Source organism: Pristis pectinata, chromosome 6, assembly GCF_009764475.1.
Source record: "Pristis pectinata isolate sPriPec2 chromosome 6, sPriPec2.1.pri, whole genome shotgun sequence".
Classification (NCBI taxonomy): domain Eukaryota; kingdom Metazoa; phylum Chordata; class Chondrichthyes; order Rhinopristiformes; family Pristidae; genus Pristis; species Pristis pectinata.
Window position 1 is genome coordinate 36,077,294 of NC_067410.1, and position 144,179 is coordinate 36,221,472.

Here is a 144,179-nt window from a genome sequence, read left to right on the forward strand (position 1 = left end):
TCCAGGAACAGCAAGTTCCAGGAACAGCTTCTCATCTGGCACATTAAAGCCTTCAGGACTTGACATTCAACAATTTTTGATAACCGGCCTTTCCAGATTGTTTTAGAACTGGCCACTTCTGAAGAAAGGCCTAAGCCCTGAAATACTGATTTTCTCCATTCACAGATGCTGCATGTTGTGCTTGCTATTTCCTGTGTTGATTTTGTTTCAGATATGCAGCATCTGCCGATTTTTTTTTGTTACTTCTCCAGTGCGCATCTCATTGCTCCAGCGTTATGTTTTTGCTATTGTTCTGTCTTCACCATCTCCTACTTGCATCTCCATCAGGAAGATCAGCTGCAATCAACAAGCCTTCAGCACCATCAGCTCTTGGTCTCAACACACAAGACAATCCCATTCTCATCTCCACCTCTCCCCCTCTTTGCAACTTAAAACACTTTTGATTTCCAAGCTTTTTAAGTTCCAGGAGTTCGACCTGAAAAGTTAACTGTTTCTCTTTCCACAAATGCTCTTTTTGAGTATTTGGAAAAATGCATCAATTTCAGGTCACTCATCATCTCTTCATGCATCTCACCCAATCCAAGTCTTCTATCTCCACTCCCTCTACATAACTACTCACTACAGTTCCCTCATCCCATCTACGATGCTCCTCCACATCTGAACCCATCATTCTCCCCTCACTCGGATGTCTCCTTCTTTGGATATTCCACCACCCCCACCCCACCCCCCACTGTTGCCATCCTCATCACACCTACTGTACCTGACCAACCAACACTGCCTCCCCCACAACTCTAACCCTTCCATTATAATGTAATAATCAAGGTTGCAATGAATCTCATTGGCACAACGTTGGACTTTGAGGGGAATAGGATGGAAAATTAAATTAGCAAGCACCCAGAAGGTACAAAGCAAAATATGATCCAACTCAGTTTCTGTCTCCCAATACAGAGACAACCATACTGTGAATGGCAAATTACTGAATTCAGTTGGAAAAGCAAGTCATGTTATATTTTGGTCTGGACAGAGAAAAGGGAATACATAAGAAAGGTGATACAATAGTATTTAATAAACTTTGTAAAATACCACTTCAAAATGAATTATTTCAGTAGGATAGAGATGGGAGAGAGGGGTGCAAAGCTGTGTATCTACTGAGCTGTCCTAACCAGTACTTCATCCCTAAAGTAACATGTCTCTCGCACTTGACAGGGTAACTGATCAGTGCCCAGGTTATTTCCAAACGGTCTACTGGCAGGCACAGCAACACTTCTTTAAAAGCAACATAAGTAAAGCATATGCCTCTGTGCAACAAGCCAAGCATACTTAGCAATGAAAATACGTTTAAGCACATCATCTGGCAGGCTTTGTGCTGAGCAGCTGGGCTTTGACAAGCTTCAATACCCTGCAGCATAATCTGTTCACTGAGCACAAAAGCTGTGCCACAAGGAAAAATCTGTTCTTTCTGCTCAAATATATCAATTTCTGGCAATGAACACAGAGCTGCGCATCTTCGCACCAAAATTAAATTGTCCAATCTTGATGCATTTTTACCTTTTAGAAAGGAAAATTTTACTTTCCATGTGTGATTTCTCAAATTCTCGAGCCAATGCAAAATCTGAGGCTCATCAGTTTCCCAACTGTGGATTTCATGCTCACATTTGAACTATCTGACAAGATACATTTTAATACATTTTGTTAATAAGGACTCAGAGCCAACCAGTTTTGTTTTAAATAAGGTTTAACACAAAAAAAACCTACCATGTAATCTGGAAGACATCCACATAAGGACTTCAGGAGCATAATATGGTTTGCATTTTACCATTACATGAAATGCTATACTTATGAAATCCCTTCCATATACCTTGAACCAAGTTGGGCCAGCAAAATCCATAAAACTTTCACTAATTGCTTTTGATACATATAAACTGAAACCAACCACCTTCTTTCTTGTTTTTAGAACAGGGGTTTTGCTAGCGAAACCAGCATTTATTGCACATCCCAAATCACCCAGGAATTATTAGTAGAATGATCTTCTTGATTCACTGCCCTTGTTGCAAAATGTAATCCCACATTGCTGTTAGAGCTCTAGCATTCTGACTCTGTGATAATGGACAATGATAGATTTCTAAGTTAGCATCCTGGCACACTTCAAGGTAGTTGTGTTCCAAAGTACTTCCTATCATTGTCTTTTTAGGCAGAGAAGTGCTGTTGTAAAAAAGCACTGATTTAACTGCAGTGTTTCCAGTTGATTGTACATCACTCTTGCTGTTGGAAGTTTAATGTGAGGTACCAATCAAATGGCCACTTTGTCCTACATGGTGTTGAACTTGTATCATTGGAGTCAACTCATCTCAACAGGTTAAAAGCATTCTATTCTAATTGTGCCTTATGGATAGTGAAGACTAGACATTAGCTACAAAAATACCCATCCTCTGACCTAACCTATAGGTAGCAGGTCCAGTTGAATTTCTGTGGTTACTTTTGCTCAATGATAACCTTCCCAGGATACTGTTGATGCATCACATTGACTAATAAGGGAAGTTTAGATGCTGTTAATAGAAGTAGCGATTGCCTGACATGTCATGTTATTTGCTCTTTATGTAAAGAGCAATAAAGTCCAACATGTTTCGAATATAAAACAAACAAAATGGATAATGCCAATGAGATATTACCATACTTGAAATTGGAGGTGCATATTTTTCCAGCAATAACGAGAATTCTTACTTGGCAAAAGGCAATGAAATTTGAACTGATCTTTAGATTGTTTACTTGTCAAAGTAAATTCAGTGCATTTAACTTGATGCCAAAGTATTAACAAATGTGTTCATGCTTTTGGTCATTGATGTGAATGGTGCAACATATAGTGGCATGCAAAAGTTTGAGCACCCCGGTCAAAATTTTTGTTACTGTGAATAGCTAAGCGAGTAAAAGATGACCTGATTTCCAAAAGGCATGAAGTTAAAGATGACACATTTCTTTAATATTTTAAGCAAAATTACTTTTTTATTTCCATCTTTTAGTTTCAAAATAACAAAAAAAGCAAAAGAGCCCAAAGCAAAAGTTTGGGCACCCTGCATGGTCAGTACTTAGTAACACCCCCTTTGGCAAGTATCACAACTTGTAAATGCTTTCTGTAGCCAGCTAAGAGTCTTTCAATTCTTGTTTGGGGGATTTTTGCCCGTTCTTCCTTGCAAAAGGCTTCTAGTTCTGAGAGGTTCTTGGGCCATCTTGCATGCACTGCTCTTGAGGTCTATCCACAGATTTGATGATGTTTAGGTCGGGGGACTGTGAGGGCCATGACAAAACCTTCAGCTTGTGCCTCTTGTGGATTTTGAGGTGTGTTTAGGATCGTTCTCCTGTTGTAGAAGCCATCCTCTTTTCATCTTCAGCTTTTTTTTAAATATGGTGTGATGTTTGCTTCCAGAATTTGTTGGTATTTAATTGAATTCATTCTTCCCTCTATAGTGAAATGTTCCCCGTGCTACCGGCTGCAACACAAGCCCAAAGCATTCTTTTCATGAAATTCTGCACCCTTTTTTCTCCAAACATACCTTTGCTCGTTGCAGCCAAAAAGTTCTATTTTAACTTCATCAGTCCACAGGACTTGTTTCCAAAACACATCAGGCTTGTTTAGATGTTCCTTTGCAAACTTCTGATACTGAATTTTGTGGTGAGGATGCAGGGAAGGTTTTCTTCTAATGACTCTTCCATGAAGGTCATATTTGTGCAGGTGTCACTGCACAGTAGAACAGTGCACCACCACTCCAGAGTCTGCTAAATCTTCCTGAAGGTCTTTTGCAGTCAAACGGGGGTTTTGATTTGCCTTTCTAGCAATCCTATGAGCAGTTCTCTCGGAAAGTTTTCTTGGTCTTCCGGACCTCAACTTGACCTCCACCGTTCCTGTTAAACTACCATTTCTTAATTACATTACGAACTGAGGAAACGGCTACCTGAAAACGCTTTGCTATCTTCTTATAGCCTTCTCCTGCTTTGTGGGCATCATTTATTTTAATTTTCAGAGTGCTAGGCAGCTGCTTAGAGGAGCCCATGGCTGCTGATTGTTGGGACAAGGTTTGAGGAGTCAGGGTATTTACAAAGCTTTGAAATTTGCATCACCTGGCCTTTCCTAACAATGACTGTGAACAAACCATAGCCCTAACAAGCTAATGAAGGTCTGAGACCTTGGTAAAAGTTATGAGAGCTCAAATCTCTTGGGGTGCCCAAACTTTAGCATGGCGCTCCTTTCCTTTTTTCACTCTAAAATTGTACAAAACAAAAATAATACACTAATCTTGCTTAAAACGTTGAAAAGAATATATCATTTTTAACTTTATGACTTTTGGAGATCAGTTCATCTTCTACTCAGTTAACTATTCACAGTAACAGAAATTTTGACCAGGGGTGCCCAAACTTTTGCATGCCACAGTAAAAGCAATTATAAACACCGTAATAAAAGAAATAATGTTTTCAAAAATACAGTTCCAAAAAATCACCACCCGAACTCTCAAATACTTCAAACACAGAAAAACATCAATTGTTTAAATATTCCACTGCAGGTTACCAAAAAAATTTGAGAGGATTACATCTCTGGAACTTAATTTCTGAGAGGAAAATCCAAACAAAGATTTGTGTTTTATTATTTTAATATATAGAATTCAAAAAGTCAATGGAAATATGTTTAGCATACGCAAACTTGAATAGCTCTGCAAATACAGCATTGGATTGTCCCGTGAAGTTGTTATCACGCTTTACAGAATTTTACAGCACTAGCAAAACACTAACTTGTTAGCTTGCCCTGTCAAAGGTTAATACAATATACATTTAATGAGTTCCCTCAAAAAATTGGTTAGATCTTGAGAAATGCCACACACAGCTCAACCTTACACAGAATGACTGCATGTCATTTTCTTTGTCGTGATGATCGCAGTGCTTCACCCAATTCTTCAAATGCCACGATTCTCAGTTGAGTCAAAGAAACCTAATTACTAGTTCAATTCATGCTGCATTTCCAAATTCATGTAATCAAGGTAGATAAACTACCTGAAGTTGACACAGAAGATTGAAATTTAATTACAATCTATGGAAAGTCCCAGTGGGTGTTTGAAATAATACAAAGAAAAGGTGACCACTCAATAAACATTGTGCCGACGTACTACTACAGCTTTTTGACTGTGGACAGAAATGGAAACCAGAATATCTGCTACAACACACACCATGAACAGAAAACAGAGAAACAAGAAAACAATACCATTAACAAATGTGAATTTTTATCTCATTGGTTCACTTTCATTAAACTGTAACATCTCAACTTAACATGTTAAACTCCTTTCAAAAAAAAAGAAACTACGATTAAATAAATTTTAACTATTTTATTTGTGAAAAACTACAAGCAGAATTCATAAATAGACATTTCTATTTGAAGCAGTTAAGGAAGAAATAATAAAGTGGCTTCTAATAACATATTCGTGCACATGCCAGTAACAGGAATATATTAACATCTTTTATTTGCTAGACAAAAGCAGTGTAGGTTATAAAGTTCCCAAAACATTTAAGACCTGGAAATAATTTTACCAACTCACAAAACCACCATGAATACACCAGCATGAAGATTAAAGAAAACAAATCCAGCACGCTGTCAGCCCTAATGAATTTACAAGGCAAAAAACTTCAAAGCATTATGCAGGACATCTTTCAGGGCAAATGAAAATATACCTTGTATATTACAATAACAAAATTCACAAGATTATGTTATGCCACTTTAAACAAGCATTCTATCAGAGTCTCCAATGAACAAAGCTAAAGAAATAACAATGTAACCATCTTTACACAGTAAATAAAGGTTACAAGTCATACACAAGAACAGAACTGCTTGCGCATTAAAAAACTGTTCAGCTTGTCATTCTCTAAATGTTGGATCTTGAACCATTTCAAGTTACTTACAAGCGTTTCTTTTAATATTTTCAGCAAACAATACATTTTTCAATAACTTAAGTTACAATAGTTTATAAAAGTAGACTGAAATATTTTTGGTAAGGCAGATGAAGTGCCACTCTTTCCAATAATGTTTCTAGAAATAGAAATGTTTTATACAAGTTGTATTAACTCTGAAAGTGGCTCATTATGTTTAAACACTTTACCAATTTCAGCTTGCAGTATTACTGTTGCTTTAAAGACTGTTCTTTAAAAAAAGTTTGTGCACCAATTCAGTCTACAGAATACAACATTAAAATAGTGACCTGTTTCCAAGTCATCACCGACATGCCTATTTGGCTGTGTAGTTTCCATTAAGGAGGCACTGCAGAAAAGCAATCAGATCCTAAGTTTAAAAAAAACAAACTAGGCCAAGCAGCACAAAGATAGCTGGCTATTACCCTAAAGAACAGCACCTAATCAAATGAAAATAATTTTCCGATAGAGTAAGGGTTCATTACATTACGTGAAAATTGCATTCAGTTTATGCCTGCCCCAGCAGAGTGGTATTTAATTTTTACTTTCCACTCTGATCAGTTAAATTATCTGTACAGCTAGTGTTCATATGCCTGCGTGAAGGCCATCACATTTTAAATAAAATTTATCCTCAAGTTTATCACCTTCTTAGATCAAAATACTAAGTGAAGCATCTTAAACATTCTAAATGCAGTTTGAATAAATTTTATTTCAAGCAAGTGTTAACACTGCACAGAAGTATTAAATTCCAGAGATACAATTTACAAGAAAGAAAAATATCAGTAAAGATTGCAAAATCTAAGTGCATCATTCTATACAAAGATAAATTACAATATGAACGTTTACATGTTTTAATACAAGGGAACAGTGAACTAATTGTTACATGGGGCTTGCATTCTGTAAAACACATATCACCCCTGCTCCCCACCCAACATTTTGGAGTTAATATATTAAGAACATTGGGAAATTCTTCCCATTATGATGTCAGACAAAAAAATAAGAATATTTGATGATTAACTGTAATTTTAAACACATAGCATAAAGATAAAATTTAATACGTGTAATGTACTTTACATCATTTAAATTTATTCCAAGTCCAAAAAAACAAATGCCACCATGGTAATAAATATGTGGCTTATATTTGTTAATTGAAATTTAGAATAATTTTCTTCTTTGAAACTTCATTGGTAGTGCCAACTTATTTTGCTCATTGGGTTCATAAAATTGATATGGAAGCAATATCCTGAAATCTTTAGCAGGTAATCTCTCCAATTTTATGCATCAATGGCAGGTGATTGTCAGGTATAATTTAACAGGTACAACTGCCAATTTGGGTCTGTAGAAACATTCTCTGGAGTACTTATCTAATTCTGTTACACACTTGGTACTATCATACAGGCAAATAGTTTTCTTTTGGTTTCTCCCAACTAGTGCCATAGCATAATGTATCTTTGGGGAAATATTACTTCCATTAGTAAACCTGGCAGCTTGATAACCAAGAAGTCTGTGCCTTTTATAATTTGGAGCAGGGAAAAGAGCTGAGAACCAAAACGAAGTTTCAAACCCAATTACAATAGTTTAAAAATCTGACTTGAAAAGTGAAGCACCAAAGCCATAAAAAAAAGTGACAATGAGGGAGTGTACAAAACAAAAAGGCTGCATTATTTTCCATTAAATTCTCCATTATTTAGTGACCTTCTGTACCCAACACAGCCATGAAACATCTTGATTCAAGAAAAATACTAAGTCACAATTTTGCTTACGTACATGGTTAGAGATTTCCTGTTATTTACATCTGTAACAAAAGCACATTATTTGTTTATGGAATGGTAGGAGATTCAGCATAGAAGTCCCTGAATCAGGTTCTTATTTATCCTTCCATATTTCTGACTTAGTACTGATTTGGCTTTAACTGTACAGAGATCAGAGGAGTTAAGAAAGGTACAAACATTACTGGCAAGTGCAAAAACCGAAGGTGGATACTGAACATGTCAAATTTTGAAGGTACAATGACTAATCACATCTCTCTCGTACAGGTATTAACTAAAGCAGTTTATTTGAAGATGGAAAGTATGATTTTCAGGATGATCCCCATCTCCATAAACAGTGTACATTTTCAGTAATTATCAATGCTATTTCTACACTGCTGATAAACACTTCAATGGTGAAAATGAATTACCAAACAGTAACATTTTTCAGATGCTCAGGGGTTCTTCATTTGATAACCTCTGAACCTGGACTATTCAGTATTATTTTCTCACAGGTAATCTGCTTTAGTATACATGGCTATATGAAGTATGTTAAAATCATGCTGCCAGTTGTGAGGCACTGCTTCTTTACATTAGCTGGGCGGCTGGGAAGTACATTGAGTAATTACATTTACAGCACAGAATGACGCAGCTTTCAGGTAAGTGTAAGGAGGAACCCACATCTATAACTTAAACACTGAACTAATCCAGCTATTGTTCAATTGCCTCAAGTATACTTATCCTCGGCCATTTCTGCTTTGGAAAAGTCAATTGTACTGATGACAAGGCAGGTTTAATTGCAACAGTTTGTAAAACTTGATCATCTCTGCTGGAATGCACTGTCCAAATCTTATCTGTTGAATGCCGCATTTACTTCACAGTGTATTAAGCACCAGTGTTTCTATATGTTGGTTTCTAACAACCATTTATTCTGTTTAAACCAGTTAAAGACATTTAACATCTCTAAAATTGCTAATAATCAGCATAGTTGCTGGCAACAAAACTTACAAAAGGATATGTTGAAAAGGGTGGAATTTGCAAATGTAATAAATAAAGTCAAAAATACATAATGTACATGGAAATTGTGCACAGCAGATTTATAAAAAAGTAGATTCAGGAGCACATCCATTATAAATGATTGTTAGGAAAATATAAAACCAAGGGAATACATAAAAAATGTCAAAAGTATTCATTCATACTTTTCACATTGCATGTGCAGGTCTGGAGCCTGGCAAAGCTCAGAATGATTCATCGTTTACTGCTGACATTTCACCTTTTGGCGTAGACGAACGCGATGAACCCTTGTCTGTGCTCTCTGATCCAGAACTACTTTGGTTCTGTTGCTCAGAGCCAGCGCTGGATGTGACTGTTGACGATGACGTGGAAGAGGATCGTATTTTTTCTTTAAAGTCTGTTATGATTACTGTGACATTGCCCACTGTTACTGCAAGCTGCTGTGCAGTACTTCTGTCTACATTTTTCAGTTTGGGCCTGCAACAGAAACAAATACAGTATGAGGATCATTTCAAGATCAGTTTAGGTCCACAGGACACAAAAGATGACAGAAAGCAATTTCACGCATAATAACATTAAAGATTTGCTGAAACCCAGGGCTTACGAGTTGTTAACAATTCCTCCTCTAGGATTTAAAAGGCATTTATCACCTTGCACATGAAAAGCTACCTTCCTGTTCATGATTTCATTCATTTGAGAAAATAAATCACTATTTTTGTGCATTTGAAAACAAACCTTTGCAAAAACTCACCACTACACAATTTCTAACTTACAAAACACTGTTTTTGGCTGAAGCTTGTTTTGTTGATGAAACAGCAGAAAACATAAGCCGGTGAATTCTTTGTAGAAGTTTAAGATGTTGAGTAAGCAGCATGGCTCTATTTTGTTTTTTCATGCCAAATGAAGATGGTTAGACAGGTACAGGCGAGAGTGTTTAGTCTTTCAAGTCCTCAAGGCATCAGTATTTTAAGAGAAAGAATTTTTAGTGTACTTAAAGATAATGAACATGTAAAGATTCACCTAAAATTATTGATAGTAATCCAGTAATACCAATATATTTCTGGCAATGTTGGTCAAAGTATAAATGGTTGTCACAAACTGATTGAAACTTAGCCTTCTTTTGAAGGCAGCATATGGAATATTTTATTTTAACCAAGACAGACAGACATACATGGCAAAAAAATACTCCAGATACCAGAAATCTGAAACAGCACAACATTTTGAAAATGCTCAGCAGGGCTAGAAACACCAGAAAAGTATTAATATTTCACCTGAACTTTTATCAGAGTTGGAAGTTTTAAATTTAACCATCTTAAACAAGTGGAGAGCTAGGGAAAGGCATTTGGCCTGTGTTGGGCTACAGGACAGATTAAAGGCAAAGTGAAGGGAGAAAACAGGAGACCAATAAAGCAGCAGGATTCAAAATGTAAAATGCTTTCAGTAGAACCAACACCAACCACTTCTATTTGTATAATGCTCTTAAATCACAAATCATCCCAAACTACTTGACAGGAGCAAAAGTTAGCCAAAATTTGACAGTGAGCCATATCCAGAAGTATTTGACCAGATGACCAAAAGTCTTGACATCAGGCCAACATTAACATGGCATCCAGGAGCTTACGGGTTGGAGTCAAACTGAAAAGAGAAGATGATAACGATGGCTGTTGAGGGTGAGGGCAGGAGGGAGGGTGTCAATCATCTCAGGCATGGACATCACTGCCCAAGTTCCTCAGGGCAGTATCTTCAGACCAACCACCTCAGTTGCTTCATCAATTATCCTCCCTCAACCACAAAGTCAGAATAGAATGTTCACCAATGACTGCAATGCATTCAGTTCACTTCACTGCATAACTTCTCAGATAATGAAGTGGTTTATATACACATACAGCAAAATCTGGATGATATTCAGGCAAGTGCTAATAAACAGCAAGTAACATTTGTGCCACACAACAGCTATCTCTCCTTGATGTTCACATACATTGCCATGAACAAATTCCCTACTAACATCCTTGCATCCATCACTGTTCAAATACACGACTGGACCAGCCATATAAATACTGTGATTGCCAGGATTGCTGATTTTATGAACAATTGCCATGTTCAGGATAAAGCAACCCACTGCTACATTGGCACCCAATCCTCCACTCTAAAGAACTGACCTTTTAACAATCAGTGCATCATAAATAGTGTTTGCCATCATCAAAATGCACTAGAGCAACTGGCCCATGGGCTCTTTGACAACCACCTTCCAAAGTCACAGATAGCAAGCTTGTGGAAACACCAAGTTGAAGCAAGACACCCCACAATAGTCAACCTGGAAATATAATTACAGGATGAGATCAGGAGGGTGCAATAGGAGTAGGTTGATAAAGTCCAATACAGAGCTAGAACACAAGAGGAGTCACAGAAGGATTTTGGCCTCATGGATTTGGAAAAGGGGATGGATTGAGATGGTCAGTATAGGACATTCTCAATATATGTGTTATTTACACTTATTAATGGAGGCAAGGAACTTATATATCTTTTCAAATATATTGATGAAAGGGACGGTGAGAATGATGAGAAGAAACTGTTTGTACTAAAGAAGAAACAAATGATTTTCTCTTCATTTCCACATTCACCTGGAATATTGACAAAAGTTGGCAAGAGCCTGTCATGCTTTATGTGGCCCAACTTCAAGTGGCAGTAATTACTTAAATTGGTTGTCTACCATATGCATTTAAGTTTGCATTCCCTTGGATTTAAGCAACAGGAGACAAGGATCCTAACAGGACAAATACAAAACTGATTTTAATGGGGATGAAGACATAGTTGAGTAAATCAGTAGCTGGAAGAGTGTTATGATGAATGGCAGGTCAAAGACCAGGCTTTGAGATTTTGAAACCAAGGTCTACAATATGGCCCAGGAGAGAAGCATAGCTTTAACATGCAAAAGTTGAGGAATTCATACAGTGCTCAGTAAAATTCACTAGAGCAGATGGGAAACAGACCATCCTGAGCAAATTCTCCCCAAACCAAGCCAAGGGATAGCGCAAAAATACACCCACCACCGAGTCACAGTACATAGAACAGTACAAGTGGGGAGACTTGGACAGAAAGGGCATACATGACAACAACCTGTGATAGAGATGCTCAGCAAAGGTGCCCTTCAGGGAGCTGCTACTTAGCAGTACCCATTGTACAAGAAAATACCAGCAATGGTTAGGATCTAAAATTGCAAATACTGAGGACAGAAGCCTTTAGTTCTTAATCAAAACATAAGGTCATGTTACCTGAGTTTACCGTCAGCACCCTTTAAAGGATATAGATACGTATCAAAGGCAGTCGTCAGAGTGGGATGGAGAATTAAAACAGGAAAGCAAGTTAGGGTCACTCTGACGGACCAAGTGGAAGTGTGCAGAAATACAATGGCCCAATGTGCTTTTGGTGTCTTTGGTGTGGAAGTAACAAAGCATAAATATCAAGTTCAATATTAGTGTTCAGATTTGGGATTTTTTTCTATTTCTATATTCTGTGGAGAAGGATGGGGTGAGAGGAAGTGAAAAGGCCAGAATTATCTGAAGGCCTTCTCTAAATTCTTGGTCCAACAAAGGCACTTCTGCCAATGCAGCACTCAAAACCTGAAGATACTGACTGGACTATGCAGAGTACCCTGAAATGGCAACTCAGCCAAATTTTAAAAGATGGTCATGCATTCATTGATATTTAGAAACTGCCTTACAGTGATTAGATATCTACATTATAATCAAGTATTTTCACACTATTTACCAGTTATACTACTGATATCTTCCACATTTTTTGCATTTAAGCAATTCATGGCATAACTCTTAATTCTTGGGCCATTTTCAAACTTTCTAAGTCACACACAGGAATGGAGTAAAAATAAAATGGGAAAACATGATATTGCTTATTTTGCCCAGAGGGTAAAAACATCGTTTTATTGCTGAGAGTGCAGAGCTCTGAGATGCAGGAAGTTCAGGGATAAGTGATGCACAATTCACAAAAGACTAGAATATAGGTGCAGCAACTTATTAGAAAAGCCAACCTAACATTATCATTTATTGTAGGTAATTGATTATAAAAATAGAGAGGATCTGCTTCAGTTACTGAAGGCACTAAAGTGGAGTATTGGTGTCCTTATTTAAGAAAGATGCTGCGTTGGAAGCTGATCAGTGAAGATTTTCTAGATTAAGCAAGGTTTGGACAGATTGCCTCCTGAGGAAAGGTTGGGACACCAAGGCTTGTTTCTGCTGGAATTTAGAAGAGTGGGAGGGGAAAGTAGATAAGAGAACATTTCTTCTTGAGGGAGAATCCAGAAATAAAGGCCATTGTTTAAAAATAAGGGATTGCCCATTTAAGACAGATGAAACAAACTTCTTTCCTGAAGGTCAAGAGTTTTGGAGCTTCTTCCTAAAGGGTAGTGGAAGCAGGGCTTATGAATATTTTTAAGGCAGAAGAACATAAATTCTTGATAAGAAAATGGGTGAATAATTACAGTGAGCTGACAAGAATACAAGTTCAAGTTACTGTCATAGGCATACATACCTAGGGTATAAATGCTTTCCACTGTAAACGTGTAGAAGTTTGTCAGAGTTTGATGACCTGTTGAATCTTCTTAAAGTTCTAAGAAAGTAGAGACACTGACATGTGCTGGGCCCAGGGTATATCCTCTGAGATGCTGACTCCCAGGAACTTGAAGCTGCTCACCCTTTGAGGACTGGTGCATGTACAGAGTTGGAAGGTACAATGAGATCAGCCTTCATCTTATTAAATGGTGGCATATGGTTGAGGCTGAATGGCTTACTCCTACTCCCGACTTGAATTGAAAACAGCTGAAATTCTATTGCTTGGTTAGGTTTTTTTTAAATTAGAATTCTGAATTTGCTTTCAGGTGTTGAAACCTGAAAACTGTCACTATTTAATCAATAACACTCAAGTGTGAGTCTTTAAAAGAGGTAGGTCTCAGGACGTTAGTGAGTTTCACTGAGCAGGAGACGGGACTTGGAGTGAGAGGCGCGAGTGTTTGAAGGAGATAGTCTTGGAACTTGGTGTGTTTCACTGAACAGGACCCTAAAAAGAGGCACATTTGCAAATTGGCTAATTAGCAGCAGCTAGTAAAACATTAGGGTCAAGCGGAGTGGCCATTGTTGGACTGGGCCAGTGTTAGAGTGGGGAGCTGAGTGTTTGGCGTGAAGAGGCGGAATAAGTGGCCCAGGTGTGGGGAGTGACAGCAGCTCTTTAAGAAAAAAGGCTTCAGTAAGGAGGCACAGGTAAGAACAGGTAAGGTTTTGGGTGCGGCTGTGCTGAGAGGAAGTGCCGTGAGAGAAGTGTCAAGGCTTTGGCTCGGGAAGCTACAGTGAGGTTTAGGTAAGGTCTCTTTCTTTCTTATTGCGCAGTTAGAGCAGTGGGGATGGCAGTCAGGGCAATGGTGTGCTCCTCTTGCAGGATGTGGGAAATCAGGGAGACCCCCAGTGTCCCTGATGACGACACCTGCTGCAGCTCCTTACAGACTGTATTAGGGAACTGGAGTTGGATGAACTCGGATCATTTGGGAGGCTGAGGGGTTGATAGATAGGAGTTACAGGGAGGCAGTTACACCTAGGCTGCAGGTAGCTGGGTGACTATCAGGAGAAGGAAAGGGAATAGGCAGTCAGTGCAGGGTATCCTGGGGGAGGGGGAGAATAAGAGTGTGATAGGGGATTCATTGGTTAGGGGAACAGACAGGAGATTCTGTGGATGAGAACAAAACTCCCAGATGGTATGTTGCCTCCCAAGTGTCAGGGTCAGAGACATCTCTGATCGAGTCTGAGTCCACAGCATTCTTAAGGGGGAGGGTGAGCAGCAAGTTGTGGTACGCATTGTGGTACACATTGACACCAATGATATGGGTAAGAAAAGGGATGAGGTCCTGAAGAATGAATATAGGTAGTTAGGAAGGAAGTTGGTGCAGGGGATAGGGTTTCAGATTTGTGGATCATTGGGATCCCTTCTGGGAAAGGCATGACCTGTACAAAAGGGACGGGTTACACCTGAACTGGAGGGAGACCAATACTCTTGTGGGCAGGTTTGCTAGTACTGTTGGGGAGGGTTTAAACTAGTTTGGCAGGGGGATGGGAACAGAATGTCAGGTCACACGATGGAGCAGTTGGTGTACAAGGTAGATGCAGCGAGCAGAGAGACTGAGGAAGGATATGCAGTGGATAGGGCATAAATACAATCAGCTGGATGGGTTGAAATGTGTTTAATGTGAGAAGTATTGAGAATAAGGGTGATGAACTTAGGTCAGTATGTGAAATAACGATATTGTGGCCATTACACAGACTTGGCTGTTGCAAGGGCAGGATTGGCTGCTTGATATCCTGGGAGTTTAGATATTTTGAAAGGGATAGGGAGGGAGGAAAGAGGGGGAGAGTGGCATTGCTAATCAGGGAAAGTATCACAGCTACAGAAAGGGAGGACGTCATGGAGGGATCGTTCACTGAGTCAGTGTGGACGGAAGTCAGAAACAGGAAGGGAGCAATCACTCTATTGGGAGTATTCTTATTGCACCCCCCCCACAGCCACCAGGACACTGAAGAGCGGATAAGTCGGACGATTTGGAAAGATGCAAAAAAAAAAGAGATGTCGTCGTCATGGGTGACTTCAGCTTCTCTAATATTGAGTGGCACCTCCTCAATGCAAAAGGTTTAGATGGGGCAGAATTTGTTAAGTGTGTCCAGAAAGGATTCCTGACACAGTATGTGGACAAGCCACCTAGAGAGGCCATACTGAATCTAGTACTAGGCAATAAACCTGGTCAGGTGACAGACCCCTCAGTGGTGAACATTTCAGAAATAGTGACCACAACTTCCTGATCTTCAGCAAAACCATGGACAAGGATAGGAGCAGACCATATGGGAAAGTACTTAATTTGGGGGTGGGGGGGGGGGGGGGTGGGGGGTGGTGGGGAGGTGGTGTAATTATGATGGCATGAGGCAGGAACTTGGGAACATAAATTGAGAAAAGGTGTTCTCAGAGAAATGCACAGCAGGAATGTGGAGGTTGTTTAGGGATCACTTGCTTGGGGTTCTGGATAGGTCTGTCCCATTGAGACAGGGAAAGGATGGTAGGGTGAAGGAACTTGAGAAGTGGAACATTTAGTCACGAGGAGGAAGGAAGCATACTCAAGGTTGAGGAAGTAAAAATCAGACAGGGCCCTTGAGAATTATAAGGCAGCCTGGAAGGAGTTTAGGAGAACTAGAAGGGCAAGGAGAACTATAATGAGAAGGCCTTGGTGAGTAGGATTAAGGAAAACCAAGGCGTTCTAACACGTACATGAAGAACAGGAGGATGACTAGAGTGAGGGTAGGACTGCTCAAGGATAAAGGGGGAAACGTGCCTGGAGGCAGAGCAGGTAGGGGAGATCTTTAATGAATAATGTTCACCAGGGAGAGGGATTTTGACAAATGTGAGGTCAGTGTATAACAGGCTAATGCACTGGAGCATATTGAAGTTAAGGGAGGTAGTGTTGGAGCTTCTGAAAAACATTAGGATAGTTAAGTCTCCCAGACTGGACGAACCTAATTGAGTTTTGAGGAAGTGACAAAACAAATTGATGAAGGTAGAGCATTGGATATGGTGTATATGAATTTTAGTTAGGCATTTGACAAGGTTCCACATGGTAGGCTCATCCAGAAAGTCAGGAGGCATGAGATCCATGGAAACTTGGCTGCATGGATTCAGAATTTGCTTGCCCACAGAAGGCAGAGGGTGGTAGTAGATGGAGCATATTCTGTCTGGAGGTTAATGTCTAGTGGTGTTCCGCAGGGATCTGTTCTGGGACCCCAACTCTGATTTTTATAAATGACTTGGATGAAGAAGTGGAGGGGTGGGTTAGTAAGTTTGCACATGACACAAATGTTGGAGGCGTTGTGGATAGTGTAGAACGTTGTCGTAGATTACAAACAGGATATAGACGGGATGCAGAGTTGGGCGGAGAAGTGGGAGATGGAGCTCAATCCGGAAAAGTGTGAAGTGATACACTTTGGATGATCCAGCCTAAAGGCAGGGTACAAGGTTAATGGCAGGATTCTTAGCAGTGTGGAGGAACAGAGGTATCTTGGGGTCTAAGTCCACAGATCTCTCAAAGTTGTCACGCAAGTTGATAGGGTGATTAAGGTGGTGTATAGTGCGCGCTGGCCTTCATTAGTCAGGGATTGAGTTCAAGAGCCGCAAAGAAATGTTGCAGGTCTATAAAACTCTGGTTAGACCACACCTGGAGTATTGTGTTTAGTTCTGGTCGCCTCATTATAGGAAGGATGTGGAAGTTTTAGAGAGCATGCAGAGGAGATTTACAAGAATGCTGCCTGGATTAGAATAGATGTCTTATGAGGAAAGGTCGAACGAGCTAGGGCTTTTCACTTTGGAGCATAGAAGGATGAGAAGTGACTTGATAGAGGTATACAAGATGATGAGAGGCATTGATATAGTGGACAGCCAGCACCTTTCTCCCAGGGCCACAATGCCCAATACCAGAGGACATCAATTTAAGCTGGTGGAGGAAAGTTTAGTTGAGATGTCAGAGGTAGGTTTTTTTATATATGCACACAGTGGTGGATGCCTGGAACGCACTACCAGGGTGGTGGTAGAGGCTGATACAACAGGAACATTTAAAAAGACCCTTAGGTAGGCACATGGATGCAAGAAAAATGGAGGGTTATGGGCTGTGTAGGAGGGAAGGGTTAGATTGATTGTGGAGTAGGTTTATATAGGTTAGCACAACATCATGGGCCAAAGGGCCCATACCGCTCTACGTTAACACAACAAAAGACATCAACATGAATATCTTAACTGCCTCCAAGTACAGAATTCCACATGTGAAATTTTGATCTATTTGTGAAGTGCAAAAATGGAAGAGGGTCACTCTGGACTCTCTCCAGCAATGAAATATAAAAGCACCTGACAAATAACTGTTATAATTACATTTTGCTGTGCAGCACGGAAAACCAGAAATACTCTCTTCCACCGTAACCTTAAATTATCTGATAATATGAATAATTTAGGAGATACCAGATTAGCTTAAAAGTACTAAATATTCTGTTGAGTCAACAAGCTTTCAAGGAAATGCAGAAGCATATGTTCAGAATATTCAAAAATTCTTTAGTAGCAAAATAGTTAAATTTTGAATTGGTTAGTTTGGAAGATTTCAAATAGCATCCGAAAAATTACCAGACCACCCATTTTGTTTCTGCTGTAAAAAAAAGTCAGAATACAAAACAATATTCTGCTCTTCCTTAAAGACATTTAAAAACAATTAAAATTCCTCATGGCTATGAGAGTTGACAAAGTTATATCCCCAGCTTTGTCTTGTCAAAGCAGGCCAGGGATGTTCTACCAGGGGCTTGTTAATTATCTGGACCACAATGTGAGAATATGGAAAGCTATCAAGATCCAACCTCCTCATGTGGAGCAGCTAAGCATAGGCTGCAGAGACCATACGTCGTAGGTCAGGGACCAAAGCAAGATCCAGCCTATTAAATATCCCAAGTGTCCTAAACAGCTACATTTACTCTATAGTAATTTGAAGGAAATGTCATGACTTTCCTTAAAATTACCCTTTATAGGTAATTCACTTTCCATTTGAAAAAATGAATAAACCATGTAAAATTGTATTTTGGTGGTAAAGGCAAGAAATAAGGCGAGCAGGCACTTCCTCAGAGTTGAAATCACAAAATGTTGACTGAAGCAAATTGGAGTAGAACGTTTGAAGGAGACAGCGTAGCATTGGTAAGTATACTGATGTGTCTCCAGCAAAGTGTTTGTGGAGGAATGATGCTCAAAATAAGTTAACTGATGGAATTTAAAGTATTAGTAATGAGAACAACAAATCCAGTGGAAAGTCAAAAAACCTCATCTGGTACACTGTCCTTTGGGGAAAATGGCCATTTACCCTGTTATCTTGTTGTAATCATGGGTTGTTGGGAAGGAACAGAGGAGTGAGAGAGGACTCCTACATGATTTGGTTTCTTTGAGCCTTATGAAGCAAACAATCTCAGGTCTCAACTGAGCTTCAACCTCATACTTGGTTCAAGGATTTCAATCCCACCCCAGCACCCAAACTGCCAGAGCTGTGCTGAATTGAAAAATGCAGAGATCTGAAGGTTCAGGGACTGAGGAGGTTGCAGAAGCATAGAAGGGCCAGCACAAGGAGAGATTTAAACACAAGAACTCAAAATTACATTAGAATATTAAAGTAAAAAAGGCAATGCATCTTCTATCTGACCATTCAAAATATTGGTATTTTGTTGTTCAGCAGTGCAATCAAAAGCACAATTAATTTTTTATTACAATTTTTACTTAGAAGTCATAGTGTTTTATCTTTCTCAGGCTTTCAAAAGGTCAATATTTCCCAACTAACTTCTACTCTACACCTGATCAATATTAACAAATCAGAATTTAATCAAAATAACATTACCATAAAGCTTTACACGTTTTATTCAACTATAAAAGCTATCGGTACTGAAAAAAAATCTGCATTTGCAATTGAAACCACATATTGTATTCAACATTCAAATTTGTGGTTAAGAACCCATAAAGGGTCAAATTACACATTTTAGCAAAATCATCAAGGCATAACCATGTATTAACAACGTAACCTGAAGAAAAGAAATGTAATGTTCAAAATTTTGCATAATTTTTGTTTAAACTATTCCCTAATTTCGATTTCAAAATCATTCTCTTTGAAAGGCACATTAATCCTGGAAACGATGTTGGGAAGAAAAGAAATGTTCCCTGAAGTACATCCTTATGTCCTGCAAATTATGCAACTATGTCACCTGGCTTTGGTAAAATACATTACAAGCGGAGGTTACTGTGCACTTTGCTGTTAGACATGTTTTTCTAGGGTTCTAGCAGATTTGCATCAGCTTACAAAATGGGCCAAAATTGTGATCTTCATTTTAAAAGAGGACACTTGTTTTCTTCCAGTTGGCAACAAGATTTAAGTGGCCCAAGAGGAAATTCCCAAAATAACAAATATAAAGCCATGATCATGCCGGTATCAAAGAAAGGTAATAACTGGGGAGAAGAGGCAAATACTTACTTCCTCATAACTTAATTTGTCTTATGTCAGAAATGATTGTATGTTAGTATAACCTATTATTGCAACAAAACTAGCCAGAGGTATAAAAGCAAAGATTGATCCTGAAGATTGTTTTCTTCTCAATGTTATTAAATAGATATTCTATTTATCAACAATTAAAGATTTTGTAACTTTTTTCTCCAATTCTGCAAGGATAGTTAATCTGCATAAATAGTTAATTTATGTTCTTAATATCAGTTTACAAAATGAAAGTTATGTAATCCTGCAACTATATTTTGCAGGAAATTAGAATGTTACCTTGAAGTGTGTAAACTGTCAGATTTTGTTGTGGCTTTCCCAGATTGTATACTGTTGATTTCACTCGGGGGTCCCTTTTCAAGTTCCATCTTCGGCCTGAAAGTAAAGTCATACTAGTGATGGAGTTTCACCAGATATAAGCTATGCAATTCTACTAAAAGCATTGTGACTCAAATATGAAAACTTTGAATAAACATCAGTAAATGCATCTAAAATGGATTTTTTTATTTTACAATTGCAATCTTAATTTTTAAGCATACACCCTGCTGGTAATGTTAATCTAATCAAAATTCATTCTGTTCAGTAAATTTATACAAAAAAATCTTCAAAATGCTTGCAATTAATTTCCAATTTGTGTGAGATCCTGGTTGATTTGGCAATTATGTCCAAGGTGAGTGCATGAGCATTTACTACAAAATTGAATGTCATTCTGGCAAAGAATATTATAAAAGGATAATGCTGATAACACGTCACATAAATGGTTAGCTGCAGGCATACTATAAGCTCAGCCACTGGCCAGAATAAAACGAAGACCAAACATTTGCCATCAAGTACAACTGTGGGGACAGAAACTGCAAGGGACTCGAGGAGTTTAAGTGATAAGTAATGTGGCATAAATGGAATATCATTTGGAGAAGGATCATATTGCCTAATTTGATGGGAAGGATGCAGAAACAATACATTTTCAAATAAATTGCAACAGACTAATAAACATTGACATTCAGGGGTATTTAATAGTCTTGTACAAAACGTTTACACAAAGACACAGCAAGCAATTAGGAAGCCAAATGGTACCTTCACCTTTATTGATTGTAAGGCAGTTAGAATATAAAATAAGGAAACCATATACAGCAATTATACAAGACTTTGGTGAGTGTTTTAAAATTCTTACCTTGGTAAGGATGTACTAGGTTTTGAGTTATACAACAAATATTCCTAGATTATTTCCTGGAATAAGACAGCAAGCAATTGCATGCCAACAGATCGAATAGAATGTACTCATTTTCTCCATCTTTTAATTCCCAAACTTGAATCTCATTGAAACAAAATTCTTTAGATGGTTTCAGGAGATGGTGAGAAATTTTATCCCCTGGAGGGACATGGACTTGTAAGCTTAGTACAAAGAATCAGTCATTATAGAACTACAGTGAGAAAGTATTTCTACTCAGAAGATTACAGATCTTTGAAACTCTCCACCTCTGAAGGCTGTGGATGACAAGTCAATGGCTTTATTCAAGAAGATTAATAGTTTTTTGTTAATGCATAATGCATTCAGGCAACCAAGGAAGAAAGGAATAGAGTGGGAAAGTGGAATTGGTGTAAATGTTTAGCCATTAACTTGATGAATGCAGAGCACCTATACAGCCTTCATACATTTTGTATGTCTGAGTTCTTATTTAAGAACATCACCATTTTCTGGAGAAAGCTGCATTGTCCAATTATAAAATTAACACAGTAACTATAAAGTTATTTTTAATTATATGATTGAGTTTAATGTTGTTAACAACTCTTCAACAATAAATTTGGAACTAACAGCGAGATCCTCTCTTACTAAATTATGGGAAAGATCGTTAAAATAAAAATATTAGAATTTACAAGAAAAAAATGTTTAAAAAACTCCACTTACTTTATTTTTTTGTTGCTGTTCTTTTTGCTTGCATTTGAGCTTACTTCTTTTTCTTTGTCAGGCTTATCTTTTTCAACCTTTTCCTTCTTCTCTTTCTTTGGAGGTGGAGGCGTTGCATACTGCTGTGCTACTTGTTGTGCAACCAGCTGTGAGTTTATTCTTGGCTTTCTGCAATTAAAAGTGATGCACTACTTTTATTATGTGCACGCACATCCCTACAAACAGAAATAATTACCTGTTTATATATGAAGTGTATAAAAAGAAAGTAGTAACACAATGATTAACAACACTGAAGCAAAGCACCCAAGATCCCAAACACTGCTATATTTTAGAATGCCATACAATTATCCAAATAGGTTGAGACAAAAATGCCTTGCTTGTCCAAGAGATAGCCTACAAGCATATGCAACTTCTTCATAGTACAAAAAAAATTGAAATAATGGTCTGACGCATACTAACCCATATTTGTGCATTTGTATTCGTGGGGAAAAAAGACCCAGAATGCTCCACAAAGGAAAACAGATGCTGAACCAAGATAGATGAGGTTCAACAGTCAATAGCTTAAGGACAAAAAGAATAAGGAGTTATGGTTGGAATTCCAAAGTATGGGACGCAATTATTTGAAGAGACTACCATCAATAAAAGGATGAGGTAAATACACATGTCTGGAATCAAAGGAAGGAGCTTGTGTGTGTGTGTGTGTGTGTGTGTGGGCAGGGTAGTTGAGCAAATGAAAGATCACAGGTATCAGAAACAGCTCAGGCAAAGTAGTTAGAGATAAACTATATGCAGGAAGTGGCAGATGGAAGGCAAGCCAAGTGCAATAATCAAGGTTGATGTGACAAAAGTAATCCATTGCAAGGAATGCAAGCTGCAGATACATTAGTATTTGCCTTTATTCACCACCTCTTAAATTTGTGTTTGAAAAGCAAAAATTGATTCTGGAATTTTGAAATTAAAAACAAGTGCTAGGGATACTCAGGCCAGGCATCAGCTGTAGAGAGAGAAAGAGAGACAACACTTCTATGACCCTTCATCAAATTGGAATAGTGAGAAAACAAGCATTTACTTTTCAGAGCAGGAGGAATGGAGAGAACAGAGGTAATTGTCACCAGCCTGACTTGTTGAGTTATAGCCAGCATTTTCTGTTTTTATTCCTGATATTTTACTCCTATGTAACCAATTTTAATTTTAGTCACTTGTGTACAAGTCATCCTTCCAAAAGGATCTGGTTAAAATTTCAAAGTACATGGATAGAACATTGATAAAACTTTTAAAACATTCTCAAATTTTTTGTAAAGCTAAGAGGTGGACCTGTGAGATACTTGTACAGAGTTAATTAACACACTGAACAACTAATGGTACAAATACAGACTGGCAAAAACACCAGAGAAAACAAGCAAATGCATGCTATTTTGACAGTGGTAATAACAGAAGGCATAAAAGAATTGCCCTCAAACACATTTAAAAGAAAGAGCGTGAAGTACAAACATTGGTTCACCACAAACTTACGGCTTTAAATCATTCTAGCTTCCTGAAAAATGAATTTTATTTGCATGGGTCATAGTAGCACTTTAAAATATAACATTACTTATAAGTAGTGCACTACAGCTGTCAGTACTAAAACAACTTCTTGATGCATTTTAATGAAACAGACGTATAAAATTTCAACCTTTTCAAGAATAATGTGGAGGACAGTAACTAATTTCCTAAATACGTGGACTAATACAAGTTAATACAAAATAGTAACATATTTTGATTGATAGAATGAGCAGCAATATGATTTTTTTTTAAAGTTGCAACAATACAACATATTAAGAAAGCTGTTAATAAAACAAGGTTTACATTGGCTTTATTAATAGAGACCAGGAATGCCAAAGCAAGTTAGGCTAAACTTTTTCCAAAATAGTGGTAGGTCTTAGCTAAAGTACTATACTCAAATCTGAGCACTGAATGGTACTATTCACGGTGAACTTCAGTCACAAGCATAATGAAGTTGGGGATGTTGCTGTCAAGTCAGTTAAAAAAAACACGAAAGATTTGATGTGGTAAATAAACAGAACGGTTTCCAAAAACACAAATGTTAATAGCAGTAGGCCACTAACTAGTAGATATAACAAAACATTTAAAGAAATGGTGAGCTGTGATCCAGAATGGAATATCTTAAAGAATGCCGATAGTAGATTTAACAGAAACATTCAGAAGAGAATTGAATAAAAATAAAAAAGTTCAGAAGCCTATAAAAACAAAGAGGGGCTAATTAGATCGCTATTTAGTAGCAAGAACTTAACCTGTGCCGCTGTACCCACTGCTTGATTCCAGAAGAGATCATCTTGCTCTTGCATTAATGGATGCATTTATTGTGCACTTCTGCAGTAAATCCATGCCTTCAGATGCTGAGTAAAACTGTCCATCAAAAAGACTAGGGACTCATGGCCGTGTCCCTGACTTATGTCTTGAAAACTGTTACAGCTGTCAAATGAAATGCCTTGCAGAGATCCTCAGGATGACAATCACATAACATTTTGAATTGAAAGCAGCACTCTGACCCTTTAATCTGTTCCAAACATTTTATTCAATTTGTGTGTGCACAGAATAACCCCCTGACAAATCATTTAAAACAGTTTTGAACAAAGCAGCAGCAAGATTGCACTCAATTATTAGCATATTTAATCACCTTTTGTCCCACAGGAACAAGGCCTGACAGCAAGAAATGAATACATAAACCATTGTACATGGTGTACTAAATTTCATTGCATCTTTCCCAGTCTTTCTTTCCTTCTTCAGGCATTGAATCTCAAAATCAGCATTATGTATGTAATCATCATTCTATCCCCATTAACAAAACATGCAGTTACATACTCAACATTTGTTCTTGCCTCCTATAGTTCCCTCATTTCAGAAAACTGTTTGGCTGTGATACAAATCAGCAAACTGGTGCAAATTAACCTGCGCTTATACCTGAATAGTCATTTAGGTAATATAATATTTAGTGTTTTTTTCAACATTTGATACCAAATTCACAAGAGGGAGGTAACAAATGTCAACATTTTGTTAATCATCTGCTCCCTTGTACTCAGTACATGCTTAAATGTTCACAGCCTAATCATCCCAGTATTTGGATTATATTGATCGGCAGCTTTCAAAAGTGTCTGGAATCGTAGCTTTAATGTCATTGATGTCATCTTAAGATTTTTTTTAAAGAAACACAAAATTAGCTTTGTCAGTCATTTTAATCTAAGTATGTATTGTTTTATACCTTTGCAGCTGTACTAGACATGACATGGAAAGTAAAAGAAAATAACACAGATTACACACCACCTGACATGTGCTGATAAAGCCAAAGACATTCATGTCATCAAATCATAGATGCTCTGAAACAAGGACAGTCATATGCCAAGCCTGCGTCATCAACAGTCATTTTACAACTTCAGCCAGTTCTGTTCCATTTGATATGTTTAAAAAAAACACTTGTCATTATGAAAATGACAGTCACACAAAATATTGGATGCAAACAAAAAGGAAATTTTTCGAAACGTTTTTGATTACAGACCACAAATCTGACCATCTTAACCGTCCCTAAACTTAGTAATGATTTGATAAACTTTCCAACAAAATGTTCAATAGTACAAGCTCAAGGCTCTAAGATTTTATATTCACATACTGCACAAATTGTGTAAAGCCTACTTGAGATCGTCAAAATTATAAAAGTTTGTGATATGTTACAATATCACACTCACAAAGTTCACCATACAGATGACACCACCCCCCCCCCCCCCCCACCAAGTAATGCCAGGGGCTGGGGGTGGTCACTCCCAGAAAACAATCCATCTTGTGATTTTTCAGTCACACAAAGCCCTGTCGTCTACACGTGTCAAGAAAGCTAAGAAAAATAGTATTTACTTTTCCCCAGCCCAATAAATTCTGTAAGAGCAAATTTTATTCTGTTATCTCATATTTTTGGGAAGTGATTTGCGAAATCTGCAAGGGTGAATTTCCGTAACCCAAATGGCTATAATACAGGGGTCCCTTCTGCACGTATCTGTAATACAAATTATATACACTGCACACAAACTCAAAATTCCTGTCATGAACTACTTCTATGTGTGATCAAGTCATTGAATGCTGCTGCTTCCCCTGTTACAGTCAAGATTTCATATAACAAAGCAAATCAAGCAATAGAATGATCTGAAAGAATATAAAACTCTTAAATCATTTACAATATTACAAGATCAAGCTCAAAAATAAAAAAATACTTCATCTGACCAAATGTGCCATGATAGTAGCAGTTGTAGCAGTCTCCACTAGTGGGCTTTGTTTCCAGGCATAGGACTTGACAACTGAATTGATAGATTTCAAAACGCCTATATTGTTACAGCATTCATTTCAGATGCCCATTAAAATGAGTGCACAATCAACAGTCATTGACTTTTCCAACCAGAGGTTCACAGTTCATATTCAAATCATCTAGATGTCAATGCTGCAACTGCATTGAAACAAACATAACTGGAGATGCATCTGGAACCAGAAGGCAAATCTTCAGCACACCCGCTGGGAGCTATCTGCAACCATAACTAAAACTATATCCAGTCCTGCTTCCAAGTATTGTTCACTAGTTAAAGGAGGACTGTGGGTATTAATCAGAAGATTTCATGAGGGCTGGAGTAAATTTGACAGCTCTCAAGACTGATATCCAGCCAGTATTCACAGACCATAAAAAGTAGGATCAGGAGTAGTCTATTTGTTCCCTCAAGACAGGCCTGCCATTTAAAATGTCATTCCTGATCTCTCCCTGCACATATTTTCTTACCATACTCCTGTATTACTGAATTCCTCCAATATCGCCTTAATGACTACCGATCAGTGGTTCTGACATCCACCATCATGAAGTGCTTCGACAGACTGGTCATGGCACGCATCAACTCCAGCCTCCCAGACAACCTCAACTCACCGCAATTCGCCTACTGCTGAAACAGGTCTACAGTGGACACCATCTCCCTGGCCCTACACTCATCTTCGGGGCATTTGGATAGTAAAGACACCTACGTTAGACTATTGACTACAGCTCTGCCTTCAATACTATAATTCCAAGCAAGCTCATCACCAAACTCAGAGACCTGGGACTCAACACTTCCCTCTGCAACTGGATCCTTGACTTTCTGACCAACAGACCGCAATCAGTGAGGATAGGCAGCAACACATCCAGCACAATTATTCTCAACACTGGTGCCCCACAAGGCTGTGTTCTCAGCCTCCTACTCTACTCCCTATATACTCGTGACTCCATGGCCAGATTCTGCTCCAACTCCATCTGCAAGTTTGCAGATGATACCACCGTAGTGGGCCGTATCTCAAATAACGATGAGTCACAGTACAGGAAGGAGATAGAGAGCTTAGTGACATGGTGTCATGACAACAACTTTCCCTGAATGTCAGCAAAACAAAAGAGCTGGTCATTGACTTCAGGAAAGGGGGCAGTATACATGCACCCGTCTAGATCAATGGTGCTGAGGTCAAGAGGGTTGAGAGCTTCAAGTTCCTAGGAGTGAACATCACCAACAGCCTGTCCTGCTCCAACCACGTGGATGCCACAGCCAATAAAACTCACCAGCGCCTCTACTTCCTCAGGAGGCTAAAGAAATTTGGCATATCCCCTTTGACACTCACCAATTTTTAATCGATGCACCATAGAAAGCATCCTATCTGGATGCATCACGGCTTGATATGGCAACTGTTCTGCCTGCGATCGCAAGAAACTGCAGAGAGTTGTGGACACAGCCCAGCACATCATGGAAATCAGCCTCCCCTCTGTGGAGTCTATCCCTACCTCTCACTGCTTTGGTGAAGCAGCCAGCATAATCAAAGATCCCACCCACCCGGGTCATTCTCTCTTCTCTCCTCTCCCATCATGCAGAAGATACAGGAGCCTGAGGGGATATACCACCAAACTCAAGGACAGCTTCAATCCCATGGTGATAAGACTATTGAACAGTTCCCTAGTACGATGAGATGGACTCTTGACCTCACAGTCTGTCTTGTTATGATCTTGCACCTTATTGTCAAGCTGCAATGCACTTCCCTGTAGCTGTGACACTTTACTCTGTATTCTGTTATTGTTTTTACCCTGTACTACCTCAATGCTTTGTGTAATGAATTGATCTGTACGAACTGTATGAGAGACAAGTCTTTCACTGTACCTTGGTACAAGTAACAATAATAAACCAATACTGAAAAATCCCAGTTTTGATTAAAAGTAATGACCAAGCCTCCACAGCCCTTTGGGATAGAGAATTCCAAAGACTCATCACCTTCAGTGAAGGAATGTCTCCTTATTTCAGTCCTAAATTGACTCTTCAATGACAGAAAACATCTTCCACATGCTTTTCCATCAAGTCCTCTAAGAAGTTTGCACATTTCAGTTAGGTCACTTCTCATTTTGAGACTAAATAGACAAGACCTGTGTTCTTCAATCCTCCTTGTATTACAGATCTGCTATCCCTGGAGCCAGTCTGGGAAAATCTTGACTGCATTACCTCTGTTCTGCATATCCTCTTCTTGCTAAGGAGACCAAAATTTTACACCATATTCCAAATGTAGGCTAAACAAGCCTCCATGTAATTGTAGAAAAACACCTTTACCAGTATTGAAATCCTCTCTGGGGCCAAAATACCATTTGCCTCTAACTGCCTGCAGCACCAGTATTTTACCTTTCAGTGACTTGTCTGCAATCCCTCTGAATGGCAATGCTTCCCAATTTCTCATAATTTAAAAAGATACACAGTATTTCTTTTTTCTACAAAGGTGAATGTCACATTTTTCACTGCACCCCACTTCCCATGTTGTTGCCTTTTCACTCAACTTGTCCACAATCTCTTTGTATCCTCATGACTCCCCCCATTCCCACTTAGTTTTCTGTCTTCAGCAACTTGGAAATGCATCCCTCTGCCCCCTCCCCCAATGGATCTGCTCTGCCCAAAGGATTGGACATAACGAGATTGTAGGGGGAGAGGGCTGACATAACCATACCTTCCAGAAACTATCACACTGTTGCTTGCCTAGTCTGTGGGACAGCTCTCCCAATTTAGATATCTATCCCTAGATGTTAGTGAGGAGGACTTGGCAAAGTTTATCTGGCCAGAATTGACCAATTTCAACACCTCAATCAACACCAAGTGACTTGACTAGTTTTACCTTTTTTTTCTTAAACTTTGCTGAAGTTTAGAGCCAACCACGTTGCTGCGGTTGTGGAGACACATACAAGCTAGTCGAAGCAGAGACAGCACATTTCCTCCAAGGACATTGGAGAACCAAGTCTTTATAGTAATCCAGCAGTTTGTGTTAGCTTTAAAAAAAAAATCCAGTTAAGTGAATTTAAATTCCATATCTGCCAATGGTGGGCTTTGAACTCACTTGTGCTTGCTCCCACTGTGCTGCACATTTTGATACCCCAGGCCAAAAAGTGATTAGAAGAGGCGAGATTGAGGAAGGCGAGGCAGTGAAATCACCGTCTACTACAATAAGATGCCTTAGCTTAACTGGCTACCTATTTAACCATTTCCAGCATAAGGAGAACGGAGAAGCAAGAATACCACATACATTTTCGGCAACATTAAGCTATTACATTTTTATTCCAATCACAACCAACCACTTTTAATTGTTAAAACTCAAATCCCAGCTTCCAAGTGACTCCCTATTCTTCTTACCAAAACATGGATCCTGACACTTATCTGCAGCAAGCTTTGCTTGCCAATTATTTGCCCATTCTGCAAGTTATTAATATCCTCCTGAAATCTGTTGCAGTTGCCCTCATTATCTGTTCTGCAGATACCCCGACCAACAAATATTTTGGTATAATTTATAGATTTAGAAATTGTTTTGATTCCAAATCGCTAATTTTTTTAAAATATAAATTGTTAATAACAATTTCAACACTGATCCCTGTGGAACACCATAGTCTTCATTCTTCCACTGTTCAGAGCTATCCTTTACCTCCTCTCACAACCGGCCAGACTTGGCACAGGATCCAAGATCTCATTAATTATGTAGGCTAAGAGGCAAAGATTTGCAGGGCAAAGGAGGCAAGTTACTTTTAAAAGTATTTTGCTTAAACTACTTTGTGCGTGCACTTCGGATAGTAAAAAAAATTAAGCTTCAGTTTTAAGCTTTTAACTACTTAATGTGAAACATAGGGACTGGGCCAGCAATATTTTTTTGTATTTTGCAATTTTGCACATGCTTTAAACTTCAATTTTACATTCCTTGGTCTAAAATTTTGTGCAGTACTTGGTGCAATAGTTAAATTTCTCCATTGTGCATGGCAGCAATGGTTAACTTTAAATGTGTTAATAACAAAATATCACAAAATATTAATAGCATAATATCATGTGCAACATCCTCTTGTCAGCTCAGTACCTTGGAACTTCTTGTTATCAGCAGTTCAAACATACAACTCTTTCTTGGGTTACTCCAAGATTACGGAACTTTATTTTGGAACAGCAAATTAAAATTTTAACTACTAAAATGCAATGATTCAACAGCTCCAATATTATTTTTCACTAACCACATTAGAAACTAGGATGAGCTTTTTTTTATGTATACAACTTATTCATTTACACAAGATCATTCTTGTTGAAATGCACATCTTAGCCATGAATATATTACAGGGCTTATGATCTGGCAATATTGGGAGCCAAATGATTAAGGAACAAATTAAATTTCATAGAAGTTGTATAAATATTAATCGATTCAGTAAACAAACACTGTGGTAATATTCAATAAACATTGATAAAAAACAAAACTATAATCATCAGCAGCCAAACTTCTACCCTCAGGAATCGTAGTTCTGATATTCTGAAGCTCAGAGCATCATGCGTGTTCAAATTTCCTCTTTGATCTCACACATTGTGGTGGGAGGAATCTGGTGGGGATCCTGAAGTTAACGTTGAGGGATGTTCAGGAAGGGGAGTCAGTAAATACATGGACTTCACTGAGGCTTTTGAAAAGGACCAACGTGGAAGAATGGTCCAAAAGGCAAGAACCCATGGGGTCCAGCGCAATTGGATCTGAAGCTGCTTTAGTCAAAGGAGTCTGGGGCTGATGGTTGAGGACTGTTTATGCAATTGGAAACTTGTGACCAGTGATGTACTGCAGGGATTGATGCTGGGACTCCTGATGTTTGATGTACACATTAGTAATCTGGATGTGCATTTAGAAGGTAGTATGTTAGTTCACAAATGACATGAAGATTGATGGTTTTGACAGTGAGGATTGTCCTTGGCTACAGAATGATATTGATCAATTGCTAAAGTGGGCAGAGAAATGGCAGGTGGGATTTAGTCCTGAAAAATGTGAGGTGTTACATTTTGGGAGGACTAAAAAGACTACAAATACACACAATGAATGGCAGGACCCCAGGAAGTACCAAGGAAGAGATACCTTGGTGCACATATCCTAGGATCCCTGAAGGCAGCAGCAAAAAGAGATAAGATGCTTAAGTCATATTGGATACTTTCCTTCATTAGCTGGTGTAGAGAAGGCAAGAGGAGAGAGGTAATGTTACAACTATAGAAAATGTTAATTTGACCACAGTCAGGGTACTCTGTGTAGTTCTCAACACCACACACTAGAGAGGGTTCAAAGGAGATTCACCAGGTTTTTGCCTGGGATAGAGTGTTTCAACCATGAGACTGGGTTTGTTTTCTTTGGAAAAGGCTATGGGGGAAGGGGGATCTGATTGTGGTAAATAGAAAAAGAGGGGCATAGATAAGGTAGTTAGTGAGAAACTTTTCTCCTTAGCTGAATCATCTTTAATCAACAGGCATAGGTTTGTTATGGGATAGTGGATGCAGTGGGGATTTCAGAAAATATTTTTTTCATCCTGAGGTTGAAATCCATAATGCACTACCTGAAGGGACATTGGAGACAGAAACTCTCACAGATTTAAGTATTCAAATGAGTACTGGAGATTCTATGGCATAGAAGGCCAAGGGCTGAATGATGGAATATGGGATTAGTATAGATACACCGAGTCAGTAAAGACTTGGTGGAATTTTTCAGTGGCGTTTCCAAGCTGCCTGATTCAATGCAAAGATTAAAAGGAACATACCTACAGGGGAATATATGTAGAGTCTCTGATAGTGGCCCAGATAGGGTGAAGGCTCTTAAGTAACACTGAAGCAGGCCATACATACCCTTTGATTAAGATCTGCTCTCTTTCTTGTGGGGCTCATACATGGAAGTACAATTAAGTAATTGACAAGCATTGCATTTCACACTACTGGACTTTTTAAAGAGTTCCCTCAGAATTGAGGATGACCCTGCTCCATTCTGATTCTGTGGGTTCTGATGTGACAGATGAGGCCAATGTGAGAACTGGAGACTCTTTAACCAATGTGGCAGGGACTCCAGGTTCTTGGTATCATCCCAAATGCATGTTCATCACTTTGAGTGGTCAAGGTCCAAGATTCCCAGGAGTCAATAGGGATCATCCATTTTTCAAAGAGGCTTTAAGTCTATCTTGAATCTTTTTATCTGTCCACCTGGAAACCTCTGCTTTGAATGGCGTCTATTTTGGGAGCTGGATGTCAGGTGTGCAAACAATGTGGCTTGCTCAGAGCCCAGTGTAACTAAGGCCTCAACGCTGGGGATGTTGGCTTGCAAAAGGACACCAACACTGGTTCACTTCCAGTGAATATGGAATATTTTACAGAGATAGCATTGGTGATCTTACCAGTACCTTGTACATGGTGTGTTGCTGCTGTGCATCCTCAAGTACAACAACCTCAACTAGTAATCTTCTGCCTTCACCTGAAAATAGCCCATAATGCCCAAACATTTGGACAGCTCTAGTCTGTATGACTGATCCAAGTAAATCTTTCACAGTATCATTTCAGATCTACGCCAGGAACAATTTTGTGATTATGGGTATTACTGATGGAAAACAACACTTCCCCTTTCAGCTTTGGTTTCATCTGCTAAAGGGGAGCCCTTGCAACTATTGATACGATTATCTAACATCAGGATACCTACCCAAACAATCCTGGGGAAAAGCAAACATTTTTTCAGTACAACAACCCTCATCTTAAGCAAGCAGCTCATTCATGACTTGGTCTCCATATTTATGAAATTTCATCAAATATGCTCTGCTCCTATCTTATGTGGAACACACCCAAGCATGTGATGATGACAGGATGAAAGCTCGACTTGCAACCAAATAGCATAATGTTCAGATATTCCAATGAAAATGACCACTTGGCACCAACTCCATTTTGCTGAAAGGAAGTAAATCCTTGCAGAAAAATTAGGCTGTGCATTTATGCAAAATGCATGGGACTTGCAGTCGAGAAACTATTTTGTCCAACCATTTCAAAACCTGACATTTATCTAGTCAATGAAAAAGATATTTGGATCATTTCTTTTCATACAAGTTTTCCTTCAGCCATGTACCCAACCTAAACTTTTTCCACCTCAATTAGCACCATGGATTGAAAGTGCTCAACTCAACTCCCTCATCACTGTGATTTAAATCTTTTAGATTTAACTTTGCACCATGGCCCCTCATTCTTGCCCTGACAACTGAAAACAGTAAGTATCTACCTTGCCCCAATCTTTTTATGCATTTCTCAATATCTGTATTCATTTTTTGTACTTTTCCCCCAAACAGTATTCAATTTTTCAAGTCTTGTGTTCCTCATATTAGGCAGTGTCTTGCTAATCTTACTGAACTCAGTAAATGATTCCTAAAGCACTCAATGTTAATCACTGAGACTATTTTAGAATTCAAAATGAAAACACCATTAATTCTCTTTCTGGTTTTTCCTCATACATTTTACTGGAAAAATATTAATAGACATCATTAAAAAAACATCATCCTGTGTGCTTCTGCCCACTCAAATTTACTTACCCTCACATTAAATAATACTGATCAGCTTTTTTATTATTGCTAAAACAGTTCTCAAGCAACTTGGAACTGAGTCTCAAAAAATTAACTCTCGTGCTCTGGTGATGGAATTCTAAATCATCATGGAAAACAAAAAGAAAATGCAGAATTAAGGAAACATTACCAGGAAATCGAAGTAAAAATGGGTAAGGATTATGGAACAACTCACTGTACCTTGAGCAGCATTGATAAATATTTTTATGATGACCCAGCGCGAACATGGGACTTCAGTTTAACATCTCACCTTGATTTTTATTGCTCTATTATTGGACAGCTTTATTTCAGGTGCTTCAGCTCTGATCTCTGGAAATCCTCACAAAAAAATCTTGGTATCGAATGCTGCTCCTCTATTATGTTGTTGCTTTTCTTTGACCATCTTTAGTCATCAGCTAATTATTTATAACACACTGATAATTTTTTGTTTGATAATATTCATCAGCATCTTGGGACATTTTTCAGATGCTCTATAAATGCAAATAATTGAAGGACAACTCTGCCAACAGTACAGCACTCCACCAATGCTGCTGTAAAATGAGAACATTTCAAAGCAAGGGTTTTGATCTCAAATAGGGATTAGGTGTGCAGCCTATGTGCAAGATCACAATTCAGATGCAAGAATGAAGTGCTGGGAAATACTCAGAATAATTTAGCACTGGAGGTAGCCCAAAAGGAGTTTCAACAGACTGATTCTCAAAATGATTGGATTATTCTATCAAAAGAGGCTAAACAGGTTGGGTCTATTTTCATTGAAGGGGTGATTTTATGGATGCATACATTATCCATATACGAGACATATGAAGCATGAAAGGCTGGATGGCAACTTGTTCTCATTAATGGGAGAGTTTAGAACAAGGGGACAGTTTCAAGATAAGGGGCAGGTGATGTATGTGGAAATTTCGTTTTAGAGAGTAGCGATTTCTGGAATTATTATACCGAGTGTTGTGGAGGCTATGTCATTGGTATTTAAAGTGAAGGTAGATAAATTTAACTATCAGGGGACTGACAGCGATCGAGACCTGGTGCAAAGGAGTTGTTCAGGGCTGGTGTACATCAGCCATTATCACATTGAATGGCAGGGCAGGCTTGAGCAATTGGGTAGCCAACTCCTGCTACTTTTTCTTGTGTTCTTCTCCACAAATCCAGCCCAAACAGCTGAGTATTTCCAGCACCTGCAGTTTTCAATTTTTAATGATACTGATCATCATCTTGTTCAGAATTAAACTCATTCAAGAGCCTTGAGGATCCCAGTTTAATATCCAAGATTGAAATGATAACCAAACATTGAAATGATAACCAAACCGTCCCCAATTGAAGGAAAAGGTGAATCATGCATGACAGAGTATAAAACAGGAAGGCGACCATCTATCCAACTTAAAGATACTTCTGGTGATATTATTTGGAAGGTAGGCCAAGATTCTTTTAAATATTCATGCTTTGCTATTATTCGCAATTGAAAGATGCCATTGAGCGAAAAGTCAGACCGGATAAAGTTATCCAAAGATTCCAGAACTTTTAGGCTGAAGTCCAGCAGTATTAAGCAGAACTCTTCTGGATATATTGGTAGCAACCTGCTCTCACTGTACACTAAATTTAAGGCTTTTCAAATACATCACATGTAACACCAAAAAACTCCCAAGAATTGCCCAGTTTTATTGAACATACATGGAACATTACAGCACAGTACAGGCCCTTCAGCCCATGATGTTCTGCCAACATTTTATCCTGCTCTAAGATCTATCTAACCCTTCCTTCCCACATAGCCCTCCATTTTTCTATCATTCATGTGCCTAAGAGTCTTTTAAATGTCCCTAATGTATCTGCCTCCACCACCTCTGCCAGCAGTGCATTCCACGCACCCACCACTGTATTAAAAAAACTTACCTCTGACATCCCCCCGATACCTTCCTCCAATCACCCGAAAATTATGCCCCCTCGTGGGAGCCTTTTTTGCCCTAGGAAGAAGTCTCTGACTGTCCACTTGATCCACGCCTCTTATCATCTTGTACACTTCTATCAAGTCATCTCTCATCCTCCTTCGCTCCAAAAAGAAATGCAGCAGCTCTCTCAACCTATCCTCATAAGATATGCTCTCCAATCCAGACAGCATCCTGGTAAATCTTCTCTGCCCCCTCTATAGCTTTCACATCCTTCCTATAATGAGGCAACCCAGAACTGAACAATACTCCAAGTATGGACTAACCAGAGTTTTTTTTTTAAAGAGCTGCAACATTACTTTGCGGCTCTTGAACTCAATATCCCGACTAATGAAGGCCAACACACCATATGCCTTCTTTAATAACCCTAATAACCTGTGCGGCAACCTTGAGGGATCTATGGATGTGGACCCCCAGATCCCTCTGTTCCTCCACACTGTTAAGAGTACTACTATTAAACTTGTATTCTGCCTTCAAATTCGATCTTCCAGAGCATATCACTTCACACTTTTCCCGGCTGAACTTCATCTGCTACTTCTCAGCCCAGCTCTGCATCCTTATCAATGTCCTGTTTTAACCTACACTATCCACAACACCACCAACCTTCGTGTCAATTATAATTAATAATGGAAGCAAATGCACCATTTTAAAGTACATTCCCACAACATTCTTCTAGTCATTATTTCAATGGAAATCATGATCCATTAAATTTTCATAAACTCTCATAGTAAAGTTGAAAAAACTTTAGAATGATACCTTCAGCTCAAGTCAACTACCTAATATAATGGCACAGAACTTAGCATTTTATATGAAATAGCACTGTAACATGTCACGAAAAAATAATAAGTGTCCTTAATAAATGCTTTCCCTGGAGCCCTTCATTTGGATAGACACTTTCGCAAAACAAAACAGAAGATTACAAGTTTTATTAAAACCACATACAATCAACAGAACTCTTCCAGCATTCTGGAATCATAACATCTTTTCAGAAGTCTAACATCTGCAAAATTAACATTTTTAAATTGATGTTTCCCTTCATGCCCCAAGTACTTAATTGATACAATAAAGATACCAAAACATGCTCCAAAACATCTTGCAAAACTATTATTCGGAAAAAAATTAACAAATAAAAATTTAATCTTAAGGTCACTACTTCAATGTTTTTTGTCTAATGCCTTCAAGTTCACAACAAATGCAAATAAGAGTTTAAGAGGATATCCTCACTTTCACATTTGGGCAACACTGTTTCAACTGTTCCAACATGTGTAAGTGCAATATAACTAAGGATTCTTCCACAGATATTGGACAGGAACAATACACTGGTATTTGGCAAAATTCAAGGCACATCACTTTTGTAAGGTTGAGTTACTTCTGACACCTGCTCATGCCATTCCTTATTCCATTGTAGACCCAGCACAGCAAAATGGCCCACATAAGAAATGTGGTCTCAGCAGAGACCGAATGATGCATTCACAAAATCCTGCAGCAATGGCTGTCAGTTGCTGTCACTGAACATTTGTCAATGTTATCCTCCTTACTTGAGGAATCCTCCTTAAGGAAGGATATACTGGCTTTGGAGGCAGTGCAGAGGAGGTTCACCAGGTTGATTCCAGAGATGAGGGGGTTAGCCTATGAGGAGAGATTGAGTCACCTTGGACTGTTCTCGCTGGAATTCAGAAGAATGAGAGAGGCTCATGGAGAAACAAAATTATGAAAGGGATAGGTAAGACAGAGGCAGGAAGGTTGTTTCCACTGATAGGTGAGACTAGAACTAGGGGGCACAGCCTCAAGATTCAGGGGAATAGATTTAGGACGGAGATGAGGAGGAACTGCTTTTCACAGAGAGCAGTGAATCTGTGGAATTCCCTGCCCAGGGAAGCAGGAGAGGCTACCTCAGTAAATATATTTAACACACAGATTTTTGCACATTAGGGGAATTAGGGTTATGGGCAAAAGGCAGGTGGGTGGATCTGAGTCCACGGCCAGATCAGCCACAATCTCATTGAACGGAGGAGCAGGTTCAACGGGCCAGATGACCTACTCCTGCTCTTATTTCTTATGTTATTTACAATTACACATAGGACAAGCCTAAATTTAAAAAAAACATATTCGCACTAAAAACAAAATTAAGTCATTAACAATAAAAGTAATTAACTATTAGCTCTTCTCCCAGGAGCAAGTTCCCAAGGGCTGACAAGTCTGTGGAAGATTGGGATCAGAACAATACAATTGCCAGAGCCAGGCAGAAGATCCAATTATCTGCTTTGGCTAACGCTGAAGTTGGAAACTGAGACATCGGTGAAGATAGCTCGGCACTTTCTGCCCCAATAAATCACCATGAACAAGGCAAGCTCAATCCATGCATCATTCACATCTCCCCCGCTGCCCACCCTACCCTTTAAGCTACACAACCAGTAACAATGCTGTGCCTATTGAGATCTTAATTCCAAGCAACAGAATTCCAAGAACAGTAGGCAGAAATTATAGTCCGAGTGCAAGTCATGTGTCCAACAGATGGGTTTTGAACCTGGGGTAGTACCATAAAGCTCCAATAACCAAGCACCCTCAGGACTTGTGGTACCAGACTAGTAGATTTCTTTTGCAATCACTTTAATTTCACTTTTTTTTTTGAAAAGTTCAGAGTATTATAAATTTTTCTAGTAAACCGGATGTCTAAAGGGAGCATGGAACAGTGAGTTTCAGCTTTATGTTTCAGTTTATCAAATAAGCTTATTTGTATGTTTCAGCTTATTTGATAAACTGAAAAATACAAGTACTCCTGACGCTGACCCACACTCCAGTCTCAGCTCCGGCTGGACACCCAACCTACGCACTGAGCAGTTTTGCAGATAACTCAGAGCCAGATGCCAAAACATCAGGATTTCTAAACAACCAGATATTGGATTTACTGTACAATAAATCATGCCTGGAATATGGACAGCTCCAAGTAGGTGAAAAATATTACTATCTTCCTAGACACCTCTGAAAAGCAAAAACTATACCTCAAGATATTAGGAAACTGCGCCACGTTTGATGTCCATTCAGAGTTGAAGTTTGTACCTATGGAGCACCTTTCCAGGAGTATCTTAAGCAGCTCTGGATCTTACCATGTGGTCATAACCAGCCGCATTAGCTTATTATATAACCAACTCCGTATCTGTTGCTTTAACACATTTAACTTCCATTCTGCTGTATACTACTGGTGAAAATGTTTTTCCCGTTGTCAGGTATTGCTGAGTTGGTATCAGTTGTGCCCAGGACAAAAAGGTTGTAGTTCAGATTGTGGGATCAAAAGGAGTGTTGCACTGTTAGGAGTGTAGCCTTTCAGTTGCGAGATTATACCAAGGCCCCAATTGCTCTCCCAGGTTGGCATAGATGATCCCATACCTCCATTATGAAGTGTATAGTAACCATCCCTGATGTCCTGACCAATTTCTAGTCTTTGGTCAAAATATGATTACTTTTCCTATAATACAATAATGACTCAAATTCATGGCTATAATACTTTGCAATGTCCTGAAAAAGTTGTGAAAATTGTTGTAAATGCAGGATACCCTTTCATAATATCCTGAAACAAATAGCCAAGAATTCTGTATCTACTGTTGGAGATGCAAAGCAAATGAAAAATAAAAGTTGATGACATTTTTCTTCAAAGATCAACAGAAAACTGTGCAACAAGTGTCAGCACACAAGAGGTCCACTAGGTATTCTTCTATCCCCCGAGAACCTAATCACACATTACAGGCTGATAAATGTCAACATTTAATAACTACATTCTTGCAAACATTATCATAACAGCGCTGAGGAACATGAAGCTTCAAATCAAGTTCTTAGCCTCTGTGGACAAAATATTATTCATGCTTTCTTTTGTACCATGGGACTTTGCAAAGATAACAACTTCATCACTGAAGGACTTGATTGAACATTTAACAATGTCTACTACAAAACCCATGGCAATTCTTTGAATGTACGAACAAAACAACCAAAAATGAAAGTAGTACAGAGCTGCAGCACAGCTATGATGGTTTTCTAACTAAAAGGATTTCCCTTACTTAGATACATTTTTGAAAGACTATCAATATGAAAACATACAGCAGCATATCTAGGTGGTTCTATTAGAATGCCCACAATTTTCCCCAATCTCCTGGTAAGTCAATACCCACTATAATATATAGGATTTACAACATCTCAGTTGACATAATGGCACTGTTTGAAATAAGCTCATTCAAAAGACCAAAGGCCAGGCTCACTGGGTCTCACTGACCTCAAAACATTTGAGCAGTCTAAATAGGATCCAAATAGGACATGGACAGTGTGGTCACCCAATACACAAGTGCCAAATCAAACCCTTACCCACAAATGCAGAAACCTGGATCAAACAATCTGGAGATCTGGATTATGTATCTACAGATCCTTGAAGGGAGCAGGACTTTGCTTTGAATGACTTAGGGCTGGGAATACAAAAACAGGGAGTTCCTTTTAGAACTGTATAAAACACTGGTTAGGCCATAACTAGAGAGCGGCATACAGTTCTAACCACCATGTTGCAGGAAGAATGTAACTGTACTTAAGTGAGGGAGATTTACAAGGATTTTTACAGGCCTGGAGAATTACAGTTACGGAGGAGAGATGGTCTAGATTGGGGTTGTTCTCTTAGGAACAGAAGAGGCCAACAGCAGATTAAACCGAGGTAAAAAAAAAAGGCCTAGATAGAATGAAGAAAGATGTATTTTTCTTGGCAGAGATTGATAATCAGGGAACATACATTTGAATTAAATGGTAGAAGGATTAGAGAATAGTTGAAGGAAAAATATTTTCACTCAGAGTTGTGGGGTTCTAGAACTCATTACTTGAAACAGCTGTAAGGCAAAAATCTTCACCACATTTAAAAAGTTAACTGGATGAGCAACAAAAGAGCCATAACTTACATTTAACTTTGTAACTAACTGATTTATATAGCATTTTTTTTAAAAGGCCTAGACATGAACCCAATGGGCTGCTTCAGATATCTAACTCTGATTAAGAGCATGTACCTTCCCAAATTATTAAGATATTTCATAAAGGCCCATTACTTCAGTCGAGACTATTCCCAACAAAGAACAAGATGGAAAGCTTATATCACAATACCAGGAATAAGGTAATAGAACAAGGTGTGCAGGGAGATATACAAGTGCATTGCCAGACCTCAAGAATTATGGCTAAAAGGAGAGGCTGTCCAAGCTGGTTATTTTAATTTTAAGATTTCCATTATAAAAGGTGTTGTTGGTTTCTGAACAATTATAAATTGAAAATGCAAAATAATTGTTCAGTCTTTCATGAAACATGTGAGAATGCGCACATTCTTCATCACATGATGCACCACAATTATTTTTACATAAATAAATTCACATTTTAAACCTTGCACATTTTGCTTCTTCTCCTTCCCAAATGAATCCAAATGGTATAAACAATAAGGCATGAATGAAACATTCAAACTATCAACCATAACAAGAGGTAATCCTTGTGGTGAATAAGACAGAGGTCTCAACACAACAAGGAACAGCTTCACAAATTGGCTTAGCATTGTTATCACAACTGATATTTAAATAAGTCAATTCCTATTTGGGAATACAATTGGAAAAGGTTTTTTTTTGAAATTACATTGGGTAGATATGCTCTTTATACAGGAAGTCCCTGGGTTACGAATGCCTGACTTATGAACCGACCTCCGTAAAGCCTATGATTTAAAAAGAGTTACACACAATGGTTCGTATTAATGAACAGGCGGACTACTTTGCGTGACGCTCAAAACACTGCACATTTTAAGCAGTTCGTCAGCCCGAGGGAGAACAACGCCATGCCGTTGGAACGAGAGTAAGTGTTAACCTTTAATCGTTTTCTTTTCTATCTGAACTGTAACTGTTCCGACTTATAAACAAATTCGACTTACGAACAGACTCAAAAACGGAACTCGTTTGTAATCCGGGGACTTCCTGTACTGGCAGAAATATGGTTGCTCATATCTCATTACCTGTAATATTCTAAAAGCACACACTAGATGTGGTTAGAATTTGTATGCCACCTGCAGTCACAAGTGTGTTGATTTAAGCCTGAGTAAACCATCTCCCGCAATCCCTCAAATTTTTGTGACACGTGGATGAAAAGGATGACAATGCAATCACCCAGGAGACCGGGAGCAGTGCAGAGCCTGTCGCCCCCCCCAGCTCCAGGAGACCGGGAGCAGCACAGAGACCATCACCCCCCAGCTCTGGAAGACTGGGAGCAGCACCACATCCAATGCAACCCAGCACCAGGAGAGGAAAGAAACTGGACCACCAGTGAAAGGAACAGGGGCACATACGGATTCTAACCCCCACCCCCCCCCGCGACATCACCAGCCTCACCACAACCTGGGGGAGACCACTCCCAATATCTGAGCCCAGAATCGGTGAGGCATTCACCAAAGCTGTGGGTATGAGGGCCCAGGACAAATGAAAATGGACTCCAAAAGAGACATGGAGATAAAACTGGCATTGCTAAACATGCACAGTGTGAAGAGCACTGTGCGATGTGTTAATGCCTTGCAGTTACTCGCCAAGGTAAAGGCAGACGTGACTTTCTTGCGAGAGTGCGGGCTGCTGCACCTCCACAAACATCAGAGGTGGTCGCGATAGTGGTCCCACGGATGGTCGGGGGGGGGGCAATGATTGTCGTGCTTCCAGCCTGGGGATTCTGATGCGAGGGGGGGCGGGGCAACTTCTCAATCACCAAGGTCAGAGAGGTAGTGGGGGGAGCGGCTCCTCGTGGCAGATGTGATGTACTGGAACACTCCGCTCCAGTTAATTAATGTGTACGCCTCGCCCGTGGAGCAGGCAGCTGGCTGTCCTCTAGCAGCTCCCACCGCTGCTGGCGACGTCCCAGCCAGTGACTTCAACTGCATCATTGATGCGGCTGGACAATCCAGCAGTGCCGACAGCAGACTGGACAGCACATCCAGACTCCTGATGGAAACGGTAAAGGATGCCAAGTTGTGCAATGCCTTCAGCACCCCTGCAGGCAGAGCACAGCCGCAACACACCTGGTCGAGTTCGGACGGCTCAGCCTGGTCCCAGATCGACTTCCTCTTCATGTTGGAGCCAATCACAGTCAGATCCACTGACGTTATGCCGGTGTTCTTCTCTGACCACTGTCTCCTTCAGGCCTCCTGTCACGTACAGGAGGACCAGAAGGCAGGTAGGGGGACGTGGAGGCTGAACATCAAGCTGCTGACCCCAGAGGGCATCGAGGAACTAAAGAGGGATTACGTAGGTTGGAGAACCGTGAAACTCCTCTTTGACTCCCCAGTGCACTGGTGGGAAGCGACAAAGGAGAACATCAAGAGGCTCTTCATCCGCAGAGGGGTCCAGAAAGCAAGACGGAGTCAGAGGGAACTGTGTCAACTCCAGACAGACCTGCAGCAACTCCTCCTCCTGCAGTCGAGGTGGGTGGATGTGAGGGAGGAACTCTGAGAGGCAAAGAGTCGGCAAGCCAGCTCCAAGCCTCCGAGTCCTCCATGATTATCTTCCGATCCAGGGTTCGCTCCATGGAGCAGGATGAGACGTGCTCACGTTTTTTTTTCCAAAAGGTGCATGGGGGTGGGGGGGTGGGGGAAGCTCTGTGATTCACAGCCTTAAGGAAGAGGATAACTCAGTAACATCCTCGCAGACAGACATATTAAGGATCTGGAGATCCTTCTATGCCAGTCTGTATGACAAAAAGGCCACAGACAGCACAGCCTCCCAGAACTTCCTGTCCTCTATCACAGATGTCTTAGATGACAGCAAGCAGGAGAGTCTGGACCAACCACTGACCCTGGAGGAGCTGACTGGCTCCATCTGTTCCCTTGATTCGAATAAAACTCCCAAAGCAATGGCTTACTGGCGGAGTTGTACTCGGCTCTGTAGGACTGGATGGGCCTGGACCTGTTGGAAGTGTGCAACGCTATGCTTCTGTCTGGCGGCATGTCAGAATCCATGAGGAAGGGCATCATTACCTTCATCTACAAGCAGAAAGGGGAGAGGGCAGACATCAGAAATTGGAGACCTATTTCACTGTTGAATGTGGATTATAAGATCCTGTCCAAGGCCATCGCCAACAGGGTCAAGTCTGCTCTGGGATAGGTGATCCACCCGGACCAAACCTGTGCTGTGCCTGGCAGGAATATCTTTGACAGCCTTGTGCTCTCAGGGATACCATCGCCTATGTGCAGGACAGAGGGGTGAACACCTGCCTGGTCAGCTTGGACCAGGAGAAGCCCTTCGACAGGATATCACACACGTACACATTGGACATGCTCTCCAAAATGGGCTTTGGGGAGGGAATCAGGAATTGGATCCAACTGCTCTACACAGACATCTGTAGCACAGTCCAAATCAATGGGTGGGAAACAAACAGCTTCTCCATCAAGTCTGGAGTCAGGCAGGGCTGCCCTCTCTCCACTGTCTTGTTCGTGTGCTGCATGGAACCCTTTGCTGAATCCATCAGGAAGGACGAGAGCATCAGAGGGGGGATGTTGCCAGGGAGTGAGGTCACCCAGGTGAAAACCTCCCTGTACATGGACAACGTTGCCGTCTTCTGCTCGGACCCAAGGTCAGTCCACAGATTGATCAGCATCTGTGACCAGTTTGAGTTGGCATAGGGGCCAGAGTCAACCGCGCGAAGAGCGAGGCCATGCTCGTCGGCAACTGGCCCAACGTCCCCTTCACCATCAGGCCTGACTATCTGAAAGTGCCGGGGATCTGGTTCAGAGGAGCTGGGGCATGCAACAAAAATAGACGGGAGCAGATTGGGAAGGTGAAGCAGAAACTGGGACTGTGGGAACGGCACTCCCTATTGATAACTGGGAAGAACTTGGTCATCAGGTGTGAGGGACTCTCAGGGCTGCTGTACTTGGCGCAGGTGTGGCCTGTTCCTTGCTCCTCCGGCTTGGAAATCACCCGTGCCGTCTTCCGGTTCATCTGGGGATCCAAGACGGAGCGGGTCCAATGGGTCGCCATGCACAAGTCCCTGGACAACGGGGGCAAAAGTGTCCCCAGTGTCGCCCTCATCCTGATGACCACCTTCGTCCGTGGCTGCATCAGGCTGTGTGTGGAACCAAAGTACGTGGGCACCAAGTGTCACTACGTGCCGAGGTTCTACTTGTCCCCAGTGTTGCGAAGGATGGGCCTGGCCCCGTTGCTGCGCAACGTCCCAGTCAGCTGGATGTTGCCGCACTACCTGTCCTTCGTAAAAAAGTTCTTCCAGACCAATACCTTTGACCACAAGTCCATCAGGTAGTGGTCAGCACGGAACATCCTGCAAACACTGCAGGAGAAGGACTCGATGGATACTGTAGGGTGGTTCCCCGAGCAGACTGTCCAGACCATCATCGCTAGAACTCACCAACAAGCATCAAGACCTCACTTGGCCGACGGTGAGAGGGGCCCTCCCAGTCAGATCCTTCCTGCATGGTCAAAACATCACTCCCATTGCACGCTGCCCCGGGAGGACTGCGCTAGGGATGAGACAGTCGCCCACCTCTTCGTGGGCTGTGGGTTTGCGAGGAGGGTGTGGCGAAAGATGCAAGGGTCCTTGTCACGTTTCATCCCCAGCAGCTGTGCAAGAGGATTCTCTGATCTATGGGCTATTCCCAGGGACACACACAGAGACGGACATTAACTGCTGCTGGAAGGTCATCAACTCGATGAAAGACGGCCTTTGATCTGCCCGAAACTTGTTGGTCTCCCAACACTACAAGATATCCATAGGGAAATGCTGTTGACTGGCACATTCCAGGCTGCAGGAGTACATGCTGAGGGACGCACTGAAGCTGGGTGCAGCCAATGCAAGGGCTTGGTGGGGAAGGACTACAGTTTAAGGTTCTTCTGCCACTGGAGAGGGAGGGGCGGGGTCAGACGAGGAAGCCCCTTAAATATTGTAAATATGGGATTGGGGTAGCACCCCAGGGAGCCACACGAGTGGCATCAGTGCTGTTTTTTTATTTTATTTATTTTATTTACATATATATACACACACACACATATATATATATATATATATATATATATATATATATATATGAAAAAAGGTAACATTAATGATTGATCCGTACATGAATGTAAAGGTTTGCACTGTTTTATTGTTGTATACGGTTTGTTTTTTTTGGATAAATAAAGTTTATTTTGGAATAATTAAAAAAAACTGGACAGTTTATTTCAATGGCAGGCACAACTAATAAGCAGTAATAAATTTTCAATACCCTGTAAATTTCATTTTACCAATCCAAGAATAACAGGAAATTTTAAATAGAACTTTTAAAAGCAGATAAAAGTACACAAAATGCTGTTTCATCATGCTGCAATTATTTTTGAACTGAAAGCATTGAGTAATTAGATTTGCTAACCAAAGGACTCTCCAAAACTAAACTTCATCCTCCAGTTCCAAACAAGATGCTGAAGGAACTCTGCCGATCAGGAAGCACTGTGGAGGGAAATGGACCTTCGATGTTTCGGGTCGAGACCCTTCATCTGGACTGTTGACTTGCTTCTGATTTACTGAACCATGGGATGAGACTATACAAGGCACAGTTAGTAATTTTGCAGATGACACTAAAATGGACAGCAATGTAGACAGTGAAGGTGGTTATCAAAAATTACAGGGGGATCCTGGTTAGCTAGGCAAGTGGATCGAGGAATGTCAAATGGCTTTCAATTTAGTTAAGTGTGAGCTGTGAACCAAGGTAGGACTTGTAAAGTGAACAGTAGGGTGCTGGGGAGTGTTATACATAGTTCTTTGAAAGTGGCATCACAAGTCGACAGGGTGGTGAAGGCGATGTTCGGCATGCTGGCCTCCATCAGAGTATTGAGTATAGGAGTTGGGATGTTGCAGTTGTACAAGACGTTGGTGAGGCTGCACCTAGAGTATTATGGACACCCTTGGTTATCCTGTTATAGAAAAGATGTCACTATGCTGGAAAGGGTGCAAGAAGATTTACGAGAATATCGCCAAGACTTGAGGGCATGAGTTATAGGGAGAGGTTGGGCAGGCTAGGACTTTATTCCTTGGAGCATAGGAGATTGAGGGGTGACTATATAGAGGCCTATAAAATCATGAGGGGCATAAGCAGGGTGAATGCACAAAGCCTTTTTACCCAGGGAAAAGGAATCAAAAATTAGTGCAACCTCTTCATACAGAGGGTGGTGTGTATATGGAACAAGTTGCCAGAGGAAGTGGTTGAGGCAGGGACAATAACAATATTTAAAAAACATTCTGACAGATACATGGATAGAAAAGGTTTAGAGGGATACAGGTGACTTGGTTACATGGACAAATTGGGCTGTAGGGCCCATTTCCGTGCTGCATGACTCTACGACTCTATGATTCAATCATTGTGAATGTCAAGAGTACAAATCAGTTATTGGCAAACTGGCCCATTTCTGCCAAAGTTAAATATATTCTAATATACTCCATTGCTTTGATAACTTCTCAAAACCCTAGATTAAAGTGAGGGGCAATGGTTATACCAATTTTGGCTAAATTTCCATAATTGAAAACAGTAAAACATACTATATTTAAAAACTTTAGTTAGTTGGTATGTCACTATTCTCCAGGATGTTATTGCTACTACAAATACACTATTACAGAAGAAATTTAAAAAATCAGTATTACAGATATTTACAGAAACAGATTGGTTTCCAAAGTCTTAGTTTTCCACCCAAGTGAAAAAAAATCCTATCAGGCTTGTTTTCTGCACCAAAGGTCAGTATGGAATGCTTTGGCCTTAGTACAACTCGTCTAATCTTTCCATTCTCTCCAGAATGGTTTATTTAATGTGCACAGCTAGCCCTCTGCTGGATGTTATAGCACATTCAGGCTAAAACGAATATTGACAGCAATTCAAAATGTATTAGCACAGTTGCAAAGGGGGGAGACCATCAAAATACACCTCACCTTTTACATTATTTTGCATCCCTTGATGTCAAACATTCAAAAAGTTGAACTTCAGCTGCAGAAGACATACAAGTTTGATGGCATCTTCCCTTAAAGGAACACCCTTCAAGCAGATAAATTGCTCAAAAGGCAGCAATGCAAGATCAGGATTATGAGAATTAGCCTTCACAACCTGTTCTACCATTCAATGAGATCATGGCTGAACTGTAACTCAACTACATTTCTATCAATACCTTTGGTTAACTAGAATTAATCTCAGATTTAAAATTAACAATTGACTTTGGAATGTTCAAAGCACAATATAATGCAAATGTCTTAGAACTGCAGAATTGTATGACACAGAAGGAAGCCATTCAGCTCAGCACATCCATGCTAACTCCCTATGGTGCAATTCATTTTGTCCCATTCCTCTGCTCCTTCCCTATAGACCTGTAAATTATTTCTCTCCAATGCTTATTTAATTTTGTGTAGAAAACCCTGTCCACTCCACACCTGCAGACATCCAGACCCTAAACACTGCACAAAAAAATTCTTTGCATTTGCCTTGTATTTACCACCTTGACTTTAAATGTATTACCTGGTCCTTGAACAATCTGCAAAAGGGCTCCATACACTCTAAATCCACCATAATCTTGTGACACATTCAAACAATAAAACATCACTGGATACCAGAGTACATACTCCAATTTGTTTTGCATGTAATTTCTCAAAAAAGATCTACCTCTATTCTTGTCATGCAAGCTAATTTACATTCCTTTGTCTGAATATGTTTAAAAGAATAAAGACTGATGCAGTTCATAAAGGCTTTTCTCCCCACCGGAATTTTTTTTAAATATACAATCACAAAGCACATTAATAAAGAAGTTCTTAAATGATCATTCATCATTCCTTCAAGAAAAAACAAATATTTTTGACTAGGGCACATATGGCAAATTCATCAATTAATAGGCATAATCTTCCAAGAAAATGCTTTTGATGAATATTGTATGAATTACATTTTATTATACAATAGCAACACTTAAGAGACATTTAGACAGACATGAACAGACTGGGAATTAGAGCGATACAGACCATATGCAGGCAGATGTGCCATTTAAATTGGCATCATGGTTGGCATAGACATGGTGGGCCAAAGGCCCATTCCTCTGCTGTATTATTCTGTTTTATGTTCAATATTTAATTTATTCCAATAAAGCAATCATAATATAACCCTAATTCTTTTTCACTAAGTTAACACAAATACAGGCAACAGTGTACTTCCTCAGCTTTACAAAATTAGGATTTCTTTGAAAAAAGTTTCACATTATTCTATACTTAAATCAAGCCTTCACCATTTACTTTAACACAAACTGAGTTAGAATGTGGGGAAAACTGACTGATAACCCTTGCCCAACATCACTAATCATTACAAGCATAAAATGTTTAAGAACAAGATTACACAGACTTTGGGAAAAGTCATGAAATAGAGCTCTCTTGTACCTCTTGATCTCTTGCCAAATTTCCTTGAATTTACTAGCATAATGCATCTTGACTGCCACTCCTGCAGCAATCTCTTTCATACATTCTTATGGTACATTGTCAATCCAGCTTCCCTCATGAATTTAAGTCATCATTCTATACTTAATTTAGGTCTTCACTATTTACTTTAAGACCCATTGGCTACATTATAGCTTCTAGATCCAATCTCAGCAGAAACATTTTGAATGGCACTGAGGCAAAGATTAGCCATTCTGCTGCCACAGGTCCAAACAGCTCAGTGGCCTAACCCTGTCCCTATTGGAGTACAGTCCTCCCTGATTCATTGTGATTTGCAGATTTCTAGACTACCCAACCTTCGCTTCCAATCAGAGACCTCTGCCAATGGTATTTTGTGTTGCCCTCTAGATTATCATAATCTCAAATTCATGAGAAGAATGTGAAATCTGATTCAAGTACTGGTAGAAAAAGAATTAGTCCTCTAAGCTATTTTTTTTTATTTTCAAAGAGCCAACTTCTTCCAAAGGCATTAACTGTTGCTGTTATTCAGTTGTAGCCACCAAGCTCATCCTCTTGGAAATAAGCAACACCATATCCATTGACACTGTGCTTTCAACTATATAGGGTCAAAAGCTCATTGTTCTAAACCACTTGGTCTCTCCACTAATTTTTTATTCTTTAAGATATTTTTTCAAATCTCTCCAAGCTTTCAACCACACAAAGTAATGACTCCTGTACTGTCGTGTCAAATTTTGTCCAATAACATTCTTGTAAAGCAAGATGACTCACCATATTAAAATTGCTAGATAGGAAACCAAGTCCTAAAGAGATCAAGAAGGAATTATAGATCTGGTAAATGGCATATAATGTGGGAAATTAATACCTAGAACGAGAGGTTGCCTAATGGAGGAACGGTTAGATGGGCTAGACTTATATCCACTGGAACTTAGAGAAAGGATCTTGATTTAAATTTACATGGTCCTAAAGGGTCATGACAGAGTGATTACGGAAAGGACGTTTGTTCTTGTGGAAAACCTAGAAAAATCCAACAAAGTAACCAATACACGCATGCAGGCACGGTGGTGTAGCGGTTAGCGTAACGCTATTACAGTGCCAGCGACCCGGGTTCAATTTCAGCCGCTATCTGTAAGGAGTTTGTATGTTCTCCCCATGTTTGCACGGATTTCCTCCTGGTGCTCCGGTTTCCTCTCATAATCCAAAGATGTAAGAGTTAAGAAGTTGTGGGCATGCTATGTTGGCGCCAGAAGTGCGGCAACACTTGAGTGTTCTAGGGGCAGCCCCCAAGATGCAATTTACTGTTTTAATGTACAAGTAATAAAGAGAAACAGAATGGTGAAACACAGGCACAGCAAAGGTTACTGTCCTACAGTAAGGATTTCAACACTAAGATACAAGGAAGAGATATTTAAGTGAGAATATTCTTTAATCAACATTGAAAGCTTTCTATTGGCTGAGGGAAACAAGATCATCACAATATCGTATAAGATATTGGACAGAAGAGATATTAAAAAGTCTTCCTAGACCCAAAATACTTCAATAACCAGGTCTAGATCTGATGCATCTCAGGTTGAAGGGTAGAAACTGGAAGTCCTTTCAACCTTCCACACTGTAAATACAGGGACAAAACAAAATTTTGCACCCCTTTCTTAAAAAAAACAGGAAGATTGACTTGACAGTTATAGATCAGTTTAGTTTAGCGACAAGCTTTTAAAACAATAATCCACGAGAAAGTTAAAGTACTTGGGTAAATTAAGATTAATAATTGGCCAAGACCATGGAATTGTTAATGGCATAATATGACTAGCTTGGTGCATCTTATTGAGAGGATTGCAATGTACCATGTGCAGTTAGATTTTCAAAAGACACTAATAAAGGCCTCAAGCTCATTAACAGAAAAGTGCAAGGGATAAGAAGGGAATAGCACCCTACGTGGATAATCTGGCCAAGATAGAAAGCAACAATTATGATGAATGGTTGTTTTTAAACACACTGGAGAAGTATGTAGGTTTCAGTATGAGAATCACTGTTATTTTTAAATAAATAATGGAATTGGTGACATAGGAAACAAATTCAGAATTTGCAAACAAACCGTTAAGTGAAAGAAACATGGAGAAAGACTAATTCACTTCAAGAAAACAGAAAGCAGGTGAAATATTCCAGTGGAAGATTAAAGAGAGGTTACATACTAATGGTTCAACTTTATATAGGTCTAGCAGGCAATTGGAGTGAAGAATTTCAAAAACAAAGAGTGTCTGTACCAAACCTGTGATGTCCCATCATACAGGTTTGCCCAGTCCTCACTGATAGCAAGCCACTCATACTCAACTCCAATACCCTCAGATACCTGTAGTACCTTCCAAGTAATAAAGAGGCCAACAGGGTTGCCACTAGCTGGCAGTGACTTCTATATCAAAGACCACACACTGATCAAATCCCTGAGGCAGCACTTTAATCAACAAGGCTCGACTGACCTTTATCCCTCAACAAAATCAGCTGTCAGAACTTTAAACTTGCGTCAATAACATTAAAAAATAATCTAAACCACAATTTTAATCACACCAAAAACAAATCAAGTACATTTAAATAAGTTGTTAATTTGTAAAAAAATAACCTAGAATTTGCCCCCTGCTCAGAGCCATTACTGGTCATCAAAATGAATGAACTCACTGGAACCATGCAGCTCTAATCTGGAACAAATTCAAAACCCATATTAGCCTGTGTAACTGCTAAGATGCAGGAAGTTGCCATTCTGCCACTGGACTTGGCAAAAATCAACATTTTGCTGCAGTCTTCCTGACTGCAGTCTGGACCACTCAAGTTCAAGCCTTCCATGTGGCCCTCAAAACAGCTGAGATTGTCTGCGCCACTGCCAGCTCAAAAGTTGTATACAGTTGTCTTAGGTAGTGCAATGGATCAACAAAGCAGATGATATTCCAGAGTCAATGAACAGAAGCATGATACTCCTTACATGGAAACTTCATAAAAAAAAGGCAAGAGGTTACACTAAAGATGCACAAGACAGCTGTGGGTGGAGAAAGGTCTCCAATTCCTAATTTATGAAGGGCAAAGGATTTAAAGGGGCACCAATGAAGATTTACAGCAAGGATTCCACATGAGGGTTTACACTTATGGAGAGAGAATGCCAATGTTTGAATTATCTCCTTAGAGAAGAGATTTGATAGGTGCTCAGACCTTTGATATATTCTATCCCTTAAATATTCCTATATGCAAAGTGCTACAATACAAGGCTTGTCTGCAGAAGCTGTTCTCAAACCTTCTAGTCCAATCTGATTATATAATTGTCAATATATTTTTTCTGTGATTCACTGTTAACCTTCATTTGTTAATGCCCCTGACAAGTCTTGGGACATTTTGCGAGTCAAAGACAAACAAGCTGGAAACTGGCCCTTCCACGATGATCAAGCATTTAATTACACCAATCCCATTTTATTTTCCCACATTCCCCTCAAATTCAGCCCAGATTCTACTGCTTACCTACACTGTAGGGACAATTTACAGCGACAATTAACCTACCAATCAATAAAATGCTGGAGGAACTCAGCGGATCGTGCAACATCTGTGGGAGGAAAGGAATTGTCAACATTTGGGGTCGAAACCCTGCATCAGGACTGATAAAGGACTTTGACCTGAAACTTCGACAATTTCTTTCCTCCTCCCACAGATGTTGCATGACCCACTGAGTTCCTCCAGCAGATTGTTTGTTGCTCCAGATTCCAGCATCTGCAGTCTCTGGCATCTCCAACCTACCAATCAATTCTTCTTTAGGATGTGGGGAAAGCCACAGCACCTGGAAGAAACCCATGCAATCACACGAAGACAGCACTGATGGTCAGAATTGAATCCAGATCACTGTGTAGCTCTTATTTAAATTGTTAATACAGTTTCAAGCTGTAGACATGAGCAGAACTGAAGAATACATGAGACAGGGTCTAAAGAGAGCTATACATAACTGTTCTGTAATTTTTACGCCTTTCAATTCCAGCTCCTAAATATGCCCAGCACCAATCACTTCCTCCTCAGTTGAAGTCATTAGAATTTCAAATGGCATCCCAGGCTCAGGAGCATGGTAATGGTTACAATGCCAATGGCATATTTTGGCAGACTCACATGAAGATCAGGACTCTGCAATTCCACTCATGCTTCCCAAAACTAAATCAAAGTATGTGCATTTTGAATCAGGCAAGATATACTCCAATCAGATGTCAAAAATATAAAATTATTTTATGCACTGTATTACAGAGAATCTTCACTGCAAGAACTTCACTTGATCGGTGAAAAGTTGGGACATTATGTTAAAAAAAAGTGCAAGACAGTGAGACCACATTTGGGATTATTGTGTGCAGTTCTGTCATTATGGCAGAGAAGGTGCAGAAAAGCTTCACAAGAGTATTACCAGGACTGAATTATAAGGAGAGGCTGGATCAGCTGGGGCTTCTTTTCCTGGAGCATAGGAGGTGACCTTTAGAGGTATATAAAACCATGAGGGGCATTGATAAAATGAAGGGTGACAATCTTTTTCCCCAGGGTAGGAGAGTCTAAAATTAGAGACCATAGGTTTAAGGTGAGAGGGGAAAGATTTAAAGAGGACCTGAGGGGCAAGATTTTCCAAAATGAGAATGTGGGGTGGATACAATTACAACATTTAAAAGACATGATAGGAAAGGTTTAATGGGATATGGGCCAAACACGGGCAAATGACACGAGCTCAGCAAGGGCCTGTTTCTGTACTGTATGACAATGACTCGCAAAGAAGCAGGCTTGTTATTTATAGTAAGGGTCTACTCAACGGCAAGATTCAACACAGTCATTTACTACTTCTATTTCCATCATCAATGTCCTGGCAAGATACACTATCTGGTAGTTGATTAATAGCATCTAAGAAATAGAACCGTAATACTTGCATCTGGCATTGTTTTAGATCAGGTGGAAATACAAATTAAAAACTGAAGATCAATAAGGATGGTGACTTGGATAATGGGGCATTGCTCTGCCCCATTAGTACTAATCCATTAGCTTTTTAAAATGGGCTGATACAGTTTGTAACTGATTACAGTACATGGAAGATTATGCTTTCTGGAGCACAGATATATGTCCCACAGGTTCCATTGGCTACCAGATGCTTCAGTAAGGAAGCCACCTCACTATGAAAGAACAACGAGAGGGAGGGAAAGCATCCAGTTATAATTTGAGTAGGAACCTATGGTATAGGTAGAATAAAGCTCTGCTGGGAGAATTGAGAAGCTGGAAGCTAAACTGAAGGGATAACCTGCTTTCATCCTGATCCATGTACAAATTGACAGAGTTTAAGACACAGCTCAAAGAATGAAATACAGCAAGATGTTTTACTAACAACACATTTACAATACTTGAGCGAAAGCTCTTCCACAAAAACTAAGATGAGTAGATATGGATATCAATCAGGCTTTAAATGAAAAGACTGGGCTTGGGGTGGGGTGCGGGGATGTGAGTTCCGTAGAGGGGAAACTTATGTAAAGGAAAAGTCAAGGCTATGGAATATTTTAGCAATTTGGGTAATACTGAACAACAGAAAGGGATTAAAGGCAGTAATAGTGTAGCCAGTAAACTTGTATCAAGAGAAAGTGGAGAAAAGTTAAAATTAAAAAGGGTAGTTTATCTGTTTTCAAAGAATCAGTCATACAGCATGGAAAAAGACCTTTTGGCCCAACTCATCCATGCAAACCATGTTGACCATCTAAGCTAGGCCTATTTGCTTGTGTTTGGCTCATACACCTCTAAACCTTTCCTATCCATGTACCCGTCTAAATGTTTTTTTTATGTATAAAAAAGGTATTGTAATTGTACCTGCCTCTACAGTTTTCTCTGGCAGCTTATTCCACATACCCACCACCCTCAGCGTGAAAAACTTGCCCCTCACATCCCATTTAAATCTTTCCCCTCTCACCTTAAACCCATGCTCTTTGGTTTCAGATTCCCCCTCCCTGGGGGAAAGATTGACCATTCACCTTATCCACATAACATAATTTTACTTTTATAAAGTAACCCTTCAGCCTCCTAAGCTCCAGGGAAAAAAAACCCTAGCCTATCCAGCCTTATAACTCAAACTTCCAGTCACAGCAAGATTCCTGTGAATCTTTTCTGCACCCTTTCCAGCTTAATAACTTCCTTCCTATAGCTGGGTGACCAGAACTGCACACAGTATCATTTGGTCTCACCAAGGACTTGTACAGTTGTAACATGACATCCCAGCTCCTGCACTCTATGCCCTGGTCGACGAAGGCAAGTGCTTTTTTCATCACCCTGTCTGTCTCTGCACTTTCAGGGAACTCTGTACTTATAGTCTCCAGGGCCCTACTATTTCCTAAGGAAGTCCTACCCTGGTTTAACTCACCCAAGTGCAATACCTCGCACTTGCCAGACTTAAATTCCATCTGCCATTCTTTGGCTCACTTAACCAGTTAATCCAGATCCTGTCATAACCTTAGATAATCCTCTTCACTGTCAACTACATCACCACTTTTGGTGTCATCAGCAAACTTACTTATTATGTCAGCTACATTCTCATCCAATTGGTTAACATAGATGACAAACAACAGCAGACTCAGCATCGACCCCTATGGCAGACCACTGGTCACAGGCCTTCTAATCTGCAAAACACCTCTACTACCACCGTGCCTCCTTCCACCAAGCCAATTTTGTATCCAACTGGCCAGTTCACCCTGGATCCCATGTGATCTAATCTTCCAGACTAGCCTACCATGTAGGATCTTGTCAAAGGCCTTGCTAAAGTCCATGTAGACAACATCCATTGCCAATCCTTTTCATTACCTCCTCAAAATACACTAACCCCAACCCACTCACAAAAGACATGTGTCTATCCCTAATCACTCCTAGCCTTTCCTAATGCTGATAGATCCTGTCCCTCAGTATCCCCTCCAGTAACTTTCCCACCACTGTTGTTAGGCTCGCTGGCCCATAGTTCCCAAGCTTGCCCTTACAGCCTTTTTAAATAAAGGCACAGCATCTGCCATCCTTCAATCTTGCAGGACCTCACCATGGCTAAAGATGATGCAGACAACTGTGCCAGGGCCCCTGCAATTTCTTCCCTGGCTTCCAACAATTTCCTAGGATACACTTGGTTAGGCTCTGGGGATTTATCCACCTTAATATACTTTAAGACCACCAGTACCTTCTCTCTTGTAATGTGGATATGTCCCAAGACATCACTTTTTATTTCCCTTAATTCCTTAGCTTCCATAACCTTCTCCACCGTGAAAACAGATGAGAAATGTTCATTTAAGACCTTACCCAACTCCTGTGGCTCCACACACTGACAACCACATTGATCGTTAAGGAACCTGTCTCTCCCTTGTTACCCTTTTGCTCTTAGCATACTTATAAAATGTAACAAGACAGACAATTCAATGGGGAAATGGGTACATTTCATAGTCATTACAGAGACATGCTAGAATCATGACCAAGACTGGGAAGTAAATATCCCAAAGGTACCTGGCATATGGAAAAGGCAAACTAGGAAAAGTGATGACATAGAATGAAAAATGGATGTAGCAAGGAAGGATCTTCGCTCAGAAATCTGGAAGAGGAATCAACTTGGAGGAGATGAGATGACAAATGTCAGTAAGCCTTTTGGGATTGGTCAACGGTAGATCTACCATAACAGATTTCTAAACTACAATAATGTAATCAAGAAATGATGATCTTATGACAAAAGTAATGGTGCTATTGTGGGGAACTACAGTCTTCATAACCTGAACAAACCAAATTGGCAGAAGTATTTACCGGGAGGAGTTTAACAACTATCAATTCAAATCTCCTTGAATATATTGGGAAACTGATCTGGAAACAAGATATTTCCTGTGTAATGAGATCATAATCTCAAATATAATTCTATCATTAAGAGAACAATAATCTGATGGATTTTTTTTTTACAATGAGTTTGAGTACCTGCCATACTACAAAACAGGTGCTTTAGATCTCCATGTATGGAATTTCATTGGTACAAGGATTAGGTTGGCTAACAGATCTGGAAATTACATTAAAATGTTTGATACTACATAGGCAATAACAAACACTGAAAAAATATTACAAAACTCAAATGCACATCCATAGAAAATCAAAAGAACAAAATCTCTGGGGGAGGGGAGAAAAAAGTCAAAAGAGCTTAAAAGAATTGCTTCATATGATTATATTTGCAATGTTATCAAGTAGAACTTAAAAAAAAAGCTTAAAGAGTGTTAGAAAACAGCAGTATATTAGAAAATTGGTAAAGAAGAAAATAAAAGAGCACACGAGCAGGAAACAAAATGTTGCAAGAGCTTCTACATGGAAAATGTGCATTGAAATTTGACCTCAGAGCCCAGAGAAATTAAAGCAGGAAACTAAATACTTATCTCAACCTTTGCCCATGTCTTCACTGTTGAGGAAACAAACATTCCAGAATTAACAGCAACCTTTAGAATGGAACACTTAGAAAGTAAGATGTACTATACAAATTAATGGGACAAAAAGCCAACTGAAATCCACCACACCCCATGGTCCCAATTCTAGGATACTAATAAGGAAGCTCCAAATTTCTTTAAATTCTGGAACAGTTGTAATGGATTCGCAGAAAATAAAGCAGAGCTATTCACAAGGATATAGGGAAAGTGCAAGCCAGTTGCCCTGATGCTACTGATGAGAAATTCATTGTTAAAATGGTAACATGCCCCTTAAATCATAATTAACCGGAGAGAACATGATTTTCGATAAAGATTTTTTTTAAAGATGTTACTGGAAGATAAAAAGGGGTTTAAAACAAAAAATACATTTGGATTTTTAATTGGCGAGGTTGTTTCACAAGTAGTCATGGGGCTGAAAGTATTATAATAGCATAAACAAAGGATTCATTTGACAGAACAAGTAGCAACAAATGGCTCAGTTTCAGGCTGACAGGTTATCAGAAGCAAGATCCACAAGGATCAATAGTGGGACCTCAGTTTTCATACAAATGATATGAATGACCAAGGAAGGGTCCAACTAATTTTAGAAGTTAGAAATGTTGATGGGATACGGTGAAGAAGTCCGCGAGGGATTAGATGGACTGAGGTGGTGGTGGGCGATGGACTACAAGTGGAAATTAGGTAAAGAATAGCAGACCACAAATTCTTAAGAGACCAGATAATGTTGTATGGAAGGATCCTGTGCCGAGGCAACATTTAATGCTGTCCTCAGTTTGTGTCACAATAACCAAGGATAATCTTGCCTTGCAGGTGCCAATACTCAAAGTAAAATGAAGTAATAGAATTTATAAGATTCTCGAAGGTTCCGTAGGGCAGATGCTAAAAGGCCGTTTCCTCTGGCTGGACGAATATGGTCTTGGGATCAGGAGTCAGTTGTTTAAGATTAAACCTATGGAATTTTCTACTCAATGGCAATAAATGCTATGTTTTGAGTACATTCAGGACAAAGAACGATAAGATTTATCTTAAAACAGAATCAAGGAAAGAGCACGGTGCAAGATAACGGTTAAAATCAAAGAAAAATCACCAGGATCTTATCAAATATAAACTAGCAATGACATATTTCCTATGACTTGTTATTGCGCTAGTTATTTTGGAAGGTACTACCGTCACTACCTGCGCTTGAATAATCAAGTAAAATATTCTGTTTCACAGATTTAATTTTCCCCTTCTTACTAACTGTTACAATCTTTAAACATAACACATTATGAATAGAGGAAACCAGCAATTTACAGTTTAGATTTTATGAATGTTTGAGACTTCATTTAATCCAAAACATGTACCTCTATCAGTTTCAGGTATCTGCAATATCAAACTCATTGACAAAGTATTCAAATATTTGATAAGAACACATTGTGTTCAATACTCCATCTAGTGCTTAAAAAGACAATCAAGCTGGATTACATGTATAGTAACTGACTATCACAAAAAGCACTGGAGGAATTCAGCAAGTCAGGCAGCATCTGGACTATCCAGATTAAGGGTCTTGACCTGAAATGCCAAAAGTCCATTTCACTCCATGGATGCTGCCTGACCCGCTGAATTCCTCCAGCATTTTGTGTTGCTCCAGATTCTAACATCAGCTGTCTCATGTGTTGCTCTCTCTAATAACTGACCATGTCAGAATATTTGAAACTTAGTTCAGATTGCATTTCAAGTCCAACAAGCACAAAATATAATCAATTGGTTGCATGCATCTAACAGTTTTATCCACAGTGCATCTGCTACAGAAATATAACAAGTCATGTAGAAAAAGGTATACCTACTGCCAAAGGGATGGGAAATTCATGTCTGGGGCATCATTCTGTCACACTGCCAACTAGTGTTTCCTGCAATTAATAGAATACATCTGGCACTGCTGAACAGTATTTCTCAGATTAAAATTTAAACTCCTCATTCACAAGATATAATCAAAATGTGAAGTTGACAACACCATGATAATAATTCCCCTAAAAAGAATATTCACAATCTATTCAAAATCATCACCAATTCTACGATATAACCAAAGAATAACTATACTGCAGTGCTCTATTGTTTCATACTAAGAATTTTTTTTAAAACAGCATCAAAACATGAAACTACAATTTTAACATCCTGACTTTCCTATAGCCTTAAGGCCAGATAACAAAGTTTCAGGTCAATTCTGCAGACAAAATAAGTGTTGGCCTCTCCTTTCAGTGGCAACATTTATATTTAGTCTTATGCAGTATACCCCATTGTTACTATCTGTATTGAGATTTTCCACAATGCAAAACCTGGACGAAGATTGATAAAATGTTTTCTGTTGCATTTTGTTTTTGTGCTTCTTTCAATTTTCCTCTCAAATTCCACAAGAGCAAAATTTTACTCCATCTCTCAAATTTTTGGTTGTAATTTGTAAATTCCCCAAGGGCAAATTTCCATTATCCAAGCTGCCGTAACACAAAGGTACACTGAATTTGAGGGTAGCACAGTGGTGTAGGTAGTAGAGCTGTTGCCTCACAGCACCAGGGACCCAGTCTTAATCCTGACTTCAGGTGCTCCCTGTGACCACATGGGTTTTGTCCGTATGCTGCAGTTTCCTCTGACATCCCAAAGATGTGCAGGTTCACAGGCTAGCAGCCACTGACCATTGCATAGAAAATCAACAGAAACTTCAATACAGCTGCACATTCACAACTTAAATGAAGAAACTCTTAAGTTGTTCGTGATTTTCTGACCATCATTTACAGACTTCTCTAACAGAACCAGCTGAAGTGGTGAACTTCAAATAGATGCAAGCCAGCCTTGATGTAAAACATTATGAATGTATTACACCACAAGATTGTGGAATTTAAAAATCTTGATATTCAGGTTCAACCAATTTTTATATAGTACCCTGTGAAGTGCTTAATAAAATTATGCATTTTCTTTCCTGGTTTAGCTAGCCAACTAACAGGTGCCTGTCACACCAATCTCGACGACAAGTAGGTAACTCACAAGTGGTACTGAAGCTGCATCTAATTCAGATGACCAGATCCAAGAGTCCTCTGATGTAATCTATGCTCATTCTGAGATGATTCGAGAGACACATGCTCAATGATTAATTAGACCAACTGAGCCAAATCAAGCTGAATCCAGACCTCTGCCCTCACCTGCACACACTCACCTTCTACATCTCAGGAGGTTCCTCAGGTAGCACACTGCTGAGGTCACACCATGGAACAATGTCACTTTCAAATCCAGAACAGTAATGTAAAAATTTTTTTTACATGGGGCTGTTATTTAGAAATGTAAACACTACTGCAAGGGATGCAAATAATTTTACAATAAAATACTGAAAATAAAATTTAGAAACATTAAAACATTAAAAATATCTAGTTTTAAAGTAAAAAAGTAAACACCTATCTTTTCCCTCCTACTCTTCAGAGTAGAAATCTCTTTTCAAATGAATGGGGACTCCAATGTTAATATAAAAAGAGTACAGCATGTTATTTGGATGGGAGAGGTGGGGGGGGGGGGGGATGAAAGACGACAATGATAGTAGAAGAACACACCACAAGAGGGTTAGAGAAATGGGCAAAAATTAAAACCAAAGAAAAACAAACATTTTGAAGGTGCTACTCTGAAAAGGTTAGGGAAATATTGATCCAGTCTAAGAAAGCATATAATAGACAAGCTAATCAAAAGAGAAAACAAGGGCAGAATCCAGAGGATAAAGAGCAAGAAGCTGAAGAGACAGAAGGGAAAGGTTTCAAAGAAAATATGGATGAGGATCTCCATATTGGAAGTAGCTCAGCTGGAACTTGCATAAGCAATATCAAATAAACAGTCTTGGCAATTAAAAGTATATGGGGCTTGATGATCTTAAGGATATCTGCCATCTTAAAAATTCTGGCTGCTCAATTCATATACTTGCAAACAAAATGCACAGCTTTCATCCAACTGAAAACTGCTCCTACAAGCTTCATTACAAGAGAAAAAGCACATCTCCACAATGATAAAGCCAATAATTCTTTCAGCAAAAGTTGCAGGAAACAGTTGGATGGGAACAAAAGAATTTATCAATTGAAGATTAGCTCAATTACAGAATGTGGAAGAATAGTAGTTACAAATTGTGTTCAAGCAATATTGACTTCACAATCTTTTCAAGAACAGTGAAGTTAATTTTTGACCAAGTTTTTCTTACTTCTTGCAATCAAATATTTCTTTCCTTTCATTTCTCAGTGCAATAAAGAGCACTTCATAAAGTATACCCACATTCCAGCAAGGTGAAAATTCAGTGACTTGATTAAAAAGTGTGTCATTAACTATTGTTGATATGAACTAGAGAAGAATTTCCATCGATACCTCCATCACACAATGTCACAAATTTCTACCACCTTGCTCAAGAAATGTTATTGAACTAGAAATATAGAATATCTGCAGCACTAACCACAGAAGAAACAGTTTATAATCTAACAAATTCAGAACGCGCAAGATGCTTTACTGTGTAAGCCACTGGCATCTTTGTTATAGCAGATCAATGAAGGCCTGAGCTGGACTAAGTCTTACCATGGCAGGCAGTCCTATTTCGTACATGCTAGGAAGATGGATACCGATACATGACTGCATCAAATTAATCAGAAAGAGTAGAAATTAGGAGTACTCAGTAAGAGAACTTTAGTGTTCTTCCAAACATGAGACTTTGACTGCTTGAACAATTTAAAGAATTTTAAAATTTCAAGGCTGAAGGAGAAATTACTGGAGAAGTTACTAATTGTTCCTCAACTGCAGCATAAATATTCCAACATGGACCACTCACTGAAACAGTCTGGAATTATCTATGATAACAGGAACATTTTTAAGTGATTTTCAATGGAGAGAAATAAACAGTCAATGTTTTGGGCCAAGACCCTTCATTACAGCTGACGAATGGTCTCGGCCCGAAACGTCGACTATTCATTTCCCTCCATGGATGCTGCCTGATCTGAATTCCTCCAGCACTTTTTGTATATTGCTCCAGATTCTAGCATCTGCAGGATTTCCTGTGTCTCCAAGTGATTTTCTAGGTTTGATCTCACAGCTCCAAATCACACAGCATGTCACATCCCATGTAAACAATTATATTAGCCAGCCCTATTGATACACTGCCACAAAAAAGCACAACGAACATACCAGAATTTTGTTTCTCTTTATAATCCAGGGCCTAACAGCCACAGGTTACAACTACAGGCTAAAAAACACCTTTTAAAAATAAAAACGGGTAGAAACTTCCTGTGCCAAATAGTTAAATTTATTACTTCAAATGTTCCAAATCTTGATTTAAACCCTATTCATTTGATTTACAAGGATTTTACAATGGGATACTGTACCACAATGCAACAACAAAGAACAAGCAGATAATCTTACGGTACAGCTTGCAAGTTTGGAATAATAAACTGTTAACATTTAACCACTGGAGGAAAAGTAGGATGAGTGGTTGAGTGAAGTGTGAAGCAGAAATGAAGCATTTTGCCATACTGAGCAGAGGAAATAAGTCACTGAACTCGAGTTGAATATCTTCTCATTATCAGAAAACAATAGTATTTGCACTTTCCTGGAAGCTGGTCATCCAAAAAAAAGTTATCTTTAGGGCAGGAAAGAACAGGGAACCCAATTATATCTCCAAAAAGGTAAACAATGTCAAGAAATGTAGTTTAAGCAACAGGAAACACAAAGTGAAGAAGCGACAAGCAGCTCAAATCACTTGTACTACCAAAGCATCAGTTTAGGGGCCAGTTCAAGTATAAAATTAATAATCCAAACCAAATTACACAAATTCTTCCTCAACATAAAAACCTCAAATATGTTGATCAGTTGGAGGGTGAGAAGTTAAATACTGAAAAAGAACAGAGGAGGCATGCAGTGATACTGTGCATATCATCCTCTTCTGCATAACATACAGAGCTGGGTCTGCAGTTCAATCACAAACTGAAACATTTTATCAGAATGTACACTAAACATGACCCTACAGAGAGTCGTCACCAAACCCCAAGCCAGTCTGCTTAAATAGAAGAGCCACAATAAAAACAATACAATTGCTGATTCAGCTCCAATCAGGTCATGAAACTAGCACTTCAGTAAAGGGTAATGAGATATTTCTGCAAAAGGGAAAATAATAGTTCCTTCCTATATACAACACAACAGTCTGAATATCAGCATCCTGTACACCTTTGTACAGGAAGACCAAGATGCAGTCATACAGATACAGAAAGACTAAACACCAGCAAAAATGATTTTTCTGGGTGTAGTAATTAGGGATCCCATGAGTTAGGAGACACGAGAGACTGCAGATGCTAGAATCTGGAGCACAAACAAAAACCGCTAGAAGAACTCAATGGGTCAAGCAGCATCTGTGGAGGCCAAGGAATGTTCGACATTCTGAGTCAAGGTCCTGCATCAGGACTGATGCAGGGTCTCGGCCATCCCTTGGCCTCCACAGATGCTGCTTGACCCACTGAGTTCTTCTAGCAGCTTGATTTTTGAACCTGTGGGTTAAGTGATCATACTGTCAGTGATGCCAATGAAGAGATGGGCATTTTACAAATTTTGATGATAGGACCACTAATTTTAGGAACTCAAATTTCAAATAGAAGAAATACCCTGGACACATAGTGGGGACAATTAAATCACCAATTTAACACAAGTACACAGTCCTTTTCTTTAAAAACTGGTACAGGATGAAGCAAAACTCTCCATTTTCCCCAAACGGTATCATTACATCACTGTAGTTCACCAAATGAAAAACTGGAACTTCACATAAATGAACAATGCACAAGAGTATCAATCTAAAGTTAAAGAGTATGCTTTTCTTCCCCCCAGATGGTGACACTTGGAAAATATTTCGTAATCACATGTTATTGGTATTATGAGCTGCAGAAGAACTATTAAGTTATTCTTGGTATAAAACATCCCATCTGAAATCTTGATTTCTCCTTTCCCTGAAATGCTTTTTAGAACAGATCAAGAAATTTGATAAGCCATTAAAAATATTAGCACTGACCTAAATGAGCAGCATTCCAGGTTCAAGGGTTTGAATACTGCAGATGTGTAAAATTCAAAGTAACTAGAAAAGTTGATTTTGCAAGATAATCCATAATGGGACAATGATAGCACCAATTAATCTTATCCAATCTGATGTACAAACTGTTAAAAATTGCAAAATATGCACCACACTAAAATAAACAAGGCATTGGTAAATAAAGAAATCACACCCAAAAGTCAAAACAAGGCAGAGCTCCACCCAAAATCTGAACAATTACAAGTCAGAAACAATGGCCTTAATACGGCTTGGCATCCCATAAATTGGCATGCTTCCTGTGAGAAAGGGGAAAATATCAAAGGATTGCGTTCAATTCAACTCGGTCAACATTCATGCTCAGTGATGAAGACAATAGGAGGCCAACAATAAAAAAAAGGAACAAGCTCAATTGCAACAAGATCATTTGTCTAAATTATGCAATTTGCCTTCTTACAATCTTGTGCAGATGTGGAGTGTGGGCAGGGTTTCAGTGCAAGCAGTACCCTGTGCCACAAGATGTTCTTAAAGCATGGCTAGGAAAAGTCCAAAGCACTCAACTGTTTTTAACATTAATCCAACAGTGTTTCCGTAAAACAGCCTTGAAACACCAGCTGCTGAGTATGAGCAAGGGTGGGGAAAGGATGAAAAGAAATGGAATGCCATTTAATGGCATCATTTGCCACATGCCATACCTTTTTTAAAAAAATATAATCAGAAATGGAACTTCAGAATCCAACTGGCACTTAATTCAGATTTTCACAATTCTAAGTCCACCATCCTTGTCTCAACTACAAAACCATAATCTACAAAGGCACATGGATTTAAGTTTATACCAAACAACAAATTGGGTCTGCAGCTTTTAACTCAAGTATAATACATTTAAGGCAGTAGTCAGAACATTTCTCAATGCAGCAGACTTGGAAAATAATTATTAGTCCTAGTGTATTCACCCATAACAAGCACAGTCCATTTACTCAAACAAAAGTTGTTTTTTGGTCAAACAGTCCAAATGACAACTTATCATACCAATTGATTAAAAAGACAAAGTTATAAATCACCTTTCACAACTCCTTCAGGGTATCCCAAAATACTCTGAAGCACATGAAGCTCTCCTGAGAAACATAATAAAACTCCAATGATCTGGTATATGACCACTCAGAAATCCTGATGGTTCAGCATTTGGCTCACGAGATGATACTTCCTGCATTCCCTTGAAATTCACTAGGACCCCAATCTGCATGTTCTCTTGAAACTCACTAGGTTCACTGCTGCGTAACATTTAAAAATAAGCAAATTTAAAAAAATAGAAATAGCATCCAATAGCCCAGAAAAATCTACCAGTCTGAAACCAAACTCTCAAATATGAGAAGCCACTGTCGTAATGTGTGCATATTCAAGGATCTGCTCAAGAAACACAACACCCCTGCTAACCCTTGGGAATCTATCACTCATGACAGCTCAACAGTAGAGAAGGAGCATTTGGGATGGTGTTCACTCCATGCACTGAGAGCACACAGAGCCTGCATAAGTGGCAGAAGCACACCAGCTCACAAGCTACCCATTCCCCCCCCCCCCCCCAAGGTCTCCTGCCCCACCTGTGCAAAAGTCTGCAGTTCCCACATGTTGACGTCAGCCACTCCAGAACTCAAAACTAGAGTGGAAGCAGGTCACCCTCAATCCTGAGGGAATGCCCAAGAACAAGCAACCTTGCAGCCAATTTACACAGACACACACAAATGCCCCACAAATAATAACACTTTACTGTAGTCACACATTTCCACACTGCATTCTAACTTTGAAAACAATGTGAGCTATCCAAATGAAAATAGTGGATATCGATGCATTGTTGTATGTAAAAGTCAAGTTGTCATATGCACAAGTACACGTATGCACAGGTGCAGTGAAAAAAAATTGCTTGCAGCAACATCACAGGCACATAGCATCAGAGACAACATTCGCAAGAAAAACAAAAATTAAACATAAATTATGCAAAATTATACAAGAAAAACATAATTAGAACAAAAATGAAAGAAGTCTATTATAGTGCAACATTGCAGTATAGTAACATATAGAATTCAATAGTCTTATGAACCCTTAAGGGTTCAGGGACCTAGTTTTGAAATGAGCTCAGCCACTGTTCAATTAGGCCTATCTATTAAAAATCTAAGTTCTCAACACAAGCATAAAAACAATGTAGCAACTTTTGGGGAATAAATTGCTTGTGCTAACAATATTTCAACACTGCTTGCAGTTCACTTTAATTATTCATACAAGATGTGGGTTTGCTTGCTGGGACAGTATTTAATGCTCAACCTTAACCATCCTCAAAAAAAGATTTTGTGGAAGTTCTCCCATTCTGCTTTAAGGTAAGCAATTCCAAGATTCAATTCAGTGATGGAGCAAGAATGGCACTTTATATCAACATCTGGTTGTTGTGTAAATTTGAGGTAGTGGTGTTGCCACATGCCTAATACCTGGTACCATTCTTGGCAGCAGCAGTGCCAGATTTGCTATCCAAGGCATAGCATTTTACTCGAATCCTTGTACTTTACTCCAAAACTTCTACACTGTTGTTCCAGAACACAAACTGTGACCACGATGCACCATGGGCAGAAGGAATTAATGTTTCAGGAGAGGGAGGGGTCAAGCAGATTCCATTGTTCTGAATGATAAGTATCTTGTGCATTTTTCAGTTATCCAAACAAATGGACAGCGTGCCATCGCACTTACAACATCCCTTGGAGATTAAAAAGGTTCAAGAGGCATGTTGCAAGTGTTTTTCCACAGAATAGCTTGCTACTTATATATTCGAGTTAGTTCAGTGAAGTGTTAGATCATCAGGACGTTGATGGGGATTACGTCAATGGTATTACCAATGGAGTGACTGAACTCTTGGTCATTGCTATATACTTGTTTGACACCAATCACATCCATCTTCTCTCACACTATGTTCTACACCCTTGAGAGGAATTTCTTGCCCATCTCTTTTTAATTTCAATTCACTTCCAAATTTATTTGATCTGATTAATAGCATTTTCACTTCACATCTGGAATTCATTCCCCTTGTTGACATTTTCACCAAGGTTATAACAACATCCTGGGCAAAACAAGCAATAAAACAATTATTGGTAGTGAATGGTATTCAGTAGCACAGCCAGCAAGAACTTCCATCACTTCTGATGTATCAGTAGGCCAAGGAGGTGGAATTGATTTGCCCTGTTACTTTTGGCAGAACAAAATGACAATTTTCCACTTTTGTCAGACATTCTGGTTGAAATAAGGTTTATTATGGAGCACCAATCTGCAGCACTACGAGTAGATGTTAGTGGGGCACATGGTCTTTTATCATATTCATTACATATTTTGATTACATGTCAAGTGAATAAAATTAGTTAATATGCATCTTCTATATCTGGAATGTTTCCTAAGGGACAGAGATGAATTATTCACTTGGCACTTTTGACTGATGCTTCAGCCTAATCTGCACCCACTTGCTGGACTCCACAGATATGAAAGTTCATAAAGTTGCCTCTTTCCGTTAGTTGTTTTACTGACTGCCATGATTCGCAACAAAAGGTAGCAGACTTTAAAGCTCCGATTTGATCCACTGGCTGCAAGATCACGCACCTCTGCAGAGCACTGCTTCCACTGTTTAACAGGCATTCATCCAGTGTTGTTTCTCCAGTCTGGCATACCTAATGCTACTCCTGGCATTCTTCCTCACTCAAGAGGTTGTCCCCTGGTTTAATGATAATAGTGGAGATATGCCATGTCATTAGCTGCAGCAGATTTCTACAACTTCTGCTGCAACTGTCCAGCAGTGCCTCCTGAAGGCCCAATGTTGAACTTTGAGTTATCCAATTTTAACAGAACCTTGGGATTACTCACTATTAAGGTCATCCTCCATTAAAGAAAAATCTCAAATCTAAGAATGTTTTTGTACCCACCGTTACGGTTCTGGACAGATGCATCTGTGACTGGTAGAGAATCAGGAATCAAAGAGATACAGCACGAAAACAGGCCCTTCAGCCCAACAAGTTCACACTGACCATCATTTACACTAATCCTAAATTAATCTTGCTTTTTATTTTAAGTTGAAATACATTTTATCCTCAATATCTATTCTCTCACCACTTGGCACAACCCCATATGACAGTTCCTTCAAGCGTCAGCCAATTTGGTCAGTTGCTCTATACTGAGCCACTCAACGGACTCTCCCACCCTCTTCCCTAACCAACCAGAGCCTTTGCTATCCTCAGTAATGCTTGCACAGTATTCAAAAATAATAATTCATCTACTGAATGGAGGTTTAAAGCTGTCTATCAGCACATTTCCTTGCTCACATTTAGCCTGATGTCTCAAGTTCAATGAAGTTCAGGATGATTAATTCTTCCAGACTGCTCAACACCCACCCCCCTCCCAACATAATACAGTAATAGCTTCTGGGTTTTTCATGCCAGTTCAGGGTACCCAAGAATAGTATCAGGTACAGTCCATGTCAGATTTCCCCCCAGGAGTCTGTGGGAGAGTTCCACAATTTAGGGAAGTCTGAAAATTTGATCTGTAGCTTTTTGCAGATTGGACAAGACTGGGTGGTCATTGTCAAATGCTGTTAAATGAAGTGTGGGCAGATTAAGGTCAAAAGCAAGCTAGATGCCCCCACTTGAAAATGGAAAATTTATTGATTTCTTGGTTACCATCTTTGATGATTGATTTTTATTACAGAACAAACAAAATTTAAAATTCTTCAGCAGCTTACGTGGGCAATTAATTTGCCTTCAAATTAGTCCAGTAACCTAAAAACCACCCTATCAAAATCATAATATGAAATCTGCAGGAGCAGCAATGGTGTATACAAGACAAAGGAAAAGGAATAGTACCTCAATGAAGCTTTGGGCAATAAATTCTGCTCTTGATCAGCTGTAATTGGGGGAAATGGGTCGCAATTCATTGGATCACATTGACTATACAACACAAAAATAGCTTTCAACCAAACTGGTTCACTGTAATGTAAATGCTCCACTTGAGCCTCTTCTGTTTTTCCTCAACTAAATCTTCAACATAACCATCCATCGCCTTCTCCTTCATACGCTTGTCCACACTATTCACTTCAACATAGTGGTGGCAAGTTCCACATTATCATTCTTTGGGTAAAGTTTCTTCTGAATTCTCTACAGGATTCCCTGATGACCACCTTATAACAGTAGCCTCCGGTTATACTCTTCCCATAGGTGGAAGCTTTCTCTGCATTTTTTCAAAACACTTCCTGTCTTTAAAGACCAATATTGGCTCACTCCATAAGCTTTAATTGCAAATGAAATGAGCAAGTCGGTTCATCCTTCCCTGACACATCTACACTTGCATTTCTGGCACTACCCTTGCAAATCTTCTCTGCACCCTTTCCATACACCTTTATAATCCTTAAAAGGCAAATAGAACTGCATACAGGTTTAGCACAACTTCCCAACTCTTCATTTCTATCTGGAAATCAATTAGAGAGCTTAATACCTGATGGCACCTGTGGTACAACTTTTAGCGACAGGTGTATCTGTACTCCAAATTTCTTTTATTCTTCTACCCACCTTACAAAGTCTTTACTTTTTCAGGATCCAGGCATCGCTGGCAAGGCCAGTAATTAGTGCACATTCCTAATTGCCCTGAAAAGGTGGTAGTGAGCCATGGTCTTGACACATTGCCGTACTGCTACTCAAGGTGGTCCACAATGCTATTCAGTTGGAGCTCCAGAATGATGCTAAACAGGAACAGCAGTATATTTCATTACCTAGTCAGGATGAGGAGAGACTTGGAAGGCAATCTGTAGGGGTGACGCTCTCATTCAACTGTTGTCTTAAGCCTTATTGGTGGTATAAGCTACGGATTTAGAAGATGGCTGAAGAGCAATCTCAAAGTAAATGCAGGGCATTTTGTGAACAGAAAACACTGTGCCAGTGGTGGAGGGAATTAATGTTCAAGATGATGGATGGGGTGCCAATCAAATGGGCTACTTTGCCCCATCTGGCAAAAAACCAAAGTGCTCTTGGAGCTGCACTCAAAACAGGCAAGCAAAGAGTATTCAATCACACTCCTGACTTGTGCGTTGTAGATGGAAAGGCACCATCACATGCTGCAGGATATCCAGCCTCTGACCCGCTCGTGACCACAATAGCTGGTCCAGTTGAGTTTCTGATCAACAATGACCCAGCAATGGCAATGTCATTGAATGTCATGCGTAAGTGTTTAAGTACACGTTGAAGATGGTTACTGCCTGGCATTTAACTTGCCACTTAACAGCACATGCCCGAATACTACAAAAAGTCTTGTTGTATGCAGTCAAAGGCTCTAGTTCCCAAGTTACTTATGGAATTAAACATACAAGTATTCCCATTTCTGACCTGCTGATGGAAGCTCAAACCAGCAGCTGAGAATGGCTGGGCCAATAAACTTCTGCAGTGATAACCTGGGCCTGGAATAATTGACCCCTGACAAGCACAACCATCTTTAGTACAAGATAATTCTAGCCATTGGTGCTTTATTCTTAATGCCCACAGACTTCAGTTTTACCAAGGTTTCTTGATGCCACACATTTGGCCCAAGTAGATGAGGGCTGTTGAGAGTGATCCTGGCAAATTTTAAATTTGGAATTTTTGAACGGATTATTAATAACTGCTACACTATAAAATTGATAACAAGGCTTCTATAACTGTGATAAGAATAGACTGATTGGGCAGTAAATAACAATTTTGAATTTGTCCTGGTCTTTGTGAACAGGATAATTTTTCATACTGTCAGATTGATGCCATTCCTGTAACTATATAGCAACAGCTTAGATAAGAGGTGCAGCTTGTCATGGACCACGAATCTCCAGTACTGTCCGCTTCTATTTCTTACCCAAGATCCACAAACAGAACTGCCCTAGTAGATCCATTGTTTCTGCTGCTCTTGCTCCACTGAACTTCTTTCATCGTATCTCGACTCTATCCTATCTCCCCTTGTCCATTCCCTTCCCATCCATATCCTGGACAACTCCCATGCCCTCTAGCATTTTAACAACTTCGAACTCCATCACCTCCATCCCTTATCAGTAAGCTCTTGGGTCTTTGTTTCAGAAAGCAGAGGGCCCCAACCAGTTCCCCACAACACTTTCATCCACCTGACCAAACTTGTTCTTACCCTCAAGAACTTCTATTTCAATATCTCCCACTTTCTACAAATCAAAGGTGTAGCCATGCCCGCTCACGAAAGTCCTAACTACGCTTGTCCTTTTCATTGACTATGTGGAACACTCCTTGTTCCATACCTACTCTGGCACCCCTCCCCAAATCTTTTCCCACCACATCAATGACTACATTAGTGCTGCTTCCTGCAATCATGAAGAACTCGTCAATTTTATCACATTTGCCATCAACTTCCACCCTGCCCTCAAATTCACCTGAACCACCTCTGACACTTCTTTTTCTGGATCTCTCAAGAGACAATCTACTATAAACCTACAGACTCCCACAACTATACCTTTGCCCACCCCATCTCCTGCAAGGACACCATCCCCTTCTCTCAGTTCATCGTCAGTCTCCGACACATCTGCTCTCAAGATGAGGCTTTCCACTCTGGGATTTCTGAAACATCGTCATTCTTCAGGAAATGTTGCTACCCCCTGCCATAGTTGATGGAGCCCTCTCACAATTCCTTCATTTCCCACCTCTCATGATTCTCCTCCCCCCATCACCGCTCCATCCCCCATCATCTGGTTCCACCAATTGCTATCTTACCCCTCCCACTTACTTGTATATACTGGTTATCTTCACTCTTAATCCTGATGCAGGGTCTTGACCTGAAATGTTGACCATCCCTGCCTCAATCCTCTGAGTGCTTCCAGCATGTTACTTTTTGCTCCAGTTTCCAACATCTACAGTCTCCTGCATGTCCACTGAATTGTGGAAGACTAGCTTCTTTAATGGCAGGGAGCTCAGGAGGAAGCCAAGATGGATCATCCCCTGAGCACGTCAGGCTAAAGATGGTTGCATATGCTCCATGCCGAGCCTTGCCATTATTGAAAATGGACATGCTTTTGTTGCCTTCTGTGAGTACTTTAATTATTCACCACCATTCATGACGATGCAGAAAGAATGATGTTGTACTGATTAGCTCCATCTATTTTATTCTGTTAAACACACACAGTCTCATGCTGTAGGTTTGCCAAGCTAACATCACAAGGAGACACAAGAGAGACCGCAGATGCTGGAAATCTGGAGCATCATACACAAAATACCAGAGGACAGGCAGCATCTATGTAGGGAAATGAACAGTCAACATTTCAGGCTGAGACCCTTCATCAGAACTGGAAAGAAAGAGGGCAGAAGCCAGATTAAAAAGGGTGGGGGGAGGGGGCAGAGGGCAGAGCTTGAGCTGGTAGGTGATAGGCAAGAGAGGGAAGATAGGTAGCTGGGAGAGGAGGGGAAAGTGGGAATCATGTGATAAGCTGGGAAGTGATAGGTGAAGAGGCAAACGGTTGAAGATGGAATCTGATAGGAGAGGACAGAAGACCGTAAAATAAAAGAGGAGGTAGGGAAACAGTACACCTTGTGCTGAGCCCAGCAAGCTCTTCTGCAGTCCACATTGAACCAGTGTCAATCTTCTAGCATAGTTGTAAGAGGAGAACACATAATATATATATGCTAGGCCACAAGATCACACACTGTGGTGATGAACACCTTCTTTTGCTGCTGATAATCCATGGTGCCTCGTGGATGCTCTGTTTTGAGCTACCACATTTGTTCAGTCACATTTAGCACAGCAGTGCCATACAATACAAAAGAGGATGTTCCCTGTGCATAGATGGGACTTCTTCATCACAGGACTGTGCAGTAGTCACTTTTACCAAACAGATTGTCAGCAATCTTCTATCAGCAGATTGGGGTGGGGGATGGGAGTCATAATTTTACTGCATGTTTTGGTTTACTCACTGCCTGAAGTCCCCTAGCTATTTTCTTTCTTCCAAGTATTGTTTAAAGCCAGGGTGCACCAATTCACCAGCCCAATGGAGAAAGTTAGCAGCAATCAAATTTCCTTAACCACGTCAATGTGATGCCATGAGACTTCAAGAGACCTGGAGTCAACATCAATAGCTCCAAGCTACTCCTTCCCACAGGTATATTAATGTGCCACTCAAGTTCAAGTTACTTTGTCATTCATCCATGCTATATATAAAAAAAACACATGGCGGAACGAAATGTCTTTTCCCCCAGACTCACACAACAGAGGACATACATAGAACAAAAGACATACAATAAACACAACAAAAAAAAAATCAAAAAAATAGTGCAAGTACAAATAGTGCAAAAAACTGTATATACAAAATACAAATTTAGTGCAGAGTTAGTGCAAAACCGACTTGGACAAGAGAAATACAAGCTCAGTGTGTTGTACTCATTGTATAAACATGTTCAGCAGCAGCCAAAGTTCTTATACGTTGTCGTGCAAACCAGAGCTTTTGACGCGGCATTTGTCTACCAGGGTATTCAGGAGCCTAACAGCCTGGGGGAAAAAGCTGTTGAGCAATCCAGTAGTTCTGGCCCGGATGCTCCCGTACCGCTTGCCAGTGGGACAAATAGGTCGTGGGAGGGATGAAAAGGGTCATCTATAATTCTATAAACCTTACGTGTGCATCGTGTATTGTAAATATCCGAAATGGAGGTAAGAGGTACTCCAATGATCTTTTTCACTGTACTCGCAACTCTCTGCAAAGACTGACGGTCAGAGATGTTAGTTACCGTACCAGGCAGAGATGCAGCTAGTCAGGACACTCGCAATGGTACCCCTGTAGAATGTAGTGAGGGTGGGAGAGGGCAGGTTTGCTCTTTTCAGTCTCATCTTGTCTGGGGATTTGTCCTGCAGCTAGGTCAGGACATACCCAGGGACTTCTCAAGTCTGAAACATTATACCTGATGAACAACTCTGCAAGTAGTACCACCAGTTTGTTGCTTGGAAAGTCTGTGCAAGAGCTCAATCAATTTAAACACAAAATGTGGGGACTCCATAGTTGACTGGGCTGAGAGAAAATTTATGTCATGTCGGAATTCCTTCTTCAGGTTGATGACGAGTGGCCCGCCTGCCTCCTTTTTGCTTTAGCACAGAAATTACAATACAACTGACTAGTCTCTCAACCACTTCAGAATCCACTTAAAAGTTAATCATATTGCAACGAGTTACACGATGGCCAAACTGGTTAAAAATGGCAGACTTCCTCCCCTGAAGGACATTACTGAACAAGAACGTTTTTACAACAATCCATTAATTTTGTGGTCACCATTATTAAAATTATGCTTTTTTAAAAAAAAATTCCAAGTCAACTTAAATTGGGACTTAAGCTACTATCTTTGCATTATTATCCCAGACTTCAGAGTTACTAGTCTGGAAACATAACTGCTGCTCCACCAACATAACCGCAAATGACCTCTTATTTCCTATCAAAATATACCAGCTATCATTTCCGTCAATTATTTGTCTATTCTGCAAGTTTATTAATGTCCTTTTAAGATTTGTTGCAGTCTAGCTCAGTACTGACAATACCTGTCCTCCTCCCCCCACCAAATTTGGTGTCATCCAAATATTAGGAGTGTTCTTGATTCCAGACTTTAAGTCATTAAATGTAAATCTTTAACAGCAGCTGTCCCATGTGGTGGTGCTGGTAATTTCTTCCACCATAAATAGCTACCCTTCTCTGCTTTCTTTCCTGAAGCCAGCCAGTAAACCATTCTTCCACCAGTCCCCTGACACTGCATTCTGATCTTATTCATCTATCTACTATGGGGCATCTTAAAGGCTTTTCAAAAATCTAGATTATGCTTCATTATCAACTTCCATCAAGTCAAAACCTCTTCAAATTTCAAAGAAGGTTCTGTCATGATTCAACATTGCATGCAGCTTCCCTCAAAAATAACTTTTGGGTGGAAAGATGAGCATTTGAAAAGTTTCAATTATTTGCCTGATTTTAAACATATGAAATACCGTAAATGAAGAGTCCAAGATAATACTAATCCTTTACAGAAAGCTGTTAATTAAAATGCTTTATTCTTCAAAACTAAATTTTGACTCAACAATGCAAGTGATTAGAAGTGAGAAAACTGTACAAAGATCGCAACGTTGCTTTTTGGGCTCCCCCCCACCAAAGAATAGACAAAGCAAACATTATTAGAATTCAACTGTACTTCATCATATACAATAGGATCTGTAAAACTTTGGGGAAACTAGTACATTAATTTTCTTTATGTTCACTCAAGGAAGAAATTAATTTGTGTTAGTATATAGAGATTGAATTGCAGCATTCCTGTGGGAACAATGCTAAGTTCTTGGATGCAGTTACTGATTCATTCAAACCCCAAAGGCAATTTCACTGCAGGAACAAAAAGTCCAAGAGCGGCAACAGATCAGATGGTGAAAAATCCTTATCACTGCTTTTACTACTGCTCTCCATTGTAATAGCACTGGACAGCCGCCTTTAAATTCAATGCTTTACATATACGACCTCCAAGGTAATAGGACTACGTTTTATTCATATACTGTAAATCATACTCAAGATTACCACCCACACAAATCCTAAAGCAACCATGATAACACCAAATGCAATTACACAGAGCTTCAGTGTACAAATCCACACAATTCAGTCAACCCCACCACAATTTTTTCAACAACTGACCTTATATGTAGTTCTTGCCGATGTGCATCTGGACTGTCTTCACCGACTACAATAGGTATCTTTTGTTGGTTTGGTTGTGATGCAGTCATGGAAGTACAGATTTTGGTCTAGTGGAGTTTTTATTGCAGGCTCCAACTATTCTTGAGCAGCTGCCCAGTGGTTTTGTCATCATTACTTCAAACCTTGCTTCTTATACACATGCAGAATGATTCCATCTTTTTGCAAGCTGTTGTTTACCATTGCACCCATTGCAAGAGTTTGCATGTGTAAGGAATGGTCCATTGTTCCGGCAGTTGAGATTTTAATTCCTGGACGTTCCCCATATGGGGTTGTGGGACATGCTTGCAATCCCTCAAAGAGGCATACCAGATGCAAAACAATATTGCAGGCAGGCTTTGCTAAAATGTGATCTTTGATTTTTGTCATCTCTGGATGTCTGCTAAATCCTTGGGACTGTAATTTATACATGACTTCTTGTACTGTTTTACTGGAAGCAAAATATCCATTTCCATCCAAAACTTATTAGTCTTAGCTACGATAGCAGAGCAAGGATAGGACTGATGAAGGAAACCCTTTGTCCTCACATTATGTTACAATACATTGAAGTAGTAACATGCTGCTTCACACTGTATGATAATAGTTTTGTGTTGTTGCATTGTGATTCTTTGATTCATCTATGCTGTTGGATTACCCGTTTTGGCTATTACAATGGCATGCAAAGTCTGGGCACCCCGGTCAAAATTTCTGTTACTATGAATAGCTAAGTGAGTAAAAGATGACCTGATTTCCAAAAGGCATAACGTTAAAGATGACACATTTCTTTAATATTTTAAGCAAGATTACTTTTTTATTTCCATCTTTTAATTTCAAAATAACAAAAAAGCAAAAGGGCCCGAAGCAAAAGTTTGGGCACCCTGCATGGTCAGTACTTAGTTACACCCCTTTGGCAAGCATCACAGCTTGTAAACACTTTCTGTCGCCAGCTAAGAGTCTTTCAATTCTTGTTTGGGGGATTTTTGCCCATTCTTCCTTGCAAAAGGCTTCTAGTTCTGAGAGATTCTTGGGCCGTCTTGCATGCACTGCTCTTGAGGTCTATCCACAGATTTGATGTTTAGGTCGGGGGACTGTGAGGGCCATGACAAAACCTTCAGCTTGTGCCTCTTGTGGATTTTGAGGTGTGTTTAGGATCGTTCCTCCTGTTGTAGAAGCCATCCTCTTTTCATCTTCAGCTTTTTTTAAAAAAATATGGTGTGATGTTTGCTTCCAGAATTTGTTGGTATTTAATTGAATTCATTCTTCCCTCTACCAGTGAAATGTTCCCCATGCTACCAGCTGCAACACAAGCCCAAAGCATAATTGATCCACCCACATGCTTAACAGTTGGAGAGGGGTTCTTTTCATGAAATTCTGCACCCTTTTTTCTCCAAACATACCTTTGCTCATTGCAGCCATAAAGTTCTATTTTAACTTCATCAGTCCACAGGACTTGTTTCCAAAATGCATCAGGCTTGTTTAAATGTTCCTTTGCAAACTTCTGATATTGAATTTTGTGGTGAGGATGCAGGGAAGGTTTTCTTCTAATGACTCTTCCATGAAGGTCATATTTGTGCAGGTGTCACTGCACAGTAGAACAGTGCACCACCACTCCAGAGTCTGCTAAATCTTCCTGAAGGTCTTTTGCAGTCAAACGGGGGTTTTGATTTGCCTTTCTAGCAATCCTACGAGCAGTTCTCTCAGAAAGTTTTCTTGATCTTCCGGACCTCAACTTGACCTCCACCGTTCCTGTTAAACTACCATTTCTTAATTACATTACGAACTGAGGAAACGGCTACCTGAAAACGCTTTGCTATCTTCTTATAGCCTTCTCCTGCTTTGTGTGCATCATTTATTTTAATTTTCAGAGTGCTAGGCAGCTGCTTAGAGGAGCCCATGGCTGCTGATTGTTGGACAAGGTTTGAGGAGTCAGGGTATTTACAAAGCTTTGAAATTTGCATCACCTGGCCTTTCCTAACAATGACTGTGAACAAACCATAGCCCTAACAAGCTAATGAAGGTCTGAGACCTTGGTAAAAGTTATGAGAGCTCAAATCTCTTGGGGTGCCCAAACTTTAGCATGGCGCTCCTTTCCTTTTTTCACTCTAAAATTGTACAAAACAAAAATAATACAATAATCTTGCTTAAAACGTTGAAACGAATATATCATTTTTAACTTTATGACTTTTGGAGATCAGTTCATCTTCTACTCAGTTAACTATTCACAGTAACAGAAATTTTGACCAGGGGTGCCCAAACTTTTGCATGCCACTGTATATGTCCAGATAATCTTAATGTAGTCTTGCACGTTCTGGTCTATTTCAATAACACAAATGAAGGAGCATTGAAGGAGATTCATTGCTAATATTATGTTTAGATGCGAAAATAGCAATTACACCACATTCCAAAAGGCAGAAGCCTTAGTATATCTGGTGTAAAGGTGGTTTAACAATCAATCAACAGACTGAATCCAGGTAGTCCACACTAAGCTCTTTCCAGATGCTACTGTGCAGGGCACTGATACATCGTGGTACCCTTGGCCCTAAAGTGTGAATACTCAAGTGTTTCTGTGCTGTATAATTGTGTGACATTTTAACTGACTTCTACATAGGCTGTGTGTTGCTGTGCTGAGAAACTGGCAAAAAAGATAGAGGCTTATAAAGTTATGAGGGGCACAGATAAGGCGGATAGTTACAATCTTTTTTCCCCAAAATAGGTGATTCTAAAAGCAGAGGACATAGGTTTAAGGTGACAGGAAATATTTATAGGAGAGCTCTAGGGAAAGTTTTTCCACACAAAGGGTGGTGGGTATATGGAACAAGCTGCCAGCATAGGCAGTAGAGGTAGGTACAATTACAATGTTTAAAAGACATTTAGACAGGCATGGAAGAGTTGGGCCCAAGTGTCTGTTTCCATGCTATATAACTATGATTCTATGGTCTACATTACATCATTGTTTGATCAGCTGTGAGGAGTAAAATCACATTATAACAACAGCATTAAGTCCATTTACAAACAAATTCAACGTTAACAGATACTCGGACAACTTCCCATGGTTTAGCACATGGGGAGCTAAAACTAAGATAATTGGACCACAGATTAAAGTCCCATTTTGAAGTCATGTATTCAACCCTTATCTTTATAAATCTGGATAGTGAAATAATCTATGAACTTCTCATTTTACAAATATGCCCTTCCACCAAATGGCAGAGGATGCAATTCCAGCATTACAAGTGGTATAAGCAATTTCCATTGTAAATGTGGATATAGGATTATAGAATATGGAATAAACTTTACAAGTATGGAAATGTACACAGTAAACCCTGTATTTAGATAGCAGGATGCCAAGCAGAACATTGACCAAAAAATTGTATCTAGAATGCCAATACTGAGGCAATGCAACTATTGTTTCCAGACTGGTAATCCTGTGGTCTGGCAGCTTAAATTTAACAATCTGGAACTTTAAAAAATTTAGAAATTATGACAAAGAAACTACCAGTTTGTCACAAATATCCATGATGTAAGTTCAGTGACAGCCTTTAGGTGAGAAAATGCACCATTCTTATCTGGAATGGCCAACAAGTCTCCAGACCTACAGCTCTTAACTGACCATTAAATTCCATCTTAAATAATTTAGCAAGCCAAATCAGTACTACAATAAAGCAGAAGAATAAAGCTGAACAAACTATCCAGTGTCAACTGAGGCACCAACTTCATTTGGACAATAGTGCCCAAATTGGGAGAGCCATCCCACAGATCAACAAAGCCACAATATGACATGGTCACACTTGGAATCATAGCCTGCACTTAATGTTCCAGAATCCATCACAATCCAAGCACATCCTATCCTACAGATAGGATTAATGGGGAAGGATGGTGTCATATGGATAGGAGGGAGTGCCGAAGGTGTAGTCAGTTCCAGACCTCGAAATCTCATGGTGCTAGACGTGGCAAGGAAATTTCTATCTGATTACTATCTAGTGTCCTCCCTCAGCTGGTAGGCAGCACTGAAAAGGGGGGGGGGGGGGGGGGGGGCAGTGGGTGTCAGGAGATGACTTCAATGCCTGTCATCCCAGAACAGCTTGGAAGCATTACCATTGGGCAGACTATCCAAGTCCTGCAGGACATAGCTGTTTGATTGAGTCTGTGGGAGGTAGTAAGCAAAGCACAGAACAGAATGACTTGATCTTGTCTTCCCTAATCTACCCAAGACAGTTGCATCCTGTCCATGACACAACATCAATACAAGTGATGGATGAGCAGTCCTTGTGGAGTCAAAGTCCCACCCTCACACCAAAGACCATGTGTATGCACGCAACAATTAAAAGAAATCTATCTGGAAGCTCAAAAATAAGGTCCAAGAGGCACTGTGGACCATCAGCAGCAATGTACACCAACACTACCTGTAACGTCAATACAACAGAGAGATAAGCAAAGTAACCAAAGAACCAACCATAATGCAATGTATATAAGTGCATGATGGGAGCACCACCATGCATACCTTAAAAAAAAGGTGTCAACCTAATAAAGCTGCAACATCAGATCATGTGTCCCTGAAAGCAACAGCAGCATACAACCAGAGCTAAGTGAATCCAACGAAAGATCAGATCAAAGCTGTGCAGTCCTGCCACATCTAGGTCACAAATGGTAGTGGACAATTAAACAGCCAACACAAGGTAGCAAGCCGAAGAACATCACCAGCCTCAGTGATAGTGGATCCCAATCTACAGTACTAAACACAAGTCAGTCAGAACAATGTTTAGCCATGTGCAAGGTAGATGATTCATCTTTGCTTCCTGATATCAGCACCAAAAGCAGGTAATATTCAACCAATTCAAGAAGTGGATGACAGCACTGGGCTATAGGACTAGACAAAGTTGGTTATAGTACTTATGACTTGCACTCCAGAATTAATCGCACCTCTCGCCAAACTATTCCAGTGCAGGTACAATAACATCCAGGTGACATCTACAGAAGACACAAGTCAGGTGCCTTATGGAATATTCTGTATTTGAGTACATGAATATCTTCAAGAACACCCAAAACCTCAATCCCATTTGACTGCACCTTGTACATTATTCTAAACATTCATGTCCTCCACCAGTAGTGTGGCTATAACCTAGACCGTCTACAGCATGCATTGCAGTTCCTTGTCTATAGACTACAGTAAGAAAGCCTTCTAAGCTATTACCCCCATCAGAGGACAAGACAACAAGCACATGGGAACACCACATGCAGGTTCCCTTCCAAGGCTCACACAGATCATTCCAGCTTGAAAATACATAGTCGTTCTTCCTCTGTTGCTGGATCCAAATCCAGTAACTACCTGTTTGGCTGCCTTATCAAAGTGCCTTCACCAGAAAGACTGGAGAAATTCAAGTTGGGACTCACCACCTTCATTGATAGCAACTAGAGATAGACAATAAATGAGAGTTTGCCAGCAATGCCCACATCCAAAGAACCAAATAAATCCATTAAATATTGAATGCAAACTAAATTCCCAGTTGCATCCTAACTTACACAGGCTAAAATAATATTTACATTATCTAAAAGATTAGGTGCAAAAAGCCATGCCAACATAAACTCTGGATCAACAGAAATTTGTATTTTCGGCACAACATATCATAAGCCTATAATTTAACAGATGCCATACTCAAGAAACATTCCAAAGTAGGGTTTCAACCCCTCCTGAACTAATCCAAAATTATTTGCTGAATCAGTGATTTATTTAATTGGCTTACATGTAAATGAAGATTAATGCTCACCAAGTAAAGGTCCTCAGAGGGTAGAAAGTGATGAAGCAGAGAAGGGATGGTACCAGAACAATAAGGTATTCCACAAAGGTGCAGCACAAGGCTGAGGAAAAAAAGCACCAACATGCAGATAAACTGACAAAATGACTACGACAGAGGAATCTGAGGCAAATTAATTCAGCCAATAAATTAAAGTATTATCTTAAGTTAACAAGTAACAATTTAGGGGTTTCCCCAAGAACAAAAATCATGAGATTTTATTTTGAGGGGGAAAAAAGGAAGCAACACCAGATTCTCACCACATTCAATGACAAGGGTTAATCACCATGAAGTTAAATTAAGTAATTCACATTGTTTTAGATGTCAGAACAGAAATACACAAGCATCAATCTTGAATTATCAGAAACAAGTGTCAATGGAAAACTTAAGGGTATAGAAATGGTTTTGCAAGAAAATTCAAAATCCAGTGTATGAAAAAAATCAAGTTCAAGTTACTTTATTGTCATTCACCCATATGCTATAAAAACACATGGAGGAACAAAATGTTGTTTCCCCCAGACTCTCACAACAGAGGACATACATAAAACAGAAGACATACAATAAATGCAGACAAAAAAAATTGTGCAAGTACAAATAGTGCAAAACAAAACAGTATATACAGAATACAATTTAGTGCAGAGTTAGTGAAAAACTGGGTTAGATGAAGAAAATACAGAACCCTGTGTTACTCCAATTGTATAAACATGTTCAGCAGCAGCCAAAGTTCTTATACACCATTGTGCAAACCAGGGCTTTTGACGCGGCATTTGTCTGAAACTGTCTCCAGGGTATTCAGGAGCCTGTCAGCCTGAGGGAAAAAAAAACTGTTGTACAGTCTAGTAGTTCTGGACCGGATGCTCCGGTACCACTTGCCAGATGGCAGTGGGACAAATAGGTTGTGGGAGGGATGAGAAGGAGCATCTATGATTCTGCAGACCTTGTGTGTGCATCGTGTGTTGTAGATATCCAGGATGGAGGGAACAGGTACTCCAATGATCTTTCCAGCTGTACTCCCAATTCTCTGCAAAGACTTAAGGCCAGAGATGTTACAGTTACCGTACCAGGCAGAGATGCAGCTGGGCAGGTCACTCTCAATGGTACCCCTATAGAATGTGGTAAGGGTGGGGGAGGGCAGGTCTGCTCTCTTCAGCCACCATAAAAAGTGGAGACGCTGCTGTGCCTTCTTGGTGAAAGAGTTGTTGGTTGATCAGGACAGGTTATCTAATATACGTATTCCCAAGAACTTTAACAGCTGACTCTCTGTACAATGCTGCCATTGATGCACAGGGGTGAGTGGTCAGCCTGGGCCTTTCTAAAATCCACAATCACCTCCCTTGTTTTGTCCACGTTCAAGGAGAGATTGTTGACTGAGCACCAATCCACCAGCCTCACGACCTCCTCTCTGTAAGCTGTTTCATCGTTCCTGCTGATGAGGCCCACCATCATCAGCAAACTTGATATATGGTTGGAGCTCGAGTTGGCAGAACAGTCATGGGTCAGCAGCACGAAGAGTGGACTGAGCATGCAGCCCTGGGGGGCTCCAGTGCTCAGCCTGGTGATATTTGAGATGGTATTTCCAATGCGAACTGACTGTGGCCTTTCAGCGAGGAAGTCCAGAATCCAGTTGCAGGTGGAGGTGCTAAGGCCTAGTAGTGTAGCTTCCTTATGAGGTTCTGTGGGATTTTAGTGTTAAAAGGCAGAGCTGAAGTCTATGAAGAGCATTCTAACATAAGTGTCCTTTTGGCCTAGGTAGAGGTCAAAGGACACTGCATCTTTGGTTGACCGATTGGGGCAGTATGCAAACTGAAGGGGGTCTAGTGAGGGAGGGAGAATGGATTTGATGTGTTGCAAGACTAACCTCTCAAAGGATTTCGTGATGATTGGTGTCAGTGCCACAGGGCGGTAGTCATTTAGCTGAGATTCTGAAATTGGAATTGGTTTATTATTATTGCCACTTGTAACGAGGTAGTGAAAAACTTGTTTTGCATATAGTTCATGCAGATCAATTCATTACATAGTGCATTGAGGTAGTACAAGGTAAAATACAGAATGCAGAATAAAGTGTAACGGCTACAAAGAAAGTGCAGTGCAGGTAGACAACCAGGTGCAAGGTCATAATGAGGTAGATTGTGAGGTCAAGACCCCATCTTATCGTACCAGGGAACCGATCATAGTCTTATAACAGTGGAATAGCTGTCCTTGAGCCCAGTGGTACGTGCTTTCAGGCTTTTGTATCTTCTGCCTAATGGCAGAGGGGAGAAGAGAGAATGTCCAGGCTGGGTGGGGTCTTTGATTATGCTGGCTGCTTTATCAAGGCAGCGAGAAGTATAGACGGAGTCCATGGAGGGGAGACTGGTTTTTGTGATGTGCTGAGCTGTGCCCACGACAGTCTGCAGTTTCTTATGGTCCCGGGCAGAGCAGTTGCCACGCCAAGCCGTGATGCATCCAGATAGGATGCTTTCTATGGTGAATCGATAAAATTGGAGTATCAAAAGGGTCATGCCAAATTTCTTTAGCCTCCTGAGGAAGTAGAGGTACTGGTGAGCTTTATTGGCTGTGGCATCTACATGGTTGGACCAGAACAGCTATTGAAGTTCACTCCCAGAAACATGAAGCTCTCAACTCTCTTGACCTCAGCACTGTTGACGTAGACAGGAGCATGTGTACCGCCCCTCCTTCCTGAAGTCAATGACCAGCACTTTTGTTTTGCTGACATTGAGGGAAAGGTTGTTGTCATAACACGATGTCACTAAGTTCTCCATCTCCTTCCTGTACTCCGACTCATCGTTATTTGAGGTACAGCCCACCAGTGGTATCATACGCAAACTTGAAGATGGAGCTAGAGCAGAATCTGGCCACGCATTCACGAGTGTATAGGGAGTAGAGTAGGGGGCTGAGGACGCAGCCTTGTAAGGCACCAGCGTTGAGAATAATCATGCCGGAGGTGTTGCTGCCTATCCTTACTGATTGCGGACTGTTGGTCAGGAAGTCAAGGATCCAACTGCAAAGGGAGTTGTTGACTCCCCAGTCTCAGAGTTTGTCAATTGACAAAGAAATTTGTAAATTAGATCAGAATCAGCCAACTATTTCTAAGTCATTAATATAAATAACGAATTTGTTGAAGTCAATGACCAATGCTGACAAATAGGTCATCTTTCTATCCATCTATTCTTAGAATAACTGTTAGAAGAACAGATCATCCCAGTAGCTGGCCAACAACTAAAACAGATGAACTAGTCACTTACTCTCATTGCGCATTTGTGGAAACATACGAAATACAAATTAGCTGCCTTGTTTACCTCAGTTGTAACAAGGACCACTAAATTACTTCACTGGCCAAAAAGCTTTATGTTCTGAGGTCATGAAAGGTGCAAACTCCAACTTATTACCATTTCATAATCCAATAGCTGACTTCAATGTGCACAAGAGATGTTGGCATTAAAGACAAATCTCATTTATGCAAGAGACGTACTACAAATCCCTTTATACCTTGTGCAATAATCTAACTACGACATCTAGTAGAAGTGTTTATAAAATAAATGAAGCATTTTAAAAGTTTACAAAATCCATCAAGCAACTATTTTTAATCAAACCGCAGTCAATGCTCACAAAAATCAGTCATTTACTGTCCATTCTCAATTACCTTTATTTGGGGCCTTCTGTGAGATAAAGATAACAGACTATGTTGCTGTGGGTAAAGAATCATCACATCAAGGAACAGCATTTTTCTTCACAAGGAAGGACACTGGCAAACTGGTCGAATTTTTGCAATCATCCTGATAACTATTGTTATCACTAACCTTCAAGTTATCACTAACATTCAGGAATTTATTTCACAAAATTTACATGTCCCAGGTGCCATGTGGAGTTCTGGGGTCCTCTCTGGATCAGTTAAGGCCTCAGAATTGCTAGCCCTGTAATAATGCTACCAGTGCTGCCTAACATTTGTCAGAGTGACATGCAATGCCCTAACAATCCAACAGCATGCTTCCAGCTGAAGCACTTTACTTACTGGATACTTTTAAATTTAGTACTCTGTATTTGCCATTCACAATGCAATTTCCTCCATAGCATGGTGTTTAAATACAGAGCAAAAAAAAACTGCTGGTGGATCAGGCAGCATCTGGAGCCAGAGTGATCTGGGTCAAGACTCTGCATCAGGACTGAGCGTAGAGGGGAAATAGCCAGTAGAAAGAGGTGAGGAGGAGCGAGGCAAGGGGGGTCAAGTGATAGTGGAACCTATGGTTGAGAGCTTCAAGTTCCTAGATATAAATATCACAATAATTTGTCCTGGACCAGCCACGTGGACGCTGCAGCCTAGAAAGTACAGCAATGAGTCATAGAATTGCTTCTTACTTCCTCAGAATGCTAATGAAATTCAGCATTTTCTTGATGATTCTTAGCAATCATCCCACTGCCTTCAGAAAGCAGCCAACATAATCAAGAACTCCCACCCCAGACATTCTCTCTTCTCCCCTTAGGCAGAAGTTACAAAAGCCTGAGAGCACATACCACCAGGCTCAAGGACAGCTTCTATCCTGCTGTTATCAGACCTCTTGTACAATAAAGATGAACTCTTGATCCCAATCTACCTCCTTGCAGCCCTTGCACTTTGTCTACCTGCACTGCACTCTCTCTGCAAATGCAACACTTTATTCTGCATTCGGTTTTCCTTTTTACTACCTCAATGTACTTGTGTATGGATATGTCTGGATGACTCGCAAACAAAAGCGTTTCAATGTATTTCAGAACACATGAAAATAATAAACCTATACCAGGTGAAGAGAGGGATGATGGGCAGATGGAACCAGGTGAGGAAGAAGAGAGTGGGGGTAGAGACAGAGTGGAGAAGTGGAAATATCAAAGGGATTTAGATTCTGGAATCTGATAGGGAAGATGATAAGTGAATCCAGACAAGAGAAGGGTGAGGGACAGATGGAGTGTGAGTGTGGTGCACAAGAAGAAGAAAAAGGAAGACCGGGTTTGCAAGTTACGTGAAATTGGAAAATTCAACATTCCTACTGTTGGCTTGTAGACTTCTCAGGCAAAATATGAAGTACTGTTCTTTTAATTTGCATTTAGCCTCAGCTTGGCAGTAGAGGTTGAGAACAGACAGGTCGGTATGGGAATAGGGAGTTGAAGTGGCATTCAACAGGGAGCTGCAACAGGGAAGGCGGCCATTTTGGACAGAGCACATGTTCAGTGAAGTGGTCACCTCATCTACGCTTGGTCTCGCCAATGTAGAAGCCACATCGGGAGCACTGATTGCAGTAGACAAGGTTGGAGGAGGTGCCTGTGAATCCTTGCCTCACCTGAAAGGATGTTTAGGTCCCAGGACGGTGGTGGAGGAGGAGGTGCAAGAACAAATGCAGGGAGAAGTGTCAGGGGTCAGGGAGGGATGATCAAATCAGGGAGTCACGGAGAGAGTGGTCTCTGTAGAAAGCAGAAAATGGTGGGAGGGGAAGATGTGACTGGTGGTGGAATTGCGTAGCAACTGGTGCAAATTATGAAGAATGATGTGCTGGAAGTGGAGGCTGGTTGTTTTCCTTGGTCCTTACACACTCTGTTCTGTCTGGGTTGTGGGGGAAGGCATGGTGAAAGCAGAAGTGTGGGAATTGAAGGAGATGTAGGCAAGGGTTCCATCAAGCACAGTGGAAGGGAAGCCACATTTCCTGAAAAAGAACATTTCAGATGTACTGGAATAGAAATCCTCTTCTCAAGAATAGTTACAATGGAGATGGAGAAACTGAGAGAAAGGGATAGTGTCCTTATAAGAGACAGGGTGGGAGGAGGTGTAATCTTGGTAACTTTAGGTTTATAGTAATGTCAGTGGATAGTTTGTCTTGTGAGATGAAGACAGAGATCCAGAAAGGGGAGAGAGGCGTCGAGAAAAAAAATGCCAAAAAAGTCAAAATGAATTTGAGGGCTGGGTGGAAGTTAGTAGCAAAGTTAATAAAATTGACGAGTTCTCCACAAATGCAGGAGGCAGCAACAATTAAGTCATCAATGCAGCAGAGAGAGAGTTGTAGATGTGTGCCAGAGTATGTTTGGAACAAGGACTTTTCCATGTAGCTAACGAAGTGTAGCTAGGGCCCATGGGCTGACCATACCTTTGATTTGTATAAAGTGAGACAAATCAAGAAGTTGTTCAGGGCAAGAACTAATTCTGCCAGGCAGATGAGAGTGATGGTGGAGGGAATCTTTCAATGTTCCAGAAAGAAGCAGAGGGCCAGAAGATCTTCCTGATGGGGGCTGGAAGTGTATAGGGGCTGGAAGTCCATCCAGAGTGAAAATGAGGCGATTGCGGCCAGGAAGAGCTCCAGATTCAGGTATCTGCAGTCTCTTGCATCTTGATTAAATAGAGACAAGGCAATGGCTTCACCAAACACCTCCATTCAGTCCACAAGTGGGACAGCAGTCTTCTAGCTTCTCATCATTTTATTATCCACCTACTTTCACTGTGACCTGTTCTTAGCCTCCTCCATTGTTCTGACATAACCTAATGAAAACTCAAGGACACCTACGTCATCTTGACTAAGTATATTGCAGTCTTCTGAACTGAATGCTTTCACAACTGCAGATATGAACTGCTGCCCTCATTTTTCCCCCGGTAGACAGCAGTTGTCATTATGATCCTGCAATTGTCCTTAGAACCTCCTTTAAACCAATCTCTCTTTTATTCTTATTCCCTTTTGTCTATTACTCCTTTCATCATTTAACCTTCTGCCTTCTCCTCCCCACAGCCACCCACCCCCCACCAAGACTCCCTCACATTCTTTCCTCCCCTTGCTCCTTAAATGCCTATTTAAGGCCTGTTAAGTCTCTTACTTTACAATTCTGATGCAAAGATCATCATTCTGAAACATTTCTCTGCACACAGATGCAATCTGACAAGAATTTTCAGCACATTGTCTATTTGTTTCAGATCTCAAGCATCTGCAATATTTTCATAGTTCATTATGCAGCAGATATGTGCAGCTTCCAGTTGTGTACTCTATGAAATTATGGAATTTTATCTGAAACATGCACTCAACTTGAGAAGCTCATATTCAACAATCAAATGCAAGAGTTCAGTTTGCATCCTTGCTTCATGAAAATCACCTGTGTACAAAAAGGAACATTGACAATCAAGTTCATGCCATGTTTGTCCAAGGAAACTTAAAGCATCTTTTTTAAAACTTTCTTCAAAATACAGAAATGAAGCAAATTACTCATTTCCTCCTACTTTCTTAAGTGACAGTATCCCCTTCTGCACACTATTCTACTGTTGGACACTTTCATGAATCAGTACTCAAAAGATCAAATTTTTTCCCCACAACAACAGTTGTATCAAAACAAAATTTGAATAAAACAAGTGTATAACTTTCAAGTCTATTTTGAAAGCCATTCTATTAAACAACACATTGCTTATCTATAAACTAATAACCTATGCCATGGATTGCTGGTTGACATAAGAGTTCTCAATATATTGCAGTACATTGGCAGAATTGCATCACATCAGTGTGTACTGTATGAACCCACTTTATTTAGAATTACAACCTTGCCAAAATTTAGGAAGTAACAAGCTTGACTTTTCTTAGACTAAAAATATGCTCTGCCATACATGATAGGTGTAGTGTAAATAGATTCCAAGTCTCCAATACTAACACAAGTCTTATGTATAGGAATGAAAGAAAAAACAAAAACTTTAAAAAAACCGAAACAAAGAACTGCAGATGCTGGAATCTAGATGAAAAACACTATGATGCAGGAGGAACTCAGCAGGCCAGGCAGCGTCTGTGGAGAAAAGTAGGCAGTCAACGTTTCGGGTCAGGACCCCTCTTCAGGACTGAAGATAGGAAAAGGGGAATCCCAATATATAGGAGGAAAAAGCAGAGGAGTGATAGGTGGTGAAAAGGTGGTGGGGTGGGCACAAGGTGGTGATAGGTACATGCAAGTAAGAGATAGTGATAGGCAGGTGCGGGGAAAGTGGGGAGAGCAGATCCACCGGGGGAATGGGTCAAAGAGGAAGGTCACATGGCTGTGGAACAGAGTCTGAGTGAGCATGAAGGTGATCACATGGCTGTGGAACCAGGACCCCACCACCAAGCACATCTTCCCCTCCCCACCCCTTTCTGCCTTTCACAGGAACCGCGCTCTCCGTGACTCCCTAGTTCACTCCTCTCCACCACCCCACCCCCCACACCCATCTCACTCCCACCCAGAAACTTTCCACTGCCCTTACACCACCTCCATCCAGGGACTCAAACAGTCCTTTCAGGTGAGACAGATTGACCTGCACCTCCTTTCATCTCCTATCATCTACTGCATTCGATGCTCCAAGTGTGGCCTCCTCTACATCGATGAGACCAAACTCAGACTAGGTGACTGTTTTGCAGAACACCTGCACTCTGTCCGCAACAGTGATCTGCATCTCCCTGTTGCCAGTCACTTCAACTCCCCCTTCCACACTACCAGCTACATCAATCCTCAGCCTCCACTGCCAGGAGAATTCCAAGCGCAAACTGGAGGAACAGCACCTCATTTTCTGTCTTGGAACCTTGCAGCCTAACGGCATAAACATTGAATTCTCCCACTTTAAGTAATACCCACCCATGCTTCTTTTCTTCCCTGTCCTCGCCTCTCTCTTCTATCCCTTTCCCCCCCCCTCAATTTCTCTCCTTACCTTTGACCCATCCCCCAGTGGATCTGCTCTCCCCACCTACCCATCACTATCACTTACCTATCACCACCTTGTGCCCACCCCACCTCCCCTCCTTTGTCCACCTATCACTGCTCTGCTTTTCCCTCCTATATACTGGGCTTCCCCTTTTCCTATCCACAGTCCTGAAGAAGGGTCCTGACCCAAAATGTTGACCGCCTGCTTTTCTCCACAGATGCTGCCTGGCCTGCTGAGTTTCTCCAGCATCAAAGTGTTTCTCATTTTTAAAAAAAATCAACTCCAAAAGCTGCCCAAGGTTACAGAAGATGTTGAATAATTTTATATCAATGAACATGCTCTTACATTAATTTTGAAAACACCAATTCTGTGCATTTCCAATCTTGAGCAATTAGTTTCCTCACAGAAGGGTTAGAGATCATTTAAGTTAGAAAACACAATAGGAGGAATTTCAATAAACCTTCAAGTTAAAATGATGCAAATCTTTACCATAATAAAAAACATTCAGCATTACATAGCTTTCAATCACAGAAATTTTCAAATCACAGAAATTTCTAACCAAATATGCTTCTTGAAAAGGTCAAAGATTGAGTTTCATCCACTGGAAGTAATTACATACATATTTTTAATGATTGCATAAGCAAGCCAAAAAGACCATGAGCTTCCAAGGTATCTTCCAAGAACTGGCACACAAAGTTGAATCTTATGCTGCCTTCAACCAGAGAGAGAGGGTGGCAATTACCTTCATATTGATAACCAAAGTTCAGTCCAAAAAAGGCCTTGCATTAACTTTTAGTCACATCATTGCAACAAACGGAACCTCAACCATGCATTCAGAAGTGAAAAGTAAATGAAGTTACAGGTATTATCTTTATTTTCACAACCTCTTCAGAGACAGCAAATAAAACCATCTGAACTACAACTCCAAAAAAAAACCTCATCGCAAACGTATCCTTCAACTTACTCCAGTGGATGTAAAAGTTACATTTTAAATAGCCACAACATACCCACAGACTAATTTGCTCATGTCAATATGCAAATCCAGGAAAAATACACAAGCTGAATTTTGTGAAATAAGCAAATACTGCAGTACAACAAAAACATCAAGTTTTGCTGATGCCAAACTTTCTTTTATAAAGGCGTGGCAGATGGAAAATACTTGCATCTACCAGAAAGGTAGATAAAAGTTCTGAAATAGTAAAGTATCCTTGCCTCCACCCCCAAAGTGAAAATGTATTTCACTTCTGCTGCTATGCACCCAAATGTCAATGCTCAACCACAAAATCTAGGCTATTTGCAGAAACTAGAGTGCTAGTTCTAATGATCATAGGGTTCAATAGCCATGTTAACTAGCCAAGCTTTACTTGTGGTTTTTACATAATCAGAGCTGTATCTTGGCATTGCAAAATTCAATGTAGCCAATATTCTCAAACATACAGGACTCAATCTTAACTGGCAACTCTGTACCCTGCTGGATGTCAAAAAAAAGGGGGAAGGGGGCATTTCAAGGAGTGCATTACTTCAGCATCGAGGGACAATATTCTGGAAGGCTCCTCAAATTATGCTATATGGGATTAAGAACAAAAAGGGTTGCTAGAGGTCTATTATAGAGCTGCTAGAGGAACAGATCTGTAGGCAAATAGCAGAGAGATGTATAAAAATAGGGTTATAAGTGGTAGGGAATTTCAACTTCCCAAATATTAACTGGCATTGCCTTAGGATAAAAGGCTCAGAGGGTAGAGTTTGAGGCTCGTCCAGGAAAGCTTTCTGATGCAGTGTACAGATAGACCAATGAGGGAAGGAAATTGCAGCAGTCCTAGCTGAGATGCATCATCACGAAGTGCCGGAAGACTGGAGGGTGGTTAATGTTGTGCCTTTAAGAAGGGCTGCAAAGAAAAACCTGGGAACTATAATAGACCAGTAAGCATAACATCTGTCGTAGATAAATTCACAGAGTTCGCAGTCACACAGCACGGAAACAGGCCCTTTGGCCCAACAGGTCCATGCCAACCAAGATGCCCCATCCAAGCTAGTCCCATTTGCCAGCCTCTGGCCCATATCCCTCTAAACCTTTCCTAACCATGGACTTGACTAACTGTCTTTTAAAAGTTGTTAATGCACCTGTCTCAACCACTTCCTCTGGCAGCTCATTCCACATACACACCACCTTTTGTGTAAAGAAAAGTTGCCCTTCAAGTTCCTATTAAATCTCTCCCCTCTCACCTTAAACCTATGTCCTCTACTTCTTGATTCCCCAGCCCTGGGAAAAAGACTGTGCGCATTCACCCCATCTATGCCCCTCATGATTTTATACACCTCAATAAGATCACCCCTCAAGTCTCCTACGCTCGGCTCCAAAGAATAAAGTCCCAGCCTGTCCAACCTCTCCCTATAACAATAATAAACTAATCTATTAAATGATCTGTCTGGATGGCATGCAAAACAAAAGTTTTTCACTGTACCTTGGTAAATGTGACAATAACAAGCCAATTACAATTGGAGGAGAGAGGGCTTGGGGAGGGGGAGGAACATCGTTACGAGCGGCAGTGCTCTGGCCGGAGGGTCGAGGGTGACGGACGGTCTGTGGGGCAGACGACGGACAGCAGTGCAGGGCGGAAGTGCACATTGCCGATAGTGGACCAGCAGTTCGGGGCAAAGTTACTAGAGGAAATTCTGAGGGATAAGCTACAAAAGCATTTGGAAAGACAGGGGTTTATTAGGATAGTCAGTATGGCTTTGTGTTTGGGAGAGTGTCTCACAAATTTGATTGACATTTTTGAAGAAGTAACCAACAAGGTCGATAAGGGCCAGGCAGTGGACTTGGTCTATCTGGACTTCGGTAAGGACTTCAATAAGGTTCCACACAGTAGGCTGCTATGGAAAGTTAGATCGCATGGAATCCAGGGAGAGCTAATGGAATACAGAATTGGCTTGATGGTAGGAAGTAGAGGGTGATGGTGGAAGGTTGTTTTGTGAACTGGAGGCTTGTAACTAGTGGCATTCCCCAGGGGTCATTGCTATTTGTCATCTTTATCAATGGTTTGGATGAAAACGTACAAGGCAGATGACACTAAAATATGTGCAGTCGTTGACAGTGAAGACGAATTGGTAAGTGGGCTGACGAATGGCAAATGGAGTTTAATTCAGATGTGCGAGGTTTTGCATTTTGGGTAAACAAATCAGGGTAGGACGTTCACAGTGCCCTGAGGAGTGTTGTAGAATAGAGGGACCAAGGAGTACAAGTACATGGTGCCTTGAAAACGGCATTACAGGTAGACAGGGTGGTGAAGGTAGCTTTTGGCACACTAGCTTTCGGCACACTAGCTTTCATCAGCCTGGCATTGAGTACAGAAGTTGGGATGTTATGTTGCAGTTGTACAAGATATTGGTGGGGCCACATTTGGAATATTGTGTTCAGTTTTGGACACCCTGCTATATGAAAGATGACATTAAGATTTATGAGAATGCTGCTAGGACTCAAGGAACTGAGTTATGGAGGGAGGTTGAGCAGGTTGGGACTTCTTTTCATTGGAGCGTAGAAGAATGAGGAGTGATCTTACAGAGATGTACAAAATTATGAGGGGCACAGATTGTGGACATTCACCATGTCTTTTTCCCAGGGCTGAGGAATCAAGAACTAGAGGGCATAGGTTTAAGGTGAGAGGAGAGAGATTTAATAGGAAACTGAGGGGCAACTTTTTCACCCAGAGAGTGGTCAATATATGAAATAAGCTGCCAGAGGAAGTGGTTGAGGCAGGTATATTCACAACATTTAAAAAGGTACTTGGACAGGTACATGAAAAGGAAAGGTTTAGAGGGATATGGGCCAAAGTTGGACAATTGTGACTAGCTTAGGTAGGAATCTTGGTTGGCAAGGACCAGTTGGGCTAAAGGACCCATTTCCATGCTGTGTGACACTATGTAGCTGGTTAGGTGGAGGTAGTGTCAGTGAAGGAGCATTTTGGATAAAGTGACCATAACTGTACATGTCAAAGTGGATATGGTAAAGGGTAGGGATGGACCAATAATAAAAGTCTTAAATTGGGGGGGGGGGGGCCTTGAAGAGGGTGCAGAAAGGCCAATTTAATTAACATCAGGGAGGGCACGTCAAAGGTAGACTGGAAGCATCTACTTGCAGGCAAGATTACAGCTACAGGAAGCATTCAAAGAAGAAATAACAGGAGTTCAGTGCCTACATGTTCTTTTAAGAGTGCAAGCTGAGGGTAACAAGTAAAAGGAATCCTGGATGTTGAGAGACAAAGTGTTGGTTAAAGCAAGACAAAATATGGCAGTTATAGAGAACTAAAGACAGGGAAGGCATATCATTATACTTTTTGTACTCTTGATATGCTTAAAAAGGAAATTAGAAACACAAAAAAGGGTCAAGAAATATCACTGGCAGACAGGATTAAGGTAAATCCGAAGGCATTTTATAAATATAAAGGACTTTGTAGTTGGAGAACTAAGGAGAAGGTGAAATTCTTGTGCAAGTCTCCATAGAGGAGGTACTCAATGCCTTAGCAGATTTGAAGGTGAATAAATCGCAGGGCTGGTTGAGATTTATCTAAAGTTGCTATCGAGACAAGGGAGGAGACTGCTGTGGCTTTAGATGAGTTTTTTTTTTAAAAAAAGATCTTCACCAGCCACAAGAAAGGTACCAGATGGACTGCAGGATGGCAAATGTGCTCCCCCTTTTCGAGAATGACAGAAGGGAAAAGCCTGGCAATTACAGACCTGCGAGCCTAATATCAGTAGTAGGGAAGTTACTGAATAAAATACCAAGAGACAGGATTAGTCACTTGGAAAGGCAGGAACTAATCAGAGTCAGCATAGCTCTGTCAAAGGCAGATCTTGTTTGAGCAACCTAATTTTTTTTTGAGGTAACAAAGTGTATTGATGAGGGCAGGGTAGTAGAAATAATTTACGTGGACTTTAGTATGGCCTTTTGCCAGGGTCACACATGGGAGACTGGTTCAACAAGGTTAGAGCCCATGGGATGTCAGGCAATTTGGCAAATGGGATCCAAAGTTGGCTTGGCAATAGAAGAGAGACAATGATGATAGAGGATTTTTTTGTGATTGGATGCCTGCGACTAGTGGTGTTCCACAAGGATTTGTGCTAGAATCCTTAGTTGCTTATAATAAATGCCTATGGTTTGAATGTGGTTTGCAAATCCTCACCTGGAGTATTGCCTGCAGTTCAGGTCACCACACTATAGTGTGCTAGAATTGGAGAGGATGCAAAGAAGATTCATCTGTACGTGGCCTGGAATGGAAGATTTTAGTTCATGAGTAAAGATTGGAGAGACTAGGTCTGTTTTCCCTGGAGTAGAGGGGATTAAGGGGGACATGAGTGAAGTATATAAAATTGAGGGGTGTAGACAGGGAAGACTGGAGCAAACTTTTCCCCTTGGAAGTTAAAAAATCTTGAGGACATAGATTTAGGGTTAAGGATAAAAGATTTAAAGGGATTTGAAGGTGACATTTTTCACCAGAGAATGGCGAGTACCTAGAATGTACTGCGTAAAAGAGTAGTGGAAGCAGGAGTCTCTAACAGCATTTAAGAAGTGTCAAAATGAGCACTTGAATTGCCAAGATATACAGGCCAAGTGCTGGAAGATGGGATTAATACAGATGAGTGCCGACTGGTCAGCATGGATTAGTGGGCCAAATAACCTGCTTCCATACTGCACGACTCTAAACACACAAATAATCCTCCATCTTTTAATTTTCCAGATATTAACCACCCTTTTCATTTCTAACACTTACCACAATTTTCTCTGTGTTCTTTTCCACTATAAAGTTTGGCAATAAATTGCTGCATCTTTACACAATCTAAATGGTCCCTCAATTAGATTCTTATTTAGCAGATGAAATGCATGATACAAAAGAAGAAAAAATGGAATACATAAAAACAATTTCATTATTTTTAGAAAAATAAGGTTCAAGGATAACTCAGAATAGTAAAAAGAGCTTCATGTAAAAGTAACATTTGAAACTTATAGAAAAGCGATCTCTACAGGAAATATTTTCCTTCAAGAATATGCATGCATTTTCTTTGATTTTCTTCATCCAGAAATTTGCTGTTATAAGCGATTTCCATTAAAACTGAAAATTAAAATTTTGCAACGGGTATCATGCAAGATTGTTCACTGGTCTGCTTTTACCTTATATACAGTGAACTCCCAATAAAAGTTTCTACATTTGACTAGCACGTTAAATATTACAACTGTTATTACTATGGTTTCATTATATGTGCACAACTCATTGATACTCGAAATTTCATTTTGACACATCAACCACACTACTCTAGTTTTGCAGCAAAGTTGACCACCCCAACTGTCGCCTGACTTTTTTTTAAAATATAAAAGGGAACACGGTTGGCACTTTGAGCAACATTTTCAGAAGAGTTCAATACAAGCAGAATATAAGTAAACAGAATTTTTCCTAATTCTAGTGAGGAAACTGCTTAAAGTTGAAGCCATTACTCGGCATTTGCAGAAAATTTATCAAAAAAGGTGTTATTATTCGACGTAGAATTTAGTGGAAATGCTTAATCAAAATCCATATCCAACAATGCAGAAACAAATTGAGTACACCTTATCAAGTAACTTACAAATTTTGGATATAAAAACCACAAGGTCCAAAGGAAACAATACATCCTCCAGAGACACTTTCCAATTCCTAATCTTCTCCAGAAAGAAAGCTCATGTGAAATTGTTTTGAAAATTAACCATGTACTAAATTATCACCTTAACTCTGAATATTAATGATTCATTTTTCTTCATCATTAATTTCATGTATTTCAAACCAGAAGCTTTAAAATTGATATTTAGTTACATTATAAAAACTGCTTGTTATTGTCACAAATTCACAAAAACAATAAATCACATTTCCACTGCTCTCCAGAAATTCAGTTTGGGATTGAAATGCAGTCAGGGCCATAACTTGCTAATATATCACAAAGTGGTCTATCTACACACAGGAGCCTAATGAACATTTACAAGATTATAGCAAAACCAAATCAACTCCTTATATAAAAGTCGTAAATTGTATAAGTCAAAAAGCATGAACCAAAAAAAATTGACCAAATTCTCTTTTTGCAACTCAATGCTAACAAAAGGCAAAACCACTTGAGATCAACTCTCAAGACAATGAAGATTGAATGTGTTTATATTGCACGTTTAACTAAGGAAACACTGCATGGCATTTGAACTTCAGAGAAGGAAGGTGACAAAGGGTTAAAAGATGAAAGGGCCTCTTGACACTTCAGATAAAAGTTTTATAACACTGGGTTTTGGGTGGATGTAAATGGTCTTGTGAGAGCTTTGAAACCAGCTGTAGATTCAGAATGCAAATTTTTCCACGCGCTGCTTAAGCCTGAGGTAATGGTCCATGAGTTTACAGAGACAGAGGTGGAGTTTATGGTGCCTATTGTAAACAATTGTTTCCATCTTCCTGTTCTTCTATAGAGAATGAACATTGCCAACGATAATCAGCTCCTGCTTGCTCAAGTGCCTGAGTATGCACACACTGAAATAAAATTCCAGTAACTTCCTATCAATTGACGTTCCCTCCTTGGGCTAAATTTGCAATTTCTCAATCCATTAATCCACAATTTCTGAGTGGTGTGGAAAATCATAATCAACATCTCCAACTTGCTCATTTTATTTTAATATCCTGGAATGGAAGATATGTCTTTTGCAAGACTTCTTTCTCCCCTCTCCAGAGTGGAAACATTTCAGAAAAGAAATGTTGGATGCACTCAGCAGGTCAGTCCTGAAACATTAACTGTTCCCTTTCTACAGCTGCCACCTGATCTTCTGAGTGTTTCAAGCATTTTCTGTTTTTATTTCAGATCTTCAGCATCTGTACTTTTGATTTTCCAGAAACATTTCAATTTGGGTTGCCAAAGTTCCCTTCTGTTGAAGGTATTTTATCCTGCCCCAACAATTGGAAAACTGATGTAGTGCTCAGTTAACGAAACTCTCACTCCATATTATTCAATGTACTCAAAACTGTAGAAAAAAAACCAACACAACATACCCAATGATGTATGGCAACAATTCTGCAGCATCATTTTGGAAAAAAATATCTTCAACATTTGGATTTCCAGCCAAATAGAGGTCAGACTTGTAAAGTCTGAAGCAAACGAGAAAACTACCCAATAGTGGAACTCAAGTGCAAATAGCCTTTTTACTAGGCAACATTAATGTGAGACTTGAAAATCAAAATATTGCAAATGCTGGCAATCTAAAATATTCAGGTCAGACATTGGTTCTGAAGAAGGATCACCGACCTACAACATCTAACTGCAGCTGCAAAAATACTTTGCCACCTTCTCTTAAAACAGTTTCCTTAGATGCTGCCTGACCTCCTGTGTATTTCCAGTACTGTTTTCACTTTGTATTAAAATGGCACTATTCAAGTAACAAAAACTTTTTCAGGCAGCGATATAGGATATTGATTCACGTGAAGTTTGCAGTTTTCTCAAAAGGTGCTTTGGTTGGATTCAAATGTGATTGGGAAAGCAACAGTTATAATACATTAATCAATTCCATAAATCGATTAGACCCAGGACACACCTAATATTCCTCATGTTCATTTTATTCCGGGAGATAGTTTTTTTTTGTTGCTAGTACTATTCTGAAAGATGTGTCGCACCCTGACGTCTCCACGTGTAACCTGCGCCAACCTCAGGTCCGTGGGATGGATACTATCGCCAGTTCACTGACTGAATCGGGAAGTGATTCCCTCCCAAAACAAAACTCCCTTTGCTTTCATACCCGTCACAAACTATAACTAACAATGAGAGAAGAGTGCCATATGGTGTCACGCAAGTCATCAACACGTCAGAACTACTTAAAGGGATAGGGAAAGGTATTTTTGAGATTGGGATTCGATGTTGAAATCTTTTCACAACAATGATTATTTTTCTGTCATGCATCAGTTATTACGCAGAAAACGGAGCTTTCTGAAAGTGTTTCCCCACAATGAGTTTCAATCACGGCGTAAAATAAACAGTCAGAACTCGGCCACATCACAACAAACAACCCACACAGGGATTTCTGCAGAAAGTCACTTATTACTCACAGCTGGAAGCAAGTACAGAAATGCCGTCATTTTGAAAAAAAAAATCATAAATGACGACAATCATCGAAGTTTATAAAAGTAGTTCCTGAAACCCTTCCACGTACTCACTACTAAGTTCAGCCGTGCACTTGGCAACCCAATGGGAATTTACCCAAACCATTAGTAAATTATTTACTTTAAGTCACGTACGATAAAAAAAATCGCTACGCCACAAAAACCGTATTTAAGAAAAGCATAACACATCCATAGTAATGGCATATTCAATTTTAAACATGCCCAAGGACAAACGCATACTCACCTCGACGCGAAATTTGTCGAAGCACAAGTGGCTGATATAGCTCTTGGTATGGGGCTGAAGAGTTAAACATTCCTCAGGAGTACTTCCACCTTTCTGGGTTCCCTCCCCCACGATCGTGTCCTGTCGCCTGCCATTTACAACAAATGTCATGGCAGCCTAAATCCTAGCATTTAGTCTGAAATAAGGTAAACCCTCGCCGTCCAACAATTACACAGAGCATTGTAGTGAGTGGTTACACCAAAAATAAACTACAATCAAATCGATCCTAACACAGTAACATCAAAATCAACAAGTCTGGATTCAACCAGTATTTAATTATTTCCAGGCACACATCTTCCACCATAACCACCACCCCCTCCCAGACACACACAAATCAAGAGGCAACAAAAAAAAAATCGAGAGAACTCGTCGCTCACCGAGTGGACGTCCCTTTCCGTACATCGCAAATGCTGCATTTGAAAGCTTCCGCACTGTTCCTGAAGGTGCAGACACTACAGTCCCAGAAGCCGTCCTCCGAGCCGGGCTTGGCTTGCCTCTTTGGCCTTGAAAAACTGCAACAAAAACAAGAGAACATTACACACATATCTGTAATATGTATATGTAAAATAAAACACACACACACGTACAAAAGGCTACGACATTACCGGCCACGGACACAAGAGCGCTGCCATCGCCTCGACAAAGTGCCTGTGTGGTATATGTGTGTGTGTGTGAGAGAGAGAGATAATGTGTGTGCAAAACAAAAAAAATGGTCCGTTTTCTTCCCCCCCCCCCCCTCCCCGTCTCTTTCACCCGGCGCTCTCCTCCCTCCCTGTGGGTGAGTGTACACAGCGCCGTCCGCCATGGCTGTGTGATTGGGAGGGGGGGGGGGAAGGGGGGGTGGTGAGCCCTGGCACAGGCGAGCTGCACACGGCCACTTGGGCATAGGCGGCGAGCGCACGTTAACAGCCCACAGACACCAGCGGCGGCAGCAGCAGCTCCTCCATTTAAAGGTCTCTCTCTCTCTCTCTCTCTCTCTTCAGTCGTCGAACACCGTGCGACCACCAGGCGTGTGTTTTCTACCTGTTCGGGCTCTTCTTGTCCCCCATTACCGCAGGGAGTTCGGTTGAGGCCGACCGAGCTTTGTGCGTGTGTTAACGAAAACAAAAATATATTGACGGCGAAGCGGCGAGTTGTCGGGACGGGACGGAGCGGAGCGGCTCCGAGGCGAATAAAGTGCAGCCGGGTCCGTCTGTGGCACGAGCGCCAGCCTCCGCACGGCGAGCGAACGCGCGCCACGTGACCCGCCAACCGCCAATCAACCGAGCAGGAATTTTAAATTACCCGGCCAGACAGGCAGAGGCAGACAGGCTGGGGGAGAGAGAGTGAGCAAGGGGGGGAAAGAGAGATAGAGGGGGACTGGGGTGAGGGGAGAAGGGGAAAGAGAGAGAAAAGGGAAAGAGAGAGAAGGGGGAAGAGAGAGAGAAGGGGAGAGAGAATGAGAGAGAAGGGGAGAGAGGAGAGAGAGGGGGAAAGAAAGATAGAAGGGGGTGGGGGGAGAGAAGGGGAGAGGGAGGAGGAGAGAGAAATGGGGAAAAGAGAGAGAAGAGGAGAGAGGGGGAAAGAAAGATAGAAGGGGGTGGGGGAGAGAAAAGAGAGAGAAGGGGAGAGAGGAGGAGAATGGGGAAAAGAGAGAGAGAGAATGAGAGAGAGAAGGGGAGAGAGGAGGAGAATGGGGAAAAGAGAGAGAGAATGAGAGAGAGAAGGGGAGAGAGGAGAGAAGGGGAAAGAGAGAGAGATGGAGAGAGAGAATGGTGTGGGGAGTGGGAGAAGGGGAAAGATAGAGGGGAAGAGAAAAGATGGGGAGAGAGAGTGAAGGGGAAGAAGGGGAATGAAAGACAGAATGAGAGAGAGACGGAGAAAGGAAATAGAAGGGGACAGAGAGAGACGGAAAGCGTGAGGGGGATAGAGAGAGGAGAGAGAGGACAGAGAAAAGGGGAAAGAGGAGAGAATGAGGGAAAAGAGAGATAAGGAGAGAGTGAGAAGGGGAAAAAGAGAGAGAGAAGGGAGAAGGAGGGAGAGAGGGGAAAGAGTGAGAAGGAAAAAGAAGGGGAAAGAGCGAGGAGAGAGAGAAGGGGAAAGAGAGAAAGGGTGAGAGAGAGAGAAGGAGAGAGAAACGGGGAAAGAGAGAAAGGGGAGAGAGAGCAGGGGGAAAGAGAGAAGAGAGAGAAGGAGAGAGTGAGAAGGGGAAAGATGGGGAAGAGAGAGAAGGGGAAAAGGAGGAGAGTGAGAAGAGGAAAGAGAGAAAAGGGCGGAGAGAGAGAGAAGGGGAAGGAGAGAAGGGGGGAGAGAAGAAGGATTGAAGGGGAAAGAGTGAAGGAGAGAAGGGAAAGGGAAAGAAGGAGAGAGAGAAGGGAAAGAGAAAGGAGATAGAGCGATGGGGAAAGAGTGAGAGAAATGGAGAGAGAGAAGGGGAAAGACTGAGGGGGAGAGAGAAAAGGGGAATGAGAGAGAAAGGGAAAAGGAGAGTGAGGGGGAAAGAGAAGGAGAGAGAGAAAAGGGTAGAGAGAGAAGGGAAAGAGAGGGGGAGGAAAGAGAGAGAGGTGAGAGATAAAAGGGGGGAGGGAGAGAGAAGAGAAAGGAGGGGAAGGAAAGAGAAGGGGAAAGAGAGGGATTGAGAGAGGGGAGAGAAATGGGGAAAGATGAGAGAGAAGGGGAAGAGGAGAGAAAGAAGGGGAAGATAGAGGAGAGAGAAACAGGGAAAGAGAGAGAGAAGTGGAATGAGTGAGTCAGGGGAAAAGACAGTGAAACAGAAAGAAGGAGAAAAGAGAGAAGGAGGGAGAGGGGAAAGAGAGAGAAGGAGAGGGAAAATGGGGGAGAGGAGAGAAGGCAAAGGAGAAATGGAGAGCAGGAGAGGGTGAAGGAATAAGAAGGGGAAAGAGGGAGAGAAAAGGGGAAAGAGAAGGGAAAGAGAGAGAGAAGGCGAGATGGAGAGGGGAGAAGATGAAGAGAGAGAGGGGTGGAGGAGAGGGAGTAGAGGAGAGAGAGGGAAGGAGAGTGGGAGAAGGGAGGGAGGGGGGAGAAGGTGAGAGAGAGGGTGGAGAGGAGAAACGAGAAAAGGGGAGGGAGGGGGTTAGTAGAGGGGGAGGAGAAATGAGAGAGTGGAGAGGATAGGGAGGAGAGAGGGGAGGTGGGGGAGAGAGAGAAGGGGAGAGAAAGAGAGGAGGGGAGAGAGAGGGGGAGGGGAGCTGAAGAGAGTGGGGGCAGGAGAGAGGGTGAGAGGGGAGGGAGAGAGAAGGGGAGGAAAGGGAGAGGGGAGGAAATGGAAGAGGGGGGAGGGAGAGAGAGAGGGGACAAGGAGAGGGGGAGGAGAATCAGAATCAGATTTATTATCACTGACAATATAATGTGAAATTGTTGTTTTGCAGCACAATACAGTGCAAAGACAAAAATCTATAAATTACAAAAATAAATAGAGCAAAAAAGAATAACAAGACAGTGTTCATGGCTTCATGGTTCGTTCAGAATTCTGGTGGCAGAGGGTAAGAAGCTGTTCCTGAATCATTGAGTCAGGCCCCTGTACCTCCTCCCCGACGGTAGTAACTTGAAGAGGGCATGTCCCAGATGGTGAGGGTCCTTAATGATGGATGCCGGCTTCTTGAGGCACTCCTCTTGAAGATGTCCTCGATGGTGGGTTGGGTTGTGCCTGTGATGGAGCTGGCTGAGTCTACAACCCTCTGCAGCCTCTTGCAATCCTGTGCATTGGAGGTTCCATACCAGGCGGTGATGCAACCAGTCAGAATGCTCTCCATTCTACATCTATAGAAATTTGTAAGAGCCTTTGGTTACATACCAAATCTCCTCAAAATCCTAACATAGTAGAGCTGCTGGCATGCATCAATGTGTTGGGCCCAGGATAGATTCTCTTGAGATATTGACACCCAGAAGCTTGCAGCTGCTCACCCTTTCCACTGCTGACCCCTCAATGAGGTCTGGTGTGCGTTCTCCCGACTTCTCCTTCCTGAAAAATTCCACAATCAGTTCCTTGGTCTTGCTGATGTTGATTGCGAGGTTGTTGTTGCAACACCACTCAATCAGCCAATCTATCTCACTCCCGTACGCCTCCTCGTCACCATCCAAGATTCTATCAACAGTGATGTCATCGGCGAATTTATAGATGGTGTTTGAGCTGTGCTTAGCCACACAGTCATGAATGTCAAGAGAGTAGAGCATTTGGCTAAGCACGCATCCTTGAGGTGCACCTGTTTTGATGGTCAGCAAGGAGGAGATCCGCACTGACTGTGGTCTCCCAATAAGGAAGTCGAGGATCCAGTTGCAGAGGGAGGTACAGAGGCCCAGGTATTGAAGCTTGGTTATTAGTACTGAGGGAATGATGGTGTTGAATGCTGAGCTGCAATCCATAAACAGTAGCTTGATGTATGTCTTGAGGGAAAGGGGGGGAGAGGGAGGGGAGACAGGGATAGAGAGGGGGGAAGAGAGGGGAGAGAGAGGGAGAACAAAAGTGGTGGATGGGAGGGAGGTGGGAGGGAGGAAGAGAGGAAGAGTAGTGGAGGAGAGGAACAGAGACATGGGAGGAGAGGGACAGAGAGGTGGAAGAGAGGGGCAGGAGAGGGAGAAAGTGAGGGGGAGGACAGGAGGGGTAGGAGAGAAGGAAGAGGGGTAGGAGAGGGAGTAGGGAGAGAGGGGGAGAAGGGAGAGGAGCAAGAGAGGAGAAGGGAGAGAGGGGAGTGGGAGAAGGGAGGGAGGGGGAGGAGAGGGAGAAGGTGGGGGCACAGAAGGAAGGAGGAGAAGATGAAGGGAGAGAGGGGTGGAGAAGAGGGAGTAGAGAGGGGAGAGTGGGAGAAGGGAGAGAGGAAAGGGGAGAGGAAGTGAGAGAGAGGGTGGGGAGGAGAAACGAGAAAAGGGGGAGGGACGGGGTAGTAGAGGGGGAGGAGAAATGAGAACATGGAGAGGACAGAGGAGAGAGAGCAGAGGTGGGGGAGAAACGAGGGGGAGGGGGAGGGGGAGGGGGAGGAGAGGGAGAAGGGAGAGAGGAAGGAATGGCAGAAGTGAGAGAAGTAGGATGTGAGAAAGAGGAGGGGAGAGAGGGTATTGTGTAAGAGAGAAGGGGTGCTGGAGAATGGAGGAGGAGATGGGAGAGGGCAAGAGGGAGAGAAGTGCAATGGCGGGGTAGGGAGGGGGAGGGGGAGAAGGGGAAGGAGGAAGGAAGGGGAGGGAGGGGAGGGAGAAGAATGGGAGAGGGGGAGGGGGAGGGGGAAGGAGGGAGGGGGAGGAAGAGAGGGAGGGGGAGGAGAAGGAGGGAGGGGAAAGTGGGGGAGGCGGAGGGAGAGGGGGGAAGGAGAGAGGGAGGAGGGAAGGAGGAGGGAAGGAAGGAAGGGGAGAGGGAGGGGAGGAGAGGGAGAAGGTTGAGTGAGAGAACAGGAGGGGAGGAAGAGAATGATGCGGGAGAGGGAGACGAGGGTTGAGGGAGAGGGAGGTGGGCAAGAGAGGGAGAAGGGGTGAAAAAGATGGCGAGAGGGGAGAAGAGTGTGAGAGGAGGAGGGAGGAGAAATAGGAGGGTGTCAGGAAGGGGGTCGAGAGGAGGTGGGTAGGTAGATGAGAGACGAGTGTGTAGAGATGAGGGGGGTAGGCAGGGCAGAGGGGGGTCGGGAGCGGATAGTGGAAGGGTGAAATCAGAGGTTTGAGTGGAGTGAGCTAGGGAGGGGATAGGGTGGGGAGGTATGGAGTGGGGTAGAAAGGGGGAGAGAGGAGGGGGAGGGAGGGTGTTAGGGTGGAGAGAGGGAGCATGGTAGGAAGGGGGAGGAGGGGGTAGTAAGGGGCAGAGAGAGGAGGCAGTAGCAAGGGATACAGAGAGAGGAGGGGTTAGGAAAGGGCAGAGGAGGGTTGGAAGGGGAGAGGGTGTAGGAAGGAGCAGAGGGGGTTGGAAAGGGGGAGAAAATGGGGGGTTAGGAAGACAGAGGGTAGGAAGGGGCAGAGGTGGGGAAAAGGGGAGGGGGTAGGAAAGGGGAGAGAGGGTGTAGGAAGGGTAGAGTAGGAAGGAGGAGAGAGGAGGGGGTAGGGGGAGAGAGGGGGGCAGGAAGGGGTGAGGAGGGGTGTCGGGGAAGAGAGAGAGGAGGGGGAGTGAGAGAGAGGAGGGGGTAGGAAGGGGGAGAGGAGGGGGAGAGGAGGGGGAAGGGAGAGGGGGAGGAGGAGGGGGAAGGGAGAGGGGGGAGTAGGAGAGGGGGGAGTAGGAGGGGGAAGGGAGAGGGGGGAGTAGGAGAGGGAAGGGGAGAGGGGAGGGGGTAGGAAGGGAAGAGGAGGAGGGAAGGGAGAGGGGAGGGGGTAGGAAGGGGAGAGGAGGGTGTTAGAAAGAGGGACAGTGAGAAGAGGGGTAGGAAGGGGGAGAGTGGGGTTGGGGAAGAGAGAGGAGGTGCTAGGAAGTGGGAGAGAGAGGGGTAGGAAGGTGGGAGAGAAGAGGGGTAGGAAGTGGGTGAGAGAGGAGGGGGTAGGAAGTGGGAGAGGGGTAGAGGAAGAGAGAGGAGGAGGTGGGAAGGGGAGGGGGAAGGAAGGGGAGAGAGGAGGGGGTAGGAAGGGGAGAGAGAGGATGGGTAGGGAGGGGCCAGGAAGGGGAAGAATAAGGAGGAAGCACAGGTGTAGGAAGGGAGGAGAGCAAACTGGGGTGTAGGAAGGGGGAGCGTGGAGGGGGTACAAAGGGGTGTGGGATAGGAAGGGGGAAGAGAGGAGGAGGTAGGAAGGAGAAGAGAGGGGAGGTAGGAAGGGGAGAAGAGAGAACAGTAGGGACGTTCGGAACGGTAAGAAAGGAAGCTGATCATGATGGGAGTTTGGATGGGAGAAGCGAGGGAATGGTTGTAAGGGAACGGTCGAGTGATTGAGGGTGGCAGCAAGGGAAGAGAGTTGAGAGAAAGGGTAGCAAAGGGGGAGGGAGCGAGGGAACGGCATGAGTGTGGCACCGAATGAAGGAAGTTATGTTAGTGAGGGAAGGGAGGCAGTGAGGGTGTCGAGTGAGTGAGCGAGAGGGGAAGGAGTGGGTGAAGGCAATGAGGGAATGAAGGACCAAGGGACGGGAAAGAAGGAGTAAGGGATGGAGAGAGAGGAGGGAAGGAAGGAGGCATGAGGGTGGAGGGAGACAGAGAGGAAAGGGAAGAAACAGTGGGAGGGAGTGAGAGGGGAAAGGAGTCAAGGAAGTGAAGGGAGACAGAAGGAAGGAAGGAGCAAGGAGTGGAGAAAGACGGCAGGGAAAAGGGAGGGAGAGAGGGCGGATGGGAGGGGAGAGGGATGGGTGGGAATGAGGGATGGCAGGGGTGGGAGGGAGAGGTAGGGAGGGGGAGAGTGCAGTGGGATGCACGAAATGAGAGGGGAATGGGGAGCGAGGGAGAGAGCAAGCAAGAGGGGAATGAAGGGAGGGCAAGGAATGAGAGAGAAGGGAATCAGGGGAGTCAGTGAGGACGGGGAGCCAAGGGGGGCAGGGGGCAACAAGGGAAGGGAGTGGAGTGAGGGAAAACAGTGGGGAAAGGGAGTCGAGGGTGTGAGGGAGGCAACAAGGAGAGGGAGTGAAAGAGGCAGCAAGGGAAGGAGAGAGTGGAGAGGTGAGGGAAAGATGCAGTGAGTGAGTGGAGGGAGGGACCAGAGGGAGGCAGTGAGGGAAGGAAGGGGAGAAAGATGGGGAGTGAGAGAATAGCTATGGGGAAATAATCTAAGAGGACAGATTGACAACCAGGGGAAGTTTAAGAGAAAACAGAGAGAATAAGGCAAATCTTCAAAGTGAAACAATTCAAGTGAGAGTGCATGCTGCCAGCAAGGATCTCAAAAGTGGTTGCAGAGATAATGGCTGCATTGGTCGTGATCTTCCAATGTTCCCCAGAAGCTGAAAGATTCCAGTGTATTGGGAAAAAGCAATACTTCTATTGAAGAACTGAGGTAGACAAAGCAGAAAACTGTAGGCCAGATGCCTAACATCAGTCATCAGGTAAATGCTGGAATCAATCATAAAAATAGTAGCAGAGCATTTAGAAAATCAAAGTCAGCATGATTTATGAAAAGGGAAATAGTGTTTGACAAATTTAAGCATCTTTGGGATGTAATGAACAGGATGGATACAGGGGAAATCAGTAGATGTAGTGCATTTCAATTTCCAAAGCTCATGCAGTTTGGTGCCAAATGAAAAGTTAGTGTGATTATGAGCAGATGACATTGGGGTTAATATATTTGTGTACATTTAGGATTGGTTAACTAACCAAAATCATAATAATTGGGTCATTTTCTGGGTGTCCTTTTTCATGAAACAAAATTGGCAAGTAATTTGGAAGCCAGTTGAAGGTAAAGGTAATGAAACTTGTAACTGTACAGGATGTTGGTGCAGTTCTGAGAGGTTCACTTAGTGATTCCTGGGATAAAGGAGCTGTCATATGAGGAAAAGCGGAGCTTACATGCAGTAGAGTTTATGAGAATTATAGGGGATCTTACTGAAAGAACAAAGATTCAGAGGGGATTTGATGTGGAATCTTCCCCTTCAGGACTTTAGAACAAGTGGCCATATTTGCAGAAAAGGAGTTGCCCATTTAAGACAGTTGAGGAGGATTTTTTTTCTCTCTCAGAGGGTCATAAATCTTTGACATTCTCTCTCCCAGAGACCTGTGGAGACCAGTTCATTGAATACATTTCAAAGCAGAGACAGGCAGATGTTTGGATTTCGGGGTAGTCGACGGTTATTAGGAACAGACAGGAAAGTGGAGATAAGGCCAATATTCGATTTTATTGAAAGGCAGAACAGGTTTAAGGAACTGTACGAACTACTCTTGCTCCTATTTCTTGCTTCCTTGTGAGCAGAGCTCAAGATGCAGGCGAGCGAGCTGGAGAAGGAAAGAGAGAGAGAGAGAGAGCGAGGCAATCTTGGGAAATGACTTCATGCACAAGCCCATATATAACAGCGATTTAAAAAAAACAGACGTATGCCCGGAAAACTTGCTTACAGTCAGAGAGAATAAGATAGCGACGAGCTGCAAGGAGTGTGCGCTTAAAACATGAGGGTGGCAAGTTTATATCGAGCCAGTTGAGGGAAGGTTGGGGCAGCGTTTCCTAAACCTTGGATGGTGAGCGCCCGTCTGAAGAGGTGGACCAGAGACGGAGGGAGCTTCCCGTACCGGGGAGAGCACAGTTTTAATAGCAGTCTTATAAATGCTCCACTTCCAACACCCCCTCCACTTCTCCCCCGTTCACCCTGACCTCCACTGTGCGGAAGGGTTCATCCCGCGGTGCTACCATGGGTCTGTACCAACGGACTCTCTCTTTCCGTCAACCACTTGCAGCGCAGCAGCGGCAGAGGCCTGGCGTTGGACGGGCAGCAGGGAGCTCCTGGGACGTTTGTCCGCAGGCAAGCTTGCAGGGGGTGGGAGGGGTTGTGATCCACGCAGACCCCCGGCTGCAGGCCGACTGGCACTTTGGGAAAGCCTCACCTCAGGGACGGGAGGGGGGTGGGGTGGAGACGGGGTGCAGGCGTTGGGTGGTGAGTTCGGGGTGGGAGGAGGGTTCCGCCAGGACTGTGTATGGACTCTGATACCGGACGTTTGTCTGAAATTCGCGAACCTGCACGTCTCAGTCCATAATTTGTCAACCCTCCTAATGACACATCATCAGCAGAGTTTCTCAATATTCTCGCACACTAAATCGAATCCTAAACAGAATGACCTCTAACTGTTTAAAATGAGAAAATGTCGAATATTGGATCATGTTATTAGTGCAACTAAAGTAATTAAGCCGTGGGAACTTTGTGCACCAATTATCTCTGAGCTGAGATTACGAAACCTATCAACAGAAGATGGGTCTTGAAAAGGCAGGGGAGACATTGTTTTTTTGATCCTGACATGAGATATAAAAAAAATAAGAACCCATGGCTTGGATAGATTGACAGAAACAGAAAGAGAGAAAGACACGCAGAGGCAAGCTTAGAAATAGACAACAGCCACTCGTAAAGCTAAGCAGGATTGATGGGACATGTGAGAAGAAAATGATTGAATCCGGGGAGACCACCTTTGAAAGAAATGAAAACACTCTTTAAATAGAGAAGTGCGCAATCTTGAGAGTTGCCAAAGGTTTGAAAGAACGAGAGAATCTGTGACAGATAAGGGAGTGCTTGTGTTTGTGCTCAAAGTCAATGAGTTTAGCCAGAGAAGAGAGAGTGAGAGATAATGGAAGAGGAGGTGGCAAGTTTAGAAAGTGGCATATTCAAAAGGCAATGAGCTTTAAACAAACTATTGGTATGGTTTATTATTGTCATGTGTACCGAGATACAGTGAAAAATCTTTGCGTGCCATCCAGGGAGACCATGCCACACATAATTACACCGAGGTAACGAAAATAAAATAAAATGATGCAGCACAGAGAATGTGCAGTGCGGCTAAACGTGCAAGGGCCATTCAAGCAACCAGAGGAATTGAAGCTTGGAGAGGAGCACTTGCTTTCACACAAAGATAATCGCTCAGCATGATAGAGATACAAACTTAGAGGGGCAGACGTATACAACTGGAGTCAGGGAAGTTTAAAGAAAAGAAATTGAGGAAGACAAGGTTAGAGAGGCAGACAGACCAAGAGAATCAAATTATGAGACAGATAACTAATGAGAGACAATAGAACCAATGAGAGAGCACAATGGCGAAAGGAGCTTAACTGAATGAGAGAGAACCAGAGAAAGTCAAGGTAAGAGGAAAAAACATGAATGGAGGATGGCAAGCTTTAGAGAGACACACAACCAGCAGGAAAGCTCACATATGCAAGTATACATGTTTGCATACACACACACACACACACACACACACACACACACACACACACAAACAAATACTTCACAATACATGCATGCTAAAAGTTTAGTGTGTTGGAGAGACAACTAACCTGAGAAACACATGTACATAGCCAGAGGAAGAAAAGCCTAAAGAAATAGGACACAAGGGAGACAAACTCTGATCAAGAGGATGACACACTTCGAGACAGACACAACTAGAAGGAGACAAGATGTGCATAAAACATGCAGTAAGAAACAGGAGTGACACAAGTCCAGACAGAGTGACACATCACTCTCTCTCATTCTGCCAGAGGTTAGAGTTTGGAGAAAGAAAGAGTCACAAAAACTGAGGGAAACCAACCTAAGTACAAAGAACCAGGGAATTGTCCAAGAAGAGAGAAGCTCATTTGGGCAGACAACTCCAGAGAAGGGCAGAGGGAAGGAGAAAAATAAGAGATGAGCTTACAATGAGAAAACCCACAACCAGATGAAGGCAGCATTTCAGATATGGACACAGATAGGCAGGAGACAAGCTCTGAGAGATTGGCAGAACCAATGGGAACTGTTTCAAGAGATTCACATCCGAAGTATGATGTGAACATAGAACAGTACAGCACAGGAACAGGCCCTTTGGCCCACAATGTCTGTGCCGACCATGATGCCAAACTAAATTAAACCCAGCTGCTTGCACATGATCTATATCCCTCTATTCCCTGCATGTTCATGTGCCTGTTTAATATGTGTATGATGATTTCAAGATATAGGTGAAAGCGGCTTTGATCATGAGAATAGTGCACTTGAAACTCAGTTCATGATCAAATGGGATTCCAAGAGAGTAAATCATCTGACTGAAGATGAGGGTGACGATGGTTGGAATCAGAGTTGAGCTGAGGAATCTAGAAAGAAGCAAAGACAGACAGAGTGAATGAATTCAACATTGTACAATCATCAATCATCCACGATGGATAGAAAGTTTTGATGAAGGAGTTGAAGATAGTTGGGCTGAGGACACTGCCTGAAGTAGTGATGTCCTGGGGCTGAGGTAATTGACCTTTGACAACCACAACCATCTTACTTTGTGCAAGGTATGACTACAACCACTGGAATGTTTTGCCTTTGATTTCAGCTTTACCTTGATGCTATGCTTGGTCAAATGCTGCATTGATGTCAATGGCAGTCATTCTCGCCTCACCTCTGGAATTCAGTTCTTTGGTCCATGTTAGGACAATGCTGCGATGAAATCTGGAGCAGAGTGGTACTGGCAAAACCCAAACTGAAGAAGTTGTTGATGAGTATGTGCTGTTTGATAAGGGTGTCGAAGACAGCTTCCATCACGGTTGATAATTGAGAGTGGATGTAGATATAGATGGTATAGAGCTACTGCCTCTCAGCTCCAGTGACCTGGGTTCAGTCCTGCCCTCTGCTGCTGTCTATGTGGAACTTGCACATTCTCCCATGACGGTTTCCTCTGGGTGCTTTGGTTTTCTTCCTTGTCCAAAAAATGGTGGGTTGGTAGGTTAATTGGCCACTGAAAGTTGCCCTAGTGTGAACATCAGTGGTAGACTCAGGTGGGTGGGGGGGAGTTGATGGGAATATGGTGAGAATAAAGTGGGTTAGTGTAAAGAAAAGGTGCTTGATGCTCAGTACAAACTTGGCGGGCCAAGGGCTTGTTTCCGTGCTGTATCTCTCTGACACTATGAGATTGGATTTGCCCTGCTCTTTGCAAACTAGACTCACCTAAACAATGTCGGGTAGATGCCAGTGTTGTAACTATTGGAACAGCTTGGCTAGAGGCATGGGTAGTCCTGGAGTGCAGGTCTTCAGTAGTATGGCCGGGATGTTGGCTGGTCCCATAGCTTTTGCTATATCCAATATTCTCAGCCATTCCTTAATATCACATGTGGTGAATCAAGTTGGCTGATGACTGGCTTTTGTGATGGGAGGAATCTCAAGAGAAAACCAAGATTGGCAAATTGATTTGTTATTGTCACATGTACTGAGGTACAGTGAAAAACTTGTCTTGCGTACAGATCAGTTCACTAAAGTAGTACAAGGTAAAAACAATAACAGAATCCAGAATAAACTGTTACAGTTACAGAGCAAATGCAGTGCAGGTAGACATTCGGTGCAAGGCCATAACAATAAGGTAGATTGTGAGGTCAAGAGTCCATCTTATCTACAAGGGGACCATTCAATAGTCCTATAACAGCAGGATAGAAGCTGTTCTTGAGCCTGGTGGTACGTGCTTTCAGGCTTTTGTGTCTTCTTCTTGATGTGGGGGGGGGGGGGCGTGGGGAAGAAGAGAGAATGTCCGGGGTAGGTGGGGTCTGATTATGTTGGCTGTTTCACGTGGCAGCGACGTGTAGACAGAGTCCACGGAGGGGAGGCTGGTTTCTGTAATGTGCTGAGCTGTGTCCACAACTCTCTACAGTTTCTTGCAGTCACGGGCAGAGCAGTTGCCATACCAAGCCATGATGCATCCGGATAGGATGCTTTCTGTGGTGCATTGATAAAAATTGGTGTGGGCCAAAATTCTTTAGCCTCCTGAAGAAGAAGAGGCGCCGGTGAGCTGTCTTGGCCGTGGTGTCTACGTGGTTGAACCAGGACAGGCTATTGGTGATGTTCACTCCGAGGAACTTGAAGCCCTCAACCCTCTTGACCTTAGCACCGTTGATGTAAACAGGAGCATGTGCACCACTCCCTTCCTGAATGTATCATCGATTAAGCATTTCTGTCTGAACCTGGTCGTGAATGCTTCAGCCTTTTCCTTAGCACTCACATGCTGGCCCCACCATCACTGAGGATCAGGTTGTTCTTCAGCCTTCCTCCTTCTCGAGTTAGCTTTTTATATGTCCACCAATGTGTTAGGACTGCAGAGCTTCCATCTGATTCAGATTGCTTAACTCTGTTTATTGCATGCCGTTATTGATGTATTCTTGTATCACAGCTTTATCAGGTTGGCACCTCATTTTTAATTATGCCTGGTGTTGCCCTGGCATGCCATTTGGCACTCCTCACTGAGCCATCCAATTTCTTCTGTACCACCAACACTTCATCATCCACCCTCCCAAATCTGCCAATAAATACCAAGAGTAGTGCTGGCATTTTGAAAAACATTGTCAAATCAGCAGTGAATTAGTCACTCTTACTGATTAATTCTGCATGTGCAGTGGTTGCTATATTCATTTTACACTGGATTTTTAAAACATGTTGAGTTTTACCTACTTTCATTCCAGGAAAACCTGTCAGACAACTGCCCCTTCCACTATCTACTAGTATTTCCATTTCACCTCCTTGCTTTTCTTTGCTTCTCTATTTCACATTTCTATGTTGCTGTTTTGCGCAAACACCCATTTGTCTCAGTCATTGATTACAGATCGCTATCATTCACATACTGTCAGTCTGTTTGATTTAGTTTTTCTCCACTGCTTCGTTTTTTCATTGTTAATATGTCTCCTCTTGCCTTCCTGCCTGGCTTGCAATGATATCTTTTATTTCAAAAATAAACTTTATTCATAATAAAAAATATATACAAAAGAAGAAAACAGTGCAATATACAAAAGCTTAACATTCATGATTGTTACATTTAGTAGTGTAAAACTTTTAGAGAGAAAAAAATCACACAAACAAACATAGCACCATTGCCACTATGTGGCTCCCTAAGGTGATACCCCTTTCATTGTTCGAGGGCTTCCTCATCCAACTCTGCCCCTCCATGTACAGTGGCGGAAGGAGCCTAGACTGTGGACCTTCCCCACAGAGACTTAGCATTGGCTGCACTGAGCTTCAGTGTGTCCTTCAGCACGTACTCCTGCAGCCTGGACTGTGCCAGTCGGTAGCATTTCCTTACAAACATCTCACTGTGCTGGAAGACCAGCAAGTTTTGGGCAGACCAAAGGGCGTCTTTCACCGAGCTGATGACCTTCCAGTGCACAATGTCTGTCTCAGTGTGTGTCCTCGGGAACAGTCCACAGATCAGAGAGTCCCCTGTTACATAGTTGCTGGGAATGAACCTAGACATAAGATAAGATCTCTTTATTAGTCACATGTACATCAAAACACACATCTTTTGCATAGAATATTCTGGGGGCAGCCTGCAAGTGTCGCCATGTTTCCGGCGCCAACATAGCATGCCCACATCTTCCTAACCCGTATGTCTTTGGAATGTGGGAGAAAACCGGAGCACCCGGAGGAAACCCACACAGACACGGGGAAAACGTACAAACTCCTTACAGACAGTGGCAGGAATTGAACCTGGGTCGCTGGCACTGTAAAGTGTTATGCTAACCGCTACACTACCGTGCATGGACCCTTGCATCCGTCCCCACACCCTCTTTGCAAATTCACAGTCTGCAGAGGTGTATGACCATTTTTCCCCCTCGCCCCCACCCCCGCAGCCTTCCTGAGGTCAGTGTGCATTGGGAGTGCTGTGTGATCTATAGAGGAAGGCTCTGACTGGGACGGCACCTCTCACCACCAGCCAAGTGAGGTCTTGGTGCTTGTTGGACAGATCTGACATTCTGCCATATGGCATTCTGCCATATGGCTTAGACCATTTGCTCAGGGAACAAACCCACAGAATTCATAGTGTCCTTCTCCTGCAGTGTCTGCAGTACATTCCATGCTGACCACTGTTTGATGGACTTGTGGTCAAAGGTGTTTACTTGGAAGAACTCTTCCACAAAGGACAGGTAGTGTGGCAATGTCCAGCTGACTGGGATGTTGCGCAGAAGAGGGGCCAGGCCTATCTTCTGCAACACCAGGGACAGGTAGAACCTCAGTACATAGTGACACTTGGTACCCACGTACTTTGGGTCCACACACCAGCTGATACAGCCACACACGAAGGTGGTCATCAGGGTGAGGGCAATGTTGGGTACACTTTTGCCCCCATTCTCAGGGGACTTGTGCAGCATGACCTGTCAGACTCACTCCATCTTGGAGTCCCCAGATAAACTATGAGATATCCTGGGTGATTATCGAGGCTAAGGAGCAAGGAACAGGCCACACCTGCGCCAAGTACAGCAGCCCAGAGAGCACATCACACCTGATGATCAAGCTCTTCCCAGTTATTGACAGAGAATGCCGTTTCCACAAACCCAGTTTTTGTTTTACCTTCCCAATCCACTCCAGCCAATTCTTGTTTCATGCCTCAGCCCCTCCGAAACAGATCCTCAGCACCTTCAGGTAGTCCTTTTCAATCTTTTTATTAATTTTCAAATTAATACAGATTAATACATATAACCGGTGATTATACACATGATACAAAGAGATCAGGAGGACAATCATGACATATATAATCATAAAGAATAAAAAATATATTCTAGGCCCCATGGTCTCGTAATAAGCGAATATATTACAAAAAAAATTAAAAAGGGAAAGTAAAAGATTTATTGTATAAAAAAAAGAACCTCCAAATCGAAAAAAATTATGTAATAAATCGAAACAAACTAAAAATAGTTTCAAAAAAAAAACCTGGACGGATATTTCTCTATAAACAAAGAGCATTATTATGTCGTCAACTCCGCTCCTCTAAGTTCAAAGATTATTGAAAAGGGATCTATATCATATGAAAATATTGAATGAATGGACTCCAAACTTCCTCAAATTTAAGCAAAGAATCAACAGTTCCACTCCTAATTTTTCAAGGTTTAAACATGATATAGTTTGAGAAAACCATTGAAAAGTAGTGGGGGGTATTGGATCCTTCCATTTAAACAAAATGGATCGCTTGGCCATTAATGTAACAAAGGCGATCATACAACAAGCAGCAGCAGATAAGTGGCCAGGTTCCATCATTGGTAGCCCAAAAATTGCAGTGATTGGGTGAGGTTGTAAATCAATATTCAATACAGTTGAAATAATGTTAAAGATGTCTTTCCAATATTTTTCCAAAAGAGGGCAGGACCAAAACATATGTGTCAGGGAAGCCTTCAACTTACATCTGTCACATATAGGATTTATATAGTGATAAAAACGGGCTAGCTTATCCTTAGACATATGGGTCCTGTGAACCACCTTAAATTGTATCAAAGAGTATCTGGCACACATTGAAGATGTATACCTTCAGGTAGTCTGACCTGATGGTGAAGGGGACATTGGATCGGTCGGGCCCGTTACCAAAGAGCATGGCCTCGCTCTCCTGCGGTTGACTCTGGCCCCCGATGCCAACTCGAACTGGTCGCAGATGCTAATCTATCTGCGAACTGACTGTGGATCCAAGCAGAAGATGGTGACGTTGTCCATGTACAGGGAGGTTTTGACTTGTGTGCCTCCACTGCCTGGTAACATCACCCCTCTTATACTCTCATCCTTCCTGATGGATTTGGCAAGGGGTTCAATGCAGCACACAAACAAGACAGGGGAGAGTGGACAAGCTGCCTGACACCAGCCGATGGAGAAACTATCTGTCTCCCACCCATTGATTTGGACTGCTCTACGGATATCTGTGTAGAGCAGCTGGATCCAATTCCTGACTCCCTCCCCAAAACCTATTTTGGAGAGCAGGTCCAGCAATTACGTGTGCGGTATCCTGCTGAAGGCCTTCTCCTGGTCCAAGCTGACTAGGCAGGCATCCACCCTTCTGTCCTGCACATAGGTGATGGTATCTCTGAGCAGTGCAAGGCTGTTAGAGATTTTCCTGCCAGGTACAGCTCTCCCGCTTGTTGTCGTCTAGCACCTCTGTGATAGAGAACAGGAAATTTTGGGAGGCTGTGCTGTCTGTGGTCTTACTGTCATACAGACTGGCATAAAAGCATCTGCAGATCCTCATTATGTCTGTCTGTGAGGATGTTACTGGGCCATCCTCTTCCTTAAGGCTGTGGATCACAGAGCTCCCCCTGTGAACCTTTCGGAAGAAGAAGTGTGAGCACGTCTCGTCCTGCTCCACAAATCAGACTCTGGATCTGAAGGTGATCTTTGAGGATTCGGAGGCAAAGAGTGCAGCTTGCTGGCTCTTCACCTCTCGGAGTTCCTCTCTCACATCCACCCCCCTCGACTGCGGAAGGAGAAGTTGCTTCAAGGCTGTCTGGAGTTGGTACAGTTCTCTCTGATTCTGTCCTGCTTTCTGAACACCTTTGAAGATGAAGAACTTCTTGATGTTCTCCTTGGTTGCTTCCCGCCAGTGAACCAGGGAGTCAAAGAGGGACTTCATAGTTCTCTAACCTGTGTAATCCCTCTTTAGTTCCTTCATGTTCTCTGGGGTCAGCAGCTTGACATTCAACTTCCACGTCCCCCTGCCTGCCTTCAGGTCCTCCTGTAGGTGACAGGAGGCATGAAGGAGGTAGTGGTCAGAGAAGAACAGTGGCATGATGTTGGAGGATCTGGCCATGACTACCTTTGATGTGAAGAGGAAGTCTATCTGGGACTGTACTGAGCCGCCTGGACTGGTCCAAGTGTATTGTGGCTGTGCACCGCCTGCAGGGGTGCTGAAGGGGTCGCACAACTTTGCACCTTTAACCGTTTCCATTAGGAGTCTGGAGCTACTGTCCAGTCTGCTGTTGGCACTGCCGGATTGTCCAGCCGCATCAATGATGCAGTTGAAGTCACCGGCCAGATCAACTGGTAGGGACATCGCCAGCAGCAGTGGGAGCTGCTGGAGGACAGCTAGCCGCTCGCTTAGCATAAGTGAAGTGTACACATTAATTAGCCAGAGCGGATTCTTACCGTACTTTACGTCAGCCACGAGGAGCTGCCCCCCCATCAACTCTTTGACTCTTTACCTCCCCACAGCAGAATCCCCAGGCCGGATACACGACTATCATTCCCCCCCCAACCATATAGAAAATCCCTGGGACCACCATCGCAACCACCTCCGATAGTTATGGAGGTGTGGCAGCCCACACTCCTGTAAAAAGGTTACATCAGCCTTGGCCTTGGCAAGGTATTGCAAGGCGTTCACACATTGCACAGTGTTCTTCACACTGCACATGTTTAGAGATGCCATTTTAATCTCCAGAGTTATCTGAGTTCAGGGATCACAAATACTGCCCTTTGTCAATCAGCCTGAGCCCTCATGCCAACAGTCTTGGTGAACTGCAGCACTTTTTTTTGGGCTCAGGTACTGGGAATGGTCCACCCCAGGGTATGGTGATGCTGGTGGTGTCACTTGGGGGTGATTAGTCTCTGTTCCTGTTCTGCCCTCTGGCTCTGTTTGTGCTATACCCTCCATCTCTCAGAGTTGAGTTGCTGCTCCCTGTCTCCTGAAGCTGGGCGATGGCAGTTTCTGTGCTACTCCCAGACTCCCAGAGCTGGGACACATTGGCCTCTGTACAACTCCCAGTCTCCCAGAGCTGGGGTGTGCCAAACACTGTCCTGCTCCTGGTCTCCTGGAGCTCGGGTGTGCTGGTGGCCTCTGTGCTGCCCTTGGTCTCCTGGAGTTAGGGGGCAGCAGGCTAAATTTCTCCCTCACCTGTATTTGTCAGTGGCCTCTCCTCCTCCTTTTCCCCTCCATTATGGTGCTTCGACGGTTTCCCATGTTGGCTTCATCCTCTGACGAGGAGAGGTTGCTGGCATCTGTCTGTTGCATTGCCCTTTTCTTCCCATTACTTTTAATCTCTGCAGCCCGTTGTCTCTTGGGTGATGTCTTCTGGGACTTTTTTCTTTCCACCACCTGCCATTCTCCTCCTTGTCCCTCTGCCCTCCTCTCTTCCATTGACTCCTCCTCTTGGGTAGGGGCCTGGGGATTTGTGGCTGGCGTTTGGGAGCTCGAGGCAGTTGGCTTCTCCTCAGCCCTGTTCTCAGTCTCTGCTGGGGCCACTGCACTGGTAGGGGGTGCATTGGCATCCCTCTGGGTGTTGTCGGTGCCATCTGCCCCTCTTATTGCCTGTGCATAGGTACAGGCACGTTTTGGGCAGGCTTGTAGAGGTGGCCTGCCTCCCCACACAGGTTACAACTTTTGCTCTCTCTGCAATCCTTAGTCTGGTGGCCTTCCACTCAGAGCACTATATTTTTGTGCTCCAATACTGCTTCAATGAAACTTGAACCAAGGTCGAAAAGCAGTATCTCACAAACGGGAAATGTACAAACTTCACACAGAACTCTTTCCATCAGTGATTGTGGTTTCCTTAAATTGTAAAGACGTATCAGAAAATAGGTGTGCATAATTTACTAGTTTAATACAAACTTTGGTTTTGTGAGTCATTGCAGGGGTACTTGAGAAGGACTTCAAACATGACCTTCAGACACAAAAAAAGGAATACAGTATTGCAAATGAGCCAATGATGATATTAATAAGATCAAAATTACCACTTCTAAACTGTATTCCTTTGAAATACCACAAATAGTTTGTATATTTGTTTAAAAACTACAGTAGTGCCATTCCTAAACAAATCTAGAACAGCTCGATCTTTGTGAACACTAGGGTAATTTACAGTAGTCAGTTAACCTACCAACCAGAGCACATTTGGAATATGGGAGGAAACCAGAGTACCAGGTGACCCACATGGTCACAGGGAGAATGTACAAACTCCACATACAATTCTGTCTAATACTGAACTTGATTCTCTTAAATTGCATAGGATATATCTGAAAATATGTATACAATATTTTCCAATTTAAAAGGAACATTGGTTTTATGAGTCAGGGCAAGGGTACTACAGTTGGACTTCAATCCATGCCTTTCAGATTCAGAATGATATTTACAATAAGATCAATATTACTACTCCAAATTTTTGCAAAGTATGCACATGCTCTATTTTTGTTAATATAAAAAGTAACACAACAAACTGTAAGTTCTTTTGCAATATCACAAATTATTTCTCTGTCTGAATCTACAGCTGTACAGTTTCTAAACAAGTCTAGAACAGCTACACCTTTGCACATTTTAGGAGTAATGATGCAGCTATTGCTGTCTCCAGAATCCTTCACAATAACAGGCAGGAAGTCACAGCTAACTAGCATAGAAAATCAAGATAGTCCATTAAGAAACTATTTTTTACAGGGCCCAACAACACATCTTGGGGAACATTGTTTGAAAAATGATAGTCTATATACATTCCAAAAGCTGTACAGCAAGGACTTTACAGAAGGAAATATAAGGTATTAAAATAATAAGCAATACAATTTTTTTCAGAAAGATACTTCCTTCCTCTTTCTTTTTTTTTCTTCCAATCCCCACTGATATCAATGGGGTTTTGGATCCTACACCAGGTCTAAACTGGCACAAGATCTAAGAGCTATTCCCCCAGTATAAATGTTGGGGAATCTAAGCACATCTTAACTCTGCTGTTGTACTGCAAAAATCCAAGCTATTAATTTTGTTTCTATATCCACAGACACTGCCTGACCTGCAAAACATTTCAAGCAATTTCTGTTTTTATATCCCAGGCCAAGTTGTTAATTACCCGATAGAATCCTTTAATGCACATAATTACACATAATGACTGAATCGTTGGTGGTGATAAATTCATATGAAAAAGGAGTAAATTGCAATTAACAATTGAGTTTGAATTGCAAATAAATATTGGTATTGGTACTCCCGTTGTAATCATGTTAATAGTTGTTACCTTAAATATGATCACTCCCAAAATCTCAGTAGCTACACCAAGGTCATTCCTGATTGGCAAAGTCCACATTAAAGGTTGGGGCCAACTACATTTTTCCTCTCTTCCCATTGAAGTGAAGGATACTGTAAGCATTAATATCTGCATCTTTACTCCTAAATGACGCAGATTTTGATATCTCCAGTATCCTTCACCACAATAGGTAGAAAGTCACAACTGATTGGCGTGAAAAACTAAAATATGCATTTAGAAAATAATGTTTATGGGGACCAATGAAACATTATTGGGGAACACTGTTTGAAAAATGACACTCTAAGCCTTGCAGTAAGGATTTTCTGGAAGGGAAATCTCTTAAGGCATTGGTTTCACTACCTCATTATTCCTTTTTTTGCACTATTTATTTATTCTTGTAATTTATATAATTTTATGTCTCTGCACTGTACAGCTGCCGCAAAACAGCAAATTTCACGTCATATAAGTGTGATAATAATTCTGATTCCGATTCCAATTCTAATGCTTACACGTTTTATTTTTCAAACAAGCTAATTCTCCACATTTTTGACAACTGCACTTTCCATCTGACTTACCAGCCCTATTACTTGAATATAGTTCTTAATGGAGCTAATCAAGAAGAAGAAAGCTAAATTCATAAGCAACTATGGAAATCAAGTTCTTGGGAAATAGTAAAGTCTCTCTTTGTTTAAGTCCTATCACATTCATATACCAGTACAATAAAATACAATTATGCATTGCCTTGAGACTCTGACTCTGACTACTGATCTTTCATAGCCTTGGATTACAGTAAGTAGACCTAATTTTATCCATGTTTCCAATAACGTGCTATGGATCTTTAAAATTGTAGGTAGCTTATAATACATTTAATGCATTCGAAACTTAGTTTATTCTTCTCACATGCCTGCACTTCTGTTTATTTAAGTCTCCAGAAACAGGAAATAATAGAAATTGTTACCAATAAATAATTTCCATAATCAGGATGAGATGCATTGTTTTACAGAAACATACATACAGTACATACAAATTAGGAGCAGGAGTAGACTACCTAGCCCCTCAAGCCAGTTGGACTCTTGTAATCGTGGTTGACCTGACTGTAACTGCAGCTCTGCATTCCCATATACCCATGGTAATCTTTTATTTCTTTGCTTTAAAAATATTTGAATCTACTTCAACCAACCTTTGAGCAAGAAAGTCCCAAAGACTGAGAGAAGTAAAAGTCACCTGATCTCTGTCTTAAATGGGTGACCCCTTATTTTTAAACTGAACCCTATTTCTAGATTCTCCCACAAGTGGTGACATACTCTCCAATTCATCCTCCTCAGGATCTTATCTGTTTTGATCATCACCTGTAACTCTTTTAAACACTGGGAGATAAAAGCCTAGTCTATTCAAACCTTCCTGATAAGGGAACACACCCATTCTAATTATTATTCTAATAAACCACCTCAGAAATCCTTCCAACATACTAACATCTTTCTTTAAGTATGGAGACCAGCAGTGTTTCAAGGAAACAGAGGGAAAGGTTCGATGGATCTTTTTTTCTGATTGGCAAGATGAAATGAGTGGTAGCCCACAGGGATTAGTGCTGGGGTCTTGTCTCACAATGTTATCAACAACTGAAGCATAACCTCCCTACTTTTGCATTCAATTCCCCTAGCAGTAAACAATAATATTCAGTTTAGCTTTCCTAATTGCTGCACCTGTATGTCAGCCTTTTGTGAACAATGCACTAAGACACCCAAATCCTCTGCACTTTAGAGTTCTACAACCTCTCACCATTTAGATAATATGCTTTTTTTTATTTTTCCTGCCAAAGAGGATAATTTCACATTTTCCCATTTTTTTTGGTCATTTGTCATTGGCAAATTTAGCAACCATACCTTTGATGTCTTCTTTCAAGTCTTTTAAATAAACTATAAAAATTTGAGACCCCAGCACTGATTTCATCTTCCTAACCTGGAAAAGGCCCACTTCTGCCTGTCTCTTTCCTGTTAGCCAGCCAATCTTCTATACATACCGAAAGGTTACCTCAAGTGACATAGTCTTAACAGAATGTTTGTGCAGAATGTTGATGAATTTCCATTAAACACCTAGAAAGGCACATTCACCAAGTAGATCCCACTAAAATGTAATTGCAAAGGTTACCCCAGAATGTGATATCCAGTCAAACACAATCTGCACATATACTGCCCAGATATGGAGGTAAGAGAAAACAGAAATGTTGATAATCCAACTAAACAAGCTCAAGATCCAGACTTCTTGACTCTATAACATCACAACCTAGTCAAAAGTGGGTTCTAAATCAATCTCCAGCACCAGCCAATGGCCATTCTCCAAAAATGCAAAAGATTAGCCTACAAACAACTTTCTAAAAAATTGTTAAACATGATTGAAAACTGTGTGCACACTGAACACAATTCCATAGATTTCATCAGGCCTCTATATGCAGCACATGTATGCAGAGGCCCCTAGAAATACACAGTGATGTCAGAAGACATTGCAACATGCATTTTAATGTTACGCAGCAAATTCCTGCATTTAAAAGAAGGTTGTAAATGTAGCAATGAGGGTTGCTTTGGGCTTAGTCCACTGTTCTGGCATCAAAGGTATTCAATACCTTTAAGGTACGTCTTTTCAGTAATGCTGCAAGACTTTGCAGGATCCATAATGACCAGTCTCCTCACGATCCACAAAACTGGAGTGGAAGCAGCTCATCCTCAATCCTAAGAGACTGTCTAAGAAGACTTCCCTTAATGTCTTACTCCACCACCTACACAGGGCTCTTGATCGCATCTCTAACTGACCCCAGCTTTACTTCAGTCCTGTTCCAGCCCAACCACCTGTCCAAATATCTAGTCACATCACCAACACCGCTCCTGCTACTCCCTCACCCCCAGTTCATCCCCAGCTATGATACCTGGGCTGGAATAGAAAAGACCATTGTTCATACAGAGTATGCAAGGCCTGTCATACAGAACACAATGCTCAGGGCCTTGAGCATGACAAAATTTCCTTAAGACAGTCCTTGTACAAAATTGAGTGACTTTAACATGCCCTTTCACATACTATAGAAGTTCTAGACCTCTCACTTTTAATATTGTATTCCTCTGTAGATGTAAATGATACCAATGAAATAATGGAGACACCAGAAATTCTGCAGATGCTGGAATCTGGAGCAATACACAGAAAGTGCTGGAGGAACTCAGCAGGTCAGGCAGCATCCATGGAGGGAAATAAACAGTCGACGTTTCATGCTGAGACCCTTCATCAGGACTGGAAAGGAAGAGGGCAGAAGCCAGAATAAGAAGATGGGGGGAGGGGGAGGAGCACACGCAGGCAGGGGATAGATGAGTTCAGGTGATAGGTGAGTCCAGGTGGGAGGGGGATGATAGGTGGGTGGGGGAGGGGAGAAGATGTAATAAGCTGAGAGGTGACAGGTAGAAGAGGCAAAGGGCTGAAGAAGAAGGAATCCGGTTGGAGAGGGCAGTGGACCATGGAATAAAGGATGGGGGAGGGGAGGAGAGGAGATGGGCAGATCATCAAGGCGGGGGAAGGGAGCCACAGGAATAAGGGAAGACAAGGGAGTGGGGGGTGAAGAAATAATATCAGGGATTTGGTTTATGTAGCTGGTTGTTACTCTTTCTGCAGCAAAAGGACTGATGCCAATGTCACACAAAATGCAATACCTTAAGGGTCAGGTACGCTTGTTGCACTTGTTAAGCAACCATCACAGTGATCTGTGCTATGTCTATCTAATATAAATGTAAAATAATATGTGAGGCATGTAAAACTTAACCAGATATATTTTAAATCCAACCATAGAATCAAGGATTATTAGTTTCGGGAAGAAAGGTGGCGCTGAGGTAAAAGATCAGCCGTGACCCTACAGACAAATTGAGCGAGCACAAGGTTGGGGGGTGGTGGTTGTGGTGGTGTGAGTGGCCTACTCAAATGCAGGATCGGGGGCTGGAGACCAGGAATGAGGCTACATGTGCTGAAAGAGGGAGGGATGTAAGAATCTAGGTGTAGGGGCTATCTGTGGGAGCTCAGAGAGCTGGGTGAAGTGAGAGGTAGGAAACTGTGAGGGAAGGGGCTCAGGATCAGAGAACTCCAAGTGTGAGGGCTCAAGGGAAGGATGGTTGAGGCGGTTGGGACCTAGGAGAGTTCTTCTGTATATCCTCCTCTTCCCTGATGCAGACAATGAGGTTATGCATAAGTTTCTCACCTTTGAACTTCCAGCTGAGAATAAAGGTTCAGTCAAAGGTCCTTTGACTGACTGAAGAAAAAGATCTTTGAAAACAAGATGCAAACTGGGTACAAGACTCATGTTCTGCCAGGCAGCAGTGATCCCTGCCCTCCTTTTGGCTGGTGACACCTGGATTCCATTGAGCAGGCATTTCATGGCAAAGGAAAGTCACCACCAACACTGTCTCCACAAAATCTTCTAAATACATTGGAAGGATTAGTGAACTAATGTCAGTATTATCTCCCAGGCAAACTTTCCCAACATTAAGGCCCTCATTACATTCAGTCAGCTCATTACATTCATTGTCGGCCAGATGGTACCTGACAGCAGATTCCAGAGACTAAGACTCCATTCCGAGTTCTGTTACAGGAAGAGATTAACAGGTTGTAAGAGGAAAAGATTCATGGATGTTCTGAAAGCCATGCTGTGTTGGCACCGGAAGAGTGGCGACACTTGCAGGCTGACCCACCGCATTCTCAGTAATGCAAAAAGATGTATTTCACTGTGTGTTTCAATGTACATGTGACTAATAAATAAATATCTCATAAAAAATGTAATTTCCTTACTGACTACCGCGAATCCCAAGTCTATAACCATTCACATTAGAAAGAACATTCAGGATGGCACTGAGAACCTCATGTCCATACATCAGGAATATACAGAAGCCCACCATAAACAGTGGGAGGAGCGCACTAGGTCAAAAGTTACTCCCTACCCTTACCTGTCTGCAGTAGAGTCTGCAGGTGCCACATTGACCCCAGAACTGGAGTGGAATCAAGTGATCCTTCACCCCTCAGGACTACTGAAAGAAGTACATGTTCTGATTGTCATAATCTATGTACTGGAAGAGATTGTTAAAATAAATGCTCCAGCATTATTCAATCAAAGACATGAACTAAGTCAGGGACATATGGAATTTCCAGGAGTTTCCCAGTAGGAATGCTTGAAGCCAGAATAGGCATGACTATTGCCATCCCAATCAAATAGTGCATAAGTTACAAACTAAACTTTCCACCTTATTTTCATCTTTATGTGATTGTCAATTAGAAAGAGTGAGCAGTGGAAGGAATGGCTTAGTTTTGCACCCCCTCTCAGAATGGATGAGCTCTGAAGGGTGGGTCGGTCACATTAATCCATCTGACAATACTGAGAAGGCCCCTGCCAACAGCCATTACCCTGCTGCTAAGTCTTGGACTAGAAATCAGCAGATGGGGCCTTCTGATATAAAACCATGCATGAGACCAAACAGGCACTGACAGAATGACTGTTCAAAGGCCCCAGCAATAACTTAGATAAATGCATATGAAATCTTACTTTCTTCAAGCAGTTTGTCGGCTGAGTTGATCCTCCAATGGCAAAACATCTCAAGGCCTATTGCTGCAAATCCCCACTCCTAATCTATGTAGACTCTTAAAATTGTCAGAAACCCATCATATACTTAACCCAGGGACAAAATACAAAAATACACCTCTTTGGATGCTGGAAAAACAAAACAGGAACAGAAAATGCTGGAAATGCGCAGTAGGTCAGTCAGAATCTGAAGGGGCAAGAGATAATAATTAATGTTTAACACTGGTGACAATTCAATGAAAGCTCATTGACCTGAAATGTTAATTCAGTTTCTCTTTGCCTGACTCCATTTCACATCCACCATTGTCTGTTTCAATTGCTATGATCAGAATGTTGCCCAGATCCAGTGGAGTATCTGCAAACTCAGTGGAAGGACTTACTCATAGAGGTACTCCCAACATTGTAAATATGGCATGGGAACCTATCCATCTATCTATTCAGGTAGATGAAATGGCAATCAATGAAAAACAAAAATAAAACTCAGATGATGGAAATATGAATTAAAGACACAAAATATTGGAAACACTAAGCAGGTCAGGCAGCATCTGTGGAAAGGAAAAACTACTAATATTTCAGGTCTGGTACCTTTTATCAAAACCGACACTTTTTTTGTAGAGTAGGAGACTTTGTAATGTATGTGCCATCATTAAATAACCGCACAAGAATTAACTAATCATTCCTCTCAGTTCAATTTAGGAAACTTTACTGTAAGTGTATAGCTAATCTGTTCATCCCGGCAAACTCCATTTCAGAAGTTAGTCATCGGTTGGTAGGTAATTTGGAACATCCCAGGAATATGAATGGAGCTAAATGAAGGCAGCTTGTCACTTTCACCAACATACTGTATAATTCATTTTGTTGAATGTTCAATCTGAAATTCATATGGTTGATTCATTTTGATTTTAAATATCATTAACATATGTAAAATGATTACTAACAATTCCAGTTTCAAAAGTGTTGGTTTAGTTAAACATAATTTGCATTTGACTACTAAGAAAAGAAATCTCATTTACATAGAAAATAGCAAAAAAAAGCAATAAAGCAGTTTATCATATTGAAAGTAGCACTGATCTATTTATTATTTTTCTACAGGCCTACTCCTTACTAATTTCTTATTCAATCTACTGCTGTTAATACGAAGTTGCTCGACAAGTTATTCAGAGGGAGATATATGAGACTGCAGATGCTGGAATCTGGTGCAAAAACAAAACTGGTCGGAGTGGGAAAGGAACACATAACAATACGTCATATTCCACTTGGGTAGCCTACAACCCAATAGCATGAACATGGAACCACCTTGTTATCTCTGCCTTTGTTCATCTTTTTTTCATTCTGCCCCCCCCCCCCACCATTACCTAGATTCGTTACCCTCCCCTATCTGGTTCTATCTCATCATCCAAACACCTATCTAACTGGGTTTCTTTTCCTACCCCCCTCTCCCACCTGGTTGCATCTGCCCATCATCCCTCCCTTATCTAGTTCCACCTATCACCCACCATCCTCTGTCTCGACCTTCCCCCTCCTCTCCCCCATGTGGCTCCATCTGCCTCTATTTTTTTCCTTATCTGTTTCCACCCATCACCTCCCCCCCCAGCCTCTATCTCAAAACTCCCCTCCTTCACCTCGTCCCATCGGCCCATCATCCCCCACCTCAGCAGTTCCATCACCTATCAGCCCCTATCCCCCTCACCTCTTATACTGGCTACATTCCCTTCACAGCTCTGAGTCATGATGCGGGGGTCTCGACCTGAAATGTCAACTATCCTTTTTCGTCCACAGCTACTGCTTGACCCACTGAGTTCTTCAAGCAGATTTTGTTTAAATTCAGCAGGAATTGTTGACGGAAATTCAGTTTTTAAGTACTGCATTGCTGCCTTCTTGTGTTCTGTACAAATATGACTGACAGAATACTTTGCTCTACTCTTTCTACACTCATGACTGTGCGGCTAAGCGCAGTTCAAATGCCATCGTTAAATTCACCAATGACACCATTGTTGTTGGCAGAATCTCAGATGGCAATGAGGAGGTGTACAGGAGTGAGATAGATTGGCTGGTTGAGTGGTGTCACAACAACAACCTTGCACTCAACATCAGCAAGCCCATGATTGTGGACTTCAGGAAGGGGAAGTCAGAAGAAACACACACCAGTCCTCATTGAGGATCAGCGGTGGAAAGGGTGAGCAGCTTCAAGCTCCTGGATGTCAGCATCTCAGAGGATCTCTCCTGGGCCCAGTATGTTATCTTATCTTATCTTGATGCAATCATGAAGAAGGCATGCCAGTGGCTCTATTTGTTAGGAGTTTAAGGAGATTTGGTATGTCACCAAAGACTCTTGCAAATTTCTATAGAAGTATGGTGGAGAGCATTCTGACTGGTTGCATCACAGCCTGGTATGGAGGCTCCAATGCACAGGATCACAAGAAGCTGCAGAGGGTTGTAGACTCAGCCAGCTCCATCATGGGCACAACCCTCTCCGCCATCGAGGACATCTTTGAGAGGCAGTGCCTCAAGAAGGCAGCATGCATCGCTAAGGTTTCTCACCATCCAGAACATGCCCTCTTCTCATTACTAACATCAGGGAGAAGGTACAAAAGCCTGTAGAACCAGACTCAATGATTAAGGAACAGCTTCTTCCCCTCCACCATCAGATTTCTGAACGGTTCATGAATCCATGAACACTACCTTGTTATTCCTCTATTTTGCATGATTTATTTATTTTGTAATTTATAGTAATTTTATGTCTTTGCCCTATACTGCTGCCACAAAACAACAAATTTCATGTAATTTAGGTCAGTGATAATAAATGTTATTCTGATTCTGAGAATAATTATCTATTTAAAAAACATTCAACCATAGTTGCCAGGGGTTGTGTGAATGTAGCTTCACTTTACCCTGTTTATTGTCCCTTAAGAGGCGAGGAAAACTTTTACCACATTAAACTCTTCATGAAGGCTGGCCAGCAACTTGACAGATGAAAGGAGATGCAACAGAGTCACTTAACAATAGTACTTGATGATGGTAATGAGCAGTACAAAGTTAATTTCGGCAAAGGAGATATGAAAGGAAAAGGTTGTCGCAACGGCAAAAACTCTCCAAAAAATAATTACACAGAAACTAATGAATAACATCTAAGTCTAACATTTTAACTTACTCACCTACTAAACACAGCTTCAGTGAGGAAAAAGTGTCACACTAGCTCTGTTAATACATTCCAGTTGGTAAAATCAACCTGGATGTTTGGGCTAGAGAAAGCTTCCATGCTGAAAATTCCACTTAAACATTATTTTAAATAGCTCTACCAAATCACTATCAACCTCCAATTTTCTAATAAGAAAGGTCATTGTGTATTTGCATTTTTTCTTACCAGGTAGAATCCAAATAAGCCTTTAACATCTCCTCCAGCTGGAACAAATATGTGGAGCCTAAACCACACAGAAATGTGTGCAAAAGGTATCTTACAGATTCAACATTACAACTCATTTTTTGTAATCCATACATTTTTCCATTATAATTAGCATTCCAATAGCCTGGGGTGATTTTAGTACTAATTTGTGAACAAATCTGACAAATTTGGAGCAGATATGGAGCAGACTCGATGGGTCGAATGGCCTATTTCTGCTCCTTTGTCTTGTGATCTTGTGAAATTTCTCGGATCTTATGAAATTCTCGCCATTCAAAGCATATTTATTGATCTTATTTTAAACACCACTGACACTGAATTCCATCTGGCCTTTATCCCCTCATTTCACTACCTTGAAGCAGAACATCTCAGCAAAGTACTAAAGGACGGCCGCCAGGATTTGTGGGACTACATCCAGCACATTACATCCTACCTTCTGAAGACAGCAAAATTGAAAAGGGAAAAAAGAGCCTCAATAATCAGTATACGTGAAAGATGATGTTTCACAGCAGTGCCTTAGTAAATTGATTGTTTAATGTGCAATATTGAAGCAGATGTAAATGGCTCAAATCTAGAACTAGGAATCACTGCTTAAAAATGAACAGTCCCCTATTTAAGAAAGAGACTAGTGAATTTTTTCCTTCAGAGAGTCATGTGTCTTTGGAGCTCCCTTACACAAAGGGCCGTAAAAGCAGAGTTTTTGAATATTTTTATGGCAGAGATGGACAGATACTTAATAAACAAGGAGGTGAAAGGTTGCTGCGGGCAGACGGGAATGCAGAGTGGAGGTTTGCAATCAGATCAGCCATGACCTTATTACATGGTGGAGCAGACCTGCAGGGTTAACTGACCTGCCCCAGTTCCTCATGCATGTATTCATATCTGTGTTCATAAATATTTTACAAGATGTGAACAAATACTATTAATTTCAGTTAAGCTAAATAGACAAACTTTGATGTCTCATGTCCTCAAAGTACCTCCGAGAAAATCATTCTACAGAAGCATATTTCTTTTCAAACCTGAATTCTTCACGCTTTTCAGTCAATGGCATTAACAAAGTGATGTTCAAAGTGGGCTGAAACATCCTACTTGTTGACTGACCTAAGGCAAATTAGTTTTCAACTGTGTCAAACCAGAGTACAAAACACTGAAGCAATTCACCAGCTCACAATGACACTGATCCATTCACGAACAACTCCAGTCCCTCACAATTTAACTGACTGGATCAAATCTTTAAGTCTGCAGCAGAGGTTGCAACAGAGTTGTGAATTACAAAATGTACCAGGAAGACTCTTGTATCTGTATAGGGATAATTAAAAATTTATATCCCAAAGATCACAAAGTACAAAGAGGCACTTTTAGGATAAATATCACATATAGGGGTTTCAATTCTCAATTTCACGTGTACATTATAAATAGATTGGTGTAAGAGTAGGGAATAAAATTGTTAGCACATGGTCTGGAGAGATTTGAGTGTACTAAACACCCACACAGCACAACCACAAACACTACTGGAAACAGCTATCACCAAACATAAGACAAACATCAAGGGATACCAAACAATCAATACCTGTGGCTGAATCTGATCCTTTATGTCCTGTCTGTTCTTTGGGTTCATTCTGTGGAGTGTAAATGTTGTACTAGGAGACAAATACCTGATAATAATTGTGAAGTTCAGTCAAAAAAAATTTCCTCAAAGAAATCACACATTTTAAACTCATTTAAAAAACACATTTAAAATCAGACATTTGAAATCCTACATTTTTTGGGGGAAATAGATTTAGAACAGAGATGAGGAGAAACTCCTTTTCCCAGAGTGTAGTGAATCTGTGGAATTCTCCGCCCAGGGAAGCAGTAGAGGCTACCTCATTAAATATACAGTATTTAAGACAACAGTTAAATAGATATTTGCACAGTAGGGAAATTAGGGGTTATGGGGGAAAGGCAGGTAGATGGATCTGAGTTCACGGCCAAATCAGCCATGATCTTTATTGAATGGCAGAACAGGCTCGACGGGCCAGATGGCCTACTCCTGCTCCTATTTCTAATGTTCTTATGTAAACAATATGAAGAAGATTCTAAGAGATAAGATATATCTTATCTTTATTAGTCACGTGTACATCGAAACACACAGTGAAATGCATCTTTTTTTGCATGGAGTGTTCTGGGGGCAGCCCACAAGTGTCACCACAACTTCCGGCGCCAACATAGCATGCCCACAACTCCCTAACCCGTACGTCTTTGGAATGTAGGAGGAAACCGGAGCACCCAGAGGAAACCCACGCAGGCACGGGGAGAACATACAAACTCCTTACAGACAGCGGCAGGAATTAAACCCGGGTCCCTGGCGCTGTAATAGCGTTACGCTAACCGCTACACTACCGTTTCACAGAAGCATTCCTGGTGTTTAGCTTGAACCAGAACATCTGATTCTGTGTGACAGAGAACGATGAGACCAGAACTCCGGATTAATACAATTTCAGATCATTGACAGAGAAGTGGAAAGGTGTGTCTGTCAGAATGTGAAGTATTTTACAGTTCCTTCTCAACTTTTCAAGAAAACAGCACAGCAGGCCACTTTGTTTTTCTGTTACCCTCTCCACTGGTAGTACATTCCAGATGTGCACAAGCGGCCAGATCTGTAACGATTCCAGGAATGAAAGGGCTTAAGTATGAGGAGCGTTTGTCGGCTCTTGGACTGTACTCGCTGGAGTACAGAAGAATGAGAGGGGACCTCATAGCGACATTTAAAATATTGATAGGAAAGGACAGAGTAAATGTGGCTAGGCTGTTTCCCTTGGTGGGTGAGTCCAGGACCAGAGGGCACAATCTTAGAATTAGAGGGTACAGTTTCAAAACAGAGATGAGGAAAATTTCTTTAGCCAGAGGGTGGTGAATTTGTGGAACTCCTTGCCACGTACAGCAGTGGAAGCCAGATCAGTGGGGCATTCAAGGAGGAGATAGATAGATATCTAAATAGTCAGGATATCAAGGGATATGGGGATAAGGCCGGTAATTGGGATTAGAATAGTTTTTTTTACTTCTTCTTCTTCCCCCATTCCCCATTTCTCATTTCTATTTCCCTTTCCTTGGAGCAGACTCGATGGCCGAATGGCCTGCTTCTGCTCCCTTGTCTTGTGATCTTGTGATGTTGTGATCCATTAATGCTCAAACGTTGGAAAACAAAATAATGCAGATGCTGGAAATCTGAAATAAAACAGAAAAATCTGTAAGTGCTTAGCAAGTCAGGAAGCAGGGAGAGGGAGAGGTAGAGAGAGACACACTGAGTTAACATTAGCAGTTGGTGACCTTACATTAGAACTGGACTAAGTTTTGCAGGGAAACAGGAAAGGGGTGAAAACAACAGACGGCAAGGTCTATGAAAGGATGAAGGGGCAGGAAGACTGAACCAACAAATATTGGGAAAGAGGGTGGTAAAAGTTGGTGAGTAACAAAGGAATGTTTGCAGGGGCTGTAAATATGAGGAGACAAATTAAATCTGAAATTATCAGAGAGGGAAACAGAAAGCACAAAATCTGATTATCGGAAATTATCGAATTCACCATTGAGTCTGGGAGCATGTGATGTGCCCAGTGGAAAGATGAACTGCTGTTTCGCAAGCTTATGTTGAGTTTTGCTGGAACACTATAGGAGGCCAAAGGCAGAGAGGCCAGAGTGGGATGGAGAATTACAATGACAGGCAACTGAAGTTCAGGGTTACCCTGGTGGGCTGATCAGAGATGTTCTGCAAAGCAATCACCCTGTTAGTATTTGTGCAGAAGAGACTATATCATAGGCACCAAATGCATAATTAAGCTGTAAGAAATACCAGCAATGTCTGCTGGTGGCACCTGGTCTGTTGGAACTTAGAGGTGATGATGATCAATCGATGTTGCTTTGTTTAAGAAGGACAATAGGCATAATCCTGCAAATTATAGGCCAGTGAGCCTTACATCAGTGGTTGGGAAATTATTGGAAAATTTTAAAATTTTAAAAAAATTTTTTTAACATTTTATTTACAGCGTGGTAACAGGCCCTTCCGGCCCAACGAGTCCGCGCCGCCCATTTTAAACCCAAATTAACCTACCCGGACGTCTTTGCAATGTGGGAGGAAACCGGAGCACTCGGAGGAAACCCACGCAGACACGGGAGAACGTACAAACTCCTTACAGACAGCGACGGGAATCGAACCCCGAGCGTTGGCGCTGTTATAGCATGGACTTATTAGGGATATTAAGCACGGCTTTGTGCAGGGTAGGTAATGTCTTATGAAACTGATTGAGATTTTGAGGAGGTGATAAAGACAATTGATGAGGGTAGAGCAGTGGATGTTGCCGACATGGACTTTAGCAAAGCATTCGACAAGATCCCTCATGGTAGGTTGATCCAGGAGATTAAGGCACATGGGACAAACAGTGACTTGGTAGACTGGATTCAAAGTTGGCTTGGCCATAGAAGACAGAACGTAGTGGTGGAGGGGTGTTATTCTGAATAGAGGTCTGTGACCAGCGGTGTTCCAAAAACTTGGATTGTCTTCCCTGAAGAGTTGAAGGTTGAGGTGTGACCTGATGGAAGTATATAAAATTATGCTTTTCCCCACTGTGGAAATGTCAAATACTAGAGGGGATAGGTTTAAGGTGAGAGGGAAAAAGTTCAAAGGGAGATGTATGAGACAAGTTTTTTATACAGAGAGTGGTGGATGCCTGGAATATACTGCCTGGGGAGGTTGTAGAAGCAGATACAATCACAACATTTAAGAGGCATTTAGACAGGCACATGAACAGGCAGGGAATGGAGGGATATAGACCATGTGCAGGCAGAAGGTAGGTTTAATTTGGCATCATCTTTAACACAGATATTGTGGGCTGGAGGGCCTATTCCAGTGTTGTACTGTTTGGTCTATGTTCTATGTTCCATGTTCCATGTTCTATACTCTGAATATGGAGGTTGGTGGGATGGAAAGTAAGGACAGGCTGCTTAAAAGTGACATTTGGAATTAAGAGTGTATTATGTAGTAAATCTTCAGCAAAATTCTGTCTTCTCCTGCTGGTTTGAAGAGGGCACACAAAATTATAAGTACAAATCTAGACCCTATCATTTTACAATGCAGGCCTTTGGGAAATCATACTCCAAATCTGGGTCCAAATTGTACTGAGATTTCCTAAGCTTACTTTACAGCCAACAGACCAAATAAATAATCATTCTATCAGACAAGATAAAATGAAGTATTCACTCCATCATTCCATAAATTTCTGTTTTTTTCAAACTGACATCACAAATCATACCAGCTTTCAATAAAGCTGGTCTCGTGCAAAATTTATATTTGAGGAAAACACCCTAATTGGCAAATGATCTGAGCTTGAGGCACCCAAGTAGAGGCAGAAAGTGTGATTATTTTGAGTTTGGAAATGCACCCGCCTGATAAAAGTGCAAGTACATAATGATAAAATAAAACAGCCAAGTATGGTAGTATTTAGCCAGACTGGATTGGCTTCCCTCAGTTTAATTTCCAGGTTGTGCTGAACTGGGCATTAGTGAGCTGGCAGCTCCATGTGGACACCATCCAATTTTAACTCCATTGAAGATCAGGCAGAATGTCGAATCAAGCTGTTATCTTGCTTTGGCATGTTTCTGTCCAAGACAATATTACCCCTCACTCTCTACATTTTCATTTGGTTGAAGTATCAGACTATTCCCGGAAAGAAGCCAGATCCTTAAGAATATCTAGATTAAAAAAAGAACTCAGTGCAAAAATTGTCCCAAATAGCACAACTTCACAATTTAAGCGCAGGAAAAACATCTTACTATTTTGGAAACTTTAATTATTCTTCCCTCTTCTCCCTCCTCAACCCAACAATAAAGCAGCACCCTGGTCACTCACATTCTTAAGACATTTTGTTGTTCACCCGTGTGTTGTGTCACTACCCCTCTCACATGGCTGAGCTTCATTTAACCCTGAAGCCAGATCTGATGTTCTGACTTTTGAGCCACATTACAAAAAGGCAAATTGAAAAAATATCAAAATTTCAATAATTACACCGCTATCAATTTAAAACATACAACATTTTTAGTGAGATGTAGTACTGTGTAATTCCCAAATTAGTGAAAACATGATTTTAGTTTCAAAGTTGATACAAGCACTTTTAGTATTTAAGACAATAGGTACTATGTTATATCAAAAAGGACAACAGACAAGCTCAGTATAAGTGGTACCCAAAATTATCTTGATAAAACATCAATTGAGCCTTTATTATATGAGGAACATCTATTTTTATATGCATCTGCATTCAGCAGCTAGCATGATCACCAAACTTAACAGTCAATGACACAAGTCAGTTCACAGATAACAGGCTCCCAGAAGCCGAATTAGAAGGCTAATATAGAAGCTGCTCTGTGTATTGGACCTAGTCTAATTGACTGAACAGAAACATAAAGTTACACTACAAGGCAACAGCTCAAGGTTTCATCCTCTAGCCATGTGTTCTGAGAGATTAAAAGTATATTCCTGCCCAGAATATAAATAAAATCGCTCAGGATTTTTTCACATTAAATAATGAACACAGTGAATGTTACAGTTCATTATAGATGATTTACACATCCTGCATGAATTCTTAAATTGCAATAATTAAAAAAAAAACATAATGATAAATTTGAAAAAGGAAACTGATACAGAGGAAAGAATAAAATAGACCACTTTCCTCAGCATGCTTTATGTCTTTGGTGCTCTCCTTCGCTTATCTTTAATGAGCCTTTTTTACTTTCAGTTGAAGGCCTGTCTCTGTTCCATTAACCTAAAGTATTTGAGGCAGACAGACACAAGTGCATAAGAAATGGGAGCAGACGTAGGCCAATGTGACCCATCGAGCCTGCTCCCCTTTTCAATCAGATCATGGCTGATCCAATTTTGCTTCAACACCACTTTCCCACTCGTCCCCCACAACCTTTCACTCCCTTGCAGTTCAAACTGTTCTGAGATGACAACAAAAGAGATTGACATTTATAGGTATCTATAACATCCCAAGGGACTTCACAGACCTTGCACACATGCAACATCCAACCACCAAACCAGACCTCTTCCTTGTTTGCTTCAGTGAGGCCTTAGCTCCATGTTTTATATCTCAGACTGAGAGAATAAAGCAGGAATTGAGTCAGGATCTGTTCCAGTCCATGGGATGGTGCACTAATGCTTTAATGCTTATCACTATCAATGCCTCATGCAGTTGAGGTTTTTACATTAACATTGATCACAGGGTAAACAAATCTCTCTCATTTCAAAATGGACACTGCAGGTTTCATTTTCCAACATTTCAATATTAGCTTTTGTCAAAATCAGAATAAGAATCGGGTTTATTATCACAGACATATGTTGTGAAATTTGTTGTTTTGCGGCGGCAGTACAGTGCAAGACATAAAGACATAAAAAATTACTATAAGTTACAAAAATAAATAAATAGCGCAAAAGAGGAATAACGAGGTAGTGTTCATGGGTTCATGGACCGTTCGAAAATCTGACGACAGAAGGGAAGAAACTGTCCCTGAAACACTGAGTGTGGGTCTTCAGGCTCCTGTACCTGCTCCCCAATGGTAGTAATGTGAAGAGGGCATGTCCCAGGTGGTGAGGGTCCTTAATGATGGATGCTGCCTTCTTGAGGCATTACCTCTTGAAGATGTCCTCAATGGCAGGGAGGGTTGTTTCCATGATGGAGCTGGCTGAGTCTACAACTCGCTGCAGACTCTTTTGATCCTGCACATTGGAGCCTCCTTACCAGGCAGTGATGCAACCGGTCAGAATGCTCTCCACCATACATTTGTAGAAATTTGCAAGAGTCTTTGGTGACATACCAAATCTCCTCAAACTCCTAATGAAGTAGAGCCACTGGCGTGCCTTCTTCATGATTGCATCAATGTGTTGGGCCCAAGATAGATCCTCTGAGATGTTGAAGCCCAGGAACGTAAAGCTGCTCACCCTTTCCACCACTGACCCTCAGTGAAGACTGGTGTGTGTTCTGCTGACTTCCCCTTCCTGAAGTCCACAATCAATTCCTTGGTCTTGCTGATGTTGAGTGCGAGGTTGTTGTTGTGACACCACTCAACCAGCTGATCTATCTCACTCCTGTATGCCTCCTCATCGCCATCTGAGATTCTGCCAACCACAGTGTTGTCATCGACAAATTTATAGATGGTGTTTGAGCTGTGCCCTAGCCACGCAGTCATGATTGTAGAGAGAGTAGAGCAGTGGGCTAAGCATGCATCCTTGAGGTGTGCCTGTGTGATTGTCAGAGAGGAGGAGATGTTACTACTTACTGTGGTCTCCTGATCCGCACTGACTGTGGTCTCCTGATAAAGAAGTCAAGGATCCAGTTGCAGAGGGCGGTACAGAGCCCCAGGTTTTGAAGCTTGTTGATCAGTACTGAGGGGATGATGTTGAACACCAAGATGTAATCGATAAACAGCAGCCTGACATACAGTATGTTTTGCTGTTGTCTAGGTGCTCCAAAGCAGAGTGAAGAGCCAGTGAGATTGCATCCGTGTAGACCTGTTGTGGCAGTAGGCAGATTGCAGCAGGTCCAAGTCCTTGCTCAGGTAGGTGTTAATTCTAGCCGTGACCAACCTCTCAAAGCACTTCATCACAGTAGATGTAAGTGCTACCAGGCGATGGTAAAATAATGAAATGATAGTACTTCATTTTTCTGTTTTCACAAATTAATCTATGATAAACATGATAAATTGTTGCTAAGATGGCTTACAGAATGTAGTCTAACAGACAGGAAATGATTTGTAGAAAGCAGCCATGGAACTAAAACACATTTGCCATGTAATACTGGAGTAGTATTAGGAAGAGACCAGAACCACTACTGCAATCAGATAACCATCCATGTAGGTCCAATATTAGCAGAAAGCATGGATTGGCATGCTGTTAATTTGCACTGGGCATTGTTGTGACTATGACTGAGTCACTGGAGACTGAAGCTGGCAAATATAAAGGTGTTTATTTATCACAAGCGAGCCTTCAGGAGAACCTATTTCTCCTCTCCCCATACTCAACAGTCACACTCAACAGTACAGTAATGTCTTATATTGTTTAAACACAAAGACAACAATAAACGATTAACTACAGTTTCAATGGCTATAATTACCTTCTTAACTTTAACGGTACTTACCTACTTCAACTTTGGGTGCAACTTTAACTTTAAAACTGAGATGAGGAGGATTTTCTTTAGACAGAAGGTGGTGAATCATTGGGTGTATTTAAGGCTGAGGTTGATAGGTTCTTGACTGGTAAGGGGGTTAAGAGTTACAGGGAGACGGCAGGAGAATGGAGTTGAAAAAAAATTAGCCATGATTATACAGCAGGGCAGACTTGATGGACTGAATGGCCTAATTCTGCTCCTACATCTTATGGTATCTTATCGTCTTAAGTAGGCAGATAACTTTGCAGAATTATAAATTTACAATGGGAATGCATCCTAACTAGCAGAACTTCTTTGAATATTCAAATACTGGTGGCTGGTCTGAGGGGTTCTCGCCACAAAACACCAGACACCGAAAATATACCCCTTTTGTTACAGTGTTAAGGGATGACCTGTCCTGAACTGTGCATTAAGTGGCAGGGATATGGCTTTAACAATGTGCTAACGCACAGGAGAAAGCCACTTAATGCCTTCCTTGATTTTATCATAAGGGTTTAGTGATTAACATGAACATTCATTTATTGTCTTCCAGTGTAGTTACAATGGTACAGAACCAGAATGTTGCACAACCAATGATTGGATTCGATGCCTCAAAGTATCAATAGAAGTTAAATTATGAACAGGTTTTTTTTTGAAGACTGGTTCTCATTTGAATTACTGCCTGCTAGCCACATCATTCAAAAACTCCTGAATAATCCATAACAGGCATGAGCAAACAAATGGGCCTGTTGGTGGGGCAGGCTTGTTCTGATTCACCATATGGTGAGACGTATTTTCCTGAGAAATGCTGACAGTTTCATGATGAAGTCTCAACCTTCCTGATTGGAGTCTGCTGGGGGGGGGTGGTTTGCAGATTGAACTCACTGCCAAACTCCTCAGGGAGTCCAAAGGCAGAGTCCAAATTTCTTGAAATTCCCCAGCACATACTTGGAAACTCCATGCCTTTCAGGCAAGACAAGCAGTTGTGAGGGACTGAGGTAAGCATTAGACAACACAGGCCATCCTCCATGTTACAGCATTTCCAGTTATGGATATTCACCCTTACGGAATTCATAAATCAGTACCAAAAAATCTTGGCTATGGAATAAAAATTTGCTTTTATGAAATTTATGTGAAGAATAGTAAATAAACACAAAATTTATCTTTTTTCAACTCACATTTCTTGATGCAGGTGCAGATAATGCAACTCTGCCTTATGGAAAATTGTGATAAAAGCTCTTTTCTAGGAATACAACCCCTACCCTCCTGTAATGCGGGATTGCCTAAACATTGAGTATATGAAAATGTTTTTCTAATTTTTTTCAACATTTTTTATAATTTAAAAGATATTAACAGTTGATTAAATTTTAATAGTTTTTGGATGCTCAGTGATGTAGAGAAATATTGTTGATTTGACAGATTTTGCAGCTGCTGTATCCAGGGCTATATTTCGGCTGGCTATCAACACTTCTTGGCTTTTCTGTTGGTGGGGCAGGCTTGTTCTGATTCACCATATGGTGGGACGTATGTCACTAGGCCTTAACAATGAAGGTCACAACAATGTCCGAAAGAACGTTCTCACCTGGAGATCAAACTTGGGAAGAAGTGAACGTGGACAGCTTGGCTCTGCAGGAAATTCTGGGCAATAATACCAAAACTGTTACTTGTATTTATGACTAGATAGGACCCAGATCGACCCTCTAACAGTGATTAAGAAGTAAAATACTCCAGATACTAGAAATTTTGAATAGAAACTGAAAAGGTTAAACATTAGATTGTAGCGGTTGCTACCGCGGAATAAAACAAGACTCTACTCGGAGGATTGCCAAACAGAACTGGTTTATTTTCCCGCCTTGTGCGGGCCCTTTAAGGGAGAAAAACTCCCGCCCAAAAAAACCAGCAATGACGTAAGTCCTACGTCATCAGGACTTTCCCGCGCGCGGGTTCTCCCCGTCGCTCGGAAAGACGAGGCCCGCCGCCATCTTGGGCCTCGTCGCTCCGACGCCGCGCGACCCGACTGCCGAGCCGGTTCGCCCGACTAGACGGTGAGTCGCCACACAACCCCCCCCAGAACCGGCGAGACAGTCCCCAAGGTCCGTGGGCTGTGCCAGCTGCCGCTTAGGGGGGCGGCCTCTGCGTCGTGGCGTGGCAACCTCGACAGGCTGTTGCAGATCCAAATGGGCCGGTTTGAGGCGGTCCGCCGTGAAAACCTGTTCCCTGCCTCCAATGTCCAAAATAAAAGTGGATCCGTTATTCCGTATGACTCGGAACGGTCCCTCATATGGTCGTTGCAATGGCGCCCGAGGTGTGCCCCTGCGAGCAAAAACAAACTTACAGTCCCGTAGTTCCTTGGGCTGGCAGGATGGGGCTTGACCGTGCCATGAGGTGGGAATCGGGGCCAAGGCGCCGAGCTTCTCGCGCAGTCTTTGTAGAACTGCTGGGGGTTGTTCCCCTTGGTCCCGAAGGGCAGGTATGAAATCCCCGGGGACAACTAGTGGCGCCCCGTATACAAGCTCAGCTGACGAAGTGCGGAGGTCTTCTTTGGGGGCAGTGCGTATGCCGAGCAGGACCCAAGGCAGCTTGTCAACCCAGTTAGGACCCTTCAGGCGGGCCATCAAGGCCGATTTTAGATGGCGGTGAAAACGTTCCACCAACCCGTTTGATTGAGGATGGTAGGCCGTGGTGGTGTGCAGCTGCGTCCCTAGCAGGTTCGCTAATGCAGCCCAGAGACTGGAAGTGAATTGGGTGCCTCTGTCTGAAGTGATGTGGGCCGGAACGCCAAAACGTGAGACCCAAGTTGTGAGCAGCGCTCGGGCGCAGGAATCAGTTGTGATGTCAGTCAGGGGGGTTTGCCTCAGGCCACCTCGTGAACCGGTCCACGATGGTAAGGAGGTACCGGGCTCCTCTTGAAACCGGCAGAGGGCCCACGAGGGTCGACGTGTATGTGGTTGAACCTCCTACGGGTAGGCTCGAACTGCTGTGGTGGGACCTTGGTGTGTCGCTGGATTTTGACGTCTGGCAGTGCAGACAAGTCCTGGCCCACTCACGGACCTGTTTGCGCAGGCCATGCCAGACAAATTTGCTGGCGACCAGTCGGACAGTTGATCTGATGGACGGGTGCGCCAACCCATGTACCGAGTCAAAAACGCGTCTCCGCCAGGCTGCAGGGACAATAGGCCGGGCTGACCAGTCGCAACGTCGCAAAGTAGGGTTCCGCTGACCTGGACCAACCAAGAAATCTCGGAGCTGCAGACCCGAGACTGCGGTTCTGTAGCTGGGCAGTTCATCGTCGGCTTGCTGTGCGTCAGCCAGGGCCGTGTAGTCGACACCCAAGGATAGGTTGTGGATAGTTGGTCTGGAAAGTGCATCAGCAACAACATTATCCTTTCCAGAGACATGTTGGATGTCAGTTGTGAACTCGGAAATGTAGGATAAATGTCTCTGCTGACGAGCTGACCAGGGATCGGAGACTTTGGAGAAGGCAAAGGACAGAGGCTTATGATCGGTGAAAGCGGTGAAAGGCCTGCCTTCTAGAAAGTATCGGAAATGCCGGACCGCCAGATACAGCGCTAGAAGTTCCCGATCAAAAGCGCTGTACTTCAGTTCAGGCGGTCTAAGGTGTTTGCTGAAAAATGCCAAGGGTTGCCAGCGGCCTTCGAGTAGCTGTTCCAGTACCCCATCCACCGCGGTGTTGGACGCGTCTACCGTGAGGGCAGTCGGGACGTCAGTCCTAGGGTGTACCAGCATCGCGGCGTCTGCCAGGGCGTCTTTGGCCTTAACGAAAGCAGCCGCAGCCTCGTCAGTCCAGGTGATGTCCTTGCCCTTACCAGCCAGCAGCGAGAACAGAGGGCGCATGATACGGGCTGCTGCAGGGATGAAACGATGGTAAAAGTTGACCATCCCAAGGAATTCCTGTAGGCCTTTGACTGTGTCGGGGCGGGCAAATGGCGGATAGCATCCACCTTGGCGGGTAGGGGTGTTGCCCCGTCGCTGGTGATTTTGTGGCCGAGGAAATCGATAGAGTCAAGTCCGAATTGGCACTTGGGACGTGTTCATCGTGAGGCCGAAATCGCGGAGGCGGGAATACAGCTGGCGGAGGTGGGAAAGGTGTTCCTGGCGGTTACGGTTGGCGATCAGTATGTCGTCCAAGTAAATAACCACGAAGTCCAGGTCTCGGCCTACCGCGTCCATCAGCCGCTGGAAGGTCTGCGCGGCGTTCTTAAGGCCGAACGGCATCCGAAGGAATTCGAACAGGCCGAATGGGGTGATAATCGCAGTTTTGGGGACGTCATCCGGATGGACTCGGGATTTGGTGGTATCCCCTAACGAGGTCCACTTTGGAAAAGATGCGGGCCCCATGTAAGTTCGCTGCGAAGTCCTGGATGTGAGGGATGGGATAGCGGTCCGGGGTGGTGGAGTCATTCAGCCTGCGGTAGTCGCCGCAGGGCCTCCACCCTACGGTGGCTTTGGGGACCATGTGCAGGGGGGAGGCCCAGGGGCTGTCTGACCTGCGAACAATCCCCAGCTCCTCCATGTGATGGAACTCTTCCTTTTGCCAGGCGGAGCTTGTCTGGAGGTAATCGTCGTGCTCGGGGCATGAAGGGGTGGCC

General features: G+C 41.7%; 1 protein-coding gene across 1 annotated transcript; it reads right to left on the bottom strand.

The window, feature by feature from the left end:
- Window positions 1-5,357: 5,357 nt before the first annotated feature.
- LOC127571409 (RING1 and YY1-binding protein-like) lies at window positions 5,358-101,348 on the bottom strand. Its single transcript, XM_052017736.1, has 5 exons — window positions 101,172-101,348; window positions 100,526-100,660; window positions 21,710-21,877; window positions 20,083-20,178; window positions 5,358-9,182 (listed from the first exon to the last, which is right to left on the bottom strand). The coding sequence occupies exons 1-5, from the start codon at window positions 101,195-101,197 to the stop codon at window positions 8,930-8,932; spliced, it is 678 nt and encodes a 225-aa protein (XP_051873696.1). The 5' UTR covers window positions 101,198-101,348; the 3' UTR covers window positions 5,358-8,929.
- Between the last annotated feature and the right edge of the window lie 42,831 nt (window positions 101,349-144,179).

Coding starts and splice junctions, on each gene's coding strand:
- LOC127571409 (XM_052017736.1), bottom strand. CDS start 101,197: ATGGGGGACAAGAAGAGCCCGAACAG. Junction 100,661..101,171: donor GACAAGAAGAGCCCGAACAG/GTAGAAAACACA, acceptor TTTTTGTTGCAG/TTTTTCAAGGCCAAAGAGGC. Junction 20,179..21,709: donor AACAGCAACAAAAAAATAAA/GTAAGTGGAGTT, acceptor CTTTACTTTCAG/GCCGAAGATGGAACTTGAAA.